General features: G+C 42.7%; 2 protein-coding genes across 11 annotated transcripts; both read left to right on the forward strand.

Annotated features, from left to right (window-relative positions):
- Window positions 1-7,624: 7,624 nt before the first annotated feature.
- Window positions 7,625-119,745, forward strand: LOC132883512 (uncharacterized). 9 transcript variants are annotated; one of them, XM_060917223.1, is made up of 10 exons: window positions 7,625-7,953; window positions 93,224-93,372; window positions 93,514-93,590; window positions 96,420-96,575; window positions 96,710-96,802; window positions 96,952-97,149; window positions 98,567-98,784; window positions 99,052-99,167; window positions 109,006-109,149; window positions 110,465-119,742. In XM_060917223.1, the coding sequence occupies exons 1-7, from the start codon at window positions 7,805-7,807 to the stop codon at window positions 98,675-98,677; spliced, it is 933 nt and encodes a 310-aa protein (XP_060773206.1). In that variant the 5' UTR covers window positions 7,625-7,804; the 3' UTR covers window positions 98,678-98,784; window positions 99,052-99,167; window positions 109,006-109,149; window positions 110,465-119,742. The 9 variants fall into 9 exon arrangements, 4 of the variants coding, with proteins under 4 accessions (XP_060773206.1, XP_060773207.1, XP_060773208.1 ...); XM_060917226.1 differs by lacking the exon at window positions 7,625-7,953 and adding an exon at window positions 92,790-92,875 and having other exon boundaries at window positions 110,465-119,745; XM_060917224.1 differs by lacking the exon at window positions 109,006-109,149.
- LOC132883505 (uncharacterized) lies at window positions 48,605-59,647 on the forward strand. 2 transcript variants are annotated; one of them, XM_060917214.1, is made up of 3 exons: window positions 48,605-53,889; window positions 53,978-54,274; window positions 54,978-59,647. In XM_060917214.1, the coding sequence occupies exons 2-3, from the start codon at window positions 53,978-53,980 to the stop codon at window positions 56,694-56,696; spliced, it is 2,016 nt and encodes a 671-aa protein (XP_060773197.1). In that variant the 5' UTR covers window positions 48,605-53,889; the 3' UTR covers window positions 56,697-59,647. The 2 variants fall into 2 exon arrangements, with proteins under 2 accessions (XP_060773197.1, XP_060773195.1); XM_060917212.1 differs by having other exon boundaries at window positions 48,605-54,274.
- Window positions 119,746-124,445: the final 4,700 nt, after the last annotated feature.

Here is a 124,445-nt window from a genome sequence, read left to right on the forward strand (position 1 = left end):
AGGCTCGCAAGTTGAAATACACATTTTGCCCATCATGTACAAAAAACCGGGACATTCAGTGTCCCGGATTTTTTTTTTTTTTCCGGGACAGACCATGAAAATCCGGGACAATCAGGAAAAACCAGGACAGGTGGCAACACTAATAACAGCATGTGTAAAAGATTTCTGAGACCTGCGGAAATCAATTATCATATCTTTGGTCTTGGCTACATTAATAGATAAATAAAACTCTTTACACCAAGCAATAAAATCATCAACAACAGAACTATGTCCCTTCTCATCATTGTTTAAAAGGCTAACTATGACTGTGTCATCAGCAAACTTCAAAAAATGTCTATTCACATAATTACTTTTGCAATCATTTGTATATAGCAGCAAGAGAAGGGGGGAGAGCACACAGCCCTGAGGTGAGCCGGTACGTGAAACTTGTATGGAGGAGAGGGCACCATTAACTTTTACACACTGTGTCCGCTCTGCCAAAAAATCAACTATCCAACCTATGAGGTTAGACTCAAGGTTAAAGTGGGTTTGGAGTTTTTCAGCCAGCAAATAAGGCTGAATGGTGATCTCATCTCATCTCATCTCATCTCATTATCTCTAGCCGCTTTATCCTTCTACAGGGTCGCAGGCAAGCTGGAGCCTATCCCAGCTGACTACGGGCGAAAGGCGGGGTACACCCTGGACAAGTCGCCAGGTCATCACAGGGCTGACACATAGACACAGACAACCATTCACACTCACATTCACACCTACGGTCAATTTTAGAGTCACCAGTTAACCTAACCTGCATGTCTTTGGACTGTGGGGGAAACCGGAGCACACCCACGCGGACACGGGGAGAACATGCAAACTCCACACAGAAAGGCCCTCGCCGGCCCCGGGGCTCGAACCCAGGACCTTCTTGCTGTGAGGCGACAGCGCTAACCACTACACCACCGTGCCGCCTTGAATGATGATGAAAAGTAAATAAAAAGAAGCCTGACATGGGTCTTAGGCACCTCCAGGTGGTGGTAGAGGAAGTTTAACAATGTTAGGATAGCATCCTCCACACCTCTGCCCAGCAAACTGGAGAGGATCTAGCTGTTGCTCCACCCGTTTCATTAATTCCCACTTAACCAGTTTCTCAAATGACTTCATCACCAGTGAGGTGAGAGCCACTGGTCTAAAGTCATTGAGAACCTTGGGGTGACTACACTTAGCTAAAGGGATAACAGTGGCATGTTTCCAAATTTTTGGAATAGCTTGCATCTGAAGGGATAGGGTGAAAATAAATTGAAAAATTTCACTTAACTGTCCTGCACAAGACCTAAGCACACGGCCACTAATGTTATCCGGGCCAGGGCTTTTTCTTATTTTAGTATGCTTGAACAGCTTCTCAACTGCAGCAACATCAATACTAAAAGCAGATGTGTCTCTGACCCTTTCCCGCATGTCTATGATTTTATCATTAAAATGATCATTTGAAAATCTCAAATTAAAATTATTTAATTCATCTGCCAGCTGCACATCAGAAGCAAAATCTTTTAAAAACACAGTATTACTATTGCAGCTGCTGTTTAGGCCTGTCATAAGTTTCATGCCATTCCACACAGATCTGAGGTCAGACTCATTAAACTTTGACTCAATCTTAGTTTCATATTTACATTTAGCTTTGGCTATTTCGGCCCGCACAACCTTCCTTATTTCAAAATATGCGATTTTATCACCACTTTTAAAAACAGACCTTTTTTCCCTTAACAGCTTTTTTAATTCTTTGGAAATCCAAGGTTTGTTATTGGGGTAGGAAACAATGGCTTTAGTTGGTATTACGCTTTCCACACAAAAAGAGATAACTGCATAGTGTCTGTCAGTTCATCAATACTATTGGATGAATCCTGAAAGATAGACCAGTCAGTACAGTCAAAACAGCCCTGCAGGGCCAAAGTGCTATCTTCACTCCACACCTGAACCTCATGCGCCCTCACTTTGTCTCTACGCAGCATAGCCCTGTATGTGGGTAGAAGATGCACCACATTATGGTTGGAGCAGCCAAGGTCAGGACCTGCAACAGACTTATAAGCTCCCTTGATGGAGCCGTAGCAGAGATCCAGCATCTTATTACCTGATTATTATTATTATTATTATTATTATTATTATTATTATTATTATTATTATTAATGCAAGTCTTTTGATGGCAAACTGATCTACTGAGTGACACCAGTGTTTTACAGAATTTTGTTTTCTGTTTTTGCAGTTCAGTAAAATCATCCTGAATCTGGAGCTTTTGCTCCTCCTTATTGATTTAAAGCCTTTATTTGTTTATTTTTTTCTAGCTTTACGAGACCAGTATATATATGATGAAAAGTAATAAGTGATAGTGGAAAAATATATTGTATAATTTACATTTTTATGAATGTTCCATCTGTTTCTCAAATTTCAGTGCAAATTCCACAAAGTGACAGATGTGGTAGAAAAGGATCATGTGAAAAGGTCGAGTATTTTTAAAAGTGTCTTGCTGAAATTATGATGTTTTGCTGTAATTGTTGTGTTTACATGCTGCTGCTTTAAAGGGCTTATAAGCAGTGAGCTTTCCTCAGGCACATTTCTTTAACGCATACAGTTTCATCAGTACTCATAACTTTCTTTCTTGATTTACACCTCATGTCAATGGATTATTGGATTTATTGTTAACCTCATATAGTATAGACCATAGGTGGCCAACCCGCGGCTCGCGAGCCGCATGCGGCTCTTTGCCTGGTGTCATGCGGCTCTCACCTTCACGTCCAAGTTGGTGTTCGTTTGTGGTTTTATGTGCGTTTTCGCTTCACTGCAGTTAATTACGGTTATTTTATTAAAGGTGCTTCGCTTGGTTTCATTACGGTATTTTCACATCATGACAAATGCGCAGGTGCGTTTGGGCGCGCAAGCCTGAGTAGTGGGTGAGTGCTCATTCAGTTTTGATGCCTTGAGTGAGAGTAGAGTATACTGTAAGTGTAAATAGTCATGAGAACACAGAACACATTGAATGAGAAGGTGTGTCCAAACTTTTGGCATGTAGTGTATATACATTATGTATTTGTTCATTTGTTTTCCAGTTATCAATTTGTATGTGTGCGTGTGTGTTCTTCTTTCAAAAAATTTGAGCATTGTATTATATTTTATCTATATTTGCACTTGCACTGATCACTGTTCCCAGTGCCTATGGAGCTTGTACTGTTTGAGGAAATTAAATTAGCACTTTGTAATTTCCATTTTCCGACTGACTGTATTTATTTGAATACTTATTTATTTGAATGCAGATCTTGTGCAGGTCATGCAATTGAGAATTCAAGCTGAATCAAAATGGCTTTTGCATTTTGGATGTTAAACAGGTAACTCCAAAATGCACTAGAATACAGGAAATTGCATCTAAGAAATCCAAAATTTTTCGGGGGAGGCCCCCCGGAACCCCCCCAATGGGGGGAATCCCCACATGTAAACAATGTCTGCCTTTGTGCCCCACCTACAATTTTCTTCACCAGTCGCCACTGTTGAAAATGACTGGCCTGTGGTCTTGGTACTGCAGTAAATGTATCATTATCATGTTGGTGTGGGGCATTGGTTAAGTTGGAGTGTGACATCAATGTGGCTGTGTGTGTGTGTGTGTGTGTGTGTGTCCGCACGCGCAGAAGGTAGGGTAATATTTGTGTGCCCATGTTCATGTGCCGATGTGGCTCTTTGCCGTAACACAGTAAGAATTGTGGCTCTTGGGCTCCGACTGGTTGGCCACCCCTGGTATAGACATTACTGTGTGTTCCAGATGGTCTTTTTTGTTTTAGGATATTTGCAGATTTGTCGGTCAGTGTTCAATACATCCATTCTGTATAGTGATCACTCAGTGTATTCATTAAAGGTTTTACTAACAATCGTTTAAAGCATTTGACAATTAATTTTCTGAGGAAATTTAATAATATCACCTTGCTGTGTTTAAAAAAAAGCACCATTTTCATGCGTTGTGTGCAATACAGATTTTGACCACAAGGTGGGAGCAGAGCACAAAACAAATCAGGAACTGGTTCTGGATCAATGTGAGCAGGTTGTTATTGTGGAATACTGATTATGGCCCAAATGACCTTCTGACAGCAAACTTTCATTAATTAAAATAATTTCATTTTCACCCCATACAATTTAATTTAACAGCAAGTGTTGATGTTCAACTGTTAATGTTAAGTGTACTTCTCATAAGGATAAAAATAAAGGCTACATTGTGACCATGCCTGATCAAAACCTGTAAATTTCTCATCTCATTATCTCAAGCCACTTTATCCTTCTACAGGGTCGCAGGCAAGCTGGAGCCTATCCCAGCTGACTACGGGTGAAAGGCGGGGTACACCCTGGACAAGTCGCCAGGTCATCACAGGGCTGACACATAGACACAGACAACCATTCACACTCACATTCACACCTACGGTCAATTTAGAGTCGCCAGTTAACCTAACCTGCATGTCTTTGGACTGTGGGGGAAACCGGAGCACCCGGAGGAAACCCACGCGGACACGGGGAGAACATGCAAACTCCACACAGAAAGGCCCTCACCGGCCCCGGGGCTCGAACCCAGGACCTTCTTGCTGTGAGGCGACAGCGCTAACCACTACACCACCGTGCCGCCCCTGTAAATTTCTGTGATATAAAAATAAAAACAAATGGAATTCAGCTGCTTCTATTTTTGTTTGTACAGTAAGCCATATTAGCTCACAATCAACATCACACTGGTTTGACTTGTGTATGTGAGCATTGTTGTAAATCTCCACCTCAGTAGAAAAGAATGGAAAAAATGCTCAGAGGTCAGTGTTAGAAACCTGAGACCTGATTTTCTGCTTCAGAACAATCAGTGCAGACGTCATTTATTGGTTCTGGCTGGATGATACGTCTTTGTTTCATTTCATAGCTGGACCTCAGTGGATATACAGTAGGTTCAACTTTTAAAGTTAAATTTCTACTTTAACTAAATTAATCCTCAGTTCAATCTTTTTAAATTGTGTAATTCTGTATTTGAATCTATTTAATTTTTAATTAAATAATGTATATATGCAGTAGCTGTTTACTGGCTCACTGTAGTTTTATGAATATGACATTTATTAAAATTTTTAAAATGTAATCAGTGGATAAGTATAATTTTAGCAAAAAAAAAAAATTCCATTGATGGTGTGCACACCTTTTTTTCTTTTATACACACTGTTTCTGGAACATGAATCTCACACTGAAGTGAACACTACAGATCAAAAACAGCATTAACTCGCTCTTTCATATGAAGTGGAGATTTCAGCATTAAGTTAAATTCAATTCTGGACTATGCAGAAATATATACAGCTCCTTTTAAAAGTGAATATAACCCAAAATATAGAGTGGGCACAGGACAAGAATATGAATATCAAATTTCTGAATGAAAACTAACTAAATTAAAAATCAACAGCTAACCAACTGCAATTTAATTAAGTAATAAATAATAATAACCACTAAGTGTTATTTTTGCAGTAAAATGCTGGGTGGCATGATGGTGTGATAAAGTGGAGTTCCTGTAACTGCCCAGGAGTTCATTAGTTTTCTAACAGCACATCCCTAAATGTTTTATTCCTCTTATACCACAGCAAAACAATGATTACAAATCTTTATTTATTCAAGAACATCATACATTTTATCCATTTATAGTCACATTTAATCTTCTTGAAGCAAGTTGTCACTGATGTTATTGCAGCTATAAACAGTCATTCCCCCACCAATCTCTCTTTACTCTCTTCTGAGGAGTTCATAGTCCAGTATTAAATAGCACTGTGTTATTAATGAGCTTAAATAATTCTGAGAAAAGAAAACAGAAGAAAGAAGTATTCACTGCTTTTTGGAAGCAGTTTTTGGAAGACAGTAAACTGATAAAAACATCTTTTTGGGATATAAGGCAATAAAAGAGCAATATTTTGAAAGAATGTTTAAAGATTTAAACAAGATTAAAACAATGTTTTAAACAACTTAGAACATGGTACCTTTGATTTGAACCTGCCCATTCTCAAGGTAATCAAAAATATTGGAACATGTGCGTGACAGGTGGGTTGTGGGGTTTTTTGTTGTTTCTTTTTTGTTTGTTTTTTGTTGCCCAGGTGTGTCCTGTTAGACTGATTGTTTATGCAATCAATACTGCAGCTCTGAATTTATACTTTTGGTTTAAGCCCTGGGTTTCACCTGTGAAGACTGCATTTGTTGTTAAAAAGGATAAATCAACATGAAGACCAGAGAGCTGTCTATGGGAGGAAAGCAAGCTGTACTGAGACTGAGAAAAGAGTGAAACTCAATCGGAGCCATTACACAAGCTTTGGACATCACCAATACAACAATCTGGAATGGCCTGAAAAAGAAAGAAACCACTGGTGTAATAACACAGATATCTAACAGGTCAGGCCAAAGAAAACAACAACAGTTGACGACAGAAACATTCTCAATCTTCTTCTACTTCTTATTTTGGATGCTCCCATTCAGGGTCGCCACAGTGGATCATCATGATTTGCATATTTGATTTGGCATAGGTTTTTACACCGGATGCCCTTCCTGATGCAACCCTCCCCAATCTATCTGGGCTTGGGACCAGCACTAAGAACGCACTGACTTGTGCAACCACAGTGGCTGGGTTCAAGATGAACCTCTACCAAAGTGATGTAAAGCCTAAACTGTGGAGAAAGAAAGGATCTGCTCATGATCCAAAACATGGAGCTCATGGGTGAAGCATGGTGGAGGTAGAGTCATGGCTTGGGTTTGCATGGCAGCTTCTAGAATGAACTCACGAATCATTATTGATGATGGAACTCATCAATGACCCAAAACACACTGCAAGACAACACAGGGCTTCATCAGGGGAAATAAGTGGAAAGTTTTAGACTGGACAAGTCCATCACCAGGCTTTCACCCAACTGACCAGCATTTCATCTCCTGAAAAAGAGACTGAAGGGAGAAACCCCTCAAAATAAACAACCACCAAACATGGCACCTTTTGGTATTAAACACGTTTCTAAGTTGTTGAACACATCTAGATGTAAAAATCAGTAAATGAAAACTGAAATTCTGATCTTTCGGCTCATCTTCATATTTTGACATCAAATCCAAATTACTTCAGTGTAATTGAAAGCAAAAACAAAAGAATTGGCCTCGCTGGTCAGTACTTTCTGAGGGGACTGTGTAAATCATACAAAACTCCCTTCATGATGAGGATATGAAATGTGAGGAAGGAGAAGTGAATAGTCCATTGTTTTATACTGAATCACGTGATCCAGTAAGCAAATTTAAGGAAATATCAGCAGGCCAGTGACCTTTTCCTCATGTGTTCTGAGATCACGGCTCTCCATCACACTGCATGTAGTTTGTTTGTTTTTAATAAAATAAACAGCTGTGGAACTTTTTAATGTGAAATTCCAGCTTTAGATTCAGAATATTAGGAACTGAAACAAGTCCATTAAATTGATTTGTATTTTTTTTTTGTCCAGATTTTTTCTTGTCTGATGTGATGAAACATTTTCCTGGTTTTAAACTCAGGCCTCAGAAAGAGAACGAATTCTCCTGCTGGAAGTTTCTAGACAGGTCAGACTCTGATTCTCCATTGTTAATGTCGAAAGGATCTGGACTCCAACATGTAAATGAGCTAGAAAGCGTCAGCGTCACGTCTTCGTCACGGTATTCACACCGCCCTGTGTAGAGGTGGGAACTGAAAGCCCTTCGCTTCTTTCGTGTCCGCCATTTTAAAGAACGCAGGCGGTGGCTCGTGAAGGTTACAGCGTTCTCTCAGTATAGCAAAAGAATTAAAGTCATGTTGATAAACCACTTTAAACATTCCTGGAACCTGATTTTCTGCTACAGAACAATGTTAATTGTTGACCATTTTCACATCAGTGTCCTCACATGGAGATTTTTAAAAGGACCGTCGTCTGACCTGGAGGAGTTACTGAGATCTTTACGGTAGGAGAAACTGTTTATCAACTTTCTCTTCTCAGAGCAAATCACATTATTCACCTTCTGTAAAATGTTTAATGCTTTATTTAAGTGCACAGGGATGAAATGGAAAATACTGATATTAATATAAATGTGTAATACCTGATTATAATCAATATTATAAAGCTAAAGTGGAGGTTGAGTTTTAACATGATGTTACACAACAGTTTTATCAATATAGATAACAAGGGAAAATAATTTTGGCTTTAATAATAATAATAATAATAACACTGTTTAGTGTAAAATTCCTCCATGATTTGTAAAGACACTGTGGATGATGATAGTTAGTGTGTGACAGAGAGACAGGACAGAGAGCCTGAGTTTTATGGAGCCAAAGTCTGCTTTTATTGGCTGAATTGTTTATTATTTACTGAGATTGTTTTGTGTTTCAAACAATGTCAATTTACAGAGAATTATACACTGGGGGAAACACATGACTGTGATGGGAACAACCACCGAGTAAATTATAAAAAAATTTTAAATTATTATTTGTGCTTCTCCTTTTTAGCTAATAGTCAAAAGTAAACTAAATAATATTAAAAGCTCTGGGTGATTCTCGGCTTATAGTTTGTTTAAAAAAATGATTTATATGAAAGAAACACTTCTCCAGATGACACTAACATGGGCTCCATGTTTGAAATGATCAGTCTTGTGGTTTCTAATTTGGCAGTTTTCACTGAAATACTACAATAATAGTTTGTACAGTTCTGTGCAAAAATCCTCAAAATTAATGAAAAGGTTTGACATATGGACCAGTAAATTAACTCATTTACACTAAACACAACTGAACTAAATCACTTTGTTGTAACTGACTTTAAGCCTCAGGTTCACTGTTGTACAGTTTTATACAAAAATCAGCTGTAAGGGTTTTTTTTTTGTTTGTTTGTTTGGTTCCCCCCTGCCCCCCATCTTGGAGAACTTCATATGGTTCTTCTGGACACGGTGGTTCTCACTCTGCTGCTGTTTCCAAAACCAGAACAGCCTCCATTATGGGTTTATCTGCAATGCGCTCCGTTACTGGCCACTTATACATTTAATTTTTTTTCTCTAACATTTAATGTTTTTTTTTTTAAATGAAACTTTGGAAATGTGGTGGTTCTCTTTTTACTCACATTTAATACCAAAAACATCAAACAAACAGCAAAGAATATTGGTGTCTATAAATAGGGAAATGTTTACATCTTTTGCACAGGACTTGAAATGAACAGCAGGGGGCAGTGTTATGTTCTTATTGACATTGTTTACATGTGTAATGACGTCATTTATAATTTAACTCAAGATCAACGCCCATTAAAAACAGAGAAGGAAAGATCTCTGTGGGCTAAAATGAGCAAGCCTCGGGCCTGATCACGCCTGCTGTGTGTGAAAGAAGCAATAATGGACTTATTGTCATTTACTGAGAAGAACTTTACAGCCTGACTGCTTTAGCATCATCAGGTTTCTAACTGGATGGTTAATTTAATTATTCAATCCCAAACTGGGCAGAAGCAAAACCTTTTAAAAGGCCATAAAGGGGGGGGGGGGATCACAAAAGCAGGAATTTACATGTTTCCATTTATATTGCAGGAGAAACTGCAAACACTGCATTCTCTCTGACTGATAATACAAGCTCTCTGCAGCTTCAGTCTCTTCCGGTTATAAAAGTTGTTTGTTTGAGCTACAACCATAAAGCCAGAACAATCAGTGATCCAGGAAGAAGATCAGACCATCAGGTTTTTCAGGAACTAACAGTACATGTGTTAAACTGATGAGCAAATAAACAAAACACACACACACACCCTAACACAGAGCTCTGTATCTGATCTGATTTGGACAATACGGCTGTAACCCGAGAAGCTTAAACACTGAAAGGCAGCTGGGAAACTGAAGCTGATGATTCATTTAAAAACCCTGATGTGTTCCAGTAAATACCCTGAAACATTTTCTGATGAGCTTGCCTTTCTGACACTTGGTGTTTAGCTGGTCATGATTATATAAATGACATGCAAATATTACACTAATATTAAACACTGATGCCTGAAGACATGCCCCAACCGTACAGGATTTCTCAGCACAACTTGTTAAAATAATTAAAAGGATATTGTGATGTGATGAATTATATGGATCACTTCACATGTGAATACACCACTGAGTCAGGCTCTGCTTCAACAGGCGTTATTCTCGAGTTTTCTTCCTGTAGAGACACAACAGTATATTTCAGTATCGGAATCAGGGTGAGACTTCATCACTCCTGTGGAACTAATGTGATTTTTTTTTTAAACCAAATCCTCTAAAGTATTCCACATCATGATCAATTTCAGAAGTTTTATTTGCGATATTTACCTCTTTAACTCTCTCTGCACTGTGAGCTGGAATTTTCACATCAGCGTAAGTCAGTTCCTCAGTTTCAGACACTAAAGACACAAATGTGATTTAAATTGTATGAAACACAGCTAATGTAAAAACTGAACACATGAACAGAAAGATGCGTTACTTACCTTTTTGCTTTTTATTTTTCAGCCAAATCCACACAAATGCTAATATTATGATTAATAACCCCAGAAGTCCAGCAGATATCAGGGCAGGAAGCAGTGAACGGGAACGATCAGTTTGTTCTGTGAAGATAATGATATATTCAATTATATAAATTATTTTCACAACATGACACAGACACAAGACGATATGGCTGGGCGAGATGACAAAAACATCACATCATGTATTCAGGTATCGCAGAGGCTCCAACTCTTCCGCCATGGGCGGGAGATCTCCCACTTTAAAGAACATTTAGAAAATCCTCCCAACTTCCGGCTGACAACATAAAAATCTCCCGCCCGCCCTTACTACACATGATTAGTTCTCATCTCATTATCTCTAGCCGCTTTATCCTGTTCTACAGGGTCGCAGGCAAGCTGGAGCCTATCCCAGCTGACTACGGGCGAAAGGCAGGGTACACCCTGGACAAGTCACCAGGTCATCACAGGGCTGACACATAGACACAGGCAACCATTCACACTCACATTCACACCTACGGTCAATTTAGAGTCACCAGTTAACCTAACCTGCATGTCTTTGGACTGTGGGGGAAACCGGAGCACCCGGAGGAAACCCATGTGGACACGGAGAGAACATGCAAACTCCACACAGAAAGGCCCTCGTCGGCCACGGGGCTCGAACCTGGACCTTCTTGCTGTGAGGCAACAGCGCTAACCACTACACCACCGTGCCGCCATATGATTAGTTAAAAAAATATAGAATTTGATTATGGCCGTAGCCAGCTATGAGGCCCCTGAGGTACAGACCTCGGTCATTTTTAAGAGCTGAAAATAAATTTGTACGCTAAATATTCAACTGGATAAAAAATAAAGAATAACATTAAAACGTCTCCGTAAAAAGTGCATTGTTCTGTCTTCTGTGTCTGTTTCGTGCATGCGGCTCTGAGACCAAGAACACAAAAACGAATGAGCGCGCGACTCAGGAGAGGAACGCAGTGCAGGAGACACGTTTTTTCATGGTAACCATCAGTGCACTTTCATGAAGCTGTTACCCCTACTCTTTATTCAAACATGGTGGTGTATCCTGATTTTTTTTTCCCCAGAATTTTTTTTTTTGTGTAGGTGTAACGGATGCCAGATTGTGAATGTATCTTAGTTCCATAGGCAGCATGGTTAGGGTATCTTTTGTCCTCATTGCTTGGGCCAGATCAAACCATAAAAGAAGCTTAAATTATTCTTACTCTTGCCACATACATGATTTTTTTTCAAAACTGATGATATTCAGTTCAAACACCATTAAAAGTAATTTCAGGAATAGATCTCTTGTGTGACATGTAATTCACCCCCTCATTTAAATATGCCGAACATTTTTCGGCACATGCTTTGCGCATCACGGACCTCGGTGATTTTAAAATGCTGGCTATGGCCCTGAACTTGATACGTTTATGTTGACGAAAATTTATAGTTGACTTTCCGCTTTTCGTGTGTCTGATATTGTATGGGTGGACTCAAGTGTGTACCCCGCGGCATATGCCGATTCCCCAGTCGGTACACCGATCGGCGTAATGGGGGGATTGGAGTGAATGCCGGAGGCATGCGTGCGCAGATCAAGCGTGCATATGAATCGAGCGGAATTCGGGATGCCGCGGGGTACACACTTGAGCCACCCAACGTCTTAGCAGTTACCGATAAAGCATACAGATGGCGCTATTAATGATACGCACGAGAGAATGAGAAAACCCGCGGCACTCAACCATTTTGTTTGGGTTTTTTTGCATCTGCATTTATCGCCTGCTCATCTTTAACTCCTTGTTCTCTTGAATGAGATAATGAAATGAAGTTCCGTTGGTGGAAATGGCGAAAGCCAAACTACAAAGAAAAAAATATCAGAAAATCACCAAGATAAAGTTGGGCTCGCCTGTCGCGATGGTCGCCAGGGACGAATGACGGACTATTTTGGATGGCAGCAAGACGACCCTGTATCTGACAAGATTAGATCACCAGACCAGACGTTAGATTCTAACAAACTTGTCTGACTTTTGCTAACTTAGACTTAGAAACAGAATATTATTAGAACATTATTATCAGAGGGTCTACCATTGGCAATTTATAATAGTCATTATTGACATTAACATTGAATTTAGGCATATTAAAGTTTGGTCTATAGTCACTGGATTTATCTAGATCCGTTACTATTAATAAGAATTAATTGATACGAAATGTGGTGCATCATTCATATATATAAAAACACACACACACACACACACACACACACACACACACACATATACATATATATATATATATATATATAGAGAGAGAGAGAGAGAGATAGTGTGTATACACAAACCCGATTGCAAAAAAGTTGGGACAAAGTACAAGTTGTAAATAAAAACGGAATGCAATAATTTACAAATCTCAAAAACTGATATTGTATTCACAATAGAACATAGACAACATATCAAATGTCGAAAGTGAGACATTTTGAAATTTCATGACAGCAACACATCTCAAAAAAGTTGGGACAGGGGCAATAAGAGGCTGGAAAAGTTAAAGGTACAAAAAAGGAACAGCTGGAGGACCAAATTGCAACACATTAGGTCAATTGGCAATAGGTCATTAACATAACTGGGTATAAAAAGAGCATCTTGGAGTGGCAGCGGCTCTCAGCATTAAAGATGGGAAGAGGATCACCGATCCCCCTAATTCTGCGCCGACAAATAGTGGAGCAATATCAGAAAGGAGTTTGACAGTGTGTAAAATTGCAAAGAGTTTGAACATATCATCATCTACAGTGCATAATATCATCAAAAGATTCAGAGAATCTGGAAGAATCTTTGTGCGTAAGGGTCAAGGCCGGAAAACCATACTGGGTGCCCGTGATCTTCGGGCCCTTAGACGGCACTGCATCACATACAGGCATGCTTCTGTATTGGAAATCACAAAATGGGCTCAGGAATATTTCCAGAGAACATCATCTGTGAACACAATTCACCGTGCCATCCACCGTTGCCAGCTAAAACTCTACAGTTCAAAGAAGAAGCCGTATCTAAACATGATCCAGAAGCGCAGACATCTTCTCTGGGCCAAGGCTCATTTAAAATGGACTGTGGCAAAGTGGAAAACTGTTCTGTGGTCAGATGAATCAAAATTTGATGTTCTTTATGGAAATCAGGGACGCGGTGTCATTCGGACTAAAGAGGAGAAGGATGACCCAAGTTGTTATCAGCGCTCAGTTCAGAAGCCTGCATCTCTGATGGTATGGGGTTGCATTAGTGCGTGTGGCATGGGTAGCTTACACATCTGGAAAGACACAATCAATGCTGAAAGGTATATCCAGGTTCTAGAGCAACATATGCTCCCATCCAGACGACATCTCTTTCAGGGAAGACCTTGCATTTTCCAACACGACAATGCCAAACCACATACTGCATCAATTACAGCATCATGGCTGCGTAGAAGAAGGGTCCGGGTACTGAACTGGCCAGCCTGCAGTCCAGATCTTTCACCCATAGAAAACATTTGGCGCATCATAAAACGGAAGATACGACAAAAAAGACCTAAGACAGTTGAGCAACTAGAATCCTACATTAGACAAGAATGGATTAACATTCCTATCCCTAAACTTGAGCAACTTGTCTCCTCAGTCCCCAGACGTTTACAGACTGTTGTTCAGAGAAAAGGGGATGTCTCACAGTGGTAAACATGGCCTTGTCCCAACTTTGAGATACGTGTTGTCATGAAATTTAAAATCACCTAATTTTTCTCTTTAAATGATACATTTTCTCAGTTTAAACATTTGATATGTCCTCTATGTTCGATTCTGAATAAAATATGGAATTTTGAAACTTCCACATCATTGCATTCCGTTTTTATTTTCAATTTGTACTTTGTCCCAACTTTTTTGGAATCTATATATATCTTATATATAAATAAAAAATGAAACTCGCCTTCGCACCTACGGCGCTCAAACTTGTCTCCCTCCGAGCTACTCGCAGAGAGGGAGAATCTCCCTCTTTGCAATTTCTTAAGTTGGAGCCTCTGGTATCGTGATATGCATCACAATATTTCAGTACCATAATATCTTTAGTTTGAGGATCATAAAACTCACAATGTCTCAGAAAAATGTACTGTGGGATAACTGATCACAATAATGAGATTAGATCAGATCACTCGGCGCTACATAAGACTCGAACTAATCCCATGATATTTTGATTTTTGCCTCAGATCCATGAGAAACCTGTAACATGATGCTGCACTTGATTAATATTCCATTGCATGTATTTTTTACGGTATTGTTATTAACTCCACTGAATGTGTTCATGGAGCAAAGCTCACTGAGACTTTCACACAAACATTTAAACTAGTGAATTTCTTTCACCAACCAGACTCACAGACCATCACTAATGAATTTATTTTACATCTTAATCTTCAGTCACCTCTGTCTCAGTCCTACATGAATATTCATGATTCTGTTCTGTTCAGAGTGATGATGGTTTCGACACTCTGACGTACCTGAGTTATAATAACAGAGCTGTGTGATGTTGAGAGAAGTTGTTTTATTGCTGACAGGGTTTGCAGAGACACAGATATAAGAGTTCGTATTATTCTCTGGGTGTTGTATCTGAAGTGTGAGATTGAGGGGAACACGGAGATCTGTGTTATTGGTGATGGAGATTCTCTCATTCTTTCTGTACCAGGATAACTTCACATCTTCTCCATTCTCCACAGAGCACAGGGGGAAACACGGCTCTGTAGAAGACACGCTTTGCTTTCCACTTTTTCTGATTACTGGAGCTGATACTGGAGCTGAGAAACAGAAACACAGATTTACAGTAAAACACTGAGTGACAGGGTGGTGTGAGTTACTGTTAATTTCAAACATCCATGAAACAGCTGTAGACAGTCATTCGGTCATAAACTCCTCCTTCAGTCCGTCACACAGCGCTGCACGTGCTGCTTTATCTTCTTACATTTTCCATGTCGTTTGTTTTGGTCTCCGGCTCTGACATCTCATTGGTTTGTTCCTCTAATGTGTTCACCTGTTCTGTGTCTTACTTTAATTAGTTATAAGTTATTTATACCCTGTTGTTTCTCTTCCTCCTCATGTAATTCTGAGCCTTGTTCTAGCTTTATCCCACTTCCCCTTATTCCAGTTTTCTGACCCTGGCATGTGTTATTGTTTTGGAATATGGATTTCCCTGTGATTAGTTTGCCTGCGTGTTTATGAACCTGTTCTTTCACTTCTGACTGAAAATAGTGGAATACCCTTCATAAGGGCACGCTATCTCCTTTCACATACAAAATCCATTACTGTATGGGTGAAAACAACACTGAATAGATGATAAATTTTCATTCCCACTCAGTCTTCCGTAATGGATATCAGGGATTCCCACTTGACTGTATTTAACAGAATGCTATGGAAGGACTTTGGCACAAACCATTAGAAACCAGATGTGATGAATCACTGACAAAGCGGCGAGTCCATTGTTGTGAAAAGCCAAAACTGAAACACTGGCTAATTAACAACACGGCACAAGTCGAGTTGCATCATGTCTCTGAGTCTCTTCCTGTTTCTGAACATTTGTTTTGTTCAAGCAAAGTCGATTTATAATATTTTTGCTGATACACTGGGGCTGCCGTATCTGCTGACTCACTCAATCATACAAGCCTGAGCCCTCGAACTAGACCCACCTGCCTAGCGGCCAAAAATATTTTTGCCTACGAGTGGGTCTAGCCTCACACCATATAAACAAAACACCCCGGGCATCAGATCGTGCCCGCCAATCACAACGCAAGGTTTTTGTTTGGATTCTTTGGGTGGGCTTTTGCAGGAGTGACGACAAAGCTGCGCGACGCTGGAGAAAGCACAACAGGAAAGATGGCTATGGCTAGAGAACAGCGCGCGTTTGACTCCGCTTTGGAATCAGTTTTAGAAGAATTAGACTTGGAGTTTTCGTTGAAACATGAGCAGGAAGAGGCTCTCCGCTCATTCCTTTTCAAGAAGGACGTTTTCGCTGTTTTGCCGACCGGCTATGGCAAAAGTCTGATCTACCAGCTGGCTCCGCTCGTAGCCAAAAGGATGGGGCTAGTTTGTGCAGTACGAAGAATTAATAAACAGCTTTGAAACATTACTTTTTGATTGTTTCTTATTTTCCCGTTATTTTAAATTTAAGGGAAATTATTTCACCAAACACCACTAAATAAAAATAAAAACGCAAAAACAGTTTAAGCAAACCCTTGAAAAACACCTGAAAAAAAAAAAGTTAAGTATGTGGTACAGACTCCAAACTTGTGGTCATTATCTCCAAACTTCTTAATATCTAGAACCTGTTTATTAATTAATACGCATTTTGAAAAATTATTTATTTCAAGGCCTCCCCCACTGCTTTCTGTCGCTCTGACTACGTCACAGTCACTGTTGCGCTGATTGGTCAGAGCGTTGGCCTATACGCACAGAGACAGTTTGAAAGACAGCGGGTTGTTCCTCCCACCCCCTTCGGAAATGTCGACGAGCGAGGCCAGACTAAATATTCACATTTAGTCTGGCTTGCCAGGCTACCCTCGAACTCCAGTTCCCACATAACCAGGAACACCTGCTTTCACTTTCACTCATTACTCCCTTTATTTAAACGCCGCCTTCTGTTAGTCTGTCTTGTTTGTTTTTATTTTCTATCCCGATGCTCATTGTGTTCCTCACTTCTACTGTTGTGTTTTATGCCCGGTATTTGTTGTTACTTTGACTATCCTGTGTAAATAAAAGTTTTTTGCCCTTATATATATATATATATATATATATATATATATATATATATATATATATATATATATATATATAAAAAGGGCTGTAACGATATGCAAATCGAAATCGCGATACGCAGAGCCACGAACCGTATCGCGATACAAGAAGGCAGAATCGCAGTACACCCTTTCAAACTTCTCCTCAGCCCAAAAACAGAGGTGCTTCCAAACTTCAATTCATGAATACTTTATTTAAATTACATTTTAAACTTACTTAAATTACTTTTATTTTTTTATATCTATTAGTAAGTCATTTTTTCGCCGACCTGCGACAATCTTCTGCGAGTCACGCAACGTCCACACTCGCCACTGGCAGAGCATTCATTTCTTTTAAGCGGTCGCCATTCTGGTTGCGACGCGGGGAGCGAATCTGTAAACAAGCAGCTCATTGGCTGGCTAGGTGTGCCACAAGCCAATCACAATCACTTGACCGGAAAGGCATGCAGTGTTGCCAGATTGGGCAGGTTTAGGTGCTTTTTGGCTGGTTTTGAACATATTTTGGGGTGGAAAACGTTAGCAATATCTGGCAACACTGAAGGCATGTCTGCTTGGGCGGAAGCCTTCTGCGGCAGTTACATTTTGACACGCGAGCAATGTTTCACTATAAAAATTCCGTAATTTCCATCTGTTTTCCGCGATCACAGAAAATCATTGGCCCCATGAGAGTGAGACAGTGAGAGAGCCCCCCCCCCAAAAAAAATCTTAACGGATTTACACGATTTGGAAAAATGACTTTTTCAGAACCGAAAAAAAAACAGAGCTTCCGGCTCAACAGTATTATTTTGAGAAATAAAACAGTCTTTGGATATACATTTGTTCATTTTTTCATACATATTACTCATTCTCTGCAGTGGTCTGAATTATTTGTTATTAAATAGTTAATGTAAGTAAGTAAATGTTAAGTCAAATTTACTACTTTAAAAAAACATTTAAAAAAAAATCGTGGGCGTATCGAATCGTGGGTCAAAAAGTGCGATACGAATCGAATCGTGAGTTGGGTGTATTGTTACAGCCCTAATATATATATATATATATATATATATATATATATATATATATATATATATATAAAAAGCAGAAATGTCAGAATCAAGAGAGAGAGAAAAAAAAAATCACAACCTTTATTACAATATATTTTCATAATTTTTGGTATTAGTTACTGTAGTTGGTGTTATATTGAGTGCAGTTTATAAAAAAAAAACAAAAAAAAAAACTTTATTATAGGTATGTACACACACAACAATGATTCTCTCCTATCCACAGTTTTCGTTCCGTGTTTTAGATCTTGGAACGTATCCCCGTGGATACGCCACTCCTGTTGTATCTGCCGATGTTTGCTGGTTGTTTTGAGTCGCTGCCGGTTGGTTTACAGTGAGGCAGTCTGAGCGCCGTCACAATATCACAACATCATTTACATCTCCACCAGCAACGTCACCACTGTCACATGTAAACCTGATGGTTCCGATTCCCGCTAGAGCTGTAACAAAAGATTTCTCTAAATTTTACGAGGTCCCCAGAGGGTAGATTAACGTTTCGACTTTGCCGTTTTGTTCCCATTCACACACGACACCATTCCAGCATAATAACGGGAAAGTTACGGTTTTCTGTGTGAGTGGAAATGGGGTAACTGAGTTTAAGCGCTTGCATTCTGGGTCTGACGATACATTACACGTTCCCTCAACAACCTTTTTTTCTCTCTTGAAATTAAAACAAAACCATGCAGTTTGTCATTGTGAGCAGTGAGTGGTTATGTTTAAAACCATGACCGAAGATAATTTAGTTAGAATCAGTGGATAGTTTCAGACTGTTTTATCTCTGCTCTCTTTTCTCAGGTGTTTTTCATTATTTGACCACTAGTCTATACACTTCCAGATTTGGCACAAATGATGACTATTCAACGTTTGCCCATGATGAATGTTTGTCCTCACAAACTGCATCTGTGTGTTTTAAAAAAAAAAAATCATGGCAGATCCATGTGTTAATGATGTTCCTGATGCAGTGTGACGAGACTTAGTTGTGATTTGCCTTTATCGTGTTGATGAAGTGAGGAGTCTGAACATGGACAGGAAGGAGACATGAAACACTTTTACTCACCATAAACACTGACACTGAAAGTCCTGGATGAGAGATGTTCAGTGATGACGTGTAATAAATAAACTCCAGAAAGGTTTCTGCTGATGTTCCTGATGGTTAAAGCTCCACTGATTCTGTCCAGCTGCAGTCGCTCTTTAAATCTCTCACTGATTTCTGTAACAGTTTCTCCTTTAAACACCTGACTGTTCAGTATCTTTCTCTCTGCTTTCTCAGGTCCATAAAACCACTGAATCTGAGCATCACTCAGAATTCCAGTTATCCCAGTATGGAGAGTTATAGTGGTTCCTTCCACTTCCTGCAGTGTGACCGTCTCGTCTCCAGCTGCACACAGTAAACCTGCATCACAGATTCAGAGTCAGCGTTACACTCCCAGATATGATCACATACAGTCCATTAAAACTTTACTGTTGTTTATAATCCAGACAAATCCCATGACATTTAAGGGGGTTGAATACTTTTGCAAAGTACTGTATGTAGTGGAGCTGTATTGTAACATATCTAGTAATAGATGCACTACTGATTTGTAATTTCAGATGATGCAGTTTTTAACTCAGAAATGTGACAATATTACACTGCTGGAAATCTGATCTATTCTGCAAATATATCATATACTACAGTACTGCATCTATTACTAGATATGTTATAATACAGCTACACTACATACAGTACTTTGCAAAAGTATTCAACCCCCTTAAATGTCATGGGATTTGTCTGGATTATAAACAACACACACACATTGCTCCAGCCAGTATTTTTATTACAAACAGTACATTCTTCAAGTACATTTTAAAGTAAAAATTCATTATTTGTCAGATCTTTAATAAAATTAAAAAGTGAAAAATGCTGCTTGCAGAAGTATTCACCCCCTTCAGACTAGTATGTGGTCGAACACCCCTTTGCTGCAGTAACAGCTGTAAAGCTGGGCAGACACTGTGCGATTTTTTTTCAATCGCGGTATTCAGCTGCTGCTCACACTGTACAAGTGAATCGCAGGTGTAAACAGCACGCAGCTTACGATTCCTGTTCTCACACTATACGATCCGATGCTCGGATGCGATGCTCGGATGCGATGCTCAGGATTTCAAACAGGTTTGATTTTCATCCGATCGATCGGGAGGAGGTCGTGAGGTGTTAATCGCTTGTCGTTACCCCATGTATACTACACGATCCGAGACGCACGATTGAGCCAAAGCTCGGCCCGATCTCCAAAATAGTCGCAAGAGTGAAAATCGTGTCAAAATCGGGCCAAAAATCGCACAGTGTATGCCCAGCTTTAGTGTGCTGGCTGGGGTCAGTGAATTTCCTACCACTGCAGGTCAGGGGTGTGTTTCCCGATAACGTTGCCCTTTAGGGCTAAAGAGAAAGCTGAGAGACTCTCTTAAGCAACAAACGTTGTCTCTGTACATGGTTTTCCCGAACTCACTCGTAAGAAGGAGTCTTGAGAGCAACATTACCAAGAGCATCTTTGCAGTGCGAGTACTTGATATAGACGTTAGTAGTTGATAAATCCAGTCGATGAGGTCACATGACGTTCGTTTTTAACCAAAAAACAATTAAAAAGTGTTTAATGCCGATACAACATATTAACATATTTTAAGCATTACATATATAATGTGGTAATTAATAATTGAAACTATTTTATATGTTTGGGCAATTGTTTTTATTCCAAGTTAATGTTTAATTAAATGAACAAAAATTCGCAAGAAAGAATGAGCAAATAAGGTAAATAATTAAGTAAATGTTCCCCGTGCCTGCTCATTTCACTATTAACCACCACCCCAATCAGGCAGTCATGATTATTTCAACTGTTATCCACAATGTCAAGTTGGTAATGTTCTCCTTTATGTGTGCACGTGCGCAGAGAAAGAGAGAGAGAGAGAGAGAGAGAGAGAGAGGATCTGTGAGTCCCTAAGGAGGCAGAATTGACCTCCATATACAGTGGTGCTTGAAAGTTTGTGAACCCTTTAGAATTTTCTATATTTCTGCATAAATAGGACCTAAAACAACATCAGATTTTCACACAAGTCCTAAAAGTAGGTAAAGAGAACCCAGTTAAACAAATGAGACAAAAATATTATACTTGGTCATTTATTTATTGAGGAAAATGATCCAATATTACATATCTGTGAGTGGCAAAAGTATGTGAACCTCTAGGATTAGCAGTTAATTTGAAGGTGAAATTAGAGTCAGGTGTTTTCAATCAATGGGATGACAATCAGGTGTGAGTGGGCACCCTGTTTTATTTAAAGAACAGGGATCTATCAAAGTCTGATCTTCACAACACATGTTTGTGGAAGTGTATCATGGCATGAACAAAGGAGATTTCTGAGGACCTCAGAGAAAGCGTTGCTGGTGCTCACCAGGCTGGAAAAGGTTACAAAACCATCTCTAAAGAGTTTGGACTCCACCCATCCACAGTCAGACAGATTGTGTACAAATGGAGGAGATTCAAGACCATTGTTACCCTCCCTAGGAGTGGTTGACCAACAAAGATCACTCCAAGAGCAAGGCGTGTAATAGTCGGCGAGGTCACAAAGGACCCCAGGGTAACTTCTAAGCAACTGAAGGCCTCTCTCACATTGGCTAATGTTAATATTTGTGAGTCCACCATCAGGAGAACACTGAACAACAATGGTGTGCATGGCAGGGTTGCAAGGAGAAAGCCAGTGCTCTCCAAAAAGAACATTGCTGCTCGTCTGCAGTTTGCTAAAGATCACGTGGACAAGCCAGAAGGCTATTGGAAAAATTTTTTGGACGGATGAGAACAAAATAGAACATTTTGGTTTAAATGAGAAGCGTTATGTTTGGAGAAAGGAAAACACTGCATTCCAGCATAAGAACCTTATCCCATCTGTGAAACATGGTGGTGGTAGTGTCATGGTTTGGGCCTGTTTTGCTGCATCTGGGCCAGGACGGCTTGCCATCATTAATGGAACAATGAATTCTGAATTATACCAGCGAATTCTAAAGGAAAATGTCAGGACATCTGTCCATGACCTGAATCTCAAGAGAAGGTGGGTCATGCAGCAAGACAACGACCCTAAGCACACAAGTCGCTCTCCTAAAGAATGGTTAAAGAAGAATAAAGTTAATGTTTTGGAATGGCCAAGTCAAAGTCCTGACCTTAATCCGATGGAAATGTTGTGGAAGGACCTGAAGCGAGCAGTTCATGTGAGGAAACCCAACAACATCCCAGAGTTGAAGCTGTTCTGTACGGAGGAATGGGCTAAAATTCCTCCAAGCCGGTGTGCAGGACTGATCAACAGTTACCGGAAACGTTTAGTTGCAGTTATTGCTGCACAAGGGGGTCAGACCAGCTACTGAAAGCAAAGGTTCACATACTTTTGCCACTCACAGATATGTAATATTGGATCATTTTCCTCAATAAATAAATGACCAAGTATAATATTTTGTCTCATTTGTTTAACTGGGTTCTCTTTATCTACTTTTAGGACTTGTGTGAAAATCTGATGATGTTTTAGGTCATATTTATGCAGAAATATAGAAAATTCTAAAGGGTTCACAAACTTTCAAGCACCACTGTGTGTGTGTGTGTATATATATATATATATATATATATATATATATATATATATATATATATATATATAAAAAATGTATGTATGTGTTTTGCATGCTTCAGTAACTATTGGAGGCAGAATTTCCCAGATATTCGTGAGGCATATTCAAAACTTAACACACTCTCGTGCACGCACAGAATGTTATGGCCCTTTTCCACTACCCTTTTTCAGCTCACTTCAGCCCGACACGGCTTGCGTTTCGACTACCTCAGAGCAGCACGACTCAGCTCGCTTCAGCCCTGCTTAGCACCCAAAACTCGCACGGTTTTAGAGTAGGGCTGAAGTGAGCCAAACCGAGCCGAGTGGGGCTAGTGGCGTGAGGAGACACTCCCCTGTGCACTGATTGGTGAGGAGGAGTGTCCTCACATGCCCACACACGCCCCGCGAGCATGCTGGGATCTGTAAACACCGTAAACCCGGAAGAAGAAGAATTACGAATTACAAGAATTTCTGAAGCCTTATGCGCCTCGCCTCATCTATACGCTCTTGCCAGTATCTGTTGGCGTTGTCGGTGACAACAAGCCACAGCACCAAGACCAGCAACACTAACGACTCCATGTCCTCCATGTTTATTGTTTACTATCTGGGTTGTGAGACTACCGCTTAAAAGGTCACTGATGTCACTGTTTGTGCCGCCTAACGACATCACGTGACGTCCACCCACTTTTGCTAACTCCACCCAATGTGTCCACCCACTTCCAGCCAGCACGGTTCAGTGCGGTTGTACTCAGCTCGACTCAGCCCAACTCAGCACGGCACGGCTCAGCCCAACTCAGCCACGTTGATAGTGGAAAAGCGGCATTAGAGGTTCAGAAATTTCTCATTTATGACACTAAATGAGAGAATCACTCACCTAATGGAGTTAAATTTGATGAAAATGTGGTGATAGTGTGACACTACGATATCCATAACATATCGAAATATATTCAGCATGTTTTGCAGATATTTCTTTACAAGTACATTGAGTTAAATATTAACGTACAAGAAGAATAATTTAACACTGGCAGCAGATTCAACACCAGTCTCCCCTGTTGATGGAGATTCCCTCGGAGGCGCCTGTGAATTCTGTGTATTTGGCTGTGATTGTGTCGCTCTTTGTTTTGAAAGAGTGGTCCGGGTCTCTCGTAAATTCAGAGCAAACTAAAGGACTACTTGGGATACGATGTTCAGGAAAACCACGTTAGCTTTGAGATGGATCTCAGGAGGTAATTAAAGACACTCTTGGCCTTAAGAGGCTTTTGGGAAACCCACCCCAGAGATTCTCACTGATTCAGATCTGGACGTTGACTTTGCCACTGGAGAAAATTCATCTTTTTGTTTTGAACCACTCCTGCGTTGCTTTGGTCTTGTGTTTGGGACGGTTATCCTGCTGAAAGAAGTTTAATCCAAGCTTTAGGTGGGTTTTTTTGCTGCTGTTTTTATTTTGTTTGTTTTTAAGCAGACTGTTCTCTTTTAATAGCCATTCTTTCTTCAATTTTGAAAAGAAGCTCAGGTTCAGTAGATCAAAAGTGTCCCTTGAGCATGATGCTGCCACCACCAGACTTCGCTGTAGGGATTGTGTCGCGCTATGAAATACAGTATCTCGATCTTGGTCTCATCACACCAAAAAAAAAAAAAGAACCACACCTTCACTGGGTTGATCTTGTGCAATGATTTCTTTGTAGCCACGCGTCCCATACAGTCCTCAGTTACACAGAGCTCCTGAAATGGTTGTGTGGTGCACCTTCACTCGTCTCTTAGCCACTGGACTCTAACTCCTTCAGAGTGACTGTTGGCCTCATTGTGGCTTCTCTCACTCGTCTCTGCCTTGTTTTTGAGTTTTGAGGGAAAGCCTTGTCTAGTTCATGCTTGTGTGGTGTGATGCAGCTTCCACTTCCTCAACACTGATCTGACTGGGATGTCCAAGCTTTGAGATATAATTTTACACCTTTATTCCTCAGTTATGAAATTCTCTTGCCTGATCTTTAGCTTCCTCAGAACGCTACTTAGTCTGCATTTTCACTCCTTTCCTTCAGACTGAACTGAATTAATTTTGACTGAAAATTCACTGGAAGCGAACGAGCACTGGAGTTTGCAATAAAAATACTGAGAGGAAGAACATGTTGAATTATTTGTTATTTATTATTAACTTAATACTAGTAATAATAATATTCAGCAAACTGAATCACACATCGTGACAGCTGACTCTTCCTCAAAACAAAGTTCACTTGTGTCTATCGAAAATTTTATTTTCCTGGACTGGAAAAAATGTATTTTCCCATATAAAATTAATCCTACCGAGCGTCAGAGACATTGACTGACTGTATGCTCACTCTGCGCTAAGCGAGCAGGGAACCAGTCTAAAGTAGCTCGTCTCGTTTCACAGGAAATGCAATAAAAAGTTTTATTCATCAACACAATATATAAAAGTACAAAAAATATTTTGAGGAAACCATTCAAATTTCCTCGGTTTTTGGTGTAATTTGTTGAAGTATGCACGTTCGAGTGTACTGGAAAAGAGGCTCAGAGGGGTCCACATAATGACAATTATTGGCTAAGGGTGACGAGGGTCAAGGACATCGTGTGCCAGCAGCGTGGTTGAAACAGGCAGGTCTCAATTTTGGAACTTTTGTATCACTTTAATAAACGATATCACTGAATAACGTTCCTTACCTCTAACCAGTATATACGAGGCCAAGTCAAAAAGTTTGAAGACAGATGTTATAATTTCAAAAGGTGTGAAAGACATCCTCCAGAATTCTACAAAGAAGGAATTCTCCGATGGAAACACCGCTTGCAGAAGCGTTTAGACTTATATGGAGGATATGTAGAGAAAGGTTTATTTTTAGAAATAAAGATTTTTTTTCAATTTGTGTTAACTTTTCGACTTGCCCTCTGTGTGTGTGTGTGTGTGTGTGTGAGTGAGAGAGTGATATATACAGTACCAGTCAAAAGTTTGGAAACACCTTCAAATTCGATGATTTTTCTTTATTTTAATTAACTAAAAGACACTTCGTGTCTTAAAGTAATGACTGACTTATTTCTCTTTACTTAGTTGAGTGGTTCTTGACATAATATGGATTACTACAGTTGTCGAACAGGGCTATTTACTGTATTTTTATTATTTACTCTTTACTGGTTGATGGTGTCAAATGCATTAAGAAGGCAAGAAATTCCATTTCTGACCAGACACGCCTGTTCATTGAGAAGCATTCCAGGCGACGACCTCATGAAGCTGGTTCAGATAATGCCAAGAGTGTGCAAAGCTGTTATCAAGGTAAATAGTGACGACTTTGAAGAATCTAAAAGATGAAACAATTTTTTTAATACTTTTTTTGTTTACCATATAATTCCATATGTTATTTCATAATTTTGATGACTTCAGTATTGTGCTACAATGTAGGAAAAAAATTTTAAAAATAAAAACATCGAATTTGAAGGCGTTTCCAAACTTTTGACTGGTACTGTGTGTATATATAACAATTTTTTTTATTGCTTTTGATGGTTTCATATACTTCGTAATGATATTTTTATTTTCTAAATATATATCAACATACAGCCATTGTGGCACGGGAGTCTGTGATTGGTGAACAGCTGACAAAGGGCGTCTCCCATTGGTTGTAAATCGTGACATAAGAATCGTAAACGCATACGGGACGTGCTGATTGGCAGTTCACATACTGAAGCCAAGCGGCGATGCCCGGCGTCTGTTGCTGTTGTCCGAAGAAAACTACAGCTAAAAAGGCTCTACTGCCGGATTACTTGGACAATCTTAGTCAGAAAGAAGCACAGGATAGATATACATGGAAATTAGAGTTTATTAGTGGTTATGAGCCGTACAAAATTCCTCAAAACAACTGGAGTGACGGTGCAGATTTGTGGCCTAGCGTGAGCGTTAGCTACATGTTGGAATATACCTTCTTTTTCCCTAAAAGTCCCGACACGGAAGAACAGTTTAAAAAAAAAAAAAAAACACTACAGAAGCAAGAAAACCTTCTTTGTTTAAAGACTTTTTCCCAACATCAGCTTTTGGGAACAGAATGTTGCAAAAGCCAAAGCATTTACTACTCTCAAAGGGCTCGGACCTAAACTGTGGGCTCGATGGTATCCCCATCCCTCCATGTCTCATCAACCCCAACGGCATGTAGTTACACAGCTATCTGCACTCTGTCATTTATACAGTGATGCTCATTATTGTTAAAACAATATCTGAAGTGTTATTTGTAAAATAACAAAATATCTTGCTCTAGACTTTCAAACAATATTGTAAGATTTTATTTTAATTTTATCTAATAGTGGATGGTACAATAATTACAAACACTAACAGAATCAGCACATTCTAGTTGTAGCTGTAGTCATATAATAACTATAATCACCCTTGTAATAATAATTTCAATAAACAGTTAATGTTCAGTTCCCTTTTCATTAATTCTCGATTCAAAGGCACAGCTGAGTCACACAGGTTGATCAGTGTGTAACAGACAATAACAATTTTATCCAAAATAGTTTTTCCTGCCTGAGTCGATTTATTTCCATTTCACATGTGTGCAGCTGTTGTAAAGTTCAGTGTGTTTGTGTAGAACTCTCTCGAACTGTAGGTTCATTTCTACACTCTGGTTCCATGGTGACATTTTGCACAGGACTGAGTTCCTTTGATAACAGAAACAAAGCTCCAGTATTATTATTACTATTTATTTTTATTATTATTATTATTATTATTATTGTACTCATTCAAAACTCTCCACAGCTTAATATACCCTAAATTATTAATTCCTCTGCTACGAGGAGAACTAACTTTCTGAATGTGTCTGCATATATTGGTGTTATGGTTTTGTCGATTCATAATTGTGCTGCTTCACCTACAGTACCAGTCAAAAGTTTGGAAACACCTTCAAATTCAATGTTTTTATTTTTTTTCCTACATTGCAGAACAATACTGAACTCATCAAAACTATGAAATAACATATGGAATTATATGGTAAACAAAAAAGTGTTAAACATGTTTCATCTTTTAGATTCTTCAAAGTCGTCACTATTTACCTTGGGAACAGCTTTGCATACTCTTGGCATTATCTGAACCAGCTTCATGAGGTCGTCGCCTGGAATGCTTCTCAATTAACAGGTGTGTCTGTCAAAAATGGAATTTCTTGCCTTCTTAATGCATTTGACACCATCAACCAGTAAAGAGTAAATAATAAAAATACAGTAAATAGCCCTGTTCGACAACTGTAGTAATCCATATTATGTCAAGAACCACTCAACTAAGTAAAGAGAAATAACAGTCAGTCATTACTTTAAGACACAAAGTGTCTTTTAGTTAATTAAAATAAAGAAAAAACATCGAATTTGAAGGTGTTTCTAAACTTTTGACTGGTACGGCATAAAATAAAATAAATAAAAATTAAAAATGAATCTTTGTAGCAATTTTTGACTTTTGTTTATACACACAAAAATGTAAATTGCTTTGCATTGTTTGATTCAGAAATGTTAAAAAGGAGTTTATTCAGTCATATAATTTTTCATTCAAATTTTATTGTAAATATTCTGAGAATCTAATGTAGGGTGAGGCTATTGTACCTTTATTATGTAACTTTTTAAATGATTAGTTAAGGTACAGCAGTATTCCTGAAGGTAATTGTGTTCCTAAAATCATTTTTAAAGGTAAACTGCATTCAGGTTACCATGGAAATAAATACAAGCTAAATGTGCAATAGACTGTAAGAGATTAATTTAGGGTATATTAAGCTGTGGAGTGTTTTGGAGAGAATCAGCCCAGTGACAAGGGAGAAAAAATCATTTTGTCCTCTTTCCTAACAGAAAAAAAGCACACTGCAGTCCTGTAAAATACCATGAAAGCTGTTTTTCAGTGGAATGATTCCACACCATCACTGGAGTATCACAGTTCACATGCAGTTCCAGTACATTAGACCTTTAGCAGATGTTCTTATCCAGAGAGACTTACAGCTTACCCTGAGGAGCAGTGAGGAGTTTGGTGCCTTGCTCAAGTTCAAGAAAATATATTCAACAAACCAAGGATATGAATCTTAGAATCAAGCTTCTGTTACAGAGCTAAGGGGTGCTAGGGTTATTAAATATCCATTTTCACCTTCTTCATGACTAACTTACTTCCTCAGACTGTTTATTTACAGAGAGTTCCTACTGTTGTGAAGCAAAGACTGAGACTTACAGCAAAACAGGAAAAGAACAGTCCAGAGAATAGTTTTTCCTGGGAAAATATTCACCACAATTTCATTTTCAGCCATAATTTGGGTTTTTCAGTCCACCATTTTTCCGGCTGTCTGTCCTTCACTTCAGTTTGTGAAGAATTCAGTGCTGGAAGAGAGTCGGCATGTGTTGGGGGAGGGGAGCTGATGGGTGCGTTATGGAACCCCAAAAAGGTCAAAAGGTTCTTAAAGTAGTTCTAGAATTTTAGAACCCACTATTGATGAAAATGTAGTATAAGGGTATATATTCAATGTATGCAAATTAGAAATAAAAAATTTCCCCATCAAAGGGGTGTATTTGAGCGATAAAACCGAGCTTCTGGGAAGCATTTCCTGGAAATCCCAGTCGGGAGTCACGTGACCGATGACGTAGTAAATTGACCAGGATGGCAGCATCCAGTATAAACACAAGCGAAATGAGTGAATCAGACAGCGATTATTCAGACGAAATTGCGTCTGAAGATGAAAGTGAATCGTATTCCAGTCGAGGTGAGTCGATGCACAACATTTTTTCTACTAAATCAGAGGTCTGGGCCGAAATGTGCGTCGTGATCGGCAGTATATTTGGGGCGAACCGATGGCGTTCAAGCGGCCTTTCCAACAACACGGAAATGACTGCAGCTGTCAAAGTCTGCTTTGTGTGCGTTCGGAGCTTGGGGAGAAGAAAAATGTGGGCCTGAATGGGGACAGTCACGGCTGTATCGTAGAAGTGCAAAGCAGGAACTCGTCCAGGGATCGTCTAGTTCTTGTTTAGTTAAAGAACCCTTTAATTGTCCTAAAGGTTCAAGAAGTTTGTTCAAAGCGCACCTCAAGATTCTCCCATGGACTATAAAAACCACTTTTCCCTTTACACTCGCCAGCATAAATATGTGCACTAGCCTTCAACTAGCACCAGTCTGCCCTCGTCCGCTTTACTTGCCGGTTCCACTCAGCGAGATCATATCTATTATTCTTATCAGGATCAGGGAACTGATGCAGAGATACTCCGTCTTTGTTGGTTTTAGAACAGCCGTACACGACACACTTTTTTACCATCGTATACAGTGGAAATAATCCGTAGATCCGCGAATTGTCACTCACAGTCACAGTATGTACAGGAAGTGAGCTGTCTAGCTTGTCAATTTACTACGTCATCGGTCACGTGATCGCGGCGCGATGTTTTGCTCATGGGCTATCACAGAAAATCCTCTATAAAATCATTACGGATAAACATTTTTTAGTGATTTTTTTTTTTGTAATATACTACAAATATTAGTATTCATCGTTACATGCAAAGGCGATTTTCAAATTCTAAAACTACTTTAAACATTGTAACTGAAGAAATAATTCATCATCAGTTTAAAGCATATACGCAGAACCATGGCCTCACTTTCGTTTATAAATGCCTTGAGACCTCAAGAATGATACAGGAATAGTTTTATGCATTAACAGTAAACCTAATATAGTAATTTTTACGATTAAAGTGATTCATATAGGTAGCGGTGTGAGTGAATGACCTTGACGTCCGTAACGTCACAGCAGGAAGTCTATCAGTCTCATCGCCATTTCCGCTATACTAAAACACAGAGCTGCCTGCAACTCCGATCCTCCATTTTGAGCTAATTTATCACCATGCCACATAGATGTGTTACTGGCCAGTGCAGCAACATGACAGAAGGTGGATTTACGTTGCATTCATGGTCCAAGAATGTTCAAACTGCAAAGATTTGGACACGTTTTGCGAGAAGTTCACGGGCATATTGAGCGGCTACGAAGTGGTCTCTCCTCTGCTCTGCACATTTTACTGAAGACTCGTACGAGACCTCTGATCTGTTGAGGAGCGCTGGCTATAAGCCCGTATTGAAAGAGGGTGCAGTATCAACAATTAAAGGAAAAGAAAACTACAAGAAAAAGAGCACTTATTTATTTATTTTTAAACCAAATTTCAGTTGCACCAGTCCTCCCAGAGTGAGCCAAGGATTGTTGCTAAAACCCGGGATGGAACAGGACGTGACATATCGCTCGGGCAGTGACCTCCCCCCGCGGTTGTTGCTAAAACCAGTGACGTCCCGTTCCGTCCCAGGTTTTAGTAATTGCCTGAGCCGAGCAGTAATGGCGGAGTACTCAGTATGGAGAAAATGGAGAATGAGTGGAGCAGCCGTCTTATTTCTCTACTGGATATTGCTGCCATCTCGCCCTTACGTGGAAGAAGCGAATGAATGGAGAACTGAACGAACAACTGAAAGTCAGATTGTTTCAAAACAATCGGCCACAAGATCGGCCTTCAAGAAGCGAGAACACAGACGGATAAGCTCCGACTCTCATTTGGATAAAAAAAACAACAAAAACAACACGTTTAGATTAATACATGTAACTTGTATTGTGTGTTTAAGTTACCGGTATAAGATTATTTAATTTGCTTCACAATGTGATTCTCAGTTCATCTGATTATTTCATGAGCCTTTTATGTTTTATCAGTGAAAATGCATGCATGTACATGTATGTTGCATTAGTTATAACACCTATCCTGTTTTAATGAGGGTCAACCTACAATCAATGAAGTCAAATCAGTCTTAGTTGAGCAAGTTGGTAACAGTATTTCTTACTGTGGCAGCGGGTGCGTGGTCAAGCAGCGGTCTGTGACCAGAGGGCAGAGTCAGGGAAGGTAAGTGGCAGAATCACTGCACCTGATGTCAGTTAACCTGTGTTTGTGTGTCTTCCCCAGTGACCGCGCCCTATATAGCGAGAGAGAGAGCAGAGGAAGGGAGCTCTCTCCCCAACCAGACGACTGATGTGTGTGCGCGCGCATGTCTGTGTGACTGGGAAGAGTGAAAAAGCTGATAAGCTGAAAATAGAGTTTTTTTGAAACTCAGTTCTGGCTTGCCGTACTTCTGTGCTCCACCCACCCACTCAAAGTCCTACAGTGGTGCCGAAACCTAGGAGGAGCACAGAGGAGAACAGCCCCATGGAGTCCTCCCCCTTCGCGGGCCTGATCCACGCCCTCGCCATGGCCCAACAGAGCCAGCACCAGGCGCTGGTCGCCCTCCGAAAGGAGCAAGCACAAAGGTTCGAGGCCCTGGTGCTGGCACAGCAGGAAGGTCATCAGGCATTCCGGCACCTCCTCGCGTCGGCGGGGTCCACCACCTACACCACCGCGGGCCCTCCCCACCTCACCCTAACAAAGATGGGCCCGCAAGACGACCCCGAGGCCTTCTGAGCGCTCTTTGAGCAAGCAGCAGAGGCCTGGGGCTGGCCAGTGGAACAGCGCGTGGCGCGCCTCCTCCCCCTGCTAACGGACAAGGCGCAGCTGGCCGCGCTACAGCTCCCTGCTGACAGCCGACTGGTGTATGCAGACCTGCGCCAGGCTGTCCTCCAGCGTGTGGGGTGCACTACTGAACAACAATGCCAGCGCTTCCACGCTCTATGCCGAGAGGAGGTCGGCCAGCCGTTCATGTTTGGCCAGCAACTCCGGGATGCCTGCCGGTGGTGGCTGAGGGCTGACAATCGCAGATCTCCTCTCTCTCTCTCTCTCTCCCTCCCTCCCCCTCTGTGTCTCATCCTCGCCCCGTTCCCCCACCGCGGAGGCGGGGGCCAGCTCCACCCTAGCTGGCCCGCCGCACCTGCGGTGCCATCTTATTTCCTGCTTCCGTGTCTCCCCCCCCCAGGTGAGTGAGCCCCAGAGCACCGGTGCAGAGAGAAAGCCCGGGCCGGTTTGCTGGCGCTGCAGGGAGCTGGGGCACCTCCAGCATCAGTGCTCGGCAATGGAGGTGGGCGCGGTGGTCTGGATCCCCGACGCGCCAGGGACCACCCTCGATCGGGCTGGAGTGTATCGCAAACCGGTGAGTGTCCAAGGGGATACGTATCAGGCTTTGGTGGACTCCGGCTGTAATCAGACCTCAATCCACCAAAGCCTGGTGCAAGACGAGGCACTGGGGGGAGCACAATTGGTGAAGGTGTTGTGTGTGCACGGGGATGTTCACAACTACCCTTTAGTGTCGGTCCACATTCTATTTCGAGGGGAGAAATTTAGTGTAAAGGCAGCGGTTAATCCTCGCCTTACCCACTCGATAATTTTGGGGACTGATTGGCCGGGATTTCGGGAGTTAATGACTCATTTAGTGAAGAGTGGGTCCTGCCGTAGTTCAGCAGGGGGAGGTCCCGGTGTGGCATTGGCGGGAGCAGCTGTCACAGAGCCGTCTACATCATCTCCGCATCAGAGTGAGGAGCAGCAGGCTCCTCCTCCCTCTCTCAGGGAATCCCTCGCGGATTTCCCATTAGAGCAGTCACGAGATGAGACTCTGCGGCATGTGTTTGACCAAGTGAGAGTAATCTGGTCAAATGCTCCAGCCAAACGCTACCCCGTCCTTCCCCTATTTCTCCATTATGAAGGATAGATTATACTGAGTGACGCAGGACACTCAGACTAAGGAGCCGATCACACAACTTTTGATCCCAAAGAGCCGCCGGGAATTGATATTCCAGGCGGCTCACTTTAATCTCATGGCTGGACACTTGGGGCAGGATAAGATAATGGCCTGGTTCTATTGGCCAGGGATTCGCGGTGTGGGTGCAATCAGTTAATTATTGATATTAAGTGATCAATCTCGTTAAATCAGTCTCATTAAATTTTGAAGGTTAATAATTAAAAATGAATCAATCCCATTGAATCGTTTAATTTGACTCGTTTGAATTGAATCATACCATAGAATCAGTCTCATTTGAAGTGAGTCATTCAGTGAATCGTTTAGTGAATCATTTAGTGAATCGTTCAATGAATCATTTAGTGAATCATTTGGTGAATCGTTCAATGAATCATTTAGTGAATCATACCATTAATCCTGGTGCTTAATAATAAATTACCAAACAGCTAAATTATGGTATATTTCCAAATTATTACAATCACTTACCATATTACATAACATATGCACCCTTTTTTAATTCTTTGAGAAGATTGGGGACTTCAGATATTGTTGTTCACAAATAAACACAGTTTGTTTAATAAATGATTTTATTATACAAAGATAAAAAGATAAAATAAATCAATATATACAAGCAGTGAGGTGTGTGTGTGTGTGTGTGTGTGTGTGTGTAGGACTTGACCATGTGTTTAGCCTCGTGTAGCTAACTACAAGTGGTGGAGGCCTAGCTTGTTGGTAGCTAAACAAAAGAATGTTATGTAAACAGAACAAAGGATTAGCTCTGTGTTTAGCCTTGTGTTGCTAGTGTGAGTTTGCTAAAGGCCCTATGGCCTAGCTAAAGTGTGTTTGTTAGGCCTTATGAGGCCTACTGAGCACGTGTTGCTAAAGACAAGGGTATTAGCCGTAGCTAACTAAAAGCTAGCTTGTGGATTTCTAGCTGAGGTGTGGTTTATCAGGCCTGATGGCCTGCTGAGCACATGGTAGGCCTTGATTAGCTTTGTGTTGCTAAGCAGACAAAAGGGAAGCTGTAGCTAACCCACTAGCTCATAACCATACTGAATCCACTGAAATCTTAATGACATCAAGATGTATAATAATGAAATTATAATGTTAGTAAGAATAAAAGAGAGAAGCATGCGCAGCCTATCTATTAAACAATTGAGAGAACATAGAACCAAAATAAATCAACACGCTGCGTGTCTAACAGTGTAACATAAACCTGGGTTTAAATTCACACTATTTCAAATAAAAGCAAATTCCTAAGACTATCCTAATTATGCCCAAATGCCAAAATCTTACTTAATCCTGCCTTTAGCAAGATATGAAGAACTATTCGCCGGTGTAGTTTCAGGCCTCGCCGTGGGAGCACGTGAGCTGCTCGGGATGGAGGTGTAGAAAACTTTCGGGTCCAGCGGAGCACTTGGGTGGTTCCCGTGGAAAGCAGAGGATTCTTGGTCCGAACCTCAGCGTTCGTGAGGAAAAGTCTCTGATCAGAATAAGATGCACAGCGCTTTTGAGTTAAAAAGGATTCAATCGCTTCTTAACTTTTAACTGCCTGGGCTGCAGTCGTGACGTCACTTCTAATGCAAGTAAACCGGTTGTAACTCAGGTTGAGTTGAAAGATCGCGCGACTCTAGAGTTTACCTTTGCCAAGGGTAAGAAAGAAAATCGCGCGAGTGATGGATCTTGCAAGAAAGAAGACGTCTTTTGGGTGGAGAGCGCCTCTTTATACGTCCAGATTCATCGGAAGCCAGACGAGAGAGACAAAGATGGAAGCGTTGTCCCATTGTTTTATGTTTCCTTGTATGATGACGTAGATGATCCCGCCCATGCGTGACGTGGGTCACACGGAAGTTGCCTGGGAATTGTAGTTCTGACACAAGATGGCGGCATGATACCTACAGCGGTGATGTCCGTAGGTGGTGTACGGCATGCCGCGAATGCCAGTTAGTAAATCCAGCAGCCATTCCAAAAGCGCCTTTGCGAGACCCCGTTCGAAAGAATTGGGATGGATCTTGTCCGGCCATTAGATCGGTCAACACGAGGGTATTGCTTTATTTTAGTTCTGGTGGACTATGCAACACGATACCCGGAAGCAGTGCCTCTTCGCAATATCTCAGCACGTAGTATTTCGGAAGCACTCTTCCATGTCATCTCCCGAGTTGGAATCCCCAAAGAGATTCTGACTGATCAAGGCATTTCGTTTATGTCACACACACTGCGCGAACTGTATGGGTTACTGGGAATTAAGCCGATCCGCACCAGCATTTATCACCCACAAACGGACGGTTTACTTGAACGGTTCAATTGCACCCTCAAGAACATAATTAAAAAGTTTGTACGCGAGGACGCACGCAATTGGGATAAATGGCTTAAACCCCTGTTATTCGCAGTGCGAGAGGTCCCACAAGCCTCCACGGAGTTCTCCCCGTTCTAATTATTATATGGGCGTAAGCCGCACGGCATCCTAGATGTACTGCGGGAAAATTGGGAGGAGGGACCTTCACCAAACAAAAATGAAATTCAATACGTTATCGATCTACGTGCAAAACTCCACACACTCACACACCTAACCCAGGAGAATTTGCAGCAGGCCCAAGAACGGCAAATCCGCCTGTACGACAGGGGTACGCGCCTTAGGGAGTTCACACCGGGAGATAAAGTACTCGCACTGTTGCCCACGTCAAGCTCCAAATTGATCGCCAAGTGGCAAGGACCCTTTGAGGTCATACGGTTAGTCGGGGATGTTGACAATGAGGTGAGGCGAACAGACAGGGGTGGGGTGCTACAGATTTACCACCTCAATCTGCTCAAGCTCTGGAATGAAGAGGTCCCCGTGGCATTGGTTCTGGAGGAGACGGAGCTGGGTCCGGAGGTTCAAAAGGGAACAATGACATCGCTTACCTCTCCGGTCCCCTGTGGAGACCACCTCTCCCCGACCCAATTCACGGAGGTTGCCCAGTTGCAGACCGAATTTTCGGACATGCCCGGCTGCACCTGCCTCATAGAGCACCACATTGAGATGCCCCCAGGGGTGGTAGTGCGTAGCCGCCCTTACAGGCTACCCGAACACAAGAAAAAGGTAGTTCGGGAAAAACTCGAGGCCATGCTCGACATGGGCATCGTCGAGGAGTCCCAAAGTGACTGGAGCAGCCCGGTCAGTGGTCTTGGTTCCCAAGGCCAACGGGTCGGTCCGGTTCTGTGTGGACTATAGAAAAGTCAATGTGGTGTCTAATAGAGGTCTGCGCGGGTCGGATTTTTCAGTCCCGCTCCCGCCCGCGCCTGCATTGTGCAGTCCCACGCCCGCAAAGAATTATGATTTTCAGTCCCGCTCCCGCCCGCGCCTGCCATATTTTGTCCCGCTCCTGCCCGCAAATCCCGCATGATGCAGACGTTCGCGTTATTTCTCAGGAAAGTTCTTGTCTTGACACAGCGTGATGGTGCCCCGCCCCCTACTTTGAGTGGATTTGAGCATAAATATCTACAGCTCACGTTCACATTTATTATTTACCTTGTTTCTGAATTCAGCATGTAGTGTCTCTAGTAATAATAATTAGTGCTGTCAAGCGATTAAAATATTTAATCGCGAATCGCACATTTTTGTCACATGAGAAACCATTGTAATTCTCTGATCAGCATAAAGTGAATGGGTTTGCTTTGTACCATGAGTGAAGTGATTTACTGCTTGAGTTAGTCTACAACTCTAATCAGAGAGACAGGTTACACAGTGACAGTAGGCTTGACTCAATGCTATCCCAGAAATCCTTCCTGTAACATGCAAATTTGGCCGCCTCTGATTGGACAGCCAAATTTGCATATTACAGGAAGGATTTCTGGGATAGCATTGAGTCAAGCCTACCGTCACTGTGTAACCTGTTTTAAAACATGTTTTTAGTTAGCGGGACTGCAGTTTATCACTGCTCCCACCCGCGCCTGCATATGTGCGCTCCCGCCCGCGCCTGCATATGTGCACTTCCAGTCCCACCCGCTCCTGCAATGAGCTTTCAAAATTTGTCCCGCACCGCACTGCTTTGCGGCGGGTCCCGCGAGTCCCGCGGGACTCCCGCGGGAGTGCAGGGCTCTAGTGTCTAAATTCGATGCATACCCAATGCCTCGTATTGACGAGTTGCTGGATCAACTAGGCACGGCTCGCTTTTATTTGACACTGGATTTGACAAAGGATTATTGGCAGATCCCCTTGACTCCATTATCCCGAGAAAAAACGGCCTTTTCCACACCGTTTGGCTTATACCAATTTGTCACACTTCCTTCTGGGCTGTTTGGGGCGCCCGCTACGTTCCAGCGGCTTATGGACAGGGTCCTCCGCCCCCACGCCACCTATGCAGCCGCATATTAGACACCATTATAATCTATAGTAATGACTGGCCGCAGCATCTGCAACACCTGAGGGCCATCCTTAGGTCACTGAGGCGAGCGGGTCTCATGGCCAACCCAAAGAAGTGTGCGATTGGGCGGGTGGAAGTACGGTATCTGGGCTTCCACTTGGGCAATGGGCAGGTGCGTCCCCAAATTAATAAGACAGCAGCGATTGCTGCCTGCCCGAGGCCCAAGACCAAAAAGGGGGTGAGACAGTTCCTGGGGCTGGCTGGCTACTATCGTAGGTTTATATCTAATTATTTGGACGTCATCAGCCCGCTGACTGATCTCACTAAAAAGGGGGCACCAGATCCGGTCCAGTGGATGGAGCAATGCCAGCAGGCTTTCTCTGAGGTGAAGGTTGCCCTGTGTGGGGGGCCACTGTTGCACTCCCCTGACTTCTCTCTCCCCTTTATGTTGCAGACGGACGCGTCAGACAGAGGGCTGGGGGCTGTTCTGTCCCAGGAGGTGGAGGGGGAGGATCACCCTGTGCTGTACATCAGCAGAAAGCTGTCAGTACGTGAGGGGTGCTACAGCACGATAGAGAAAGAGTGCCTAGCCATCAAGTGGGTGGTCCTCGCCCTCCGCTACTACCTGCTGGGACGCCCTTTCACCCTCTGTTCGGACCATGCGCCCCTCCAGTGGCTCCACCGCATGAAGGATGCCAATGCCCTGGACAGACTACAGTATGTTCAGAACTCAGCTGCCAGAGTCCTAACCCGCACTAAGTTGTGGCAACACATCACCCCTGCACTCAAACAGCTTCACTGGCTCCCAGTCAAATCACGTATCTCATACAAAATTCTGCCCCTCACCTACAAATCCCTCCATGCACTTGCCCCACAGTACCTCTCTGACCTTCTCCACCCCCACTCCCAGTCTAGGTCCCTGCGGTCCTCTGCCAAGGACCAGCTCTCCATCCCCCGTACCAGGCTATGGACCATAGGGGACAGAGCCTTCTGTGTAGCTGCAACCACTCTCTGGAACAGTCTACCACTCCACATACGCCATGCCCCCACACTGATGTCTTTCAAAAAGCATCTTAAAAAACACATGTTCACTGAGGCCTTTGGTCTCAAACTGACCCCCCCCTCCCCCATTTCCTCCTGTAAAGCGACCTTGGGTACCTTGAAAGGTGCTATACAAAACTAAATTATTATTATTTATTATTATTATTAACGCGCGGCTCACCTGTTGGTATCTGGCACTCCAGCCCTTTAACTCCAAGGTGATCCACAGGCCGGGGGCGCAGATGGTCGTGGCGGACTTCCTCTCCCATCGGGGGGGGGGAGTCGGCTGCAGGTCGGACAGCTCCCCAGCCTGAGTTGGGCGGTGGGGGTATGTGGCAGCGGGGGCGTGGTCAAGCGTCGGTCTGTGACCGGAGGGCGGAGTCAGGGAAGGTAAGTGGCAGAATCACTGCACATGATGTCAGTTAACCTGTGTTTGTGTGTCTTCCCCAGTAGGGTTGGGCGGTATTACGGTAAGAAGGTATCCCGAGGTATCCAAAAGTACCAACGGTATCGGTCTCATTACCGTCATTTTAAAAAAATATATAATATCTAAATAAATATGGAGTACATGAGGTCATAATATAAAATAATAAATTGAAGATCATCCCGAATAACTGTGTGATCGTATTTTCACTAATTCTATCAATTTCCTAAAGAAGTTTTCATCGCGTGCAGGGTTGTTTATGTCGTTACCATGGCAACCCTGCGTGACATTTTGGAGTCTGACAGAAAGCTTCGCAAGAGACTGAGAGCGGGGGTGTCATGGCTCAGATGGCTAAGGCACCGTACCATAAATCTGGGGACCCGGGTAAGATTCCGACCCGAGGTTATTTCCCGATCCCGTCTCTCTCTCTCCCGCTCATTTCCTGTCTCTCTATGCTGTCCTATCTAAAAAAAAAAAAAAAAAAGAGACTGAGACCGCGGTTGAAAGATGGCAAGTCAAGATAACGAGTTAGTGGCAAAAAAAAATACAACATCGGCAGTGTGGCAGCATTTTGGTTTCAAACCAAACGAAAAGGAAGAGCCAGCAATAATGTAAATGACCGCGCAAAATCGAAAAAAATCTAATATGTCCCCTAAGGCACACCATAGCCTGGGGTACTCCACTTCCACGAGATCTCTCCAATGAGTTGTGTTTTGATTAGGTTACATGAGTAACAAGGTAAAATAATATAACGTATGACATTTGGGATGTGGGTAATAAACGTTTGAAATGTCATCTACTGAAGAAACGGAAGAAAACATCGTAGCGTAAACTGTTCGGTTTCTGGTGGGAATTAGCAATGCGCTTGCTATCTTTGTTGGGTGTGTTAAACCGTATGGATTTAAGTGGAATAATTGTAAGGAGTTATGTGATCAAGACAACGTTTTAAGCAAGGTAAGGCCATTTGATTATTAATTTCCCCGCCATGGCATGACGTGGGCCCATATGATTTTGCCTTGTGCAGCTACCGCGCATTTGAATTAGGTTCGCCTCATTTGCGCTGAAGAATATGGTTTATCACGCAGTCTAAACGGACTTGGGTATTGGTTGATTTCTTTTTCTTTTTTTTATTTCCCATGCTTGAAAGGGTATGATCCTGCTCATCGTGTACTTTTTTTTTTGATGGAGTAGGTGAAATAGTGCTGCAAATGGCGTTTCAACGCAGACGTGTAAACGACAGTTGAATGCTATTTTCAAGATGAAGGAAGAGTTGTGTGATGCTTTGAAATATCTCTTAATCCATTCATCAATGCACAAAATTCGCTTTGCTGCTTAATCCATACCACAATGCACACAATTCGCTATGCTGCTTTTAAATAGTACATTTGAGGCATAGGCGCACGTTACACAGTAGGCCGAAACAAAATATTATTTTTTTCTCGGTAATACCGTATACCCCGGGAAAACACAGAGACGGTTTAAAGGTATCAAAATTTGGATACCGCCCAACCCTATTCCCCAGTGACCACGCCCTATATAATGAGAGAGAGAGCAGAGGAAAGGAGCTCTCTCCCCAACCAGATGACTGATGTGTGTGCGTGTGTCTCGGAAGAGTGAAAAAGCTGAAAATAATGAGTTTTTTTGAAACTCAGTTCTGGCCTGCCATACTTCTGTGCTCCACCCACCTGCTCAAAGTCCTACACTTACTTTCACCATAAATTTTTATTTATATGACTGGTCTAGGGCGGCACGGTGGTGTAGTGGTTAGCGCTGTCGCCTCACAGCAAGAAGGTCCGGGTTCGAGCCCCGGGGCCGGCGAGGGCCTTTCTGTGCGGAGTTTGCATGTTCTCCCCGTGTCCGCGTGGGTTTCCTCCGGGTGCTCCGGTTTCCCCCACAGTCCAAAAGACATGCAGGTTAGGTTAACTGGTGACTCTAAATTGACCGTAGGTGTGAATGTGAGTGTGAATGGTTGTCTGTGTCTATGTGTCAGCCCTGTGATGACCTGGCGACTTGTCCAGGGTGTACCCCGCCTTTCGCCCGTAGTCAGCTGGGATAGGCTCCAGCTTGCCTGCGACCCTGTAGAAGGATAAAGCGGCTAGAGATAATGAGATGAGATGAGATGACTGGTCTATAGCTGTCAAAGGCCTCGGCCTTAAAACCGGTTACCACTGTGACGTCACGTACTCAGGGCTGACTGGCTCAGCTGGGCAGCTCGAATGGCAACTTTGCAGTCGATTTTTAACTTTCAAAAATATATTTTTTTTAAATTCCCATTTATGCAGCATACAAGAGTCGAGGTTGGAGATACTATCCACTCAGAAATGTATTTAAAAATAAAGGTTCTGCATATCATATTTAAAGAAATCACTTCAAATGTATTACTTTTAAAAAAATAATATAAAAAGAAATTGTGTATCAGAAAGGTTTTCCTCCAAAATGGAAGCCATATTAAGTTTTGCACAACAGCTGGAATAACATTGCCATTTTATTCAAATTCACATGTTTTTGGTTGTCACTTTGAGGTGTAATTAATGGATATTTTCAGATGCTGAGAATAAGTCTAGATAAACTTATACTGGAATGAAGGGATTCTGTAAATGTGGATCTAAGAAGATAAGTGTTCAGGGCTTTCTGTGACTGATAGCTAGACATCAGGCTGTGCATCAAACTCCAAATTGCATCTTTAAACAAAATCTTGTTGTGAGAAATCATTTGCATTTAAAATACACTGGTTATGAGTTAGGCATGGTGGTGTAGTGGTTAGCACTGTCGCTTCACAGCAAGAAGGTCCTGGGTTTGAGCCCAGCAGCCAACGAGGGCCTTTCTGTGTGGAGTTTGCATGTTCTCCCCGTGTCTGCGTAGGTTTCCCCCACAGTCCAAAGGCATGCAGGTTAGGCTAATTGGTGGCTCTAAATTGACCGTAGGTGTGAATGGTTGTTTGTCTCTGTGTCAGCCCTGCGATGACCTGGTGACTTGTCCAGGGTGTACCCCGCCTCTCGCCCATAGTCAGCTGGGATAGGCTCCAGCTTGCCTGCGACCCTGTACAGGATAAGCGGCTACAGATAATGGATATACACATCTCCATTATGAATGGATGGTTATGAGTTTCCTGTGTTTGAATGGAAAACTAGAAGAATTCTGATTATTCCAGGACTTTATGGTGCGTGTGTGTGTGTGTGTGTGTTAGATCAAACACTGATGAGAAAAATAAAACCACCAGTGAAGTGTCACCTAAATGTCTGTTTTTATCCTGCCGACTGTATTTCCTGGACTAAACTGTTGTCATGAAGACCTCGAAATAAAAAGAATCCACAAGAGCTCTGACCCAGATAAAACATACCACAGAGATGAAAAGATTAAAATAAGCATGTTTGAGGTTTTCCTGTATAGTTCATTTAAACAATGTGAGAATCCTTTATCAAATCAATCAGCAATAACTGAGATCGTTAATAACTGAGATCGTTTGAACTTGTTCATAAAGCACTGAGCAAACAAAGTTTTTTGGTTTTATTTTTGTTTTTAATTTGTCACATAGATCACATAGTTTGTGACAGGGCAAGTCCCCAATTGATTTTCAACCCCTTTGCTTTGGCGTAGATTTTTTTACACTGGATGCCCTTCCAGATGCAACTCCCCCCAGTCTTTCTGGGCTTGGGACCGGCACCAAGTATGCACTAGCTTGTGCAAGCCCAGTGGCTGGGTATTTTTACTTAATCTGCATGTCTTTGAACCGTGGGGAAACCGGAGCACACCCACACAGATACATGGAGAACATGCAAACTCCACACAGAAAGGCCCCTGTCGGCCATGAGGTTCAAACCCGGAACCTTCTTGCTGTGAAGCAATCGTGGTAACGACGACACCACCCACCATGCTGCTGTTTTTATGTGAAACAGCATGTGACGATGTGTATTATATACTTTTAAATTTGTATTTTTAATAAACGTATGGTATTTTTTTTCTGATTTGACTGTCATTAATTATTGTATCAATCCTGTTGTAGGAAGTTCAACACTGGACTGGACTCCTTTCTCGATCCTGACATTTGTCCATCCTCAGCTAAACGTTACATCACATGTGGGTAACACGCCAATTTCACTTCACTCTGTATTTATAAACAGAAATATCATGCTTGCAAATACTGAATAAAAAACTTTATGGACTGAATGATGTGTCATTTTTATATGTGATGTTTTAAAACGAGTGTAATGAGGTTCTAGACAAAAAAAATACTCAATGACTCGACTGGTTCTCAATAAACACATTAACACTTGGTGTAGAATGAGCACAATAATCACTTCAGAGGTACTTCCAGAACTTCACAGGGAAAAACAAATGTTAAGTCGATTATTTTTGCTGTCTGGTCGTCCATCACCACTTCCCTTTTACTGTGTGCGTGAGACGGAGAGAAGAACACTGAGAACCAACCACAAACTTCTGCAACAACCATGACAAATGTCACTGTTTTGTTATTTCCTTTCTTTTAGTTGAATGATTTTGGAGGTTGTGTGTTATAAAGATGGGGCCACTGAAGAGTTGTCAGTATTTATGTTAAACATTGTAGTACCTGATGCTTGTTAAAGGTAAAATCACACCGCAGTTCTGTAGATTTGTGTCTCATCAGCTAAGAATTAGGTGAATTAATTCAACAGTGTCCAGGTCAAATGATGCGTACATTATGACATCAGTATTAAAGCTGGTATTTGATAGAATTTTTATAGAAATGGATAATTATTGGTATTTGGATGTTGTACAGATGAGAAGATTATAAATAGTTTGATGCTTTGGTCAGTAAGAACAGAGAAACAGTGAAAACAACATCAGACGCAGAGAGTATTTGAGACTTCGCAGGCAGTTTTCATTTCCTCTGTGAGTCCTGTATTGTGCTGGAGAACCTAATGCACCATCCCTCCATTTCCCATTATCCACAAATCAATATAATGACCATATCAAATGCTTTTAAGATCTAAAAAGCCTGTGTGACTGGAAGCAGTAAAAACCCACCATGCACCAGAATAGCCGGAGGAACACAAAACTATAGCTGGTGAATATTACCAAGAAAACTAGTTAGCAAAACTAGAGGGCAGATTTAGCTGGGGAAGCCATGGCATAAAGTTTAGAGATGGAACCATGGGCCCAAAGGGTCGCTGGTTCAGTTCCCTGGATCGGCAAGAAAAATCCATGGCTGAATGCGCTTGAGCAAGGCACCTAACCCCCAACTGCTCCCCAGGTTGTGTGCGCGTGCGCTCATTGTATGTTACTCTGGATAAGAGCATCTGCTAAATGCCTGTAATGTAATGTAATGTAATGGAGAGAGAATTGTATGGAAGGTGTAGGACTGAAGGGAGTCTTTTAGTGACTCAGGCCTTGAATCTGTATCCTGATGATTCAGTGCTTTAATGATATTTGTTCTACATTTATCCGTCTTCCCTTCAAAGACCAAAACTTGCATTGTTTTTTTTCCGAGTTTCTTTTTCCAGCACAAATTTCACTTTCTGTTTTTTGTGGTTTGTCTTTCATCTCATCTCATTATCTCTAGCCGCTTTATCCTGTTCTACAGGGTCGCAGGCAAGCTGGAGCCTATCCCAGCTGACTACGGGTGAAAGGCGGGGTACACCCTGGACAAGTCGCCAGGTCATCACAGGGCCGACACAGACAACCATTCACCAGGTGCAGTTTTAAGGGGTGGCAAAAGGTGGCAGTTGCCACTGTAAAAATATGTCTTGCCACCCCAGTTGCCCCCCATTTTAAAAATAATTATTTATTAAAACACATTTTTGAAATTCAATTATCTGTCTACAGAGATATTAAGCCCTCATCTCATCTCTACCTACCGTTATTTACATTATTTCACGCCCCACCCCACCCCTGGAATTTTGAAATGGTTTCACCCAGAGAGAGACGTTCTGTTAGCATTACTAGCAGGTCAGCCTAGCTCGCGTTTTCGCCTGTGTGCTATTCAGTTTAGTGATATACTTGATTTGTTTCTTTTAGTTTTACGGAAATGAAGGATGAACACATCTGTACAAGTTTGAAGTCTTCAGTAAAGATCCACAATCTAAACCGTTCACTATCTGTCTATTTTTTGATACATCGCTAGGGCAGAATAGTTCCATGCATTGCTTGGGAATATACTTTCAGAAAAGATGGTTTAGATGGTTGAATCCGTTTTCCTTGATGGTACAATAGCTCAATACATATTTGACAAGATGACAGGGGTGAAAGTAAGCCGGTCCTGGCCGGTCCGGTGTACCACTAAAAGATTTGGCCGTACCGGAAAGAAAAATATACTGTCTCTGAAAAAAAAAATGCACTTTCAGCATAACACACCTGCTAACGTTAGTTTACCAAAAGCAACACGTTTTCCTCAATATACATTGCATATAACTCATTCTGACCTGTCTCTGAATTATGTCTGAAGTGAATTCCTTCCGTGTTTCACTCGACAGATAACATGCGGGATAGTGCGCGGAGCCACTGCTTAACCATCTTGCGCCAACGTGCGCAGCTGGTATCCAAAGTGTTTTAGTAGACAGAATGTCCAAAATTAAAAGTTAGTTTTCAACTGTTCAGCTAAAAAAAAAGTTATTAAAACGATTGTGTTGTTGAAATTGTGTTATAATTAAAAACTGATACAGGTGGATGAAAGAGTGATAGTGTGATAAAGTACTATACTAGTACTACTGAGTGATAAGAAGTCCTAGTGAATGCTTGATAAGTAGACAATAATAAATAATTAGGTGTATTTTTCGGCATGTGCTGCGCGCGCACTATGACTCAAAATAATAGTACCGGCAAGAAATAAAAGTTACTTTCACCCCTGCAAGATGACTTGATTGTGAGTCTTTCTTGAGCGTAAGTAAAAATGATTTCTACAATTTGCATAAACTGCTGCTTCAACAACCTATGCCCCCCTCCTGGAACCTATGCCCCTCTCCTGGAACCTATGCCCCTCCTTTGCCACCCTCATCCCTCATTATCTCTAGCCGCTTTATCCTTCTACAGGGTCGCAGGCAAGCTGGAGCCTATCCCAGCTGACTACGGGCGAAAGGCGGGGTACACCCTGGACAAGTCGCCAGGTCATCACAGGGCTGACACATAGACACAGACAACCATTCACACTCACATTCACACCTACGGTCAATTTAGAGTCGCCAGTTAACCTAACCTGCATGTCTTTGGACTGTGGGGGAAACCGGAGCACCCGGAGGAAACCCACGGGGACACGGGGAGAACATGCAAACTCCACACAGAAAGGCCCTCGCCGGCCACGGGGCTCGAACCCGGACCTTCTTGCTGTGAGCCGACAGTGCTAACCACTACACCACCGTGCCGCCGGCTTATCTTTCATTTTTAATGAATTTCAAAAAAGAACCTTTTTTTTTAAATCCAGCCACATCACCACATGGTTTAGGTTCTAGACAGAAGATCTCAGAGAGAGAGAGAGAGAGAGAGAGAGCGCATGTCTGAGCAAGCATTTAACTTCAATTAAAAACACTACACTGTTTGTGATAACACACTCCTGCATGACCACGCCCTGTAACATTCTCTCTCTTCATGCAGCAGTATGAGACCCTGAAAATTTATTTAATACCACCGAGAAAGCAATCACAGGTTTATCTCTATCTCTGTCAGGTTATCATGTGTGAAAATGATCCAGAAACAGAAATCCCCAGCAGATGTTTGGGGATAATGATGAATGAGTCAGTTACTGATGCTTTTCACCTGCTTCCTGTTTTCCCAAACAGCCAGCTGGAACATGTTGAGAGATTGTTTCCCACCATCAGTTCCCTACTTTCGGTTTTTGTGTCTGGGCTTGTTGCTTTCATATTAGAAGTTAAGAAATGAGTTACATGACCAAACAACTTACCTAAAGATTATAATGAGCCTGGCGGCACGGTGGTGTAGTGGTTAGCACTGTCACCTCACAGCAAGAAGGTCCTGGGTTTGAGCCCGGTGGCTAATGAGGGCCTTTCTGTGTGGAGTTTGCATGTTCTCCCCGTGTCTGTGTGGGTTTCCTCCGGGTGCTCCGGTTTCTCCCACAGCCCAAAGGCATGCAGATTAGGCTAATTGATGGCTCTAAATTGACCGTAGGTGCGAATGTGAGTGTGAATGGTTGTTTGTCTCTATGGCCCAATCCCAATTCTAATTTCTACCCCTACCCCTCCCCCTTCCCCTCCGCCTTCCCCTTGGCCCTTCCCCTTGAAACTGAGCTACAAGGGATAGGGCTTGAAATTCAACCCTTACGTATTGGGATAGCCCTTCAACGATCGCATACGTCATCGCGTACCTCCGTCAGCATTTACGTTAGCAAAACGCGACCAAATGCGTCATTGGCTGCGACCAGCCGCTAGAGTCAGAGCCAGAGAGCTCTGCTGGCAGGGTGTGATTTGTTAACTAACACCACTGAATGGGATATCTTTGGCGCTTCGTGCACCACATCAGACAGAATGAGGTGTCAGAACACTCATGTAAACAATAAAAGCGAGAATAACAGAACAAAACGTACGCAGTCAAGCAACCGAAAACAATACTCACTCCCAAAGCTTTTTAGCAGCAGCTTGGATTTCAGAAATCGCTGCTCATTCTCAGCTCGAAAGCGAATCAAGCGGCGTGTTTCCTCTGGATAACAACTTAAAACACGTAAATAATGGAGAAAATACATTTATGACAATCTTTCGCCGCGGGAACCGCCATCTTTATGAAATCCGCATGAAATCTCGCTGAAATCCGCATGGCATTGTGGGAAATCACTCAAACCCCTTCGTTCGGAGTCTGCTTCAGGAAAATCTCCGTTTGGAGGGGTACAGAAGCCTTCCCCCTTCCCCTACCCCTCCGCGTTAACTGGGATTGGGATACCCCTACCCCTTCACGTGAACACGCAAAATGGAGGGGAAGGGCCAAGGGGTTGGTCCAAGGGGTGAAATGGGATTCGGCCTATGTGTCAGCCCTGTGATGACCTGGTGACTTGTCCAGGGTGTACCCTACCTCTCACCCATAGTCAGCTGGGATAGGCTCCAGCTTGCCTGCAACCCTCTACGGCAGGGGTGTCCAAACTGATCCATAAAGGGCCGTGTGGCTGCAGGTTTTCATTCCAGCCATGCAGCAGCACACCTGATTTGGCTTATTCAATCAACTGACACACCCACCCTTTAATCAAGGGTGGGTGTGGCTGCAAGTATTTGACTGTGTGAAGACAGTTCAGTTGATTGAATGAGCCAAGTCAGGTGTGCTGCTGCATGGCTGGAATGAAAACCTGCAGCCACACGGCCTTTTATGGATCAGTTTGGACACCCCTGCTCTACGGGATAAGCGGCTACAGATAATGGATGGATGGATGGATGGATATAATGAGCCTTGTATAAAACGGGAATAATCGCTTCAAACAAACTCCGACACAAAATCTTTTCGTGCCAAGTGATACCACCCTCTAATGATTCAGCAAACACATCTGACCAGTTTTTGCAGTTGAATGAGGGTAGTGATGTGGTTTTCTCGTCTGTCACTGCTTCCCCAAATGGCCAACAGTTGAACACGATTCTAATCCTCATTTGTATTTGCAAACAAGAAATATTTAAATAGTCTGCTCATTCTCAAAAGCACCATTAAAAACTATAACAATGGTCTATTTCACATTCTCTCATATAATTATACAGTAACAGGAAGCATGATCAGGAGCTGAAAACCCTCTTCATGATAAAGACTGGATTTTACAGAATTTTCATGTCGTTATTTAAAAAAAAAAGGCGGGAGAAAGAGAACACTCGCTAAACTAGTTTTCCATGTGGGTGTGAGGAGCTGTTTACAGACACAACATTTTAGCTGCAGGGAATAACCGTGTGACAGAAATGAGAAAGGACCACAGCAGACGTCTTCAGGAATGATAAAACAAGTTCTAAAAAGATGACAAAGTTTCTTGTTTAGAAAAAATACACTGAAATTTTATATAATCTGAAGTTACCCAATTCCCTCCTGAACTTCCTGTACACATCATGCTGAGCCTCTTCTGATGAGAGCTTCTTATATACAAAGTTGCTTTGTTATTGATTTATGGTACAAAATCACATGGACAAGCTTCAGACTCCATAATGGATCTGTGAAGGTTCTGTTTCAGAGCCAGAATATCAGTTTATCTCATCTCCTGCACTGTAAGGTGGATGGCATTCAGACTTAACATCATAAACCACAGAGTGTCAGGAAGAACAAGTTGGAACAAGCTGAAAGCAGAAGATTGCTTTAACAAGAGTATTAATGTAAAACAGAACCTTCAGCTTTATATCTGCCTACACAGACAACTCCAGGTATACTGACTCCTGTCCTAATGTACATCAGTCTGTTTGATTAGGTGGGGGAGGGGAGGGAACAGAGTTCCCTGGAGCCAGTATAAACCGTTTCCGACTGGGTGAACCCTAACACTGATGATGTCCCAGACGTCCTTGAGAAACGACAGCAAACATGGCTGTGCTCTGAGTGGGAGGGGCTTAAGCTCTCTCACCCGTCTATTACAGAGACGATGGAAAATCATGGCTGTCTGTGAGCTCATGTTTGTGGAAGAAAGCAGATGGCACTTTCCTCTAAATATGTCATGCAGCACCGTGATGCAGCAGAAGTAGCAATTTGAAAGGATGTGCTTGGTTAGCTTCATGTGTCTTGAAGCATGCGTTAGCCTTCACCCTCCTGGTTTGTAGCTGTTGTATGACAAGAGAGCTGACTGGTGGGTGGGAATTGGCATGTGATCAAACTGGGAAGAAAACATTTTCAAAACCCAACACACAATATCTTCAGGGGTATTAGCTAACCAAGGAATTGAAGTTAAGGCAATCGACTGCGTGCTTTCAGTTTGCACAACTTCTCCAGGAACATGACCTAATTACAGAGACGATATACCGGATAACCAGTCGAAAACAACACTTCCATACCATAAGTTATTGCATGAATGGAAAAAAAAAAACAGTTAAAATATGTTGAAACAACTTTTTTAAAGTGTCACTGCCTCAAGTTGATTCTTTTCCTCCAAGCTACTGAAAAACCACAAGGACATAAATGTCTCCTTCCAGAAAAGTTTACCATATTAAAATCTTTCTGATGTCACCAAATGCTTTCAAGTCTGAGTTGTAAAAAAGTAAAATGCTGTTCCTGTGAGTTTAATGTAACATCCATTATATACGATCAGCTTGAGATAAAATTCAGTTCCTAAAAATTACATGTACGTTTTTAAAACAGTGTTTTGCACCTCATCTTTCACATGAAGCTGCAGCTGACAAACACGACTTAGCCATGGTTTAACGCAGCCTTTGGGGATGTTTCAGTGGCACATGTGCAGAACTTCAGAGTAAACAGGAAGTTTCGATGGTCAGCTCGTGTATACATGCTATATATATATATATATATATATATATATATATATATATATATGTGTGTGTGTGTGTGTGAGAGAAGTCTAAAGGAAGTGACCGATTGCAGTGATATAACTGAAAATTCACAGATATATATACTTTTATTTCAACAACTATGCACAAGGGCTAATGTCTCTTATTTCCTCAAGCCTTGTACATATTTTATACAGAATTATGATTCTGTTTCAGAATTAAGATTCATATTTATATCTCTGAGTGTTTCGTATTTCCATTTTTTCTTGAAGAATGTTTTCATCTTTTATAATCAGAATCTCACGTAAAAATGTGACTTCGTGCATGACTTGTTTGATATTTTGGGTTGTGGTTTTTTCCATTTCCTGTCTCTCTGACTGTAAGACCCTCTTTGTAAACTCTTCGTCTCGTTTCCTGTTGAACAATCACGTGAGTAAGACCCTGAATGTGTGCAGTGTGTTTTGCTTTATGATGTATTATTATTACACTGGAATTAATTTTTTCGACTTCTCAATTTGACAACTTCGAAAATTTGTTATAAGAGCTGTCCAGTTAAATAAAGGATCATGTTGCAGTTTATTTTTTATTGTGGTCTGCTGATCTGTGACCTTAAATAAATAAATAAATGATTGTAATTTATCTGCCTGTACGTCACACATCCTTTCCAGATCACTGCTCTATCTAACCTTTTTAAACTCAGACTCCTTTGAGCTTCTAGAACATGTTTAATGCAGGATGAAGCCCAGATGCCCCACAAACCAGATGTCTGAACTGAACAGCAGCTGGTCTGTAATTACTGATCACATAATAACTGCCTTTTGTTCGTGAACGACTCGGTGTGTTTGTTCTCAGGCCTTCCTTTGTTAGTTGTGCCTGTATGTTCATCTGGAGATCAGAATGCATTAAATATTTAATCTAAAGCATTTTAACTGATGCATGGGGACGGCTGTTATGGCAACACGTTACTCAGCAACACGATAGGAAACATAATTTGAATTGTTTTCTGGAGGTTAGAAATGCTCTGTGTGGTGGTTATGCTTTTTTATGCTAACATGCAGCAGACAGTTTTATTTCTGTGTGTCTTCACCTCAGTGGTGTGTTCTACTTGTAAAGTGATAGTTTGATGCGTGTGGGAAGAAGCAGTCCACACACCATACACACTTTCACACACAAACCTTGTTCGTGTGTTCAGCCGAACAGCACAAACCGCATTCACACACCAGTAGACTGCCCTACATACAGCTAGCCACAGGTTCTATTATGAGTTGCAGTGAGACAGAGATGCATGAGACCCTGTGCACACAGAGGTTTTCTTTTGAGAACATGCATGCAAAAGTAATGGCACGTTCATTTGTGTCAAACCTTATTTATTACAAATGATTCCAAAACTTTTCCTGTTTGACTTTAGTCTGTAGCACTACATCACACTGAGGTGAAGCTCCATCTACACCTCACACACAGCATTCTACATCACAATCTCCAACAAATGAAAACATGTGAATGTGAACCTTGTCAGCATCTTTTTACACCTTTTTATTTCTTTCACACATTTGGCCACTTGCTGCTCACCACTTCCTTTAGAGCTGTGACAGAAATACTACTTGAAAAGAGGTTTGTGATCTGGTGTGATTTACCTGAAAGCCGCTTCCACACTGGAAAACCAGATAAACCGCAAGCTCAAGAAGTAAAAATATCTTAGCTGCAAAGATTAATGATAGAATAAAAGGGGATGGAAAGTTCATTAATAGGAGTAAACTTTGGTAGGGTCACCGAGGCGAACTGGAACAATGATTCTGACTGGGAATTTGACTCCATCCCAGGCCACACTGCTCACACAAACCTCTAATTTTGTAAGCTAACCATGGGCATCATTTTGGTTTAAAAAGTTCTGGGATACAGATGGGACTTTACATGATCCTACCCGTCACTGGCCTATTGCAATGTCTGCCTCTCTTGTTATCGTGAACGTAACCTGAATACAAATGCACCCAATTTCACAGGTTACTGGGACTGTGTAGGGCTTTAGAACTAAAACATGATTAAATAAATAAATAAATAAATAAATAAATAGTATATATTTCTGTCAATTCATGGCCAGCAGATGCAGAACTCTGCAGAGAGAAAATATCAAGGTTTTCAAGGTGTGCAATAGCTATTTCTGAGAAACAAAATTTTACATGTTATGATCATGCTAATTTGCCAGATTTTAATACTGTGCAAAATGTTTTCTTAAAACTTCAGCCATTCCTTCTTTAGTCTTTATTCTTCTTTGGATCTCCTTAGCTTCCACAAAGTGGTCACTAGTTTTCAGGCCCATATAAAAATAACAACAATTTAAAAAAAAAACATGCAAAAATCACACAGTATCAATACAACAAGGAAATGCAATATAAGCCAAATATAAAGATCAGGAAAGAGATGAAATGACTCCATCTTCATACTATAAATAGGTAGTGTAACAGTAGGCTACATTAATACATTATTGTTTTAACTTATTTTATAGTGTACAGACAGATGGTGCTAATTAGCTTTGTCATTGCTTGTCACACAGGCTACTGCACTACATTCATGGATGGATTATACTTATGCTATTGTCGTCTGTTTTGCTGTTCAGTGTGTGAACTTTCTTGAGCTTTTGTGGCATGACAGAGTTCTGGCAAATCCATCATCTAAGTTTACTTTTTTTTTTTTTTAACTCATTGAAACATATTGCCTTTGATGTCATATGATCTCTAGCCACACTCTTTGCTATGCCTTCTTGGAGACGTAAGATGTGCAAACTGTGTAGCCTATGGGCTGCTGTCACACTGTTATTAGCTACTTAGGTTGCCATGCAAGGTATGTTGTGTGGCCTGGTCCCTTACTGGTGGAAATGTAGCTTATTTTTTAGCATTTAGCTGTGTCTGTAGCAAGAGCCTCTCTCTTCTTTATTCTCTCAATTTCTGCTTTGCCCTTCCTTTTCTTCCAACTGTCCATCTCACCAGGTGACTTGTGCAAAATATTATCAGTTACAGAAACAGGTAGACGGTCACTTTGTGCATCGCTGAGAGGTGATGACGAAAGGCAGGCTTGGGGAGTAACGGAATACATGTAACGGCGTTAAGTAAAAGGATACAAAAAAAAAGTACCTGTATTCCCCTACAGTTACAAAAAATGAAGGCGTATTCAGATTACAGGTACATTTAGTGAAAATTGGGATTACTTAGCAGGATTACAATTTGAAAACATTTTACGTTATTTATTTCTTTTTATTTCAAACTGGAGATGGAGGGAAAGCGACAAACTATCCTACAGACATGCATGCGCGCGCGCAGTTACACAGTTCACTTCACTTCGCTTCATCGTCCTGGACCGGCAGCATTGGCGTCAAAGTCAGTCTCTGTTGGCATGACGTCTTCAACCAAGAAGAACGCATTTAATTCGTGGAAATTACGACATCACTTTATTTTCAAAGAAGATAAAGGGAACAACACCATCGTGCAATGCAAGCTCTGCATTCCAGCTGTGAAACACTTGTCATCGTCGAAGGATTCTACTTCAAATCTGAAAAAGCATTTACAGGTAAGACTGCTAATATTAACTAGCTAGCTAACGTAATACAGGTCCTGTTCCATCTTCCGAAAAAATGTAGGGATTGTAGGCCTATGTGTCGATGCTGGGGACTGTGTGTCTTTTTGTGTGTGCAAAACCCGCTTTGATATTAACAAGCCCTAAACGCCGTGCTTGAGTCATGTATGAGTATGTGTCAGTGTCATTAATTGTCTTCATTCATTGGTAGGAGCTAGTAGCTGAGTTAGCTATCGACTAGCTAACTACTAGCAATCTAGCTAACGTTTGCAGGCACAAACATTTTGCGCATTTGTAGAACGGGATCATACCATTATATAGTTAACACTGCCATGTTAATTGATCCACGAAGACCCTTTAGACTATTCTGAGCAAAGCCGTCGTTAGATGTAGGCTAGCAAGCTAGTTGGACGAACACCCTGGCCAGCTGTGTGGAAATGCAGCGTGAGTCTGCCCCTAAAGTGAAGACTGGCAGTATCTAGCCTGGTAAACCAGCCTAAATGTGAGATTGGATACGTAATTTATTTATTATTGATCTAAAAATGGCTGCCCTAACAACTGAAACAATAAATCTAACACTCAACTGAAACAAACAAATGAACTATCACCATCACGGTGCTACCAATGATAACTTTTACGATGATGTGTATTGATATTTCATTTTTAATATCTGCTTTGTGATTATTATTTTTTTCAGAGGAAGCATCCAAGACATTTCAATGAAGAAAGGGAAGACACCGTTCCACCTGAGATGAGTGATCATGGACAAGAACAAGAGGTCTCGCATCCTCCTTTCAAACAAGCAAAATTTGGACTTGGAACCAGCACATCTCAGAGTGCTGTTAGTAGACTGATATTTGAATTTGTTATTGATGATGTTCAGCCGTTCTCCTTGGTTGAGCAGCCTTCATTCAAAAAACTCATAGAGGGAATCAGTGGTGGCAAAACAGTCATGTGCAGAAAGACACTTGTGCAGCGTATTGAGAGGGAATTTGTTGCCATGAAAGAAAACTTGACTGCAACACTTAAGAAAGTGGCACATGTGTGTACAACGGCAGACTTGTGGACTGCACACAACAGAAGTTTTTTTGGTATGACATGCCACTGGATTGAGGAGGATACTCTTGAGCGGAGGTCAGCAGCACTGGCCTGTGTGCGAGTGAAGGGACGTCATACTTTTGATGTCCTTGCAGCAAAAATCTGTGAAATACATGCAGACTTCAAAGTGCAACACAAAGTAAGGGCCACAGTAACAGACAATGGGAGTAATTTTGTTAAGGCTTTCCGCGAATTCGAAGCAACTGAAGAGACAGCGCCAGACGACTGTGATGATGGAATCAGGTTTTTGGATATGGATGCGGTTCTGGAAATGGAGGGAGATGAAGAGCTTCAGTTTTTCCTCCCCCCTCATCAACGGTGTGCAGCACACACACTCAACTTGATTGCCACCAATGAGGTGGACAAAGCAGCATCAACAGGGCCATCGCGGAGAGTGTATCGAAGTGCAATGGGAAAGTGTGCTTTTATATGGAACAAAGCACATCGATCATCAGCAGCTGCAGAGGTAGTACAAGATATTGCCAGTATGCGGGTTTCCGTTCCGTGTGCCACAAGGTGGAGCTCTGAGTATATGGCCATTTCCAAACTGATTGGCCTTACAGAAGATCAGCTGGGGGACATCTGCACAAGACTTGGAGGGACCAGGTTGAACCCTCATGAAATGACTTTTCTCAGAGAATATGTAGCTGTGTTACAGCCACTTGCTCAATCCATTGATCTTCTACAGGGTGAGAAAAAATGCTTTCTTGGGTTCCTCATTCCTACAATCTTAAGCCTCAAGTCTAAGCTCTCTGAGAAATTGGCAAACGTGACCCTCACAGCACACATTATTACTGCAGTCATTAATGCAATCGACAGTCGCTTTGGTGCCATGCTGAGCAGCCATGAGGCAAAAATGGCAACGACCACCATGCCAAAATTTCGCTTGTGTTGGCTTCCTGCTGAGAAGAAAGAGAATATGTGCAAAACATTGATTCAGGAGGCAGCCTCTTTGGACACCATAGAACCTCTTGCCGCTGCAGTCAACACAGTGTCTGACTCTGATGGATCAGATGAGGATTTTTTTGTCTTTGGGAAGACAAACAGTAGTGACAAGACCACAGCAGAGGAAGAGGTTCGGCGGTTCCTTGATGATCCTGCGAAGAGCTTGGATTCCCTAAACGCATTTCCTTTGGTTAAGCAACTCTTCATGAAGTACAATACTACACTACCTTCCAGCGCTCCAGTTGAACGTCTTTTCAGTTATGGAGGAAATGTACTTACCTCATCTCGTAGTAGAATGTCTGATGACCACATGGAGCAAGTCCTCCTTCTTCGTTACAACAGAAAGTTTTGCCCAAAGCTAGGTTTTGATTGAATGTAGGCCTACAGTTGCAGCTCTGCAATATTTCCAGTTTTTGAGTTTTACAAATGGAAACCTGGCACACTGAAATTGTACAATGTTTGTGTTTTTTTATTTTTTATTTTATTATTATCATTATTATTATTATTGTTATTGCATTGCATTTCTTTGTAGTCTTACATTGTACTACAGTACATTCAGTAATAATGCACATTTGAGGTCCTGTACATTTCATTTTCCAGTGTGGACTTAAAAAAAAAAGGCAAATGCACTTGTTTACAAATTGTGTAAGTGCTTCTTCTTTGTTAATAAACTGCACTATGTGGTCAAGACGTGCCTTTTCATTGTAGGAATATATGATGCTGCCCAAATTAGCTTTCCTCAATGTCTTTTTTTAATGCACAATAGTAAATTATTTTTGTTGATGTGTATTTTCTTGTTGTTATAGGATATAAGACGCGCCCCCCTTTTCAGCTAAATTTGTAAAAAGTGACATACCCAAATTTAAAGAAGCACAGCTCCCACATAGTTGTAGATTGTAGATACAGACATGTCCTTGGTACCATTGGAAAGGTAACACTCAGGTTTATTTCAGAAGTGGCTGGGTTTTACTGATGTACTTGAACAGAGATATTGTGCTTATAAGTGTACAATACCCCCCCCCCCCGCGCCTATGGTTTTTGACTAATATTAATGGAGATCTATAATTCCAGGAAGATATTAGTTCACTATAAACAACATGTGACCAGAGACACTAGTCTTACCGTTCTACATTTGGAGACAAAAGAGCAAACCATGAATATTTTACCATTTTTTTCTTGGTATGTTCATGCTTTTTTGGGGGTACCCTTTACAGACTGAAATAAGTGACATTTGAAATGAAACGCTTATAACTTTAGAACCCCATTGTCTAGAAACACAATCTTGGCAAAGTCAGTCAGTAAAGACCGTCTCTGATCTTGGTCTCTACTGAAAGGTAACAGCTTGGAGCTTTGCCCCAGAGATTTGGGTTAAGTGGCGCAGCGTGTATCCATTTCATAATGGCGATGTAATATGTATTAGACACATCCACAGGGTGGCACCTGTAACACACGTCATACAGAGATGATGAAGGTATTGTTGGCGTTGTACATTGTATTGTGCTTCGTGGTTGTGCTCAAATGAAAGCTGACAGTTTAGACTTTCAAACGGTATGCAGTTTCACCATTAAATGTTTTATACAGGCCGCAAAACGTTTATGTTACGTTTCGCTTCAAAATGGCGCCGCACCTTTCCATATACGGCACAGCGAGTCTCAGCAGTAATCCGAAAGTAATCAAGTTACATTACTTTAATATTATGGTAATTGGATTACGTTACTGAATACATATTTTATGGGGTAACTAGTAACTTTACCAGAATACATTTCTAAAGTAACCCTCCCAACCCTGACGAAAGGCCACCAGCGTTTCCGTGTTGGGTCCTGGCTCTGTGTTGGACCTGAAAAGAGAAGTCCTGGGGAGACAAGAACTAGTGAGTAACACAAGCATTTGTGTCTTTAGCATCTGCCATCCACTGGAGTGGGGTATGGACAGTGACCAGGGTGAAAGGACAACCAGACAAATAGTTCCTTAGCTTGGGCACGGCCCTTTTGAGGGCCAAGGCTGCTCTTTCCACAGCTGCACAGTTCTTCTCAGTGGGGAGTAGCTTATGGCTGATGTACAGCACAACATGCTCTTTGCCCTCTATGATGTGTGAGAGCATGGTAACCAGGCACGTCTCCGAGGCATCCATATGGATGATGAAGAGGAGGTCAAAGTCTAGGTTTTGGAGAAGGAGGGCAGTGGTGAGGGCCTTCTTTAAGGCCCACAATGCCTGCTCTGTTTGTTTAGTCCATCTTATCCTGTCCGATTCCCCTTTCTTGGTCAGGTCTGAGGAGAGGCTAGAGAGGAGAAGTGAGGCATGAATCTCTGAAAATAACCAGCTAACCCTAAGAAGGAATGTAGCTGGTCCTTGGAGGTGGGTTGGGGGTACTTCTGCATGACCTCTATCTTTGGTCAGTCCCAGATGGCACATTCAGGGGGTTGCAGTGAGCCCAGCCTCTTGTAGCTCCCTGTGGCAGCAGGGGCGTGGCCAAGCAGCAGTCTGTGAATGGAGAGTGGGGTCGGGGAAGGTAAGTGGCTAAGTCATTCCACCTGCTGTCAATTATTGTGTGTGTGTGTGTGTGTGTGTGTGTGTGTTACAGGGATGGAGCATAAAAGGAGAGAGAACAGAGAAAGAAAGAAAGCTTAAAAAAGTGTGGGTGTGTAAACATCAACTCTTGCCTGCCGTAATTTTGTGCTCCACCCACATCAGGAACTGTTACACTCCCCCAGGATGGATTTGAGATGGTGCAGGTGGTAAGTCCAGGTGGAACAATGGATGATGACATCATCCAGATAGGCAGTGGTGAAGTCACGTTGTGGGCACAGGACAATGTTCATGAGAAGCTGGAATGTTGCAGGCGCCCCATGGCAGCCGAAGGGGAGGACCCGATACTGCCAGTCACCTAATGTGGTGGTGAAAGTAGTCTTTGGATGGGCCCGGGGTATCTGGGCCACCTGCCAGTAGCCCTTGGTGAGGTCAAGGGTTGAAATGAAGTGGGCCCTCCTTAGCCTGTCAACCAGGTCATCCACCCTGTGCAGGAGGTAGCTGTCAGAGTCCAACACTGCGTTGAGCTTGCCATCACACTATATTAATTTATCACTGGTGTTAGGACTAGGACTGTTTTGGCCTCTAGAGGCCGCTGTTGTTTCCTTTTCATGTCGTGTTTATTTTGGCCTCTAGAGGCCGCCACTGTTCCTGTGTTTTGTGTTTGTGTTAATTGCCTAATTATCTTCACCTGTGTCCTTAATTAGTTTGTCTATTTATACCCCTGAGTTCAGTCCTCTTGTCACGGAGTCTTTGTGCTGTTATGTTTATCTCCAGTTTCCTTTGTACTGTGTTTTTTGATCTTCTTAGCTTTTGAATTTTTGCACTTTGCTTTTCTTTTGGATTATACTCTTTGGTTTTTTTTTGTCTTTTGTTTTGCCCTGTATATAGTGTATATAGTTTAAATAAACCTTTTGATTATTTTTCTACTTCCGCCTCACGCCTCTGCATTTGAGTCATCCCCCTGGTGGCCTAGTGGGGGTTTGCTGGATTATCACACCAACGAACCAGGTTCGAATCCCAGCAAAACCCTAACAGAAAGACTCCGTCATGACCGACTCAGCAGAGGCTGCTTCAACTGTCTACCCGGCCAACCTTCAGGGAATTATGGCAGCTTTGACACGCTTCGGAGCGACCATGGACGCTCATGGACGTACGCTCACCAGCCAACGTGAGGCCCTCGCTCGCCACGAGGAACTGCTTCAGCAAATTGGGAAAACCCTGGCACAGCTGACATCTCTGCCTGCATCTCCTGCTCCTGATCCAGTTCCTGCTCCTGATCCAGCTCCCACTCCTGCTCCAGTGCCTCCTGCAATGCTGCCTTCTTCACCTCGCGAACCCAGCCTTCCTGCACCACAGAGGTATGACGGCAAGCACAGTGAGTGCCGAGAGTTCCTTACCCAGTGTCAACTCACCTTTGAGCTTCAGCCTACCACCTACACTACGGATCGCCGCAAGATTGCCTTTGTGATCACCTTATTAGCTGGTAAGGCGCGAGCCTGGGCTACTGCTATCTGGCAAAGACAGGGACCTGAGTGCTTTGATTTCCAGCTGTTTTCTGAAGAGATGCTTCGGGTCTTCGATCAGGCAGACATCAGTACCGACGCAGCCCGAAAGCTCATGTCCATCCGGCAAGGAGGAAGCGTCGCAGATTACGCCATCTCGTTCCGAACACTCGCAGCAGTAAGTGGATGGAACGAGACTGCCCTGGTGTCAGCCTTCCACCATGGTCTGTCTGACCCCATCAAGGACGGTCTGGCCTCTATTGGATGCCCAAGTGACCTCGAAACCCTCATCTCACATGCTATTCGTCTGGACAACAGGATGAGAGAACGCCACCAAGCCTTGAGCCCCCCCAGCCTCCCTACCTCTACCTGGAGACCGTCTACCTCCTTCAGTGACTGTCCAGAACCCATGCAAGTGGGTCATACTCGCCTCTCCGCATCTGAGAGGGAGCGCAGAAGGAGGGACAAGTGCTGCATCTACTGTGGCAAGCCTGGTCACTTCCGAGCATCATGTCCCGAACTCTTGGGAAAAGGACCGCCCCGTCCAGCCGAGGGAGGGTTGTGACGGGGCCTACCCTCTCTCCCGGACTCCCTGGCCAAGGAATCTACATCCCGGTCTCCATCTCCTGGGGTGAGTCTGTCCACTCTTGTCAAGCTTTGATAGACTCAGGGGCGGCTGGGAACTTTATGGATATTCACTTCGCCCAAAGCATCAATATTCCGACTGCACCTCTTGAAGTCCCATTGTCTGTGTCTGCCCTCGATGGCCAAGCGTTAGGTGATGGAAGAGTCACCCAAGTTACTTCTCCAGTTTTCCTCCAGTCTCAAGGTCACAAGGAAGAAATATCCCTGCACCTGATTCCTTCACCAGAGTTCCCAGTGATTCTAGGCCTTCCTTGGCTTACCCGCCACAACCCTCGCATAGACTGGGTAACAAGCCAGGTTGTGGAATGGGGCCCTGTGTGCCATGCCTCTTGTCTGCTCTCTAGCTCTCCTGTGTCTCCTGCCGAGCCCCCTGATCTCACCGAGTTATCTCAAGTTCCCACAGAGTACTGGGATCTCAAGGAGGTATTCAGCAAGAGCAGGGCCGCCGTTCTTCCTCCGCACCGGGCCTACGACTGTGCCATCGACTTGCTCCCTGGGACTACCCCTCCTCGTGGCAGACTGTTTTCACTCTCTCAGCCAGAACGCAAGGCCATGGAGGAATACCTCAAAGATGCCCTGGTCTCTGGGTTTATTCGACCCTCCACTTCACCTGCTGGAGCCGGCTTCTTCTTTGTCGGCAAGAAGGATGGGGGGCTCCGACCATGTATTGATTACAGGGGCCTGAACAAGATCACTGTGCGCAACCGATATCCCCTTCCGCTGATGTCCACAGCTTTCGACCTGCTCCAAGGCGCCACCGTCTTCACCAAGTTGGACCTACGGAACGCATACCACCTCATCCGTATCCGACAGGGAGACGAGTGGAAGACTGCCTTTAACACCCCGTCTGGGCACTACGAATACCAGGTGATGCCCTTCGGACTCACCAACGCACCAGCTGTTTTTCAGGCCCTAATCAACGACGTCTTAAGGGACATGATTAACCTATACGTTTTTGTCTACCTCGACGACATCCTTATCTTTTCCAAGACCGTGCAGGAGCACCGCCACCATGTCCGCCAGGTTCTCCAGAGGCTGCTACAGAACAATCTGTTCGCCAAGGCCCAGAAATGCGAATTTCATGTTCCCGAGGTCTCCTTTCTGGGATTTATTGTACGGACAGGCCAACTCCAAATGGACCCTGCCAAGACCCTGGCCGTCCGGGATTGGCCTACTCCCAAGTCCGTTAAGGAGGTTCAGCGGTTCTTAGGATTTGCTAACTTCTACCGCAAGTTCATCAGGAACTTCAGTTCTGTGGCAGCACCCATGTCAGACCTCACCAAAGGGACAGGTGGATCTTATGGCTGGTCTCCTCAGGCAGAAAAGGCGTTCAAAGACCTCAAGGACCGCTTCTGCACGGCACCCATTCTGGTTCTCCCGGACACCTCCCAACCATTCATCGTGGAGGTGGACGCCTCGGACAGTGGTGTCGGCGCGGTGCTCTCTCAACGTTCGGAAGGAAAGCTGCACCCCTGCGCTTACTTCTCCCACCGCCTGAGTCCTGCTGAGTCCCGGTACGATGTGGGGGATCGAGAACTGCTAGCGGTCAAACTGGCCCTTGAGGAGTGGAGGCACTGGCTGGAGGGAGCACAACATCCATTCCTGGTTTGGACTGACCACAAGAACCTGGAGTACCTCCAGCAAGCCAAGAGACTGAACCCTCGACAGGCTAGGTGGGCCCTGTTTTTCAGTCGGTTTGACTTCACCCTCTCATACCGCCCCGGCTCCAAGAACACCAAACCTGACGCACTGTCCAGACTGTTCTCTGCCACTAACAGGGAGAATGAAGTCGGGCCTATTATCCCTGTGTCCCGGATTGTGGCCCCTGTCCGCTGGGGTATTGAGGAGGCTGTCCGACGAGCCCAACGCCAGGACCCCGGTCCTGGGACGGGGCCACCAGGCCTCTTGTACGTCCCACATCAAGCCCGGGCCAAGGTTCTCCAGTGGGGTCACTCTTCCCCTCTCACCGCCCACCCAGGAGCTCGGAGGACCCTGGACTTCCTGAAAAGACGCTTCTGGTGGCCTAACATGGAGAAGGAAGTAAGGTCATTTGTCCTGTCCTGTGAGGTTTGCACCAGAACCAAGAACCCACGACAGCGTCCCCAGGGTCTCCTGCATCCTCTGACCATTCCCCGGCGTCCCTGGTCCCACGTGGCAGTCGACTTTATCACGGGTCTCCCTGAGTCACAAGGTAACATGGTCATTTTGGTCTTAGTTGACAGATTCTCCAAGGCCTGCCGCTTCATACCACTGTGCAAACTCCCCTCTGCTCTTGAAACTGCGAAACTTTTGTTTAATCATGTCTTCCGAGTCTTTGGTCTTCCACAGGACATCGTCTCAGACCGAGGGCCCCAGTTCTCCTCCCGAGTGTGGCACGGGTTCTGCAAGGTCATCGGAGCCACTGCCAGCCTCTCCTCTGGGTTTCACCCACAGTCCAATGGTCAGACGGAGAGGCTCAACCAGGACCTGGAAACCACCCTGCGAGGCCTGGCTATGGATAACCCGACATCGTGGAGCACCTGGCTGCCATGGGCGGAGTACGCCCACAACACCCTGCAGTCATCGGCCACCAAGCTGTCGCCATTCCAGTGCCAATTCGGGTTCCAGCCACCTCTGTTCCCGGACCAGGAGGAGGACGCGGGGGTGCCCTCGGTCAACCAATATGTGAGACGGTGTCGCAAGACCTGGAGCAAGGTCAGGAAGACCCTCATACAGACCTCCAGAACCAACCAGACTCAGGCCAACCGCCAAAGAAGACCTGCACACGCTTTCCGCCCTGGGCAGCGTGTTTGGCTGTCCACTAAGGACCTTCCACTGCGGGTGGAGAACCGCAAGCTTGCTCCTCGCTACATTGGCCCCTTCAAGGTGGTGCGCAGGGTGAACCCTGTCTCCTACCGGCTCCAGTTGCCCCGGACTCTGAGGATCAACCCCACTTTCCATGTTTCCCTGTTACGGCCCGTACTGACGTCTACGTATGCCCCTGCCCCTAGGAACCCCCCACCCCCCCGCATCTTCCAGGGGCAGACTGTGTTCACTGTGAATCGCCTGCTTGACTCCCGCCGGGTCCGCGGCGGGTTGCAATATCTGGTGGACTGGGAGGGCTATGGTCCTGAGGAGCGCTGCTGGGTTCCTGCTCGGGATGTCCTTGATAAAGAACTATGTCGGGACTTCCATTCGGCCCATCCGGATCGCCCTGGGAACGTCAGGAGACGCTCCTAGGGGGGGGGGTCCTGTTAGGACTAGGACTGTTTTGGCCTCTAGAGGCCGCTGTTGTTTCCTTTTCATGTCGTGTTTATTTTGGCCTCTAGAGGCCGCCACTGTTCCTGTGTTTTGTGTTTGTGTTAATTGCCTAATTATCTTCACCTGTGTCCTTAATTAGTTTGTCTATTTATACCCCTGAGTTCAGTCCTCTTGTCACGGAGTCTTTGTGCTGTTATGTTTATCTCCAGTTTCCTTTGTACTGTGTTTTTTGATCTTCTTAGCTTTTGAATTTTTGCACTTTGCTTTTCTTTTGGATTATACTCTTTGGTTTTTTTTTGTCTTTTGTTTTGCCCTGTATATAGTGTATATAGTTTAAATAAACCTTTTGATTATTTTTCTACTTCCGCCTCACGCCTCTGCATTTGAGTCATCCCCCTGGTGGCCTAGTGGGGGTTTGCTGGATTATCACACCAACGAACCAGGTTCGAATCCCAGCAAAACCCTAACAACTGGTCAATTTGACTGTTCACAGCAGACCAGCATGACCCTAAGGCCACCAGGTGAGGTATGTGTAAGCATCACATACCTTGAGACTTTCCATCAGAATTCAGCAGTAATTATCAATGACATCATACAAGTGTGAACTTGAATCATAAAACTACAACTCAGCATAGATTTTTCAGTTAAAAAGCATGAAGCTGTTTCCATGATCATTTGTATGTCCCATTTCCTTGTTACACATTGTGCTATAACAATAACACAGTGAGTTGTTTTTTCAGTGGTCAGAAGTGCGTCATTAAAGTAGCATAATTACTATAATCACCATGCAACACAGGATTACTGCTGGTCACTAACAATTACATTTAAACCTAATTATAAAGCACAACATGTTGAGTTATAATTTGTCAACTTTTCAAAACAGGTTCAGATAAATGACTGTAGATTATACACTAATATCCTCAAATGGTCAAAACTTCATGCTATCTTAAAAAGTGATAACTTGAAGAGACTCGCAACACACAGTGTTTAAAAAAAACACTTCACCAAAAACAAATCTTCTGACTGAAGAGAAACTTCATACTGTAGAACTGATAATTCTCACGATGCACAGACCACAAATAATCACAAAACTGCCCAAAGGCATGATGGTGAAAAGCATGCTGGGAACTACAGAATCGTGCTGAGCGCGAACACAACAGAGAACTCAGTCCCAGAGCTACAGGAGGATATTTGAAATAATATGTATAACTGAAGAAAAAGTCAAATGCTGCTTATTAATTCCAGAAACAAATGTATTTAGCTCTGAGGTAAAGCTGTGGAAACTCCCAATGATTCACACAATGAAAAGCTGACAGTCTATCAGTAATAAACACTGACATCTAGTGGTCCTTAAATTACTCTACATTTAGTTTCTTTTATTTTTTGTCGAATTCACGTATCATGTGCTTCGTCGGCAATGTGTTACTGATCTCATGTGCACAGTGCTGATGTATGACCTTTTTGTGTTTAATACTGAACCTAGTTTGTATCTGTATCCATTAATGCTGTCACAAATATTATCATGGGATCGCCATCTAAGTCTTTGGACCCACTACCGTCTACACTCCTAAAGAAATGTATTAGCAAGTTGTCATCTCCCATTACTAAAACTATTAATACGTCGCTACAACAAGGAGAATTTCTATCAAGCCTTAAGCATGGACTAATTACTCCACTGTTCAAGAATGATCATCAGGTTTCTAACCGGATGTTTAATTTAATTATTCAATCCCAAACTGGGCAGAAGCAAAACCTTTTAAAAGGCCATTAAAAAAATAGAAAAAAAAATCACAAAAGCAGGAATTTACATGTTTCCATTTTTATTGCAGGAGAAACTGCAAACACTGCATTCTCTCTGACTGATAATACAAACTCTCTGCAGCTTCGGTCTCTTCCGGTTATAAATACCCTGAAACATTTTCTGATGAGCTTGCCTTTCTGACACTTGGTTTTTAGCTGGTCATGATTATATAATGACAGCATGCAAATATTACACTAATATTAAACACTGATGCCTGAAGACATGCCCCAACCCTACAGGATTTCTCAGCACAACTCGTTAAAATAATTAAAAGGATATTGTGATGTGATGAATTATATGGATCGCTTCACATGTGAATACACCACTGAGTCAGGCTCTGCTTCAACAGGCGTTATTCTCGAGTTTTCTTCCTGCAGAGACACAACAGTATATTTCAGTATCGGAATCAGGGTGAGACGTCATCACTCCTGTGGAACTAATGTGACTTTTTTTTTTTTTTTAAACCAAATCCTCTAGCAGTGGTTCTCAACCGGGGGGGCGCGCCCCCCTGGTGGGGCGCGGAGGTACTCCAGGGGGGTCGCGAGTAGGCTTCATGTATGGAGGAAAAAAAAAATCTGGGGCTAACAGGCTATAGTAGCTAAGCAGATGCAACACATTTACCCATGTCAAAATGCAGGACATTGGACTATTACATACAAATCAATACTATTATAAAATCTATCATCAATCTATCATAAAATCTTGTGTGTGTGGCCGCATCAGTCGGGGGAACTGTGATATGTTCCCAAGCCTTGCAGACTTTATCAGTAATGCAGGCACTTCCCACGATTTCTCATCTGTCTTTCAAGCAGCGTCAGAGCACCTGTCGGTAATGAGAAAACAGTTTGCGGCATACTTCACAGAGGATTATCGCTCTTTTGCGTGGGTTCGAGATCCATTTGTGTGTACTGCTGACGAACTTCCAGTTGACATGCAGGAACAGCTTATTGAGCTGAAGAGTGACAGTAGACTTAAGGCAGTCTTCACCTCATGCCCTCTTTCGACATTCTGGGCAGCATTGATGCAGGAGTACCCGCAACTGTGTGACGTAGCCTTGAAACTGCTCATCCCATTCGCATCGACCTACTTGTGTGAGGCAGGATTTTCAAAAATGACTGCGCTCAAAACGAAATATCGCAATCGTGCACAAATTGAGGATGACTTGAGACTGTGCTTGTCAAACATTTCGCCAAGAATCGAGGATCTTTGTAAGGCAAAGCAGGCTCAGGTCTCGCATTAACGCAAATGCAGATCACAAAGGCACAGTAAAAAGTAAAACCTAAATTCACGCCTGGTCCCAATTCCCAATGATATCAATAGCCAGCTAATGATAAGCCTAACAAAATACCTAATAAAAACACTAATAATAATAATAATAATAATGATGTCTATTAATAATAATAGCATAATAATAATAATAATAATAATAATAATAATAATATCAACAACCAACAACAGCAATAATAATAATAATAATAATAATAATAATAATAATAATAATAATAATGCCTGAAAGAACATAAGTCTTGTACTACTGCCAACAGCTTAGTAATGATAATAGGCCATAATAATAATAATAATAATAATAATAATAATAATAATAATAATTATAATAATGCCCGAAAGCAGATTAGAAATGTGGTGCTACTGCCAATTATAACAATAGCCTAATAATGATAATAGGCCTATGTATTTCTATGGAATGGATAATGCTACTACTGCTGCTACTGCTACTACTACTACTAATAATAATAATGATAATAATAAAAATAATAATAATAATAATAATAATAATAATAATAATAATAATAATCTAGCCCAGGGCTATCTATCTATCTATCTATCTATCTATCTATCTATCTATCTATCTATCTATCTATCTATCTATCAGTCAATATAAGGTGCTGTAGGTCGGGTGGCGTCACTGCGGGTGAGTGTGTTGGGGGGGGGGGGGGGGGCGAGAAGAGGGGCCCCCAACTGCAATGAACCAGCTTTGGTGGGGCCCAGGTTGCAAAAGGTTGAGAACCCCTGCTCTAAAGTATTCCACATCATGATCAATTTCAGAAGTTTTATTTAGATATTTACCTCTTTAACTCTCTTCACTGTGAGCTGAAATTTTCACATCAGTGTAAGTCAGTTCCTCAGTTTCAGACACTAAAGACACAAATGTGATTTAAATTGTATGAAACACAGCTAATGTAAAAACTGAACACATGAACAGAAAGATGCGTTACTTACCGTTTTGCTTTTTATTTTTCAGCCAAATCCACACAAATGCTAATATTATGATTAATAACCCCAGAAGTCCAGCAGATATCAGGGCAGGAAGCAGTGAACGGGAACGATCAGTTTGTTCTGTGAAGCTAATGATATATTCAATTATATAAATTATTTTCTCGATATGATACAGACATAAGACGATATGACAAAAACATCACATCATGTATTCAGGTATCGCAGAGACTCCAACTCTCCCGCCATGGGCGGGAGATCTCCCGCTTTAGGGAACATTTAGAAAATCCTCCTGACCTCCCGCTGACAACATAAAAATCTCCCGCCCGCCCTTACTACACATGATTAGTTTTAAAAATATATAATTTGATCATGGCCGTAGCCAGCTACGAGGCCCCCGAGGCCCGGACCTCGGTCATTTTTAAGAGCTGAAAATAAATTTGTATGCTAAATATTCAACTGCATAAAAAATAAAGAATAACATTAAAACGTCTCCGTAAAACGTGCATTGTTAATTATGTTAAACATTGATTCTGTCTTCTGTTTCATGTGTGCAGCTCAGGTGGATAAGGCGCCATACCATAAATCCTGGGTTCGATTCCGACCTGAGGTCATTTCCCAGTCCCTCCCCCCCTCTCTCTCTCCCACTCATTTCCTGTCTCTACACTGTCCTATCCAATAAAGGTGAAAAAAGCCCCCCAAAAATCTTAAAAAAACAATAGTGAGATTGGATCATATCACTCAGCCCTAAGACTTGAACTAATCCCATGATATTTTGATTCCTGCCTCAAATCCATGAGAAACCTGTAACATGATGCTGCACTTGATTAATATTCCATTGCGTGTATTTTCTATGGTATTGTTATTAACTCCACTGAATGTGTTCATGGAGCACAGCTCACTGAGACTTTCACACTGAAACATTTAAACTAGTGAATTTCTTTCACCAACCAGACTCACAGACCATCACTAATGAATTTATTTTACATCTTAATCTTCAGGGTCAGTCTATGAAAACGTGCCATTTTGTGTCCCTCACACAAAATCTACCCATATAAGCTGTATTAACAACAAAATATTTAAAAACGTAGTTGGTATGATATGGTAAACAAATAATCTTCATTTTAAATATTCATTAAATATCTCTCATCTCATCTCATTATCTCTAGCTGCTTTATCCTGTTCTACAGGGTCGCAGGCAAACCAGAGCCTATCCCAGCTGACTACAGGCAAAAGGCAGGGTACACCCTGGACAAGTCACCAGGTCATCACAGGGCTGACACATAGACACAGACAACCATTCACACTCACATTCACACCTACGGTCAATTTAGAGTCGCCAGTTAACCTAAGCTGCATGTCTTTGAACTGTGGGGGAAACCAGAGCACCCGGAGGAAACCCACGCGGACAACATGCAAACTCCACACAGAAAGGCCCTCACCGGCCACGGGGCTCAAACCCAGACCTTCTTGCTGTGACAGCGCTAACCACTACACCACCATGCCACCCTCATTAAATATTCATACATTTTTTTTATTTTAAAGATTTTGTATTGTATATCTGTTAAATATGGTAAAAATGGCTATCCCTTGGTAACATTTCTTCAGGGTTGGGAGGGTTACTTTAGAAATGTATTCTGGTAAAGTTACTAGTTACCCCATAAAATATGTATTCAGTAACGTAATCCAATTACCATAATATTAAAGTAATGTAACTTGATTACTTTCGGATTACTGCTGAGACTCGCTGTGCCGTATATGGAAAGGTGCGGCGCCATTTTGAAGCGAAACGTAACATAAACGTTTTGCGGCCTGTATAAAACATTTAATGGTGAAACTGCATACCGTTTGAAAGTCTAAACTGTCAGCTTTCATTTGAGCACAACCACGAAGCACAATACAATGTACAACGCCAACAATACCTTCATCATCTCTGTATGACGTGTGTTACAGGTGCCACCCTGTGGATGTGTCTAATACATATTACATCGCCATTATGAAATGGATACACGCTGCGCCACTTAACCCAAATCTCTGGGGCAAAGCTCCAAGCTGTTACCTTTCAGTAGAGACCAAGATCAGAGACGGTCTTTACTGACTGACTTTGCCAAGATTGTGTTTCTAGACAATGGGGTTCTAAAGTTATAAGCGTTTCATTTCAAATGTCACTTATTTCAGTCTGTAAAGGGTACCCCCAAAAAAGCATGAACATACCAAGAAAAAAATGGTAAAATATTCATGGTTTGCTCTTTTGTCTCCAAATGTAGAACGGTAAGACTAGTGTCTCTGGTCACATGTTGTTTATAGTGAACTAATATCTTCCTGGAATTATAGATCTCCATTAATATTAGTCAAAAACCATAGGCGCGGGGGGGGGGGGGGGGGGGGTATTGTACACTTATAAGCACAATATCTCTGTTCAAGTACATCAGTAAAACCCAGCCACTTCTGAAATAAACCTGAGTGTTACCTTTCCAATGGTACCAAGGACATGTCTGTATCTACAATCTACAACTATGTGGGAGCTGTGCTTCTTTAAATTTGGGTATGTCACTTTTTACAAATTTAGCTGAAAAGGGGGGCGCGTCTTATATCCTATAACAACAAGAAAATACACATCAACAAAAATAATTTACTATTGTGCATTAAAAAAAGACATTGAGGAAAGCTAATTTGGGCAGCATCATATATTCCTACAATGAAAAGGCACGTCTTGACCACATAGTGCAGTTTATTAACAAAGAAGAAGCACTTACACAATTTGTAAACAAGTGCATTTGCCTTTTTTTTTTAAGTCCACACTGGAAAATGAAATGTACAGGACCTCAAATGTGCATTATTACTGAATGTACTGTAGTACAATGTAAGACTACAAAGAAATGCAATGCAATAACAATAATAATAATAATGATAATAATAAAATAAAAAATAAAAAAACACAAACATTGTACAATTTCAGTGTGCCAGGTTTCCATTTGTAAAACTCAAAAACTGGAAATATTGCAGAGCTGCAACTGTAGGCCTACATTCAATCAAAACCTAGCTTTGGGCAAAACTTTCTGTTGTAACGAAGAAGGAGGACTTGCTCCATGTGGTCATCAGACATTCTACTACGAGATGAGGTAAGTACATTTCCTCCATAACTGAAAAGACGTTCAACTGGAGCGCTGGAAGGTAGTGTAGTATTGTACTTCATGAAGAGTTGCTTAACCAAAGGAAATGCGTTTAGGGAATCCAAGCTCTTCGCAGGATCATCAAGGAACCGCCGAACCTCTTCCTCTGCTGTGGTCTTGTCACTACTGTTTGTCTTCCCAAAGACAAAAAAATCCTCATCTGATCCATCAGAGTCAGACACTGTGTTGACTGCAGCGGCAAGAGGTTCTATGGTGTCCAAAGAGGCTGCCTCCTGAATCAATGTTTTGCACATATTCTCTTTCTTCTCAGCAGGAAGCCAACACAAGCGAAATTTTGGCATGGTGGTCGTTGCCATTTTTGCCTCATGGCTGCTCAGCATGGCACCAAAGCGACTGTCGATTGCATTAATGACTGCAGTAATAATGTGTGCTGTGAGGGTCACGTTTGCCAATTTCTCAGAGAGCTTAGACTTGAGGCTTAAGATTGTAGGAATGAGGAACCCAAGAAAGCATTTTTTCTCACCCTGTAGAAGATCAATGGATTGAGCAAGTGGCTGTAACACAGCTACATATTCTCTGAGAAAAGTCATTTCATGAGGGTTCAACCTGGTCCCTCCAAGTCTTGTGCAGATGTCCCCCAGCTGATCTTCTGTAAGGCCAATCAGTTTGGAAATGGCCATATACTCAGAGCTCCACCTTGTGGCACACGGAACGGAAACCCGCATACTGGCAATATCTTGTACTACCTCTGCAGCTGCTGATGATCGATGTGCTTTGTTCCATATAAAAGCACACTTTCCCATTGCACTTCGATACACTCTCCGCGATGGCCCTGTTGATGCTGCTTTGTCCACCTCATTGGTGGCAATCAAGTTGAGTGTGTGTGCTGCACACCGTTGATGAGGGGGGAGGAAAAACTGAAGCTCTTCATCTCCCTCCATTTCCAGAACCGCATCCATATCCAAAAACCTGATTCCATCATCACAGTCGTCTGGCGCTGTCTCTTCAGTTGCTTCGAATTCGCGGAAAGCCTTAACAAAATTACTCCCATTGTCTGTTACTGTGGCCCTTACTTTGTGTTGCACTTTGAAGTCTGCATGTATTTCACAGATTTTTGCTGCAAGGACATCAAAAGTATGACGTCCCTTCACTCGCACACAGGCCAGTGCTGCTGACCTCCGCTCAAGAGTATCCTCCTCAATCCAGTGGCATGTCATACCAAAAAAACTTCTGTTGTGTGCAGTCCACAAGTCTGCCGTTGTACACACATGTGCCACTTTCTTAAGTGTTGCAGTCAAGTTTTCTTTCATGGCAACAAATTCCCTCTCAATACGCTGCACAAGTGTCTTTCTGCACATGACTGTTTTGCCACCACTGATTCCCTCTATGAGTTTTTTGAATGAAGGCTGCTCAACCAAGGAGAACGGCTGAACATCATCAATAACAAATTCAAATATCAGTCTACTAACAGCACTCTGAGATGTGCTGGTTCCAAGTCCAAATTTTGCTTGTTTGAAAGGAGGATGCGAGACCTCTTGTTCTTGTCCATGATCACTCATCTCAGGTGGAACGGTGTCTTCCCTTTCTTCGTTGAAATGTCTTGGATGCTTCCTCTGAAAAAAATAATAATCACAAAGCAGATATTAAAAATGAAATATCAATACACATCATCGTAAAAGTTATCATTGGTAGCACCGTGATGGTGATAGTTCATTTGTTTGTTTCAGTTGAGTGTTAGATTTATTGTTTCAGTTGTTAGGGCAGCCATTTTTAGATCAATAATAAATAAATTACGTATCCAATCTCACATTTAGGCTGGTTTACCAGGCTAGATACTGCCAGTCTTCACTTTAGGGGCAGACTCACGCTGCATTTCCACACAGCTGGCCAGGGTGTTCGTCCAACTAGCTTGCTAGCCTACATCTAACGACGGCTTTGCTCAGAATAGTCTAAAGGGTCTTCGTGGATCAATTAACATGGCAGTGTTAACTATATAATGGTATGATCCCGTTCTACAAATGCGCAAAATGTTTGTGCCTGCAAACGTTAGCTAGATTGCTAGTAGTTAGCTAGTCGATAGCTAACTCAGCTACTAGCTCCTACCAATGAATGAAGACAATTAATGACACTGACACATACTCATACATGACTCAAGCACGGCGTTTAGGGCTTGTTAATATCAAAGCGGGTTTTGCACACACAAAAAGACACACAGTCCCCAGCATCGACACATAGGCCTACAATCCCTACATTTTTTCGGAAGATGGAACAGGACCTGTATTACGTTAGCTAGCTAGTTAATATTAGCAGTCTTACCTGTAAATGCTTTTTCAGATTTGAAGTAGAATCCTTCGACGATGACAAGTGTTTCACAGCTGGAATGCAGAGCTTGCATTGCACGATGGTGTTGTTCCCTTTATCTTCTTTGAAAATAAAGTGATGTCGTAATTTCCACGAATTAAATGCGTTCTTCTTGGTTGAAGACGTCATGCCAACAGAGACTGACTTTGACGCCAATGCTGCCGGTCCAGGACGATGAAGCGAAGTGAAGTGAACTGTGTAACTGCGCGCGCGCATGCATGTCTGTAGGATAGTTTGTCGCTTTCCCTCCATCTCCAGTTTGAAATAAAAAGAAATAAATAACGTAAAATGTTTTCAAATTGTAATCCTGCTAAGTAATCCCAATTTTCACTAAATGTACCTGTAATCTGAATACGCCTTCATTTTTTGTAACTGTAGGGGAATACAGGTACTTTTTTTTTGTATCCTTTTACTTAACGCCGTTACATGTATTCCGTTACTCCCCAAGCCTGCATTTCTTATATTGCAACAGGCTTTTAGAGAGGATAAAATCAAATTATCTGAAAAAAACTTTCATGTATGAAAAGCCTCAATTGTTAGTTAACATATGACCCTTTTTTATTCTTGACCTTTTTGGAATATTGAAGAAAATAACATTTTAGTACTGTCCTGTGTTACGTCAAATGCGTTACTTTGGATAAACGCCCCCAGGGACAATGCACTATCCCAGAAGTGACATAATTTTCAGGATGTGACATCATCTGCCTTTTATCAGGAAGCTGCCAAACAGAGAAGTAAGTGTTCCTCACTTTTAATGAATTTTTATTGAGTTGTGTTTAGTTTGACTGAAGGGGACGGTCATAGTGTGTCAGAATGCGTTACCATAATATCATGTTTTAAAAAGTTAAACATTTTAAATTAAAATGTACATATAAACAATCACTTTAGCATGTCTAGAATGTACACCATGTGGTGTCATGGTGTGAACCACATAGCTAGTAATGGCTGCCAAAAGCATATTTCGTCAAACCTGTTACTGTCAAACCTGTTACTATTAACCCTTTCCCTGCCATGTCCCCATGTTTATTGTGTGTCCAAACCAGAATTATTTATACAATAAATTATTAATCTTATTTATATTAAGAATAGCATGTTTTGTCCCTAAATGTTTGTAAGCTTATTATAATATGTATATCGCAAATTAATACCGATGTGTATAGACCTAATATAGTACCGTCTTCTTCAAATCATTCAAATATACGTCAAAATATGAAATAACCTAATGTAAACAAGAAAGGTGATTTAATATGCATTTGTATTTTACATGCTTTTGTTAGGATGCCTCTTTCTGCAGCAGAGAAACAGCGCCGATACAGGCAGCGTAGGGATGCTGATCCTGAGAAAAGAAAAAAGCATTTAGAAAAAGAGATGTTTTCAGTTGTCTGATAACAAAATCAATATTTCCATTCATAAAATCCATGTTTGGCACGGGCGATTGCTCTAAGACAACGAGGGAGGCTCAGCCTCCTCTAAAAATGACGACCATCGTCGTGGATGAATTGCGCTAGGCTTATGTTATAGCCGACCTTATAACATTGCTATTTCAGATCCAGAATCATAGAAATATATGTGCTCAACCCAACTACAATGCGAAATCATCCCGTTATAACTTTCCCCAGTTCGCCTAATGTGTGCGTGAGTTTTTCCCCCTCGTGACAGCGCGATGCAGCCCAGCCTCAGTGGACTTCAATGGCATTTGGGAGCTATGCGCTTTTCAAAATCAAAATGCAAGACAGTTATTGGACAAATACTGCGAAAACGCCCGCCCCACGGACTCCCAGCCTCACAGTGGGAGGGACATGGCAAAGCTTTCCGCGAGGAGACTGGTGATTGGTGAAAGCAGCCAGATATTTTCTTTGATTGACAGCTCGTTTCAAATATAGACAGGCAGCGGTGAATCTCAGTTCAGTCCCATGCGGATTCACAAGTGCTGTGGTGTATTGTAAGAGATCAGCTTACATTTCAATTTCATTCATTACATACGGTTTCTACCAGCTTTTTTAGTTTGTATATATTTTCATTATAAATAAAGTGTAAATATAGTGTTGTCAAGTTTGCTATCTTAGTTCCAGAAATTTCGTTTATTTGAGTGACTGAACTTGAGGGGGCTAGTCAGCTAGCAAGAAAGCTGCGCACGGATGCCAAGCATTGCTGATTTAATTTTGGTGAAGCCATTTGCCAGTCTTCCTTTCGAGGAAAAAATTTAAATTAAAGAGCAGGGTAGACCAACGCCTCAAATTGACTTGGTGAAAAAGGTAGGGAATAATACTCGTTCCTTTCAGCTCTCCTGGTACGAGAAAGTGAATTGGCTAACAGCAAGTGACCCACATCAACAACAGTAAATAGGCTACTTTAGTAATATGTCATGGATGGACCAAAAATATAGAATCTATTTAAATGTTTATGCTGAGTATATTATATTGGAATATATATTTTTCTGGATATGAATTAAACACAGCTACAATTTGGAAAACAATTTTGTTTTTTAAACAAAAACACAGCCGAGAACATTTCACACTACAGACCTGGATTAAAAGTGAAGGGTTATCAAAATTGTCAATAAAACATTTCTCAGTCAAAATAAGTAAAATATAGGGAAAGTGTCATTGAATGAAATGTGTGGCACCCAGCTCTATGGCTCCCCAAGGTCAGTGCTTGTGCCTATTCCAGAACACTCTGCTGTTACTGCTGAGGTTCCTGACAAAGAGCTGCTTTCAATAATGATCAATTTTTAAACAACATGCCACAATTTTAAAATATAAAATGTTAAAATATACCCCCCAACACCACCATCATGTACTGTATATTGCACAGTAGGCTAATGGGCCAAAAGAACCTGTTATTTCACAGTTTGTGACCCTGCCAACAATCAGCCAGATCAGAGGCAAGAGTATGGGCAAAATTTATGTGTTTTTTCTTTTTTCTTTTAAAATCTGGAAATATCGTAACCGACCAGCCTCCCTTGTTTGAAAGACTACCAGCCGCCACTGATGTTTGGGTATGTCATTTGTCATTGTAATTACTTTGGAGATCCACTAATGTTAATAAAATAACTGTTTTACATGTATTAAGTGTCAGTGTTCATTTCCATAATTTTCTATGCCAAATCCACTTACATACAGTTTAAAAACGAACACGTCTCCTGAGCACGTATTCTATTGTCAATTGCATTACTTTTAGAATACTCTCTCTCTCTCTCTCTCTCTCTCTCTCTCTCTCTCTATATATATATATATATATATATATATATATATATATATATATATAATAAATAGAAAAAAGGCAAATGTAAATAACCTATTTTAATGTTAAGTAAAATATAACAATACCCCCTTGAGTATATAGGATATGATTTTAATCATATTACTTTTTTCATGATTTTTTTCCTAAAAACTTACATACAGTGGCTTGGCCGATATGTACTTGAGCATATCCATCCACATAAAACAAATGTATTCCTTGTTATTTTCATTTCTAAACACTCTCAATGTAAACAGGGATGATATATCTTTCATAATATACCAGATTTATTCTGAAGTGTCACTTCAAATACTTATTTAATACAAGTTGGTGTTGGTAACGCGATTGACAAAACACATGTGCATGTTGATTATTTTAGGGAAATAAATTAATAAATAAGCTAGCCTGAGATGGCACCAGTGTTGTTTTCGTCAACGATGACAAAATTATTTTGTTAACGCACCTTTTTTCATGACTAAAACGAGACAGTGACGAGCTAAACATAACTCTTTGATCATGAAAATATGACGAGACGTATCTGTTTTCATAGACGAGACGAAAATGTTAGTGGGTTGGCTATAGGGCTATCAAAATGCATGGCGTTTCCTCCAACGGCGCGTGCAACCTGTCTGCCAAATGCTGAAAATATCAGCAATGCACTGCATCCTGTCCTTGTTTGGCCATGCCCACCAGGCACAGTCCACACAGTTCATGGACCATGGCGGCGTCAACGCCAGCACAAGGGCTTGGTGGGCGGAAAAGACGTGATGATTTATGGACATACTTTACATACAGTGGGGCAAAAAAGTATTTAGTCAGCCACCAATTGTGCAAGTTCTCCCACTTAAAAAGATGAGAGAGGCCTGTAATTTTCATCATAGGTACACTTCAACTATGAGAGACAGAATGGGGGAAAGAATCCAGGAAATCACATTGTAGGATTTTTAATGAATTAATTGGTAAATTCCTCTGTAAAATAAGTATTTGGTCACCTACAAACAAGCAAGATTTCTGGCTCTCACAGACCTGTAACTTCTTCTTTAAGAGGCTCCTCTGTCCTCCACTCGTTACCTGTATTAATGGCACCTGTTTGAACTCGTTATCAGTGTAAAAGACACCTGTCCACAACCTCAAACAGTCACACTCCAAACTCCACTATGGCCAAGACCAAAGAGCTGTCAAAGGACACCAGAAACAAAATTGTAGACCTGCACCAGGCTGGGAAGACTGAATCTGCAATAGGTAAGCAGCTTGGTGTGAAGAAATCAACTGTGGGAGCAATTATTAGAAAATGGAAGACATACAAGACCACTGATAATCTCCCTCGATCTGGGGCTCCACGCAAGATCTCACCCCGTGGGGTCAAAATGATCACAAGAACGGTGAGCAAAAATCCCAGAACCACACGGGGGGACCTAGTGAATGACCTGCAGAGAGCTGGGACCAAAGTAACAAAGGCTACCATCAGTAACACACTACGCCGCCAGGGACTCAAATCCTGCAGTGCCAGATGTGTCCCCCTGCTTAAGCCAGTACATGTCCAGGCCCGTCTGAAGTTTGCTAGAGAGCATTTGGATGATCCAGAAGAGGATTGGGTGTTAGGGTTTTGCTGGGATTCGAACCTGGTTCGTTGGTGTGATAATCCAGCAAACCCCCACTAGGCCACCAGGGGGATGACTCAAATGCAGAGGCGTGAGGCGGAAGTAGAAAAAGAATCAAAAGGTTTATTTAAACTATATACACTATATACAGGGCAAAACAAAAGACAAAAAAAAACCAAAGAGTATAATCCAAAAGAAAAGCAAAGTGCAAAAATACAAAAGCTAAGAAGATCAAAAAACACAGTACAAAGGAAACTGGAGATAAACATAACAGCACAAAGACTCCGTGACAAGAGGACTGAACTCAGGGGTATAAATAGACAAACTAATTAAGGACACAGGTGAAGATAATTAGGCAATTAACACAAACACAAAACACAGGAACAGTGGCGGCCTCTAGAGGCCAAAATAAACACGACATGAAAAGGAAATAACAGCGGCCTCTAGAGGCCAAAACAGTCCTAGTCCTAACAGGACCCCCCCCTCTAGGAGCGTCTCCTGACGTTCCCAGGGCGATCCGGATGGGCCGAATGGAAGTCCCGACATAGTTCTTTATCAAGGACATCCCGAGCAGGAACCCAGCAGCGCTCCTCAGGACCATAGCCCTCCCAGTCCACCAGATATTGCAACCTGCCGCGGACCCGGCGGGAGTCAAGCAGGCGATTCACAGTGAACACAGTCTGCCCCTGGAAGATGCGGGGGGGTGGGGGGTTCCTAGGGGCAGGGGCATACGTAGACGTCAGTACGGGCCGTAACAGGGAAACATGGAAAGTGGGGTTGATCCTCAGAGTCCGGGGCAACTGGAGCCGGTAGGAGACAGGGTTCACCCTGCGCACCACCTTGAAGGGGCCAATGTAGCGAGGAGCAAGCTTGCGGTTCTCCACCCGCAGTGGAAGGTCCTTAGTGGACAGCCAAACACGCTGCCCAGGGTGGAAAGCGTGTGCAGGTCTTCTATGGCGGTTGGCCTGAGTCTGGTTGGTTCTGGAGGTCTGTATGAGGGTCTTCCTGACCTTGCTCCAGGTCTTGCGACACCGTCTCACATATTGGTTGACCGAGGGCACCCCCGCGTCCTCCTCCTGGTCCGGGAACAGAGGTGGCTGGAACCCGAATTGGCACTGGAATGGCGACAGCTTGGTGGCCGATGACTGCAGGGTGTTGTGGGCGTACTCCGCCCATGGCAGCCAGGTGCTCCACGATGTCGGGTTATCCATAGCCAGGCCTCGCAGGGTGGTTTCCAGGTCCTGGTTGAGCCTCTCCGTCTGACCATTGGACTGTGGGTGAAACCCAGAGGAGAGGCTGGCAGTGGCTCCGATGACCTTGCAGAACCCGTGCCACACTCGGGAGGAGAACTGGGGCCCTCGGTCTGAGACGATGTCCTGTGGAAGACCAAAGACTCGGAAGACATGATTAAACAAAAGTTTCGCAGTTTCAAGAGCAGAGGGGAGTTTGCACAGTGGTATGAAGCGGCAGGCCTTGGAGAATCTGTCAACTAAGACCAAAATGACCGTGTTACCTTGTGACTCAGGGAGACCCGTGATAAAGTCGACTGCCACGTGGGACCAGGGACGCCGGGGAATGGTCAGAGGATGCAGGAGACCCTGGGGACGCTGTCGTGGGTTCTTGGTTCTGGTGCAAACCTCACAGGACAGGACAAATGACCTTACTTCCTTCTCCATGTTAGGCCACCAGAAGCGTCTTTTCAGGAAGTCCAGGGTCCTCCGAGCTCCCGGGTGGGCGGTGAGAGGGGAAGAGTGACCCCACTGGAGAACCTTGGCCCGGGCTTGATGTGGGACGTACAAGAGGCCTGGTGGCCCCGTCCCAGGACCGGGGTCCTGGCGTTGGGCTCGTCGGACAGCCTCCTCAATACCCCAGCGGACAGGGGCCACAATCCGGGACACAGGGATAATAGGCCCGACTTCATTCTCCCTGTTAGTGGCAGAGAACAGTCTGGACAGTGCGTCAGGTTTGGTGTTCTTGGAGCCGGGGCGGTATGAGAGGGTGAAGTCAAACCGACTGAAAAACAGGGCCCACCTAGCCTGTCGAGGGTTCAGTCTCTTGGCTTGCTGGAGGTACTCCAGGTTCTTGTGGTCAGTCCAAACCAGGAATGGATGTTGTGCTCCCTCCAGCCAGTGCCTCCACTCCTCAAGGGCCAGTTTGACCGCTAGCAGTTCTCGATCCCCCACATCGTACCGGGACTCAGCAGGACTCAGGCGGTGGGAGAAGTAAGCGCAGGGGTGCAGCTTTCCTTCCGAACGTTGAGAGAGCACCGCGCCGACACCACTGTCCGAGGCGTCCACCTCCACGATGAATGGTTGGGAGGTGTCCGGGAGAACCAGAATGGGTGCCGTGCAGAAGCGGTCCTTGAGGTCTTTGAACGCCTTTTCTGCCTGAGGAGACCAGCCATAAGATCCACCTGTCCCTTTGGTGAGGTCTGACATGGGTGCTGCCACAGAACTGAAGTTCCTGATGAACTTGCGGTAGAAGTTAGCGAATCCTAAGAACCGCTGAACCTCCTTAACGGACTTTGGAGTAGGCCAATCCCGGACGGCCAGGGTCTTGGCAGGGTCCATTTGGAGTTGGCCTGTCCGTACAATAAATCCCAGAAAGGAGACCTCGGGAACATGAAATTCGCATTTCTGGGCCTTGGCGAACAGATTGTTCTGTAGCAGCCTCTGGAGAACCTGGCGGACATGGTGGCGGTGCTCCTGCACGGTCTTGGAAAAGATAAGGATGTCGTCGAGGTAGACAAAAACGTATAGGTTAATCATGTCCCTTAAGACGTCGTTGATTAGGGCCTGAAAAACAGCTGGTGCGTTGGTGAGTCCGAAGGGCATCACCTGGTATTCATAGTGCCCAGACGGGGTGTTAAAGGCAGTCTTCCACTCGTCTCCCTGTCGGATACGGATGAGGTGGTATGCGTTCCGTAGGTCCAACTTGGTGAAGACGGTGGCGCCTTGGAGCAGGTCGAAAGCTGTGGACATCAGCGGAAGGGGATATCGGTTGCGCACAGTGATCTTATTCAGGCCCCTGTAATCAATACATGGTCGGAGCCCCCCATCCTTCTTGCCGACAAAGAAGAAGCCGGCTCCAGCAGGTGAAGTGGAGGGTCGAATAAACCCAGAGACCAGGGCATCTTTGAGGTATTCCTCCATGGCCTTGCGTTCTGGCTGAGAGAGTGAAAACAGTCTGCCACGAGGAGGGGTAGTCCCAGGGAGCAAGTCGATGGCACAGTCGTAGGCCCGGTGCGGAGGAAGAACGGCGGCCCTGCTCTTGCTGAATACCTCCTTGAGATCCCAGTACTCTGTGGGAACTTGAGATAACTCGGTGAGATCAGGGGGCTCAGCAGGAGACATAGGAGAGCTAGAGAGCAGACAAGAGGCATGGCATGCAGGGCCCCATTCCACAACCTGGCTTGTTACCCAGTCTATGCGAGGGTTGTGGCGAGTAAGCCAAGGAAGGCCTAGAATAACTGGGAACTCAGGTGAAGGAATCAGGTGCAGGGATATTTCTTCCTTGTGACCTTGAGACTGGAGGAAGACTGGAGAAGTAACTTGAGTGACTCTTCCATCACCTAACGCTTGGCCATCGAGGGCAGACACAGACAGAGGGACTTCAAGAGGTGCAGTCGGAATATTGATGCTTTGGGCGAAGTGAATATCCATAAAGTTCCCAGCCGCCCCTGAGTCTATCAAAGCTTGACAAGAGTGGACAGACTCACCCCAGGAGATGGAGACCGGGATGTAGATTCCTTGGCCAGGGAGTCCGGGAGAGAGGGTAGGCCCCGTCACAACCCTCCCTCGGCTGGACGGGGCGGTCCTTTTCCCAAGAGTTCGGGACATGATGCTCGGAAGTGACCAGGCTTGCCACAGTAGATGCAGCACTTGTCCCTCCTTCTGCGCTCCCTCTCAGATGCGGAGAGGCGAGTACGACCCACTTGCATGGGTTCTGGACAGTCACTGAAGGAGGTAGACGGTCTCCAGGTAGAGGTAGGGAGGCTGGGGGGGCTCAAGGCTTGGTGGCGTTCTCTCATCCTGTTGTCCAGACGAATAGCATGTGAGATGAGGGTTTCGAGGTCACTTGGGCATCCAATAGAGGCCAGACCGTCCTTGATGGGGTCAGACAGACCATGGTGGAAGGCTGACACCAGGGCAGTCTCGTTCCATCCACTTACTGCTGCGAGTGTTCGGAACGAGATGGCGTAATCTGCGACGCTTCCTCCTTGCCGGATGGACATGAGCTTTCGGGCTGCGTCGGTACTGATGTCTGCCTGATCGAAGACCCGAAGCATCTCTTCAGAAAACAGCTGGAAATCAAAGCACTCAGGTCCCTGTCTTTGCCAGATAGCAGTAGCCCAGGCTCGCGCCTTACCAGCTAATAAGGTGATCACAAAGGCAATCTTGCGGCGATCCGTAGTGTAGGTGGTAGGCTGAAGCTCAAAGGTGAGTTGACACTGGGTAAGGAACTCTCGGCACTCACTGTGCTTGCCGTCATACCTCTGTGGTGCAGGAAGGCTGGGTTCGCGAGGTGAAGAAGGCAGCATTGCAGGAGGCACTGGAGCAGGAGTGGGAGCTGGATCAGGAGCAGGAACTGGATCAGGAGCAGGAGATGCAGGCAGAGATGTCAGCTGTGCCAGGGTTTTCCCAATTTGCTGAAGCAGTTCCTCGTGGCGAGCGAGGGCCTCACGTTGGCTGGTGAGCGTACGTCCATGAGCGTCCATGGTCGCTCCGAAGCGTGTCAAAGCTGCCATAATTCCCTGAAGATTGGCCGGGTAGACAGTTGAAGCAGCCTCTGCTGAGTCGGTCATGACGGAGTCTTTCTGTTAGGGTTTTGCTGGGATTCGAACCTGGTTCGTTGGTGTGATAATCCAGCAAACCCCCACTAGGCCACCAGGGGGATGACTCAAATGCAGAGGCGTGAGGCGGAAGTAGAAAAAGAATCAAAAGGTTTATTTAAACTATATACACTATATACAGGGCAAAACAAAAGACAAAAAAAAACCAAAGAGTATAATCCAAAAGAAAAGCAAAGTGCAAAAATACAAAAGCTAAGAAGATCAAAAAACACAGTACAAAGGAAACTGGAGATAAACATAACAGCACAAAGACTCCGTGACAAGAGGACTGAACTCAGGGGTATAAATAGACAAACTAATTAAGGACACAGGTGAAGATAATTAGGCAATTAACACAAACACAAAACACAGGAACAGTGGCGGCCTCTAGAGGCCAAAATAAACACGACATGAAAAGGAAATAACAGCGGCCTCTAGAGGCCAAAACAGTCCTAGTCCTAACATTGGGAGAATGTCATATGGTCAGATGAAACCAAAATGGAACTTTTTGGTAAAAACTCAATTTGTCATGTTTGGAGGAGAAAGAATGCTGAGTTGCATCCAAAGAATATCATGCCTACTGTGAAGTATGGGGGTGGAAACATCATGCTTTGGGGCTGTTTTTCTGCAAAGGGACCAGGACGACTGATCCGTGTGAAGGAAAGAATGAATGGGGCCATGTATCGTGAGATTTTGAGTGAAAACCTTCTTCCATCAGCAAGGGCATTGAAGATGAAATGTCGCTGGGTCTTTCAGCATGACAATGATCCCAAACACACCGCCTGGGCAATGAAGGAGTGGTTTCGTAAGAAACATTTCAAGGTTCTGGAGTGGCCTAGCCAGTCTCCAGATCTCAACCCCATAGAAAATCTTTGGAGGGAGTTGAAAGTCCGTGTTGCCCAGCGACAGCCCCAAAACATCACTGCTCTAGGGGAGATTTGCTTGGAGGAATGGGCCAAAATACCAGCAACAGTGTGTGAAAACCTTGTGAAGACTTTACAGAAAACGTTTGACCTCTGTCATTGCCAACAAAGGGTATATAACAAAGTATTGAGATGAACTTTTGTTATTGACCAAATACTTATTTTCCACCATAATTTGCAAATAAATTCTTTAAAAATCAGACAATGTGATTTTCTGGATTTTTTTTCTCATTTTGTCTCTCATAGTTGAGGTATACCTATGATGAAAATTACAGGCCTCTCTCATCTTTTTAAGTGGGAGAACTTGCACAATTGGTGACTGACTAAATACTTTTTTGCCCCACTGTATAATCCAGCAGAAAATAAAACGGAATGCCTTGTAGTGGGAGACAGAGGTACACGCTGTGGCTATAAAGTACGTGGCAAGAATACAACCGACCTCAAGAGTCATCTAAAGCTCACCATGCTGCTATTTGCTGCACCCAAAGAAGTGTGCAATTGGGTGGTTGGAAGTACGGTATCTGGGTTTCCACTTGGGCAATGGGCAGGTGCGTCCCCAAATTAATAAGACAGCAGTGATTGCGGCCTGCCCAAGGCCCAAGACCAAAAAGGGGGTGAGACAGTTCCTGGGGCTGGCTGGCTACTATCGTAGGTTTATACCTAATTATTCGGACTTCACCAGCCCACTGACTGATCTCACTAAAAAGGACGGAGTGGACGGAGCAATGCTAGTGGGCTTTCTCGGAGGTAAAGGCTGCACTGTGTGGGGGACCACTGTTACACTCCCTTGACTTTTCTCTCCCCTTTATTTTGCAGACGGACGCATTGGACAGAGGGCTGGGGGCAGTTCTGTCTCAGGAGGTGGAGGGGGAGGAACGTCCAGTGCTGTACATCAGCCGGAAGCTGTCGGTGCGCGAGGGCAGGTACAGCACGATAGAAAAGGAATGCCTCACCATCAAGTGGGCGGTCCTCACCCTCCGCTACTACCTGCTGGGGCACCCTTTCACCCTCTGTTCAGACCACGCACCCCTGCAGTGGCTCCACCACATGAAGGATGCCAACGCGCAGATCACCCGTTGGTATCTGGCACTCCAGCCGTTTAAGTTCGAGGTGGTCCACAGGCCGGGGGCGCAGATGGTCGTGGCGGATTTCCTCTCCCGCCAAGGGGGGGAGTCGGCTGCAGGCCGGATGGCTCCCCGGCCTGAGTCGGGCAGTGGGGGTATGTGGCATTGGGGGTATGTGGCAGTGGGGGTGTGGTTAAGCGTCGGTCTGTGAATGGAGGGCGGAGTCAGGGAAGGTAAGTGGTAGAATCACTGCAGCTGATGGGAATTAACCTGTGTTTGTGTGTCTTCCCCAGTGAACGTGCCCTATAAGAGGAGAGGGAGAGCAGACAAAGGGAGCTCTCCGCCAACCCGAACACTGGTGTGCGTGGGTGTGTGGCTGGGAGAGTGAATGTGGAACGCTGAAAAGAGAGAAAATAAAGAGTTTTATAAGAATTCAGTTCTGGCCTGCCGTGCTTCTGTGCTCCACCCACCTGCTCAGATTTTACATCCCGTTATCCACAAATCAATACAATGACCATATCAGATGCTTTTAGGATCTAAAAACCCTGTGTGACTGGAAGCAATAAAAACCCACCATGCACCAGAATAGCCGGGGGAACACAAAACTCACATCTCATCTCATTATCTCTAGCCACTTTATCCTGTTCTACAGGGTCGCAGGCAAACTGGAGCCTATCCCAGCTGACTATGGGCGAAAGGCAGGGTACACCCTGGACAAGTCGCCAGGTCATCACAGGGCTGACACATAGACACAGACAACCATTCACACTCACGGTCAATTTAGAGTCACCAGTTAACCTAACCTGCATGTCTTTGGACTGTGGGGGAAACCGGAGCACCCGGAGAAAACCCACGCGGAGAACATGCAAACTCCGCACAGAAAGGCCCTCGCCGGCCACGGGGTTCAAACCTGGACCTTCTTGCTGTGAGGCGACAGCATTAACCACTACACCACCGTGCCGCAGAACACAAAACTATAGTTGGTAAATATTACCAAGAAAACTCATCTCATCTCATTATCTCTAGCCGCTTTATCCTTCTACAGGGTCGCAGGCAAGCTGGAGCCTATCCCAGCTGACTACGGGCAAAAGGCAGGGTACACCCTGGACAAGTCACCAGGTCATCACAGGGCTGACACATAGACAACCATTCACACCTATGGTCAATTTAGAGTCACCAGTTAACCTAACCTGCACGTCTTTGGACTGTGGGGGAAACCAGAGCACCCAGAGAAAACCCACGCGGACAACATGCAAACTCTACACAGAAAGGCCCTCGCCGGCCCCGGGGCTCGAACCCAGGACCTTCTTGCTGTGAGGTGACAGCACTAACCACTACACCACCGTGCCGCCCAACCAAGAAAACTAGTTAGCAAAACTAGAGGGCAAATTTAGCTGGGGAAGTCATGGGATAAAGGTTAGAGATGGAGCCGTGGGCCCAAACGATCGCTGGTTCAATTCCCTGGATCGGCAAGAAAAATCCATAGCTGAATGCCCTTGAGCAAGGCACCTAACCTCCAACTGCTCCCCAGGCAGAGTGTGTGTGTGTGCTCATTGTATGTTACTCTGGATAAGAGTGTCTGCTAAATGCTTGTAATGTAATGGAGAGAGAATTGTATGGAGGGTGTAGGATTGAAGGAAGTCTTTTAGTGACTCAGGCCCTGAATCTGTATCCTGATGATTCAGTGCTTTAATGATATTTGTTCTACATTTATCCATCTTCCCTTCAAAGACCAAAACTTGCATTGTTTTTTTTCCTAGTTTCTTTTTCCAGTACAAATTTCACTTCTCTGTTTTTTGTGGTTTGTCTTTCATTTTTAATGAATTTCAAAAAGGAACCAATTTTTTTTTTTAAATCCAGCCACATCACCACATGGTTTAGGTTCTAGACAGAAGATAAGATCTCAGAGAGAGAGAGAGAGAGAGATAGAGAGATCGAGCGCACATGTTTCAGCAAGCGTTTAACTTCAACTGAAAACAGTCAACTGTTAGTGATAACACACTCCTGCATGACCACACCCTGTAACATTCTCTCTTTTCATGCAGCAGTATGAGACCCTGAAAATTTATTTAATACACCGATAAAGCAATCACAGGTTTATCTCTACCTCTGTCAGGTTATCATGTCTGAAAATGATCGAGAAACAGAAATCCCCAGCAGGTGTTTGTGGATAATGATGAATGAGTCAGTTACAAATAATAACTGACGCTTTTAACCTGCTTCCTGTTTTCCCAAACAGCCAGCTGGAATGTGTTGAGAGATTGTTTCCCACCATCAGTTCCATATTTTCTGTTTTTGTGTCTGGGCATGTTGCTTTCATATTAGAAGTTAAGAAATGAGTTACATGACCAAAGAACTTACCCAAAGATTATAATGAGCCTGGCAGTATGGTGGTGTAGTGGTTAGCACTGTCACCTCACAGCAAGAAGGCCCTGGGTTTGAGCCCGGTGGCTGATGAGGGCCTTTCTGTGTGGAGTTTGCATGTTCTCCCCGTGTCTGCGTGGATTTCCTCCGGGTGCTCCGGTTTCCCCCACAGCCCAAAGGCATGCATATTTGGCTAATTGGTGGCTCTAAATTGACCGTAGGTGTGAATGTGAGTGTGAATGGTTGTCTGTGTCTATGTGTCGGCCCTGTGATGACCTGGTGACTTGTCCAGGGTGTACCCCACCTCTCACCCATAGTCAGCTGGGATAGGCTCCAGCTTGCCTGCGACCGTGTACAGGATAAGCAGCTACAGATGATGGATGGATGGATATAATGAGCCTTGTATAAAACGGGACTAATCACTTCAAACAAACTCCGACACAAAATCTTTTCGTGCTAAGTGGGCCCACCCTCTAATGATTCAGCAAGCACATCTGACCAGTTTTTGCAGTTGAATGAGGGTAGTGATGTGGTTTTCTTGTCTGTCACTGCTTCCCCAAATAGCCAACAGTTGAACACGATTCTAATCCTCATTTGTATGTGCAAACAAGAAATATTTAAATAGTCTGCTCATTCTCAAAAGCAGACTATTTAAATAGTCTTATCTTGGCAGCACGGTGGTGTAGTGGTTAGCGCTGTCGCCTCACAGCAAGAAGGTCCGGGTTCAAGCCCTGTGGCCGGCGAGGGCCTTTCTGTGCGGAGTTTGCATGTTCTCCGGGTGCTCCGGTTTCCCCCACAGTCCAAAGACATGCAGGTTAGGTTAACTGGTGACTCTAAATTGACCGTAGGTGTGAGTGTGAATGATTGTCTGTCTATGTGTCAGCCCTGTGATGACCTGGCGACTTGTCCAGGGTGTACCCCGCCTTTCACCCGTAGTCAGCTGGGATAGGCTCCAGCTTGCCTGCGACCCTGCAGAACAGGATAAAGCAGCCAGAGATAATGAGATGAGATGAGTCTTATCTTATCTTATGTGGGTGTGAAGAGCTGTTTACAGACACAACATTTTATCTGCAAGGAATAACCGTGTAACAGAAATGAGGAAGGACCACAGCAGACATTTTCAGAAACGATAAAACAAGTTCTAAAAAGATGACAAAGTTTCTTGTTTATAAAAAAAATACACTGGAATTTTATATAATCTGAAGTTACCCAACTTTCTCCTGAACTTCCTGTACACATCATGCTGAGCCTCTTCTGATGAGCTCTTCTTACATTCAAAGTTGCTTTGTTATTGATTTATGCTGCAAAATCACATGGACAAGCTTCAGACTCCATAATGGATCTGTGAAGGTTCTGTTTCAGAGCCAGAATATCAGTTTATCTCATCTCCTGCGCTGTAAGGTGGATGGCATTCAGACTTAACATCATAAACCACAGTTTCAGGAAGAACAAGTCGGAACAAGCTGAAAGCAGAAGATTGCTTTAACAAGAGTATTAATGTAAAACAGAACCTTCAGCTTTATATCTGCCTACACAGATAACTCCAGGTATACTGACTCCTGTCCTAATGTACATCAGTCTGTTTGATTAGGTGGGGGACGGGAGGGAACAGAGCTCCTGAGTGGAGCCAGTATACATCCTGATGATGTCCCAGACATCCTTGAGACACGACAGCAAACATGGCTTTGCTCTGAGTGGGAGGGGCTTAAGCTCTCTCGCCCATCTATCCCAGAGACAATGGAAAATCATGGCTGTCTGTGAGCTCATGTTTGTGGAAGAGAGCAGATGGCACTTGACTTTCCTCCGAGTGTGTTATGCAGCACTATGATGCAGCAGGAGCAGCAGTTTTAAAGGATGTGTTTGAGGAAGCAAGCGTTAGCCTTCACCCTCCTGGTTTGCAGCTGTTGTATGATGAGAGCTGACTGGTGTTTGGGAATTGGCACGTGATCAAACTGGGAAGAAAACATTTTCAAAACCCATCACACAATATCTTTGGGGGTATTAGCTAACCAAGGAATTGAAGTTAAGGCAATCGATTGCATGCTTTCAGTTTGCACAACTTCTCCAGGAGCATGACCTAATTGCAAAGAAGATAGACAGGATAACCAGTCGAAAACAACACTTCCATACCACAAGTTATTGCACGAATGATAAAAGAGTCTTAAAATATGTTGAAACAACTTGTTTAGTGTCACTGCCTCAAGTTGATTATTTTCCTCCAAGCTACAGAAAAACTGGGCGGCACGGTGGTGTAGTGGTTAGTGCTGTCGCCTCACAGCAAGAAGGTCCGAGTTCGAGCCCCGTGGCCGGCGAGGGCCTTTCCGTGTGGAGTTTGCATGTTCTCCCCGTGTCCGCGTGGGTTTCCTCTGGGTGCCCCGGTTTCCCCCAAAGACATGCAGGTTAGGTTAACTGGCGACTCTAAATTGACCGTGAGTGTGAATGGTTGTCTGTGTCTATGTGTCAGCCCTGTGATGACCTGGTGACTTGTCCAGGGTGTACCCCGCCTTTCGCCCGTAGTCAGCTGGGATAGGCTCCGGCTTGCCTGCGACCCTGTAGAACAGGATAAAGCGGCTAGAGATAATGAGATGAGATCAGAAAAACCACAAGGACGTAAATGTCTCCTTCCAGAAAAGTTCACCATATTAAAATCTTTCTGATGTCACCAAATGCTTTTAAGTTTGAGTTGTGAAAAGTAAAATGCTGTTCCTGTGAGTTTAATGTAACATCCATTATAAACTGTTTAATCACTTCTGTGATTTTTAAATGGTTCGCTTTTGGATTATGCTTCATTTTTGTGGCTACTGCCTCATAGAGTAAATATATATACATGCTATATTTACTGTATGGACATGGTATCAGAAAACAATTTTATTTCTAAGCAGTAGCCACATGTACCCATAAGGTACCTATTTTTATTAAAATATCACAGTGTGTGTGCTACGACAACATTCATCTAAAAGCCACCAGTCGGACAGCAGCACATGATAACAACAAGCTCACAGGACAAACACAGTGAAACATGCTACTGAACAGAAAACTTGCCTTATTACCTCAAGTTAACCTTGTGTAGTAACCTGAGATGAAGAACACACACTGTTCTTCGTCTCAGAAGTGTTTTAAACTCTGTATTGAAAAACATCCTCATGATTGTACCGATAGACCAGATTATAAAAATAATAGAGTACAGAAAGCATAGTAAAGTTAAATGTCTGTGCTTAGATTTCTTTTTAACCTTGCGAATGTGTTTCCTGAACCGCTTTTGTGTCATGAATACCTCGACGTGTAGAAAGACATCTCACACATCCTGACCCCAATAAAACAAACCGCACAGATTAAAAGATTAAAGTAACTTTAAGATTTTTCTTTTTAGTTCACATATCACAAGTGAGAAGTAAACATCAACTCAGTTTTTAGATTTTAAAGTTGTTATTTTGCACACACCATTGATTTTAGTGTACTTTCAGTCATTATTATATTAATCCTTTAGGAAATAAAACACTGGACTGGACTCCCGTCTAGATTTTAGCATAAGTTTGTACACCCTCAGGGAGATGTTACATTCCGTGCCTGTGACATGTGATTATGCTTCGTCCTTACACGAAACATTTTACATGTACTTTTATTCTGTAAAAATTAACCTTTAGTTTAGATTGAACACAGTAATCACTTCTGTGGTCCTTTCAAGACCTTGCAGGCCCTGTGTAAAAAAAAAAAAGAAAGAATTGATGCTCTCAACACTTCCCCTTTACCATATTTGTGAGACAGCAGGCTGCAAGCTTGACCCAACCACAAACCTCTATAACTACAAGTAATGTCATTTTAGTAGTGTGCATTGCAAACAACGAAGAGTTGTCAGCATTTATGAGGCAGTTTGGTGCTTGTGCACTTGTTATAAGTAAAAGACTCAGTTTTGGAGGTTTGTGTCCCAAATATGTGTTTGTGTCCAATTAGTTCAGCATTGTATAGACTCGATGACAAATCTACATTATCAGGTCAGTATTAAAGCTGCTATATAATGCAGTAGCAAATAGCAATCGATCACAATATTAACAGATTAATCCTTTGGTTGGTAAGATGGCCAACAATTTTAACACCTTTAAAGTTCAGCTTTCGCCGTCATTGTTTTTCCATGATGTACAGTACAGTGGTGAGAAGAATGTTCTTCTTGTTGAACAAGACTCTTGTAAATCCTGCCAGATGGTAAGGAGTAAAGGGTCTGTGAGAGGACTGTGTGGAGCCATCCACATCGCTGTTGGCCTTCTGAGAGGCACAGTTGATGGTAAGTGGCCTTGCTTGAGGGGAGAAAGACTCTGATAAGGTTCTCATCTATTTTATGGATTTGGGGTTCTCATATATTGTAGGTTATTATGTTCCAGGATGTTGTGGAACTGTTACCAGAGTGCTCTCACAGTGGGTTCTCCTTTAGAATGTAATGATGGTGGATGAATGAAAGTGTGCTAAGCATCTTCAGAAAACGAAGGTGAGGTGCTGGTCGTCTTTTTGATTGGCAGTGGGATTAAGAATAGAGATGTTTCTGTGATTGAACAGTGATTGCATTTTAGTGTTGCATGATTGCACTGCACTAATGAAAATGAAATTAAATGCACTGGGGAAGAACATTCAGTCCTGATGTGAAGTCAGTGTTTCCATGTGTTTCTTAAAAATTCCACTTCTGTTTGTTTAATACTGGCAATGAAGTGATTATAGTTAAAGGCCCAGTTATGGTTCTGTGTGATGTGAACACTGAGGGCTTGGAGTTCTCAACTTTCTCCACAATGGTAATGCTGGACGTGCAGCAGAGTGTAATGATCACAGATCCTCCTTAAGTCAAGTCATCTCTTACATTTTGTCCACCTTAAGAGACAACTTGTTGCTCCTACACTAGTTTGTGCTCATGAAGCCCAGCACTGTGATCAGTGAACTTGATCTGGTTTTGAGATCTCAGTCAGGAAGTCCAGGATCCAGTTACAGAGGGACATGTTCAGACCCAGCAATTTATAGCCATTTATGAACACACAAAATAATCGACAGGAAGTCCTACTTCCTCATAGAGAGGTTCTCATATTAATTACACATATTCGGATGTAAGATCTTAAAATATTTTACATCAATTTTAAGCACGTTAAGATTGTTGGATAATATAACACAAGGATAAATCTTGAAATCGACCTCCCTACCATATTCACTGCTTAACATAGGAGTGTGAAGACCCTTAGCATTTACAGTATCCTTGACTTGCAAGTGACGTCAAAGCAAAATAGAAACCTGGATGTGCATGTACAAATGCGGGTTCAAGCGATATTCCATACAAAACATATTCACGCATGCGCAACTCTCTTTGTTTTTCCACTTTTAGCTCTGCCATATCTTTGTGCTGTATATGGTTGTGGTCACAACAGTACTCGTGACCGTGACACGTTCTGATTTTTTAGAATTCCGTCCGTGATTCGGAAAGAGGGCAAGGAATCTCTGAGGCTTAGTATGGAGTGGAGACGAGCACGGCTGAACAACATCGGCAGGGCTGATCTACCAGAGTCTAAAACCAAAACAGCTTGTGTTTGGAGTAATCATTTTATCTCAGGTGAGATTCAAAAGCTTTCTCAATCATGGAAGAATTTTATTTCATGTTGCTAGAATTTTGCTACAAAATGAGCATTCTCTTGTCATGGTTCACTTGGTCATTGTTATAATTTTAACATGTGTATTACCATTTCATTTTTAGGAGCGCCAGCAAAATTATACGATAGAAACAATCCAGACTGGGGACCCACTCAGGAAATGGGCTATGTTTCGTCCAAGGTCAGACTTGATTCTTCAGCAGCCAAACCAGATAGAATATGATATCTGGGTACTCAATGGTCGATAGAAGCATCTTATCTTCAGAAAAGTCTGACTTTTTTTAATATTATGGGTCAAAAACCACACGTATCTATCTTCTCTTTGTATCGAATCTTCACTTGACCGTTCAAATTGTGGTAATCCTGAGAAAATTCGGCATTGTTTACAGACACACTTTCAGTAGCTGCTGTCCTAGTTGCTTTGTATATCCACCATCATGGCAGACGCTCATGACGTAGCACATTTTGATCACGTGGCTGCAAGTCATCTATATCACACCAGGAAAGAGGTTTAGCTCCTGTATCCTCTGTATGGAGTGTAGAATAATGAATAAACTCCGCTCAGGTGTAAAGGATGAGGAGTTAGTCAGTTACAGAGAACAATAAGAAAATCGATGATAACCCTTTACCTTCTTATTGTTTATTATTATTATTATTATTTCATTTCATTATCTGTAGCCGCTTTATCCTGTTCTACAGGGTCGCAGGCAAGCTGGAGCCTATCCCAGCTGACTACGGGCGAAAGGCGGGGTACACCCTGGACAAGTCGCCAGGTCATCACAGGGCTGACACATAGACACAGACAACCATTCACACTCACATTCACACCTACGGTCAATTTAGAGTCACCAGTTAACCTAACCTGCATGTCTTTGGACTGTGGGGGAAACCGGAGCACCCAGAGGAAACCCACGCGGACACGGGGAGAACATGCAAACTCCACACAGAAAGGCCCTCACCGGCCACGGGGCTCGAACCCGGACCTTCTTGCTGTGAGGCGACAGCGCTAACCACTACACCACCGTGCCGCCCCTATTATTATTATTATTATTATTATTATTATTATTATTATTTAATGTGAGTCTTTCGATGGTGAACTGATCTACTGGGTGACACCAGTGTTTTACAGAACTTTTGTTTTCTGTTTTTGCAGTTCAGTAAAATAATCCTGAATTTGGAGCTTTGATTTAAAGCCTTTATTTATTTTTGTTTTTTCTAGCTTAACGAGACCAGTATATGAGCTAGTACATACATTTTTATTAATGTTACATCTGTTTCTTAATGCATACAGTTTCATCAGTACTAATAACGTTTTCTTTATTGATTTACACCTCATATCAATGGATTATTGGATTTATTGTTAACTTTACATAGTATAGACATTACTGTGTGTTACAGATGGTCTTTTTTGCTTTAGAATATTTGCAGATTTGTCGGTCAGTGCTCAATGCATCCATTCTGTATAGTGATACTCCTGTGCCCTGTTAACAATGCGCACCTGAACTTAAGGAGCTGTGTGTGCACCTATTTAAGGACTGTGCTGATGCATGATCAGTGCGAAGTATTGTGATATGTCAGTATGCATTACTGAGCCTTTCTAACCGTGTTTCTGGTTTCCTGACTCCTGTGCCTGTTTCTCGTTCTCAATTTGCCTCTGATATCCTGCACTCTAAAAAGTCATTCAGAGGACCTTTAGCCAATACTTAAATAAATGTGTTGTTGTGAGAAAAAAAAAAATAAGTTCCATGATATTGTCAGACTTTTTGTTCCTAACTGTTATTTTATTGAGTCCTACTGACACAAAAAGTAGAACTGTTGCTTCAACACACTATCATGACTTAACTGAACTGAAAATCTATCATTCAACAATAACGGACAAAATTCAAGTCGCGGTAACTTAATTACATTTGTTTGCAACTTAATTTCTTTACACTTGGCTTGAATTTCTCCGAACACTTCACATGCCTGGACAAGTTCGAATGGCTGCAGACTGAGGAAAAAGCCAAGCAACACAAAGCACGTTTTTTCTCAAACAAGGTGAGCATTATATGGTTACAAACACATTTTCTTTGTGACTCCAATGATGTTATGTGGGTAGTTTTTGCTCTTGACGGTGATGTGATTAGCAACACACTGCCTGTTTTGTGACTGTGTTGAATGTCGGTAGACACATAAGTTAGACACCGTGTGCCAGTTAGCTTTTTGTAAACCTGCTATTGTCCAACAAACAAACAGGTGCTCTTAATCTAACATTCAGTGAAAGGGGGTAATTTTATGCTTAAAACAGTTCTGCAGTTCTGTTGTTTATTTGTAGTTCTGGCATGTGTACTTTGCAATGTTCCTCTAGCAAAATGGGAACAAGACATCTACTAACATCAAGCTAAATAACGTTAGCTAGGGAGCGGGGGGGGGGTGCGTGCCGCGATATACAATCTCCCGTTTTTTATTTTGTTGGGGGGTGCGCGCCGCGATATAGGTACAATCTCCCGTTTTTATTTTGTTGAATAATGTTACTGTTGGGCGGCACGGTGGTGTAGTGGTTAGCGCTGTCGCCTCACAGCAAGAAGGTCCTGGGTTCGAGCCCCGTGGCCGGCGAGGGCCTTTCTGTGCGGAGTTTGCATGTTCTCCCCGTGTCCGCGTGGGTTTCCTCCGGGTGCTCCGGTTTCCCCCACAGTCCAAAGACATGCAGGTTAGGTTAACTGGTGACTCTAAATTGAGCGTAGGTGTGAATGTGAGTGTGAATGGTTGTCTGTGTCTATGTGTCAGCCCTGTGATGACCTGGCGACTTGTCCAGGGTGTACCCCGCCTTTCGCCCATAGTCAGCTGGGATAGGCTCCAGCTTGCCTGCGACCCTGTAGAAGGATAAAGCGGCTAGAGATAATGAGATGAGATGAGATGTTACTGTTTGGGGCATAGGCTGTACTAGTATTTTTGCTCTATGGATTGATACTGTATAGATAAATGTCCACTAGAGTTCTCTCAAATCATTTCTCTTTTGTGTTCCCCACAGATAAATGACGAATTCAAGAGGGTGACAACAGTTAGCCTTGAATCGACATTTATGGCCAGTCTTGACCAGTGCACCCCGAAGCTGATGACCTTAGTCCAGTCAAAGGGAGGAGCTGCAGGACTGAAGATCAGGCAGATTAAGGACAGGCTTCTTGAGGTATATTTGTGAACTAGACTTACTTTTTGAATTGCAGGTTATTAACAGTAATTTCTTCAGATAAATCTCTATCATTCAGGTATTTGTGGATCTGATTTTTATTGAACCCCTCATATAATTTTTTCATTAATCAGAACAACACAGTTGAGCGACGGAGAGAAGCTGCCATTCGCTGCCTTGTGGTATATCTTGGAGAGAAGGAGGAGGACCTTTTCAAAATGTACAGTGTAAGTATTTGGAAGCAGAATTCCATTCCTTCTTAAAATGTAAAGACTTGCTTTGCATTATACATTGTCATAGCTAACGCTTCTCCCTGCTGGACTGAAATGCAGTGAACCAACACTCCAACACTCTAATACCTGTTATTTCTTCTAAGGACATGGAGGAGCTTGAGGCAGACCTTGTGATGCAGGTGATGAAGATTGCCATCATCAGTGATGGGTGTGCAACCATTGTCATCGAGGGAACCAAAGTCCTGGAAGGGTTTGATGTGGCCAGATCCTGTGCTTTGCTGATGGGCATAATATATGCTCTGAACCTCAGCTATCCCAAGCAGTTGAAGTTCACCTTTGAGGTATTTCAGAAGCTATTCCTGGAACTCGATGGACAAAAAGCCAGCTCAAAAGTAATGAGTCTCAAGTACAGTATTTTCTGACTGTGCTCTAAAACCCCAGCACTCTCAACGAGTTGGAAGTTTTGACTGATTTGTCTGAGGTCTTCTGTACATTATGGACAGTGTTATCCGATAATATTGGTGTTACCATTACCGTTATCAAAGGTTGAGGTTTTATCTGGTTATGATATGGATATGTTGCACTTAGGAATTGGCTTTAAATGCCGTCTTGTATAATCATAAGCATACTCCATTCATTTAAAATTCCAGGCTGTTCTGAGCAATATCCAATTGTCTGAGTAGAAATCATCACTTAGTGCTCTTAGTAGTTTTTTGAAACTCTAGTGTGCAATATTTTATTTGTGCACAAATTACTGCAGTTCTTTGGAGAAATTTGAGAGTTAATATTTCATTGTCTTTGTAATATTTAGAGCTGCCTTCTCCTAGTCCACTAAGCTGTTGGTAAAGTTATAGCCAACTAGGAGTGTACACATTTTGTATGACTGTTTTATAGTGAATCAGCTGTTAATCATCCAGTCCTGTAATGATTCATGTTCTGTTAACATACTTGTATAGGTATATGTATTGTTGTTTAAGTTTTTTAACACTGTTATTCAAACAGAGTCATAATTTTGTAACGTCGAACAGTAGGCTAAATAGTTAATTTCTGAAGGCCACAGTCACTGTAGATATTTGTAGTAAATACTTGTTTATGCTGTGAGTGTAATGTGGTGATGTTTTGAAATCACAGTGCAAAATAAAGTTAGCCTAATTGTCTAATATTCGCTTTGTTTGACTTCATTCAGAAAGGTAGGCGTTAATGAGAAAAGAAAATAAACATGTTTGGATAAGAAAAGATTTTTAGTTGGAACAATACAATACTAGAAGTTGGCCAACATAAAAATTGTAATTAATCTAGAGAAATATTAAGTTACACGTATATTAATAATGCTTTCAAATATTGAAAAAAAAACAAATTTGGACAGCTTGATTTTTAGAAATACAGGCAACTTAAAAACTTGTGTTCATTTTGACAGATATTAAGTTCATGTTACTTAGAAATGCTTATGATAATGATAGGAAAGGTAATTCACCATACGTAAAATATTGTGTTGGATCAACGTAATTCCACCAGCAATTGGCATAACTCAAAAAACTGAATGCAAAACGTTGCCTTGATTTTTTTTGTTGGCCCAATGTTTTATTTTTTAGAGTGTGTTTACGCCTCACCCGACCCTTTTGCCTGTTTACTATTTGGATTTAGCCTGCCATCTTGGACTGTTTGCCTTTGTTTGTGTACTTTGTATATAAACTGCACTGTTATTAGTAAACTGATTTACTTCTGCACTGACATCTGCCTCCCTCACGTATCTGACAGAATACTTCACCATACAATGGATGTAGCAGAATTTTTGCAGCATGCGATTCCATGCTGCTTCCGGGTTTCCCTGTCTCAGTCCCTCGCCTCATATTTCCGGCTGAAGTCTGACTGGAGTCCCCCGGCACCCTACTACGGAATGTCACCCTATGGGATTCAACCTTCAGTGTGACTTCTATGAGGACCTTCAAGAGCCCAAGCTACCAGAACCCCTCTGGGTAAGCTTTATCCTACACTGAAAAAAATAAATCTGAAGAGAAGTAAATTTAACATAATTTGAATTAGTGATGATAACAATAAAAAAATTCAAGTTTGTATGTTTACACAAATATATCTAGTTTTGAATCAATGTGTTTGTTAGAAACAAAAGAGATTTTTTTTCTCAACAAGAATAATTAAGTAATGCAAGCCAATCTTCTTACATTCACAATCTCAACAAACCTTGTTATCTTTGCTCTTTTCCATTCAACACCAAACACTATGAGGTTTATGCACCCCAAGTGCATTGTGGGAACATTTTGCAGCAACAAGTCTGGTCCAAACCAGTCTGGACCAGGTCTGAGCTGAACGCCTTCGACACTTAACGTTAAATGTCAGTAAGGTAAGAATAACGTTTTTTTTTTTCTTATTGGTGTCAAAAACCATAATTAATCAGACGCTTTTCGTGCTAACTGAAGTTACCGTAGTGTGTTAAGAGCCTTGTAAAGGAATTAAGTTACATGACTTATAAGCTAACGATTTACTAGCACCAAATCTGTAACGTTAGATAGACCCGACCAAACCTTCGGTCAGCCTGTGGATAGCGCCAGTATTGCTGGCAATTTTTTCATGGTGTATCCTGCCTCATTTTAAGTAGAGATGGTCACATTGCCAAGGCCTTAATGCTTAATGTTATTTGAACGGTAGGTATAAATAAAGTCGATCATTTAAGTGGCCTGCTTGACCGTTTCTGTTGAATGGCTGGGCTGGTCCTTACAATTATAGCTGAATCTGTGCAAATGTAAAACACACGCGTGCTGCAAGTTTAATGCCATCCACACAGCTTCTTTACTTAACCGACAACACAGAGTTATAAAGAATTGTCTCATCTCATTATCTGTAGCCGCTTTATCCTGTTCTACAGGGTCGCAGGCAAGCTGGAGCCTATCCCAGCTGACTACGGGTGAAAGGCGGGGTACACCCTGGACAATTCGCCAGGTCATCACAGGGCTGACACATAGACACAGACAACCATTCACACCTACGGTCAATTTAGAGTCACCAGTTAACCTAACCTGCATGTCTTTGGACTGTGGGGGAAACCGGAGCACCCGGAGGAAACCCACACGGACACGGGGAGAACATGCAAACTCCGCACAGAAAGGCCCTCGCCAGCCACGGGGCTCGAACTCGGACCTTCTTGCTGTGAGGCGACAGCGCTAACCACTACACCACCGTGCCACCCATAAAGAATTGTGGCAGGATTAAAATCAAATGTCCCATTTTTATTTCGCTGTACATATATGGGCACAACCTCCAGTTTCAGCTCTCCCTCCTTGGCTCCCCGAGGCTGAGGGGATACAGCACGTTAAAGTATTATTCAACTGATGTTTCCAAAGTAAACCTTGACTACAGTGAGACACTAAAATAAAACTTGAGCATATGAATATGCGAATAAAGAGTTCGATCTGACTTTAGACGTGTCACTCTTCAGGAAACACATAATCATATGACAACTGGATAAATAACAAGATTAAAAACTCATTGCAGCTGCAAACAGACCTACCATTCAAAGCAGAAAAGGAAAGGTAAGAGACATCAGCAACAGAAAAATGATTAAATAGTCTCTAACTGTAGGCTAGTTATTGTTGTGTAATTGTAGTTGAGTGTGATGATGTAAACTTCTCATCTCATCTCATTATCTCTAGCTGCTTTATCCTGTTCTACAGGGTCGCAGGCAAGCTGGAGCCTATCCCAGCTGACTACGGGCGAAAGGCGGGGTACACCCTGGACAAGTCACCAGGTCATCACAGGGCAATGTAAACGTCTATGTTTCTGAATTACAACATCCAGAGAAGTGTAAATAACGCAGTTTAAATCTTTCAACAATGTGAACATGATGCAGTAAATTCAGCTATGTATTAGTTTCAGAGAAGAAGGAACAGCCTTTTTTTTAACAAGACATTTCCAACAGGGCAGCACGGTGGTGTAGTGGTTAGCGCTGTCGCCTCACAGCAAGAAGGTCTGGGTTCGAGCCCCATGGCTGGCGAGGGCCTTTCTGTGCAGAGCAGGGCTCTACGTTAACTTTGAGACATGGTTGTAGAAATCTAGTTGCCTGAACTCAGAACATGGTTGCCCTAATATTACATAATTCCTTTGAATATGCCACAAACACATATGCTTACAACACAATGTTCACTCGCATGCTCTACTAATGCCTCTTAAAAGCTTATTTTGTTGATTTTCTTATCCTTCTTTGTGTTCCCTTGGTTTCTGGGTTCAGTTATATCGTGTCTAACCACTTTTTGTGTAAACCACCATGAATGTGCATTGTGTTCTTCTTTTGTGTGCTCATAATTCTATAATTACACAATTACAATTTGCTCTCTGGTGATGGTACCATTAAGTTTTCATTTCTACACCATTTGAACAAAAGAATTGGTTTCAAATTTGCACATTCATGCCTGTCCCAAGTCATTAAAGGTGAGGGCACAAAAAGTCTGATGAAAATAGTACCAACTGAAAGGGAGGGAAGGTATGATAATATATGATATCAATGCACAAAAGATCGAAACAGACATCATCTGGACCTGTTGGAATTTTCATGAATTGATTTATGAATTATATTACACTACTGTTCAAAAGTTTGGGGTCACTTTGAAATTTCCTTATTTTTGAAAGAAAAGCACTGTTCTTTTCAATGAAGATCACTTTAAACTAATCAGAAATACACTCTATACATTGCTAATGTGGTAAATGACTATTCTAGCTGCAAATGTCTGGTTTTTGGTGTAATATCTCCATAGGTGTATAGAAGCCCATTTCCAGCAACTCTCACTCCAGTGTTCTAATGGTACAATGTGTTTGCTCATTGCCTCAGAAGGCTAATGGATGATTAGAAAACCCTTGTACAATCATGTTAGCACAGCTGAAAACAGTTGAGCTCTTTAGAGAAGCTATAAAACTGACCTTCCTTTGAGCAGATTGAGTTTCTGGAGCATCACATTTGTGGGGTCGATTAAATGCTCAAAATGGCCAGAAAAATGTCTTGACTATATTTTCTATTCATTTTAAAACTTATGGTGGTAAATTAAAGTGTGACTTTTCATGGAAAACACAAAATTGTCTGGGTGACCCCAAACTTTTGAACAGTAGTGTATGTCTGGAAATTTTATACCTTTATTCAGATCATGTTTCAACCACAAAAAAGTCATCATACATATCATGAAATGCAGTTTTTTCTGATCAAATGGCATGTTCTGTTGTAATTGTTGTAAGGTTTTCAACCACTAAAAAAGTCATCTTACATATCATGAAATTCAGTTCTTCTGATCAAATGACATGTTCTGTTGTAACTGTTGTAACTAACTGTTGTAACACCTATATAACACATATGATTTCAGGCACTTGACATGAAACCATCTAATCATCATCATTTTATTTTATTTCTTATTCTATTTTTAATATTTTTTATTTATTTATTTATTTATTTATTTTTTGTACCGGGCGGCACGGTGGTGTAGTGGTTAGCGCTGTCGCCTCACAGCAAGAAGGTCCTGGGTTCGAGCCCCGGGGCCGGCGAGGGCCTTTCTGTGTGGAGTTTGCATGTTCTCCCCGTGTCCGCGTGGGTTTCCTCCGGGTGCTCCGGTTTCCCCCACAGTCCAAAGACATGCAGGTTAGGTTAACTGGTGACTCTAAATTGATCGTAGGTGTGAACGTGAGTGTGAATGGTTGTCTGTGTCTATGTGTCAGCCCTGTGATGACCCGGCGACTTGTCCAGGGTGTACCCCGCCTTTCGCCCGTAGTCAGCTGGGATAGGCTCCAGCTTGCCTGTGACCCTGTAGAACAGGATAAAGCGGCTAGAGATAATGAGATGAGATGAGATTTTTTGTACCTGGTATATGTAACTGACTGCCAGTGTTTCTTTAAGGAATCCTTCCTAAATGTGGAACAGCCTTTCACTAGGGATGAGCCTATCAGCCAGGGCAGGGTACTTCAGGCATATGGTGCAAATCAGTTTCCCTTGGTCAGCAGTGTCATTATTATTATTCCTATCAGCATGATCAGTATCAGTTGAATGGCTGGTACTAGCTCTGGGCTCATCTGATTCAACATCCAAATTGGGATCATCTTTGGAGAGTTTGCTGGGTGGCCCAGGTTCATTCTCAGGTTTGACCAACTTCAATCCAGGAAACTCTGAATACCAGCTGGGAATAACAGTTCTTTGCCTTTTCACCTCATACAGTTTCTTTGAATCCACTGATGAGCTTGCTTGAGTTTTCTTTTTCTTCTCTTCCTTGTCTTTGTTTATTTTAAAACCAAATTTCTCCAAACCAGACATAATGCCAAAGTTTGTGACTTTAATGTTTATTTTTGTATTTATTATTCAACCTTCTCAGACGCTGTCTGTATCAACAAGCATTGACACTAGCGCCCCGTGCGAGTAATGCGGTAATTAGTCATATAGTGAAGGACATACCAATAGAACACTGAATATGCACTATGCGATAATTATTAGCAATGGGAAACTGCATTGCGAGCCCACGATGTGCAAATGTGAATTCCACTAGTTGTTGAACATTCCGTAATGATAACATAGACGTGGTCTTTCCAAGTCAGACAATCGCAAATCATGATGGAATTTCATCATAATATGAATGAATAAACGTCGTTTTTCACATAAGTTGACATATTTGGGTAGTTGCCCGATTGGGCAAGCATTTGTGAGAGTCTGGTTGTCCGAATCTACTGAATGGTTGCCCCGGGCAATCGGACTACTGTTAATGTCGAGCCCTGCGGAGTTTGCATGTTCTCCCCGTGTCCGCATGGGTTTCCTCCGGGTGCTCCGGTTTCCCCCACAGTCCAAAGACATGCAGGTTAGGTTAACTGGTGACTCTAAATTGACCGTCGGTGTGAGTGTGAATGGTTGTCTGTGTCTATGTGTCAGCCCTGTGATGACCTGGCGACTTGTCCAGGGTGTACCCCGCCTTTCGCCCGTAGTCAGCTGGGATAGGCTCCAGCTTGCCTGCGACCCTGTAGAACAGGATAAAGCGGCTAGAGATAATGAGATGAGATGAGACATTTCCAACGTTATTTATATAGAATTCAGGAGAATAGAGGAAATAAAGGGTTTGAAAGTCAACATTTTCAGGAGGAGATTTTTCTGAGTGAGAATGAAAGATTAGTCATGTAACATTTGTGCAATTTTAATTGTTTTTAGATAAGTAGTTGTTTAACAGTGTCTTTAGAATGGGAAAAAAAAAAATTTTCAGGCTCCAAGTGCATTTAGGCATTGGACTTTGCACAAGTGAAGTGTTCAGAAAAGGTCCTGTCAATTTGGTTCCATCAGAGGAAGGAAACAGCTGATAAAGTTTGATTTTTGGCTGGGCTATGCTGTTAACTTTGGTGACTGACCCCTTGAAAATGGTTCCTCCAGGAACCATGACATTTCAGTTGTCAAGACAATGGAAAAACTAAAATACAAATACAAATACAAGAGCATTTTGTTTTGTGCACAAGAGCATTGTGACGTATCTTTCTGTTTTTGTATTTTAGTTTTTCCGTTGTCTTGACAACTGAAACGTCATCGTTCCTGGAGGAACCATTTTCAAGGGGTCAGTCACCAAAGGGTTAAAGTATTTTTTTATTTTTTATTTAAATGTATTTATTGTTTGCTTTCAGCCAGGAATAGATGCAGTTTTGGGATGAAATCAAGATGCATCGGTTTTAATACGTCTGTGCTTCGATAAAATCTGATCCATGTAAAAGTTAGATGTTGTCTGCCTTTATTTAGAAATTTGAAACACACAATTATGAAATATCTTGGCCCACTCCTCGCGTGTTACCTTCCGGTACAGTGCAGATACTGATCAGTAGCCAGTGGATGGGGGGGGTTTACAGGTTTTACAAGAGGTGAGCCGAGTATTGCACTTGTTTTGATCTGGTAGATCTGATTGGGTTAGGCCGCTGCAACATATCAGAGAGGTAATTGGGCCCTGTACCATTTAGAGATTTGTATACCAGCAGCAATACTTTAAAGTCAATTCTGTAGCTTACTGGAAGCCAGTGAAGGGACCTTAGAATTGGAGTAATGTGCTCTGTTCTTTTTGTTCGTGTGAGAACCCTAGCCGCTGCATTTTGAACCAGCTGAAGTCGTTTGATGGTCTTTTTTGGCAGGCCTGTGAAAAGGCCATTGCAGTAATCAACCCTACTAGAGATGAAGGCATGTATTAGTTTTTCCAGATCATTTTTTGACATAAGTCCTCTTAGTTTGGAAATGTTTTTTTAGGTGATAGAATGCCGTTTTAGTGATTGCTTTCATGTGACTGTCAAAGTTTAGCTCGCTGTCAATGAAAACACCAAGATTTTTAACCATTTCTTTAGTTTTAATCCCTTTTGTGTCAAGAATAGTGGTAATCCTGAGTCTTTCATCTTTTTTTCCAAATAGAATTACTTCTGTTTTATCTGTGTTCAGCTGAAGAAAATTTTGTGACATCCAGCTATTGATTTGATCGATACACTGGTAGAGACATTCAAGGGGGGCATAATCATTAGGTGATAGAGCAAAATAAATTTGGGTGTCATCTGCATAGCAGTGATACAAAATTGAATTTTTATTGATAATTTGCCCAAGTGGGAGCATTTTAGTACTTTTGATTGTGGCAAATGCTCAGTGCTTGTACACTAGGATCACTTACAGCAAAGACACACTTATGGACATTGGTAAAATTCACCACGGGCCCAGTCCAGTCCTTCTGGACTGTAGCTTTCTTCTCCTCGCTGACACTGACCGGAGTTACACCGACACCATCCGGCAGGCTGCATCATCACCAGACTCGAGTAGGCGAAACAGCCAACGATCCACGCACCCAAAATAGAGGCACGATAAGAGAGGCGGGCTACATGCTAGGCTAAAGGCTAGAGCTACAAGACCACCGCTACCTAGCCTTCTGCTAGCTAACGTTCGCTCGTTCGAGAATAAGATGGATGAGCTGAGAACCAGGATAACATCTCAATGTGAGATCAGAGAGTGTTGTGCCCTGATTTTTATGGAAACCTGGACTACTGCAAGCCTGCCAGACCCGGCCATTGAACTACAGACCCACTCCATGCACCGCGGAGACCGCACATCTGCTTCCGGTAAAAACAAATGTGGGCGGTGTGTGTGTTTATGTTAACAACAGATGGTGTACGGACGTACAGGTGGTTGAAAAACATTGTTGTGCGGACATTGAAGTGCTGATGGTGAAGTGCAGACCCTTTTATCTACTGAGGGAGTTCAGTGCTGTGTTTATGCTGGCTGTTTACATCCCACTGCGGGCCGACCGCACTACAGCGCTAGGACTACTACATGACATCATTGGCAAACACGAGACCACACACCCAGATGCCGTGTTCATCGTGGCCAGGGATTGTAATCATTGCAATCTCAGGACTGTGCTACCGAAGTACCATCAACACGTGAGCTTTCCGACAAGGGACAACAACATCCTGGACCATGTCTACAGCAATGTGAGAAATGGCTACAAGGCTGTGCCCCGCCCCCACTTTGGACAGTCTGACCACATCTCTATGTTCCTCTACCCAGCTTACAAGGCCCTTCTCAAACAAGCCCCCCCAGTGAGTAAAACTGTTAAAGTTTGGAATGAAGAGACTGATCTGGTGCTCCAGGACTGCTTCAGTTCTACATACTGGGATGTGTTTAAGACAGCTGCTTTGAGAGAAGACTGTTCTGTGGATTTAGAGGAATATGCATCTGTGGTTCACCAGCTACATCAGCACGTGTATTAATGACATTGTCCCTACCAAGCGCTGCAAAATATATCCTAACCAAAAACCTTGGATTAACAGTGAAGTACGCTCCATGCTACATGCACGCTCCACCGCTTTTGCCTCTGGTGACGCAGATGGATATGAAAAGGCCAGATATGACCTACACAGATCCATCAGGGAAGCCAAGAGGCAGTACAGACTGAAGCTGGAAGGATATTACAACACCTCAGACTTCAGATGCATGTGGCAGGGCCTGCAACACATCATTAATTTCCAGCAGAAGAACAGCAGGGTCACAGCCAACCACAACACATCGCCAGAGGAGCTGAAAGAGTTCTATGCTCGCTTCGACACCCTCAACACCAACCAACACAGAGGGATTCCACCAACAGAGGCAGCACAGAGCTCTTCACCTACTGTGACCATAACCGAGGTGAGCAAGGTCTTCAGGAGGACTAACCCCTGAAAGGCAGCCGGCCCTGACAACATCCCCGGCCGTGCTTTGAGGGCCTGCTCCAAACAGTTAGCAGAGGTCTTCACAGACATTTTCAACCTGTCCCTCTCCATGTCTTCTGTGCCCACATGCTTCAAGACCACCACCATAGTGCCTCTCCCAAAGAAAAACAATATAACATGTCTGAATGACTATCGCCCGATTGCACTCACTTCAGTTGTAATGAAGTGTTTTGAGAGGATAGTCATGTCATACATCAAAAAGGACATCCCAGACACAATTGACCCCCTTCAATTTGTATATCATCAGAACCGTTCAACTGATGATGCCATCAATGCAGCCATCCACACAGCCTTGTCACACCTGGAACACAGGGACACCTATGTTCGAATGCTGTTTGTGGACTACAGTTCAGCTTTCAACACCATCATCCCCAGCAGACTGACATCCTCCCTCTGCTGCTGGGTCCTGGACTTTCTCACAAACAGACCCCAGGCTATCAGAGTCGGTACCAGAACATCCAGCACCAAGACAGTGAGCACAGGGACCCCCCAAGGCTGTGTGCTCAGTCCACTCCTGTACACCCTCTTCACCTATGACTGCACCCCCACCCAGAGTAACACTTCCATCATCAAGTTCGCTGACGACACCACTGTCATTGGGCTGATCACCGGCGGAGATGAGAGAGCCTACAGGGAGGAGGTGGCTCAACTGGTCTCCTGGTGCTGGGAAAATAACCTCTCCTTGAATGCTGAGAAGACCAAGGAGATGATCATTGACCCGAGGAAGAGGAGGAGAGACCAGCACGCCTCGCTGCACATCAACGGGACACAGGTGGAGAGGGTGAAAACATTTAAATTCCTCAGAACTCACATCAGTGAGGATCTCACCTGGACACACAACACACAGCAGACCATCAAGAAGGCCCACTACAGGACATTTACAACACCCGGGTCACAAAAAGGGCACAGAGCATCATCAGAGACCAAACACACCCACAACACAGACTATTCACACTTCTACCATCTGGCAGACGCTACAGGAGTGTGAAAGCAAGGGCTACTAGACTGACAAACAGTTTTTACCCCCAGGCCATAAGGCTTTTGAACCACGGATTATAATCACCATCTACCTCTATATTTCCATCAGGCTTTTGAACCACGGACTATAATCACCATCTACTGTACCTCTATATTAGCAATTTTGCACAAGACATTGCACAGTATATCTACCTCTATGTTTGCACATTGTTTGTTTGATTGCCTCTTTTTTTATGTTTTCATTTTTCATTCTACTTTTATATTTTGCATTCCGTATGCACTTTATATTTCATATTTTTATATATATATATATATATATATATATATATACATATTTTGGGCGGCACGGTGGTGTAGTGGTTAGCGCTGTTGCCTCACAGCAAGAAGGTCCGGGTTCGAGCCCCGTGGCCGGCGAGGGCCTTTCTGTGCGGAGTTTGCATGTTCTCCCCGTGTCCGCGTGGATTTCCTCCGGGTGCTCCGGTTTCCCCCACAGTCCAAAGACATGCAGGTTAGGTTAACTGGTGACTCTAAATTGACCGTAGGTGTGAATGTGAGTGTGAATGGTTGTCTGTGTCTATGTGTCAGCCCTGTGATGACCTGGCGACTTGTCCAGGGTGTACCCCGCCTTTCGCCCGTAGTCAGCTGGGATAGGCTCCAGCTTGCCTGCGACCCTGTAGAACAGGATAAAGCGGCTACAGATAATGAGATGAGATATATTTATTTTTATATTGGTAAGCATAGTTTGGTCGGGCAGTTGCAAAATAAGAATTTCATTACCCAATAATAAACTGCTGTGTCTGTTATTGTGTATATGACAAATAAACATCTTGAATCTTGAAAACATAGTAACGCGTGCACAACTCTCTTTGTTTTTCCACTGCTTTAAGCGTTCTTTTAGCTCTGCCATATCTTTGTGCTGTATATGGTTCTGGTCACAACAGTACTCGTGACCATGACATGTTCTGATTTTTTAGAATTCCATCCATGATTCAGAAAGAGGGCGAGGAAACTCTGAGGCTTGGTACGGAGAGGAAACGAGCACAGCTGAACAACATTGGCAGGGCTGATAGAGTCTAAAACCAAAACAGCTCATGTTTGCAGTAATTATTTTATCTCAGGTGAGATTCAAAAGCTCTCTCAATAATATCCTGGAAGAATTTTATATCATGTTGCTAGAATTTTGCTACAGAAGGAGCGTTCTCTTGTCGTGGTTCACTCGGTCATTGTTATAATTTTAACACGTGTATTACCATTTCGCTTCTAGGAGCGCCAGCAAAATTATATGATAGAAACAATCCAGACTGGGCACCCACCCGGGAAATGGGCTATGTTTCGTCCAAGGTCAGACTTGATTCTTCAGAGGCCAAACCAGATAGAACGCAATATCTAGGTACTCGATTGTCAGTAGAAGTGTCTTAATCTTAGAAAAGTCTGACTTTTTAAAATAATATGGGTCAAAACCACACATCTGTCTTCTCCTTGTATCAAATCTTCACTCGATCGTTCAAATCGTGGTAATACTGAGAAAATTCAGCATTGTTTACAGACACGCTTTCAGTGGCTGCCATACTAGTTGCTTTGTATATCCACCATCATGGTGGACGCTCATGACGTAGCACATTTTGATCACGTGGTTCCAAGTCATCTATATCACCCCAGGAAAGAGGTTTAGCTCCTGTATCCTCTGTATGGAGTGTAGAATAATGAATAAACTCCGCTCAGGTGTAAAGGATGAGGAGTTAGTCAGTTACAGAGAGCAATGAGAAAATCACTGATAACCCTTTACCTGCTTATTATTATTCATCTCATCTCATTATCTCTAGCCGCTTTATCCTGTTCTACAGGGTCGCAGGCAAGCTGGAGCCTATCCCAGCTGACTATGGGCAAAAGGCGGGGTACACCCTGGACAAGTCGCCAGGTCATCACAGGGCTGACAGACACAGACAACCATTCACACTCACAGTCAATTTAGAGTCACCAGTTAACCTAACCTGCATGTCTTTGGACTGTGGGGGAAACCAGAGCACCTGGAGGAAACCCACGCAGACAACATGCAAACTCCGCACAGAAAGGTCCTTGCCGGCCATGGGGCTCGAACCCGGACCTCCTTGCTGTGAGGCGACAGCGCTAACCACTACACCACCGTGCCACCCGCTTATTATTATTATTATTTAATGCAAGTCTTTTGATGGCAGACTGATCTACTGAGTGACACCAGTGTTTTACAGAATTTTGTTTTCTGTTTTTGCAGTTCAGTGAAATAATCCTGAATTTGGAGCTTTTGTTCCTTTTTATTGATTTAAAGCCTTTATTTGTTTATTTTTCTCTAGCTTTACGAGACCAGTATATGATGAAAAGTAATAAGTGATTGTGGAAAAATATATTGTATAATTTACATTTTTATGAATGTTCCATATGTTTCTCAAATTTCAGTGCGAATTCCACAAAGTGACAGATGTGGTAGAAAAGGATCATGTGAAAAGGTCGAGTATTTTTAAAAGTGCCTTGCTGAAATTATGATGTTTTGCTGTAATTGTTGTGTTTACATGCTGCTGCTTTAAAGGGCTTATAAGCAGTGAGCTTTCCTCAGGTTAGCACACTTCTTTAACGCATACAGTTTCATCAGTACTAATAACTTTCTTGATTTACACCTCATATCAATGGATTATTGGATTTATTGTTAACCTCATATAGTACAGACATTACTGTGTGTTCCAGATGGTCGTTTTTGTTTTAGGATATTTGCAGATTTGTCAGTCAGTGTTCAATTCATCCATTCTGTATAGTGATCACTCAGTGTATTCATTAAAGGTTTTACTAATAATCGTTTAAAGCATTAGAAAATTAATTTACTGAGGAAATTTAATAATATCACCTTGCAGTGTGGGGCGGCACGGTGGTGTAGTGGTTAGCGCTATCGCCTCACAATAAGAAGGTCCGGGTTCGAGCCCCATGGCCGGCGAGGGCCTTTCTGTGCGGAGTTTGCATGTTCTCCCCGTGTCCGCGTGGGTTTCCTCCGGGTGCTCCGGTTTCCCCCACAGTCCAAAGACATGCAGGTTAGGTTAACTGGTGACTCTAAATTGACCGTAGGTGTGAATGTGAGTGTAAATGGTTGTCTGTGTCTATGTGTCGGCCCTGTGATGACCTGGCGACTTGTCCAGGGTGTACCCCGCCTTTCACCCGTAGTCAGCTGGGATAGGCTCCAGCTTGCCTGCGACCCTGTAGAAGGATAAAGCGGCTAGAGATAATGAGATGAGATGAGGCCTTGCAGTGTTAAAAAAAACAGCACCATTTTCATGCGTTGTGTGCAATACAGACTTTGACCACAAGATGGGAGCAGAGCACAAAACAAATCAGGGCCTGGTTCTGGATCAATGTGAGAAGGTTGTGATTGTGGAATTTTTATTTTATTTTTTTATTTTACCAACTTTATTGGACTGTTACAAAATAAACATAAAAAAAGAAATAAACATAAAAATAAACATAATAAAGTAAGTCAGCTCAAAGGGGAGAACGCGAACGGGTGACCCATGCAAGGCGTTTCCCTGAAGGTATAAAAGAGAAAAATCATACAATTAAAATTAGACTAAATTGATCTGTGGCAACCACAGTCACGGTACACAGACCAAGTACATGAAAAGTCCGTATTATAGGTGGAGGTCAGTAATTCAAAGTACAGCTCTAACAGGGATGATTTAAAAACAGGTAGGCTACGGAATTTATCTGGGGAAAAATATTTACATACATAGTTCCATGGTTTAACAATCCTATTGAAGAATGAGGCCTGATAAGTTGAAGTTCTGCAGTGTGCAGGTTTTAAAATTAATTTCGGATTTTGGGCCCTAGACCGGTCATGAGTTACAAAAGACACGTAGAGGTTTACGTTCAAATCTGTTTGGCCATTAATGCATTTATATACAAAGACTAAGTCTCTAATCTCCCGATCATAAGTCAGAGGAAGCAAGTGCAGGCTTCTGAGTCTGTCTGTCTGTGTAAGTGGCATCCCCAATACGCTGTTGTAGTATCCAGCGCATTGCACGTCGTTGGACTCTCTAACAGGCTTCTAAGGTTGACACTAGCAGGGGACCATACATCAGACATGTAACAGAGCTGTGACTTGACGAGCGACAAATATAAAGTCTTCCTCACTTGAATTTCCATCAGCAAGGGACAGGATCTTTTTAGAAAGCCAAGCATCTGATTAGCCTTGTTGACTATTGAGCAGACGTGCGAATCCCATTTTAAATTACTTGAAATAACCACTCCCAGGTCTTTTTCTTCGTTAACTCGTTGAAGGCACATGCTGCCCAGGTGGTAGTCGTGAATGATTGGAGTTTTTTTCCGCGTGACGGTCAATATTTTGCACTTGTTGGCATTATACTGTATGTTTGATTCATAACTCCACCCCTCGGCATTGGCTAGATCGCGCTGTAATTGCTCGCTGTCTTCGGATGTCAGGATAGTGCGAAAAAGTTTTGTGTCGTCTGCATATAGAGCGACTCCAGTTTCTTTATCCACGACCTTGGGAAGATCGTTGATAAAAATAGTGAAAAGCACAGGACCAACCAGGCTGCCCTGAGGCACACCAGAGGTCACGGGCAGAGGCTTAGAGACCGTGCCGTCAATTACCATTCTTTGTGTTCTTCCCCCAAGATAATCTCGAAACCACCCTAGCGGACACCCATCGATACCGTACCATTTCACCTTTTCGACCAGGATAGTATGGTCAGCACAGTCAAAAGCTTTTGCGAAGTCCAGATATAAAATGTCCGATTGTTTTTGTCTAGAGCTTCGCCGATTTTGTGAAGTACGGACAGAAGTTGTGTGATGCACGAGCGACTGCACACAAAGCCATGCTGGAGTGATGTTATTAGTTGTGAGATGTGATCATAAAGTCTGTTGCAAACACAGCGCTCCAAAACTTTACTTACAACTGGAAGCAAAGAGAGAGGTCTATAATTTGCAGCAGGCTCCTTTGAGTCCTTCTTGTGAACAGGAGTGACGTCGGCACATTTCCAGTTTGAAGGAAAGCGCCCAGTTTTTAAGGAGCGATTAAATAAATCACAAAGACTTGGAGCTATTTGTGAGCTACACTCCTTTAGAATACGAGCAGGAATTCCATCAGGACCAGTGGCTTTTGTTACATCTAGATTTGATAGACAGTCACGCACTTCGTTGACGGTTAGCGTTATTTCAGCTATTTTTTCATCTGATCTCAAGGGACATGTATAACCACAAAACACTTTGTCTGAGCTGGGAGAAGTGAAAACGGAACAGAAATAGTTGTTAAACATTTCCGCTTTATCTGTGGGCTTACTAGCGCTTTGACCGTTGTGAGTAATCACAGCGTCTGTATTTGAGCGATGGTGCAGAATTGCTTTGTGATAGCTCCAAAACAGTTTTGGGTTGTCCCGAAAAGATCCTTCAGTCCTAGCCAAATAGTCACGATGTTTACATTTAACTAGGGTCTTGAGATCATTGCTAATATTTCGAAGTTTTTGTTTACGTTCGGACGTTTTGTTTTTCCTAAAGTTTTTTAGCACTTGATATTTCTTCTGCATAAGATACCTGACCTCACCGTCAATCCAAGGCAGAGTGTTTGTATCGCGTATGATTTTAACTGGCACACACTCTTCTACCGCAGTTAGAAACAAATCTTTCCATTGAGTCCAGGAATTATCGACATCGTCCGATAGAGATACGTCAAGTGAGACCAGTTCCAGACGTCTTCTGAGATCATCAAAATCGGCTTTACTGTAGTCGTACGTCTTACGGCGCACAGTTTTGGATCGTGTAAATTTTAGTCTTATGAAGAACTCTATCAGATAGTGATCCGAGGGAAATCTGCTTTCAGCTGGAGTGTATGTTGTTACATCTTCAATAACCTCCAGAAAGTTACACAGCAACAGATCTAATTTGTTTCCCGCTATGTGAGTTGGTCCCTGAATGAATTGACGAAAGAAATTATCCTCCATAAGAGTATGAAACGCCTCATCTACTGAAGATACGCCCGTGTTTGCTGGGGTAGATTCGTCTGGAGACCAGATGACAGAACAAAGATTGAAGTCTCCGACAAGAATAAAACAAGCTGTCTCGGGTGACTCTTACAAAGAGAGGTTGAACTCATGTAGATCCTCAGGCCCTGGTTCAGGATGATAAAATGTATAAAGAATAACCGGTAGAGCTCGACGACTATGAACTCAACATTGTCTCTCTCTAGTTCTTGCCGGCGTCGAGTCTTGATTTCGGGCTTAACTGCAATAAGTACGCCCCCGCCAGTTTTGTTTACTCTATCCTTGCGAAAGATAGTGTATCCTGTAAAAATCTCCGAAGATAAGACTGACTCAACCAGCCATGTTTCACTAATGCAAACCATGTCATATGAATTTTGGTAGACCAACTCTTGCAGAATGGCTAGTTTGCATATTTTACGTGAAGGGTTCTCTTCGAGTGGAATGAGAGCCTTGACACTTCTAGCATTTAAAAATAGCGCGTTTAAATCACGCTCAGATGGAGCATTAGAAGGGCCAGGGTTGGGGCTCACGTCTCCTCCGAGCAAAAGCACGCCACTAGCGAATAACTTGAGAGCACGAGATCTTGAATTGAGTGACAGTGAATCCAAAATGGCCGACTAACGGTGGAGAGCCAAAGCGAAGTAGGCTTCTGATCCATATGGCAAATAGGCAGCATGTGACGGGCTGCCAAATAAAACAGGACGTAGATGGTGTCTTTCTAGAAGATTTTGCAGAGGTGTTTTACATCTGGCTAAAACTGTTAACGCACACAATGCAAGACAAAGCGAAGCTAGGAAACTGGTTTTCGGCATTTTTTGTGTTCAGTGTAGAAACAGGAAGTTCTTCCCCTCTTCTTCTTGTACTTGTACATTTTGTTGCAGTGCTTTTTACACATCCATGGTTTCCTCTGCTTGGCTCCCAGAGTGCTGATCTCGGAGCAGCCGTCATAAACACAGCGCTTCGGCGCGTTCTCGTCGCATGGCTCAGCCGGGCTCGGGGCGCTCTCCCTTGGCTCGGCTGTGTCCAGCGCGTCGCTCATTACTCTCTTCTTATCTTTAGCTCTTAAACTCGGTTTACTCGACTTCATTTTGGATCCTACGTACATCTATCTTGCACTAATATCACTCGACTAAGACTTTTCATAAAAGCAAACGAATGGGTTTACATGTATAAAATAAATATTTTACCGGAGCACATGGGATCTGCGACTACTCACGTCCACGTCGTAATGACGGAACACTGATTATGGCCCAAATGACCATCTTTTTACAGCAAACTTTCATCAATTAAAATCATTTCATTTTCTCCCCTATACAATTTAATTTGACAGCAAATATTAATATTCAGGGACTTCCGGTGTGGCGGATGGAGGAGTAAGCAGCAAGCCGGGAGGGATCTATAGCCATTTGACATTTATTTAAGACTTACTACATCATTCACTCGCTAAAACCTGGTGAGCTCGCTTTCAAAACTGACTTAAAACTGACACCCACCATATCCAGTTCAGCATGGGCAGAAATAGAGGTTAAAAAAAAAAAGCCGAAAATGGGAGCGAGGACGGACAAGATGACGAATTAGCATCTAAGCTAATGTCTAGCGGCAACCTCGCACACAACGAGGGCAGCAAACCGGTGGTTTCCCTGGCTGACACAGAGAAGCTGCTCACCGGCATGGAAGAGCGAATTATCGCAAAACTGACAGTGGAAATCTCCTCCAACTATGCCACGATTGCAAAACATGACCAGTCAGTGACCGACATCAAAGGGAGAATATCCAAATTAGCAGCTACAATTAGCAGCTTCCTGAAGGAAAATGAGCGGCTGAAGTTCAAGACTGACGACCTCAAGAATAGATCCAGGAGATGCAACATCTGTATAATAGGTATATCGGAGAAAGCTGGGGGCACCCATCCGACCTCTGCCAGGGAGCCAGACACGAGTTTAATACCCCCGCCGAGGCTGCTGCTATTCTTGAAAATAGACAACCTATAGGATGATTACGAGGTAGATTGTGTATATATAAATATCGTGATGGAAGTATTAACAACTCCTCAGTAGCGATTAAGTTTATACCTCTTAATTCTGTTAATTAAAAGTTAAATTGCATACCTCAAGGCATTATCAATACTCATAGAGTAACGCGATACAACGGCCCCTTTTTCCTGTAATATCTTTAATTCATCGGCACAATCTGACCAGTAAAGTCATTTGTTATACAAGTATTTGGTTTTATATAAGGTTCCAGGTCACAGAGGTTTGTTTGTTTGTTTGTTTTCGTTCAGTTACTGTACCTCGATATCAGCGAAAGCAACTAAGAAATAAGGACATCTATTTTTTGCTCTAATAAGTTCATGTTGGCATGGTTTATTGTACGTCACGTTAAAGCAGATACGCAGAGCCTTTATTTTTAAATACATTTCTAAATGGATAGTATCTCCATCCTCGACTCTTGTATGCTGCATAAATGGGGAATAAAAATATATTTTTGAGAGTTAAAATCGACTGCAAAGTTGGCATTGGAGCTGCCCCGCTGAGCCAGCCAGCCCTGAGTGTGTGACATCACAGCGGTAACCGGTTTTAAGGCAGAGGCCTTTGACAGCTATAGAGCAAAGTCATATCAATAAAAATTTATGGTGAAAGTAAGAAATACTGTTACCGATTTGCTCAGCTAAGACTGATTTTAGGGCGGCACGGTGGTGTAGTGGTTAGCGCTGTCGCCTCACAGCAAGAAGGTCCGGGTTCGAGCCCCGTGGCCGGCGAGGGCCTTTCTGTGTGGAGTTTGCATGTTCTCCCCGTGTCTGCGTGGGTTTCCTCCGGGTGCTCCGGTTTCCCCCACAGTCCAAAGACATGCAGGTTAGGTTAACTGGTGACTCTAAATTGACCGTAGGTATGAATGTGAGTGTGAATGGTTGTCTGTGTCTATGTGTCAGCCCTGTGATGACCTGGTGACTTGTCCAGGGTGTACCCCGCCTTTTGCCCATAGTCAGCTGGGATAGGCTCCAGCTTGCCTGCGACCCTGTAGAAGGATAAAGCGGCTAGAGATAATGAGATGAGATGAGAGTCGGAACTTACCCGTCTGTGTTCTCGCTTCTTGAAGGACGATCTTGTGGCCGATTGTTTTGAAACAATCTGACTTTCAGTTGTTCGTTCAGTTCTCCGTTCATTCGCTTCTTCCCCGTAAGTGCGAGATGGCAGCAATATCCAGTTGAGAAATAAGACAGTTGCTCCACTCATTCTCCATTTTCTCCATCCTGAGTACTCCGCCATTACTGCTCGGTTCAGGCAATTACTAAAACCTGGGATGGAACAGGACGTCCCTGGTTTTAGCAACAACCGCGGGGAGGTCATTGCCCGAGCGATATGTCCCGTCCCGTTCCATACCGTCCCAGGTTTTAGCAACAACACTCAGCTCACTCCAGGAGAACTGATGCAACTGAACTTACTTTCCTTTTTAAAAATAAATAAATACTTTCCTTTTCTTGTAGTTTCATTTAATTGTTGGTACTGCACCCTCTTTCAATACAGGCTTATTAAGGCTGTATTGCTAGGCTGACGGATAACCCCAACAATCCTCAACAGATCAGAGGTTTTGTACGAGTCTTCAGTAAAATTTGTAGAGGAGAGACCACTTCATAGCCGCCCAATGTGCCCGTGAACAACTCACAAAACGTGTCCAAATCTTTGCAGTTTGAACATTCTTGGGCCAACGTAAATCCACCTTCTGTTGTATTGCTGCACTGTCCAGTAACACATCTACGTGACATGGCGATAAATTAGCTCAAAATGGAGGATCGGAGTTGCAGTCAGCTCTGTGTTTTAGTATAGCGGAAATGGCGATGAGACTGATAGATTTCCTGCTGTGACATTACAGACGTCAAGGTCATTCACTCAGACCGCTATCTATATAAATCACCTTAATCATCAAAATTACTATATTAGATTTATTGTTAATATTTAAAACTATTTCTGTGCCATTCTTGAGGTCTCAAGGCATTTATAAACAAAAGTGAGGCCATGGTTCTGTGTATCTCCTTTAAGCTGTGGGTACTTGTTTAAAAGGTTTCTCTGTAATTCTAAGAGAGTTGTCAGAAGTATATTCTTAGATCTTAATGACATCTAACTGTATACTTTTTTAATACCAGCTCTGAGGTTATTATTTTTGTTGCCATCATTCTTATTCACTCATTTATTTTTAGATTTGCACTTATTTAATTTTATCTTATTTATGAATTACTGTATTTTACTTTTTTTATTTTCTCTAATTTTAATGTTTTATTTATTTATTTATTTTACTTTTTATCTTTTTCCACTGGCGCACACAGAATGACTGCTGGTCGACATAGATGTCAGTTAGGAAATTGTTCTCTCTTTTTGGCTGCCTGAATACTTAAGAGGTAGCGACTTACCAAGCCTGAATACAGGTTTTCTTCTGTCTCATATCTGATTTTTCATAAGGACAGAGTTCAAAGTGCAAGGTAGTATCAAGCACTAAGCGATGACCAAAACTAGGAAATGGGTTAATAAGGAGTTGTATCTATTTCTTCTTCTTATAATTATTTTTATCATCATTTTCCTTTTGTTCCTTTTTTTCCCCTTCTTTTCTTTTTGTGCACCCCCCCACCTCTGCTTACTGCGCTGTGTACTCAAACAGGATATCATCCCTTGGCTGTCAACTTGCTTCCCCCTCCTTTATTTCTACTCCTTAGACTATCATGGTAGGTCAGTCATATAAAGTGACCGATAACCCCACTAAATTTGTGTCTTGGAATGTCAAAGGGGTTAACAATCCAGTCAAAAGACAAAAAGTCATGTCTCACTTGCAACATTTGAAGGTTGATGTGGCATTCCTACAAGAAATTAATTTGTGCAATGCCAACATTGCCAGTCTCAAATGAAACTGGGTTGGTCAAGTGTATCACTCCAAATTTAATGCAAAAGCCAGAGGGACATCGATATTGATAAACAAAAGCATCTCTTTTCAATCTGAAGAGGAAATTAGCGATCCTAATGGGTGATATATTATTGTTGTTGGACAGCTCTTTAATAACCCAGTGATTTTTGATAAATTTATATGCCCCTAAGTGTGATGACAGCAGTTTTATTTATTTATTTATTTATTTATTTATTTATTTATTTTTATTGTTCTTGACGATTCCCAAGCTGGATAATGGATTTATTATATTAGGGGGAGATTTCAATCTCATATTAGATGTCCTATTGGACAGATCGTCAAAATACTTACTAGTATTTACTAGTCAAGACTTACTAGTCTTTCTAGGTCAGCTGGGGTTGTGAGTGACTTTATGAATCAATGTGGTCTTTCAGACGTTTGGAGGTTTAAATTCCCCCATACCAGAGCTTATTCCTTTTTCTCTAATGTACATCACAGCTATACCTGTATAAACTATTCCCTGCTCAATAATAGACTATTACCTGAGGTTAAATCCTGCTCCTATAACAGCATTGTAATATCCGACCACAGTACCATTTTTATTTGAGTTAGTTCTTCCAAATCGCCCTCCCCCCAACAGAATCTGTAGATTCAACCCTCTCATATTATTGGATGATAAATTTGTAGAGTTCATCTCAGCCCAAATAAAATTTTTCTTGGAGACAAATGCTTCCGGGTGGCACGGTGGTGTAGTGGTTAGCGCTGTCGCCTCACAGCAAGAAGGTCCGGGTTCGAGCCCCGTGGCCGGTGAGGGCCTTTCTGTGTGGAGTTTGCATGTTCTCCCTGTGTCCGCGTGGGTTTCCTCCGGGTGCTCCGGTTTCCCCCACAGTCCAAAGACATGCAGGTTAGGTTAACCGGTGACTCTAAATTGACCGTAGGTGTGAATGTGAGTGTGAATGGTTGTCTGTGTCTATGTGTCAGCCCTGTGATGACCTGGCGACTTGTCCAGGGTGTACCCCGCCTTTCACCCGTAGTCAGCTGGGATAGGCTCCAGCTTGCCTGCAACCCTGTAGAACAGGATAAAGCGGCTAGAGATAATGAGATGAGATGAGATGAGACAAATGCTTCCCCCGAGGTTTCACATGAGATGCTATGGGAGACTCTTAAGGCATACCTCAGAGGAAAATAATGGCTTATTCCTCCACAATTAAAAAAGAAAAAAAAACACTGAACAACAAATTTTTAATATAGACATGCAATACGCACAATCCCAGACCCCAGATCTTTACAAAGAGTGGCTGAAACTACAAACTGAATTTGATCTATTATCCACGGATGAGGATCCACGGACGCCTTATTTTGAAATCCAGACACAAAGTCTATGAATTTGGAGCTAAGGTGGGTAAATCACTGGCCTTGCAGACTCGTGAAGCCACTGACACCTGCTCGATCACAAAATCAAGTCAAGTCAACTTAATTGTCAAATATGCTATACATGCTCGACATACAGCACAGATGAAATTTCAGTCCTCAAAGATCCAGTCACATACAGGAGAGATGTTGACTGGCCATGATGACATAAATAAGGCCTTCTTGCAATTCTACTCTACCCTTTACACCTCGGAGTGTAGTAATGACCTCGAGCTCCCACATACTTTCTTTGAAAATTTTAATATTCTCACTGTCTCATTTATCTCTAGCCGCTTTATCCTGTTCTACAGGGTTGCAGGCAAGCTGGAGCCTATCCCAGCTGACTACGGGCGAAAGGCGGGGTACACCCTGGACAAGTCGCCAGGTCATCACAGGGCTGACACATAGACACAGACAACCATTCACACTCACATTCACACCTACGGTCAATTTAGAGTCACCAGTTAACCTAACCTGCATGTCTTTGGACTGGGGGGGAAACCGGAGCACCCGGAGGAAACCCACACGGACACGGGGAGAACATGCAAACTCCACACAGAAAGGCCCTCGCCGGCCACAGGGCTTGAATCCGGACCTTCTTGCTGTGAGGCAACAGCACTAACCACTACACCAACGTGCCGCCCGTCTCAGAAGAATAAAATTCTAATTTGAAAGCAGACATTTCTATTTCCGAAATTGTTATGGCTATTAAATCCATGCAAAATAATAAATCGCCTGGTCCTGATGGATTCATGACTAAATTTTACAAAAAGTTTTCTTCACAATTAGCACCAATCCTCCAAGTAATGTTTAAAGAGGCACTCTCCTCCATCACCTTGCGTATGACTTTAAGACAGGCCTCTATCTCTCTGCTAGCAAAGAAGGATAAAGACCCACTTTTATGCTCATCATACCGCCCTATCTCCTAGCTAAATGTTGATTTTAAAGTGTTGTCGAAAGTCTTGGCCAAGCGCCTGGAGAATGTGATCATTATCTCACCTGACCAGACAGGTTTTATTCAGGGCCGGCACTCCTACTCAAATCTGAGAAAATTATTTAACGTTGTCCACTCGACCCAGTCTAAATGCCTGGAAGCAGTCGTATCTCTTGATGCTGAGAAGGCCTTTGACCGGGTCGAGTGGAAATACTTATTCCTTATGCTCAAAAAATTTGGTTTTAAAGATGAATTTATTGCCTGGATCAAATTACTCTATTTGTCCCCCCTTGCCTCTGTAATCTCTAATAATACTCGATTTGATTATTTCCTCTGAGGCAGGGGGACAAGACAAGGGTGCCCACTTTCCCCCTCCTATTTGCACTGGCCATTGAACCCTTGGTGGTGGCGTTGCGATGCTGTAAGGAATTTCAAGGCATATGTCGTGGCAGGCAGGTGTTTAAGGTGTCGCTCTACGCAGATGACCTGCTTCTGTATGTCTCTGATATTTTAGATATTCTGAATAAGTTTGGGAAAATCTCAGGGTATAAGTTAACTTTACAGAAGAGCGAGCTTTTTCCTTTAAACCCTAAAGCAGAATCACTTCCCTCAACCCTTTTCCCCTTCAAAAGGGTCAGAGATGATTTTAGATATTTGGAGATTGAGATCACTCACTCCTTCGCAACCACTTTCACAAAGAATTTTACAGCGCTTTTCAATACATGTAAACAGGACATGAATTGTTGGGCCTCCTTACCTTTGTCACTGGCAGGATGCGTTAACTTAATTAAAATGATTGTACTACCAAAGTTCTTATATATTTTCCAGAACATCCCCCATTCTAATTAAAAAGTCTTTTTTTTTTAAACACTTGATAAAAATATCACTTCTTTCATTTGGGGGAACAAACCTAGTCAAATTGGCAGGACTTATCTCCAACGACCAAAACGCTCAGGAGGCATGGCCCTGCTCAATTTCCTTTTTTATTATTGGGCATGCAACATTCAGAAATTAACACACTGGTTTGAAGACAAACCAATCACCAAAAGGCAGACTGGGTGCAATTAGAGTTTTCATCATGTCATCACAACCTGGGCTCAGTAATCTGTGCAGCTTTGCCTCTTCTTAACAGTAATCTGTGTTCAGATACAGTACTCAATCATTCAATCAGAATTTGGGCTCAGTTCAGAAGGCATTTTGGGCTACAAGGAACATCTATCCTTTCCCCCATCAAATCAAATCATATGTTCACTCCCTCCTGTACAGACCCTGCATTTACCTTGTGGTCTAACAAAGGACTTAAAACGATCTACAATTTATACATAGAAAGTACATTTGCATCTTTTTCCTAACTATCTCAAATCTATGGCTTACTGAAGAACCACTTTTTTTTTGCTATTTGCAAATCAGGAGCTTTGTACAAAAGACTTTCAAATCATTCCCAGTTACGCCCATTAAATCACACATCAGTCACATTCTCGAACCACAGTCAGAACGTAAAGGATTAATGCCCCAGATTTATGAACTCATTAACAACTTTGGTCCTCGTCCCACCGAAAACTTAAAAAGAGCATGGGACTCTGATTTGGGAACAGTTTTAACTGATGATCAATGGAAATCCATCCTAGACTTGATAAACACTTCGTATATATCCACTAAACATAGCGTTGTACAACTGAAATTGGTTCACAGTGTCCATCTCGCTAACGCTAAGCTGGCAAAGATTTATCCGACTGCTGACCCGTCATGCCCTCGATGCAAAGGCCAGCCAGCAGACTTGATGCATATGCTATGGTTGTGTCCGAACCTCACCACTTTCTGGTTAAGTATCTTTAAAGCTTTCAGTGAAACATTTGGAACCCAACTTGACCCTGACCCAGTTTGTGCCCTCTTTGGTTTGACATCAGAAGAATCTAGGGCTCTTGTACCAAACAAAGCCTATGTGCTCATAGCTTTTACCACACTCCTTGCAAGACGATTAATTCTAACTAAATGAAAACAACCCCGCCGTCCTTTACTCACTGGATCAAGGATGTGATGCATTTCTTAAAGCTGGAAAAAATAAGACATACACTCAAAGGGTCATCTCAAACAATTGTCAAAATATGGAGGCCCTTTTTATAATTTTATAATTCTCTTCAGGAACCCCTTGATAAGGACTAGGGTGAAACATTTGGCTACAGCAGTGAGCAACCCTCACCTCCCCATTTGTGTTTTCTTTTTTTACTTTTAATTATATATATATATTTTTTTCCTGACATAATTTGATTAAATTAATGGTTGTTTGCCTGTGACCATTGTCTTTTTTTCATCTATGTGTACATTCACTTGTGACCCTATGGGTGGGCAGGTGGGTGACATTTGTTTTTTGATGATGGTGCATTTTTGTATTTGGGGGATGGCTGGGTAAAGTGAATATATGTATGCTTGTCTTGATACACTTCTCCTGTGTGAATTGTTTTGAAAACCAATAAAATATATTTCCAAAAAAAAGGAAAAAAAATTGTTCAGCTGTTAATGTTAAGTGTACTTCTCATAAGGATAAAAATAAAGGCTACATTGTGACCATGCCTGATCAAAACTTGTACATTTCTGTGATATAAAAATAAAAACAAATGGAATTCAGCTGTTTCTATTTTTGTTTGTACAGTAAGCCATATTAACTCACAATCAACACCACACTGGTTTGACTTGTGTATGTGAGCATTGTTGTAAATCTCCACCTCAGTATAGAAAAGAATGGAAAAAAACGCTCAGAGGTCAGTTTTAGAAATCTGAGACCTGATTTTCTGCTTCAGAACAATCAGTGCAGACGTCATTTATTGGTTCTGGCTGGATGATGCATGTCTTTGTTTCATTTCATAGCCGTCTGGACCTCAGTGGATATACAGTAGGTTCAACTTTTAAAGTTAAATTTCTACTTTAACACTAATTCTCAGTTCAGTGTTTTTAAATTGTCTAATTCTGTATTTAAATTTATTTAATTCTTAATGTATATATGCAGTAGCTGTTTACTGGCTCACCATAGAGTTTTATTGATAACATAGCATTTATTGGATTTTTGAAAATGTAATTCACGAACAAGTATAATTTTAGCAAGGATAATTCCATTGATAGTGTACACACCTTTTTTCTTTTATACACAAACTGTTTCTGGAACTCGAAT

The sequence above is a fragment of the Neoarius graeffei genome, chromosome 3 (assembly GCF_027579695.1).
Source record: "Neoarius graeffei isolate fNeoGra1 chromosome 3, fNeoGra1.pri, whole genome shotgun sequence".
Taxonomy (NCBI): Eukaryota; Metazoa; Chordata; class Actinopteri; order Siluriformes; family Ariidae; genus Neoarius; species Neoarius graeffei.

Coding starts and splice junctions, on each gene's coding strand:
- LOC132883512 (XM_060917223.1), top strand. CDS start 7,805: ATGTTGATAAACCACTTTAAACATTCCTGGAACCTGATTTTCTGCTAC. Junction 93,591..96,419: donor TGGGCTATGTTTCGTCCAAG/GTCAGACTTGAT, acceptor TGTTCCCCACAG/ATAAATGACGAATTCAAGAG. Junction 96,576..96,709: donor TTAAGGACAGGCTTCTTGAG/GTATATTTGTGA, acceptor TTCATTAATCAG/AACAACACAGTTGAGCGACG.
- LOC132883505 (XM_060917212.1), top strand. CDS start 53,978: ATGGAGGGAAAGCGACAAACTATCCTACAGACATGCATGCGCGCGCGC. Junction 54,275..54,977: donor ATCTGAAAAAGCATTTACAG/GTAAGACTGCTA, acceptor TATTTTTTTCAG/AGGAAGCATCCAAGACATTT.